The following is a 144,179-nucleotide window of genomic DNA, read 5'->3' as shown; positions in this document are numbered from 1 at the left end:
TCTAAGGAACAGATGAGCCCTTTGATACCAGTGAGTTTATTACCTGATGCAGGTTTTATCCAATACTTCCACAAGTTCTCCATCCCTCCTTATTGTCAGTGCATTTATATACATTTTAGTACATAAAAACTGGAACATACTGCATACAAACCATTTGGCAGCTCCATCCTAGAGAAAAATTTTTACTCTTGCAGGAATCCTTCTGTCTATCCTTCATCTCCATCAAAAGCAAACAAACTTTCCCAGTGACTGCTGCCCACCAGGAATCAAGTAGTTGCCTCCTTTCATATATAAACAACAGTCAACTTTAATCAGCCTTTAATCTGTCAGTAGCCCTTTGGTAAGAAAACTACCCATTTATACCTCATTAATCATGTTTCAGCAGAGCAGGCCAGGATCTGCTAGCTCTGTGAGCAGAAACAGACTCTCTTGGGGGTTTTGGTTTGGGGTGTTTTTTAAGGCCACAAACAGGGAAAAGGCATGAGTAGGTGTATGAACATGTGAGTGTGTCAGAGAGTTCCATAGGAGTTTGCCAGATGGAGGAGAGGCATTAATCTGCATTGCACGACATCACTGAGCAGATATTGGGAAGAACCACAGCCATTTTTTCTTAACCCTGCATTACATCTCTTCAGGCTGCACTGGACTTTACCCTTTCAGAAAACCTCAAGACACACAAACAGAACAAGAAAATAGAAAAGCTTTCAAAAACAAGTTTTAGAAAATGGATACATTGCCTATTCTCATGACTGTCCAGTGAATGCTCCTACTTTGTTTTTGGGGGGCCTTAACATTTTGGGAAAAAGGAGTTTTAGTTGCTTCAAAAGACAAACATTATATTAGATAGCTAAGTTAAAACTTTTATTTAGAAGACCAGGCAAAATTTTTCAACTAGCTTCTGATCCATCTCAATTTTTGTATATTCATACCTAAAAATAGCCTAATCTCATCAAACACACTTATTGTAATCAGTGCAAAGCTCCCATGATTGTCACAAGTATGTGTAATAACAAGCCAGGAGGATCAGAAGGTGACACAGAAGAGAAATTAAGAAGGGCAAATCTCTTGAAAGTTTATTAAACAAACAAACAAACAAAAAAAGGCGCTTAAAAAAATCATGCTTCTCTTCTGTCTTTTGTTGTTCCACAGCTTCCACAAGAGCAAAATGAAGACATACATATAAGTACTGTTGTATGTGACTTTTGAATTTTGGAAATACATTAAGTGCTCCTCATGCTTTTAGCTTGGTTTTGTCAGAGTCACTGATGAGCCTTTTCCAAATTGCCATTTTTCACTTATGTTTTGCTCTTGAAGCAAGTGCCATACAGCTCAGTGATCCTGTCTTTGCCTTTGCCTAGATAGAGCAGTAGCAGGCTGAGTAAACTGCAATAAACTTCATGTTGTTTTTTAAGCTGCTGAGAAGTACCACTTAATCAGGTGCCTGATTAACTATAGACTTGGAGAGGAGAAAAACCTCATTAAACAGAGTGATGTATTTCATCGGCATATCTGGTACAGCAGCAGGATGCAGACAGACTCAACAGATCATTTCCACAGGTAGGTGGGAGGCAGCTCCCCTCCCTCTGAGCACAGAGTATACCCACATCAATGACAGAGATGGTCAATAAGACTCACACCCTGAAAAATACCTGTGTGCCTGCTGAGAGAAACTCACCTGAACCAATTTACATGCTGGCCTAAGGATGACTCACTGCAGTTCAACAAGATAAATCCCACTTGGGACACCTGAAAACTTGCCCTCATTCCCTTGTGGAAATGCAGCTCTCTGTGAGCTGGTGGAGGCTCCCAAGAACCCTTGAACCACCCCAGTCAGAACACCAGTGCTTGACAGGCAAATAGCATTTGACACATCACAAACACCTTCCCCTGTTTCTCTCCCTGCCAGACAGAATCTAAGCTTGACAAAGGAACGACAGAAGTGGAATCATCCCTAACCATACCATCCCTGGCTGTCAAAAGCATCCACCTCCTCTCTTTCTAGCACCAAAGCCCTTCAAAACAAAGGCTCACTCACAGCCAACTCAATAGACAGTCTTTCAAGTTGCAGGAATCATCAAAATACCATATTTCCAGAAGACATCTCTCTGCTAGCAGCCCACAGGGTCCAGTTCAGAAGGAGAGTCACCATTCTGGTGACCTCCTTGCAGGCAGCTTTGACAGCCCATCTCACTGCAGTTTTCCTGCCAGCTCCAAAATGTGTCAGCCCTCAGGGAGGTGAAGGATGGCAGCACTGGCAGGCTCAGGCTGCACAGGCACGGCCCCGTGCCTGGACACCCTTGCAGCAGCATATCAATCTCTCATCCCCAGTGTCACAAAACCCCTGCTCTTTTAATCTAAATGTTCACATCCTCACTCCCAAGAGTAAGAAACCACTTATGCCTGGGAATCAGCAATTGAAATCACAGGACATTTCTCATCTGATGGTTAATGCTGTCCCCAGCAAGATACCTTCTTTTCCTCAAGCCCCCCACCCAGCCACCAGCTCAGCAGGCACCACCTCGTTTTTCCCCAGAAAGGCAGGATCAGACCTCAAGGCCCTGCTGCCTCAGCCTCCCACCCCAAGCTCAGCCCTGGCATCCCCTATCCCTGCTCAGGCAGCCCAGCTCCAGCCTCCTCCCTTGTGCTGGTGACACTGCAGAGGTCCAGCCCAAACACCCTGCTGGAACCCAGGCGTATCCACATGCTGTGCTAGTGGCCTGTATCACTATCTAGCTCATCAGTACCTGCTAGTGCTTACCACTCATTTTCAGGCATCATTTCACATTAATTACTGTTCTCTTATTTCATTAACAGCAGTAAAATGCTTGGATAGAAGTCACTTCACACTGTGTCTCCATTTAAGTTCACCACTGGTACTTCTGAGATGAACAGCTCGGAGTTTGCAGCAATGGGTCAGTGAGAGCTGTAGGCCTACAGATAGTCACATATTAATTTTGCATTATGGGAAATGGTGAAAAAACTCTGACATTTGCTACTACTACATCTAAGAAAAAATGTAAACTGATGGAAAGCCGAAGGAAACACAGATGGGTTCTGTTTAATATGATACCATATTGCAATTTAAAAAGGTCTTGTGCTGTGCTGTCTGACATGCTTCGCTTGGAAATGAAAACTTCTGGATTTCTCTCATTTCCTCTCCCTTAAGCTAATGGCAGCAAACATTTGAAGCAATTGCTCCCCCTAAGCTTCACTCACTATTCCATTACAGACAATTTACAATGCAGGTCAGAGCCACAGAATGCTGTTTCCACGTAGATGTTCAATCTGGCACCATGCTGCAGCTAATGAATCAACAAAATTTTGTAAAATTTATTTTATTAATTTATTATTTTCTTTCCTTTTTTCCTGAGAAAAAAAGGCTAAGCCCCTGTAGGGACTTAGCCTTGCTGAAATCATTCTGAGCTGTGTGAAAAAGAACAGAACAAATTTTCTAACAGGTATTTCAGAACTGGTCAAAATACAAGACCATTTGCCGTGTTTAGAGATCTATATTCCTGTGTTCTGTGCAAACTGTGCACGTTATTTCTCCTAATCTTATGCAGGATGCACAGGGCAGATTAAAATCCTAATGATGTTTTAGTTGTCCATATCCAAGAATTCATAGCTATGCTTAGGTACTGCATAACCATCAAGATAGTGAAACTGCCTTCTCAAAACAATCCCTACTCAACACCTACCCTTAAGTTTTTTTCATGGAGGGTACATGCTTGGCTCTCACTGGTGCTGTGTTTTGTACTTGAGCTCCAAAAGATTTTCAGTGCTGGTGACCTATTGTAAATGCAGGTCCCCTGATGAGGGGAGAGAATGATCTGACTCCATCTTATCAGAAGGCTAATTTATTACTTTATTATACTATATCACATTAAAGAATACTATACTATACTATACTATACTATACTATACTATACTATACTATACTATACTATACTATACTATACTAAAGAATACAGAAAAGATACTTACTGAATAGTAAAAAGGTAATAATAAAAACTCATGACTCTTTCCAGAGTTCCGACACAGCTTGGCCCTAGTTGGCCAATGAGCCAAAACAACTCACACTGGAGTCCAATCAGGCAATCACCTTTGGGTAAGCAATCTCCAAACACATTCCACGTGGGCACAACACAGGAGAAGCAAATGAGATTAAAATTATTTTCCTTTTCTCTGAGGCCTCTCTCGCTGCCTTTCAGCTTCCCAGGAGAAAAACCCTGGGCAAAGGAATTTTTTCAGAGAATGTAAATTCCACAGTGACCCCTGTTCTCTTTCCTGGGGTCCAACCTGCAGGGCACTTCCAGAGTGTGAGCAGCCACTTCAGTCATGCCCACATCACACAGCAGGTGCTGTGGACAATTATTTCACCTGAGCAGTCCTGCTGACACAGTACTGACACATGTCAAGCAAAGCTCTAAGGACTCTCTCTCAGAAGGGATTTTGATTACCAGCTCCTCTCTCCATGGTATTTCCCCACAGCTCGTTATCTACCAGGTGTCTCATTGCCAGCCAGCCACCTGCCCAATAGGTTAGCACTGACATTGATTGTCCAGATTGCTGATAGCTGCAGCCCTGAGATATGCACTGAGTCAGCAGAGCTGACTCTAACTAAGAGGTCACTTTCTAACAAATTTTATTAAGACTCTAAGAGGATGTCTCTGAAGAGCAACAATCGCATTTGTGAATTTGTGTAAGATTTGCAGGAAAATTGGTATATCCAGACATTTACAAAAGGTCATTAAGAATTTCCATTAGTGAAGAAGTAATTTGATTATAAAAGTTTGAGGGCATTTCATCAGAGGCAAATAAAGAAAGAATATTTAATATCAGATTAAAATAATACGAGACCATTTTGCACCACATGGGTGACATTTGACTGCACTCCTGAAACACTGTTGTGGGAAGTTTACCTGAGAAGAATGTCCATAAACCATAATTCCCTGGGGGAAGAAAAAATCTACACTACTGAAACAAAATAAAGGAATTTCACCCAGAAATGAGAACTATATGAGAGGCTTCTCACAATGAGGAAAAGATAGCCCAATGCAGAGCAAACAATATTGTAAAAATGGCACATTCAGAAAACACTTGAGGCAGAGAAGGGAAGGGTTACAATGGATTACATATGATAAATCAGAACAAACTGAGTGACCTGGTCCTTCACTAAATGAAAAAAAAAAGCTGGTAGCAGATGGTGTTTGCAAGGGCAATTCATTTAGTACTTTATTTTTTTCTTCAATCTTTCTGCTTCTATCTTCATTAAGAAAGCAAGCTGGGCTCAGGTGGCTGACACAATTAGCAGCAGTGATAAAGTGGTAACAGTTCAGGCTAGAACAAAGACAAACTGGAGATTACTTACCTGTGATACACAAACACTTAGTGCCACTTCCACCATCTCTAATGAACTCAGGGACCTGAATGAACTAATCTTTACACCTTTCAAAATTCATGGTGAAAAGGAGAAGTAGCAGAACAATGCAAAACCCATTATAGTGCCCACATTTGAGAATGGAGAAAGGATGGAAAAAAAGATATTGTAGAATGACTGACCTAAATGTCATGCAAGGATAAATCCTGGAAAATATAAACAACATTTTTGAGACAATAGGGAGATAATCATCAAGCTGATATAAATTCTTTCAAGCTCAAACTGTGAAAAATAACAAAACATAAATTCTCAATATGAAACTGGCAAAAGGAGTGGATCTGATTCTAGTGATCCCTTTGTGTAAAGAGAGCAGTGAATAATGTAGTAATGCTACTAATTGAAACCACCAGATTCATTTCCCATCATGAAATCATGAAATGAAACCTCAAAATCAAGGAATGAAGTGAAATGAACAGAATGGACACGACATAGGCTGAAATAAAATGCAATTGAAACAAATGAATAAAATTTGAAAATGGAGCGCATGCAATTAATTGCAATGGGAAGACATGAGATGCAGAGAAAAGGACTAAAGCATGCCAAATTGAGACTCATTGAAGTTTTGAAATCTGGGAAAGAATTAAAACAAACAGACATGAGAAGACATATGATGAAAGAAATGCAATTATTAAAAAAAAAAAAGAAAATTCAAAATTAAAAAAGTGAATACCGTTATATGGAATGGGATGGCATGAAGTGCAGTGAAATGGACAGTGAAATTTGACAAAATTATATTCATTGAAATCACAAGATTTCACTTCCTTTCATGAAATGAATATTCATTAAAGGAGAAGAAATCTTAAAATTAGGTAATGAAGTGAAACGAACGCAGGGAAGAGGAATTATAATGAAGTGGACTACAATCTAAAATAAAATAAAATTCTGAACTGGAGTGAAAACTATTCAATGAAATAGGATGCCCTTCTTAAGTCACATACAGACTGCTCAGTCTTTGCCAGCTTTAGTTTGCTTTGGATTGATAAACTGAATGTCCAAGGTGTCTGTCAGGGCTCATCACCAGTCTTCATTGTCCCTAAGAGAGATACATGATCTGAGAGTCATAAAGACACCAAACACATTGCATGGAGCTTGTAGGTTTGGGAGGTCTGTGTTTTATTCCTAGTTCAAACTTCATTGTGTGCAGACAGAAAGTAACACATGGAGAAAGAAAATAGCCAATTCTGAACCATAACAGTGATTTCCTCATTTTTAATTAGTGTCAATAAGTTAATTATGAATGCATTGCAGTGAAATTATGCCATTTGCATTAGGAGTTATGTAATGTTAGTTTTATGACTAATGTAAAACAGTCAGAGAACCAACTCAAAGTTTTCCATGTGGAAGGGCAATCGTTTTGCCCTGTTGTCACTGGTTATCTCTAGTACCTACATGATCATTGACCCAAGTGCTAGCACTTCAGCATGGTGAAAAGGATTATTTTGCTAAATTCAAATTCCAATTCGAAACTGCTAGTGGTTTTATTCCCTTTCCATCCCTTTTCACAACAATCTCATTTCTTGGTCCTTCCCATAGCTGAAACATGTCTGTATGTCAGCAGTGGGAATTTGGCTTTATAAATTATTCTCTCCAGGCCCACTGCCTTACCAAAGCATCCTGGTACCTCTGACGATTGACATGACAGTCAAGGAAAGGGCCATGTTTCATTGCACCATAGAACATAAAAGAAACATGCTGGTAATTTTTGGTTTATAGGTATTTTAGTAAGCAACTGAATTTGTAGACCACTGTGTCCTTGATTCAGACTTTGAGGAGGGGAACATAACCTAATCCAGCATACAGGGCAATACTGTATTGCATATATATAATATATATAAAGGCTCACACAGAGACTGAGCCTTTGCTCTGAACTAGAGCAGGAGAAGCACGCAAATAAGAAAGCTTATTTTCAGCAGGTTTTCCGGTATGCACATATAACAACTTCTCTAATGGCTCTTTCCAGCACGTTGTTGGACCCATTGCCTTATCTCTTTCTAAAGCTGTTAAGAGTCATACCCATTTCTAGAAAAGGGTTTCCACCAAGCCCCCCACATAAAGTGATTTATTTTCATATTAATAGTGTTATATCTATCTAGCCAAAAGAGAAGAATACATGTCAGACCTATAGGTGAGCTGGTGTGCAGCCCCATGACCATGAACCAAGGAGAAGAGGCGGTGACAGTGAGACCTCAACTGAGCATTGTTTTGTTTTGTCTCTCCCCTCATTCATCCTTTTTGTGAAACAAATAAAATGCTTTAACCTGTCTTTCAAACTGCTTTTTCACACAGCTGAGAGGATGCTATGGAAGCATTGCTAATGATATGGTTTGCCTGAAAGTGCCTGAACAGATGATATATCATTTGGGGTAGTCTCAAATGAGCTAATACCAAAGACAACTCATTAAATTGCATAGAGAGGGAGAAATGTATTAACCCTTTGACACACACCAGTAAACCTTCCTCTACGAGGTTTTTGTTTAAAAACAGGGAAGCAGATGTAAGGGTGAGAGAGCAGGTGGTAGGGCAGGAGTTTGGGACTAAATGGGATAGAAGCAAAAAAACTCTGGAGAATCAATTCTGACCTGGGAAAGAACTACTGAAATCCAGTTGTAATAAGGAGAGCACCACTAAGTAGAAAAAGGCACAAATTGAGAGTTAATAAAAATATCATAAATAGTTGTGCTACAAAAATCTCACACGACACAGAAAGAGAGACAAAGTTATTTTTCTAACTTAAACATCATCACTTGCATGTTTCTCTTGTCCAGAGTTGCCCATCTCCTCTTTCAAGGAGAAACTGTAGGTATAGATTCAGAAACACAGACAGAAATATCAGCTCAGCAGGAAAGAAATGGTATTCCATTATTCACTTGGTTGGGTTACTCACTGGATGAGAGTGAGAAACAAAAGAGAAAATAATTTTTTAAAAAATCCATATAACAAATTAAACAAATAAAAATCCATAAATATTTAGTAGTTGGCAATTGAAATTCTTCACAGTTACAGAAACAATTTAAGGGGTTTAAAGAAGCTACAGTGCGAAGAAATTCTTGACAGGTCCATATTTGGAAGTTTTAAATAAAAATTCAACCCTCAATAGCATAGAAATTTTAACATGCCAGATGTTCCAGGGATTTGACATAGTTCAACGAGGGTAGAGTTACAAGTTTATTAACTACAGCAGCTGGTACTGAAGGATTTTGCAATTTTTTTATGTAACATATAGTTGGTGCATGTAAGCACACGGGGGACATGGAAAAATGTTGTGAAAGCCCAACAAAATGAGAACTCATTAAAAAAAATTGGAAAAATGTGAAGTGTAAGGGGGTGTAATAAATTAAACGAACAGCAGAGGTCCTTGTTAAACAGCCTGCAGCCATACAAAGACGAAGAGATGCAATAAGGGTTCGTTTATTTAGTTTGCCAGCAAGGATTTTTAAGAGCTTTTCTAAACTACAAAATCTTTTCAAATTATACCATTTGTAATTAAATCCATCTCCTTTGAACTAAATAGAATGCGGGCCCTGTAGAGCTGTCCCCAGCTCACACATCTCCACAGCAGAGCCCCTGCAGTGAGTCTGAGCTGGAACTTGGCAGCACTGGGGAAGGACTGCTCTCCAGACAAGCTCATGAGCCCATCCTGAAACCTATTAAGAAAACATTTACATGGGTGATTAACTTATATTTAAGCAATTTTATTAAATAACAGAGTGGATATAAAGAAGTTACATCTTTAAATTTCACAACTATGTTTATCTAAAAGAACATCAAAATGCCTCATGACACCTATTAGTTTGGGGTTTTTTTCTTCCTTGAATACTTGAGAAAAGGGATAAGTTGAGTGGTTTTGTTTCAGAGTAGGCAGAGTTTTTCAATTAATAGCTTTAAGGAACAGCAGGCCTTGCTGAGGCATACTACTGTGCAGATGGTGGCATTCAAAATGCAATTTAACTTAAATGTAAAGGCAAAAAAGAAGAGCATGGATTTGTTGATACTACATAAACTAGATTGTATTCCATCTGTCTGCATTGCAGATAGATCACTTTTTCATGGAAAATTATATATAGATAAATACATGCCTGGCATAGAAGCATCTAGGAGTAGCAAAGTACAGCAAATACATGAAAATAACTTGGTAGAAGTGTGTAACAAAACTACGTCAGCAGGCTGGAAGCCCAGACTGCTATCAGCCTAAGCTTCAAGTTCTGCAGCCTGCATTTCACTATACAGCATTCCCAAGCCATCACCATTTAAGGTTCAAATTTTACACACTTTAGGATTTATTTTTCCCAGCCTTTACTGGCTCAAGAGGAGAGACAAATAATACTCAGGTAAATTCCAGCTACATTTTCTTCAAAATCTGGACGTTTAGAGCACATGTGTCATAGATGTCAGTGGCTGTGCAACTTGTGTGTTAGTAATTGTTTTTCCTACCCAGTGATAATCTGACCAAATTCAGTCAAATCACAGAACCTTCAAAAGTACAGTTTGTGCATGTTCAACAGAAGTCATGTTTACCTTTGCAGCTGAAGAATCTGAAGACCACACAGTGAGGTATAAAACTGCATTATTGAGCTGCTCTAGGGTTGGTCCAGGAACCTCAGCTGAGAGGCAGACTTCTATATGTTTTCATTGGTCCTCCTGCTGGGTCTATATGGAGCAGAAGAAAATGCTTAACTCCATGATGCAAGGAGAGATTTGTGCTATCCATATCTGACCAGCCACTCAGGATCCCAGACATTTCCATCTTAACCTCTGTAGCTGTTTCACATTTACAGAACTGGTTCATCTGGCCAAGTTGTTAAAAAACACAGTTACTAACCCTGAAAAACCCAGATTCTTGAGTAATGAGTGTTACAGAAAGCCCTGGAGAAATAAAACGCTTCATAAATCTACAGCATGTACTTCAATGGTGTAGGATTGCATGCAGTGACATCTATTATGGTGCTCTGAAGGGCTAAGTAGATGCAGAGCTTCGTTGTGCTGAGTTCTGTGGGTGAGATCCCTCCTCCCAGCTAAAGGTATCCATATGTCAATTTATAAGCTGCTCATCATCTCCCTAAGAAAACACTGTCCATTCAGACAAATTTATGCCTACTTAGGAAACTATGCAAACCCAGTCCTGAAAAGTACAGTTTCACATATTAATTTGCCCACCCATGTTTTCAGACACAGGTTTGGTATTTATGATGACACCAAACTTTGCAGCAGCTTTTAACAGTTAAATAAACTCAGGAAACCACCTTTATCAAAGATGCTTTTGTGAATAGGAAATAGTTACAAATCAGTTTAGCTCTCTTTTTGTTTCATATGGCTGTAGACAGAGAGAGAAGAGGCATGTTAAGATTTGTAGTGGCATTACACAGCTTTTAGAAAAAGTGTCAATGACATTCTCAACAATCCCATTTACCATGCCTATGTCTGCAGAGTGGTTTACATTCACCCATAGCGTGTGCTTTCCAGCATAGGAGTTAAAATGAACTGTCTCTCTGAAGCACCAGCCTCATTGATTACCCAGTCAAATGAGGTTTGATTCAGCACATCTCCAGTATAACTCCATCCCTAGTAAGCAAAAATATGTAATGATACTCCATCTTTCCACTCAGTTTGCATCTGCTAAGCGCTTACATTTTTTAGTCACTTTTATTTTCTGTTTCCAAAAATTCTGTCACTGCGCTTATATTAAAACACCACTTAAAAGATTTCTCAAGTTTCAGAGTCCTCCCCTGGCAATATGCTAATGTAGAATTACCAGATGAGAGCACTGCCAGTGAGTTTAGCTAGGAACACTTCAAACAGGATGCAGAGCAAATACCTGAAACAATCTCCTGTCTATCAGTGCTTAACCAAATGATCCACTGATTTTCCAGTGAGAAGCTAAAGACCAGTGAGTGAAGCTAAAGACCTTTGCTCCATATGTTATGCCTCTAGCAGTCACTTACCACCCCTATACCAGTGCATGCTCTACCAACTAATCACACAGTGATTTGTGGTTGCTACACTTAAATCTTGGAACATTGCCATAAATGTTCGGAAATTACAAAGGAAATTACAAACAGCTTCCCATATACATTAGTGTCTCCCAAGTGGTTTGGGAGTCTTGAGTTTGGAGAAAGCTGAAAAATTCCCATTTTTTTCCATACACTGAGGTTCTGCAGAAAAGTTTAATTTGCAAGAAGTAGTTTTTCTTTTGGATTTCAATATTGTATTGCAGGGACACATTTCTGCACGATTCCATTTTCTGTATCCTTATTTATTCCTGAATGCTAAACTTCCCTCTAGCACCTCCCTCACTTAATGTGGTGCCACTTTTCCTGTTTCCAGGGTGACTGCTGGGGTTTTCCCACAGCTGGACCAAGCGGAGGTGATGCATGCACCCTTCCGGGAATTGAATTCCATCCTCCGAAATATTCGCTGCTCTTTGTTCCATATGTATGGAACATGCAGCCAGGGCTCTCTCCTGTAACTATATCACTGCCTCACAAACCAAGGCATGAAGGCCTTCCTCATTCAAGAGACTGCATTTGTTTCCAAGGAGGATCCCACACAAAGGCAGAGAATTTAGGGTGGCTTGTTTTGTTGTTTTGGGATTTTTTAACCAGGTTAAAAAGACACAAGCCACAGACATCAACAACAAGAGCTGGATCTGAATTTCTCCTCGCTGTGTCATTTTCATCCTTAAAAAATAATCATCTGCATGAGTGCATGAGTTCGACAAGAACAGAATTTAATTATGCCAGAGGAATGATGGGAGACTATAATGTTTAACTAAACCCCAGATAATTAAGGGGGAAGTTTTATTTTATCAAATAGCACCTCTCTCTTTCAAGCAACAATGCATTTATTGGTATGTCTGCTTTTTCTGAACTTAATTAAATCAACAAGATCCCATACAAGCTTGCACAGCTGTATTGCCTTCCTGCAGTTTCAAATATTTTTACAATCTCGGGTGGAGCGTGAGATACCAGGTGCTTCAGCAAGTAACTCTGAAAACAGAGTTAACAGATGTTATACTCCCAAAGTGGAAATAAACATATCTGCATTCCCATGACTAAAGAATCTTCTTTTATTCCTTACCAAGCAGCAATCAGAATACGGATTATTAACAAAATAAAACAAAACAAAACACACTTCAGGGTAGGATAAGGAATTTTTAATGTTTCCTGGAAATAAAGAAGATAACATTTTTTCCTTTCTTTCCCCTGTCTGAATAAAAAGAATTATGAATTAAAAAAAATTATAGTACAGTAGCTTCTCCCTTGATGTTAAGAAGTGACACAGGCCTTTTAAAGCAGGTAAATATGCTATCATTTTTTAAGTAGATCACTCTTTAAAGTACTCAGTATTTTGGGAAGGGAAAGGAGGAGAAACATTTGAAAGATTAGGGAAACATTAAATTATTTTCAAGTTGTTTAAACCTAAAAGTTAATCACATATAGACAGATGGGTTGTAAAACCAGATAATGCAGTGGTAAAGCACCTCTAGAACTTTATTTTCACTTCTTCTTCTTGTTATTTTCTCAACAATCTAACATTAAATATAAATGAGTAGCCAAAAATAAATTAAAATAAGTGCTAGGTACCAAATAGCTTTCTGCACAGTGTGTGGTAAAATGGGATTACTGCAATGATTGAAGGGCAGATGAAACCTTTGGTAACTACAACAAATCTCTGTTGTGAGTTAGTGCCTGCTTGCTACAGGTGTGATTCCCCCCTCAGTCAGGTCTGTGACCATGCTGCCAGGGACTCCCACAGTGCAACATGTGACCTTGTGCCTAAAAATGCCCCTTCTGAGAAACTTCTAGCAACCCAAATAAGCCCAAAGCTCAGCTACCAAAATCTGGTCTCTGGGACAATAGAGTCTTTCATAATTTCTTTTCACATTATTCTTATCACCCATCTTTGACATTTTCTGTCTCACTGTCAAGCCAAGATCTCTCACTACAAGAACACTCACCATTACAATCAGAAGCAAGCTGCAGGTGAAAAAGGAGGCATTTCCTGCCCGTGGGGGAGCAGGAGAAGGGACTGCTCCTGCAGGCTGGATTTGAGGGTCAGCAGCCTGTGCTGGCTCCATGGCTTCACTCTCACACGCTGCAGAAAGCCAGAGCATTGGTACAAGCTATGGCTGTGCACCCCCAGGCCAGCCTCAGGGGGTTTTATAGTCTCATTTGAAGAAGCCACCAGTCACTGGTGATTCCAAGTTCTGCAGCTGCCATCAGCCCTCAGTCTTCCTCCACCTCCAAATACCCACAGAAAAGTTAATACTAAAGCACTGCCAAAACCAAATCCTCACAGACTGCTGCCATCAAAGCCAAGCAGTGGAAACTGCTGAGGAAGGCAACACTCTACATGTTTTAGTGCCAAAATTCAAGTGTGTAATAACTAGGAGCAGGAATGTAGTCTCCTTTTTCTGCCACCTCTCAGAATTGGGCATCTCAGAAAGGGAACCCCGAGCACCTACCTACCCCTGGCTGGAGAGGATGCCTACCCAAGGACTGTAGTTTGCATTCTACTGTCTCATTGTAGGTGAACAGAGAGATGAGGGGAAGGAGAAGATATGACCACATAAAAACCAGACAGCAGATTTCCTTTCCCACTGGGCCCCCAAAGTCATACACTGCCAGGGATTTCTCCTTTCAGCTCCATGCACCCTCTCTTTCCTTCTGCATAATAATGCAGAGCATCAGATGTACAGCTCAGCTCTGGAATGCCATGCACCAAAAATGCCCCATGTCAGAACTGCCACATTGTAGATAGAGGACCTTACCACTCATGCTGCACTTCACTTCTGCCTCCCTCAGCATGAGCAGAAGATTGCACCTCCTGCAAGAAAGAGGCTATGGGGTATTTCTATTGGCTAATGGCTATTTCTATTAACAGTTAAAAAAACAAACTTGTGACACTTTGCTTTGGCTCATATCGGGTTTTCCTCAGCGTGTTCCCTGTTGCAGAGAAGGTCAGCTGCTGTCACTAAGGAATTAGCTATACCACATTTTCAGCTCCAGGTTGAGGCCTGAGAGTAACCACTGTAATTACTTTGGCTGTGATATCTCCTATTCTTCAGTTCTGCCATTCTAGACATATAGGTGGCATATCTTCCTATGCCTGTGCTGGGAAGAAATGTCCACAAATAGTTTTATATCCAAAAAACTTGAAGCTATTTAATTTTATCAAGTTTATATTTACTTAAGCTTGCTCCACCCATTCACCTTTTATCTTTATGACGTCTTGGGTTTTTTTTTTAATATTAAATTCAGAAATGGTTGTTTCCAAAAACTTTTTCAGTGTCACAGCAGACCATGATGGAATATTTCCTAGTTGCCACAGGATATGAATTATAAGACACAAGATTATTAAATTTTCACCTGCCTTTGCATTTAGATTCCACCTTCACTAGTATTAACTCCCACTACTACTCTTTTGCCAGGTCCTCTGGACACTGGTGAGACAGCAATACCCTGCTTTAACCACAGGAAAACAAGATTTGGGGAAGAAAAAGGCAATCATTCAAACATTATCAGGAGGCTTATGTCAACTCTAAACCAGAGTTAAAACAGTTGACAAACAAGGGGTGTTTACTTTAGAAATCTACCTAGATCTGTCCTGGATCTATTCACTTCTACCTCTTTGTTAAGACTGCTGGACAGCTGGCATCAGTATTTGACTCTTTCCTCAATATTTAGAAATAGATCCATAAAAGTCAGAGGATGATGCTTTCAGAGATATTTCTAAATCCCTTCCTTTTTTATTTACCAGCCTGGGACATCTTGCAATCCTGTCTCCTTGTACAAAACACAATTTAGTTGTATACGGCTTTGAACAACTTGGTGTGACTGAAAAGCAGCTGGTTTTCATTACCAAGATAAGCCTGAGAAACACTCCAGTTAAACCTAGCACATATGATCTCTGCAGGTCACAGGTTACCAGCAGACTTTTTCATTTACAGAAATTATATTTGCACTGTTCTACCCATAATGCAATGGGTAGGTTGGGAAATGAAATCCTCAGAAAAAAACAACCGAGCTGCTGCTCTCAAAACTATATCTCTTGTGTGTTTTAGAACTTTGAAAGGAAGGGAAAATATAACACTCATTTGTAATGAATTGCTGTCTCACTTTAAATAAAAGGTGTTATTTCAGAGATGGGACATAAATATGCACAAGCTACACTGAAATAACCCTTTAAGACAGCAAAGTCAAACGTGAATCACCTGAATTTGGCACATTTCTGCACATCAATTAGGACACTGCTTCTAATTACAGAAATGGATAACAAGCTTGTCTGTGCTCGTCCAGTACACTAGAGGATGGTGTTCATTTAATGAGCATCCCACTGATAATTTGTTTTCTTCTCATTATTCACTATCTGGGCCTCAGACTCATGTACAGCATGCTGTTCGGTTGTTCATTTTCCCGATGGGTTTTTCCACAGGCTTGGCACAGCATCTGAGTGATTCATAAGCGGCATCCTTGCATATTGTGAGAACGTGGCTGTGTTTCACAAACAGGAATCTGAAACAGAGAGATAGGAAGGAAAAGTGCACACTGATTTGGCAACACTAGTGATTGGAAAGTAGTTGCATTAATAAATTTTTAAGGAAAAAATACCCTAAGAATCAGGAGGTATCAAATGTCCCTGGCTGGTGGCAGCAGTCTTTTGGAACAGGGCACTGGGGAAGAAAATGATTGACAAAAGTTCAAAATTTGACCAAAAACACAAGGAAAAAAAAAACATTGAGGATTATATGATATAGAGATGACAACACTGGCTCAGAAGACTGCTCAGGACTAATTTTTGGAGTAAAGAAAAATACCACAGAGAAGTATTACTCTGTGACACTCTTGTTCCTGTATGCTTTCCAGCAAGCCGCTGCCAGAGACAGGATGCAGGGGGAGATGGATTATTGGTCTGGTCTAGCACAGCCCCTCCTATCTCTGCTGTTAAACAAAACCTGGCTAAACAACAGTTCTGAGTTTGGCATGAGGCTCCACATGGCTCCATAGAGCTTTAACAACTATTAGGATATTTTTAGTATATGCAGTAGCAATATGTTTGTAAGGAGGTGGATGGTGTATTTTAAGATCTCACTGGAATTCAAAGAGGCAGCCAAATATTTCTGGTTGATAAGGTCTTGCCCTAAATGATGCAGGTGATGAAGAGACTTTGGCTTTCAGAGCTGAGTTCTCTCAGTGACACCTCTGATCTTGAAAATATTGGCCTTTGGCTTCCTACAAAGTCCTACAAAAATGCAGTAGCTTTTGATCACATACCTGGACAGTGAAACAAGAAAATGTATACATTAAATCTTTACACTTTTCATGCAACCTGACACATCTATTCAATACTCCTAGTAATATAAAATTAATGGAGTTAACATATGTAGGTTCTTTTAGGTAGGCCATGTTCATCTCAGATTTTTCCTATCAGAAGTCACTAGATTTTTTTATATTATTATATTTTATTTCTTCCCTGGTATGCAGCAAAGATTTGACATCTAACTATCATCATGAGTCACACAAAGAACTGAGAACCCATCACCACATACTGGCAGAGGGATCTGTTGTCATTTTCTTGGAATGTCAGAATGTCACCTTGTGTTTAGGGAAAGATGATTTTGATGCTGTATCTCTTGTTCCACTCTAAAGGATATTTACTTAGGAAAGGTATTTTTGCCTTTTCTTTGTCATGCATTCTGTGACCCATTGAAAAAAAAGAAAATCAGCAAAATTTTCTACACTTAGTTCTCCACTGCCTGCAGATCTGTAAGTACAATGCAATAAAATTCTGACCTGAAGAGATTTTCTAATGAATTAATGCTGTTTCTTTCATTGCTGAGAAACACTACCATCAAAAACAAGTTGATGTAAGGATTTGCTTTGAAAAAAGGTAAGTCAGAAACCGTTTATAAGACCCAGAATGGGCTTTTAGGTATAACAAGTCTCCATTCCAGAATAATACTCTCCTGGGAATGAGGAAAGGACAGTAAGGAGTAACATTAAGGGTTCCATAGCTTGGGTAGGACCTTGGATGTGACTACTGCCTGTGAACCCTTCTCTCCATACAGCAGCTCCATACTGTAGAAATCATTAAATAAGCATGAGGCTGAGGAGGCAAACAGACTTTACAGCTTGCTGGTCCCCACTTGGAGAACCCATAACAAGTCCTCTTTCCTTATCACAAAGGGAAACCTAGAACAAGGTCCTAAACCTGGCATTTAAAGAGAAAAGATAAATCCATGAATACAAATCTCTTATTTTCATTTTTTCCCTAGATATGGGCCTTGACCAGTGTGATTTGGGATGGGAGCAACAGTTGACCTACAAGACACTAAAGTCTCTGCACCATCTGATAATTAAGGCATTCTCCCACAAAATGAGACTTTCAGATATGAATCTCATCAGGCACAGGAACAATTTAAGCTTGGATCTGCTGTAAAGACAAATTCACTTACCAGGGAGCCTGAGCACATACAGACAGTGACTTCATTTCAAATGTCCTGCAGGCACAACATTTGCATTGGATTGTGCCATGCTGAGCTTGAATGCAAAGGGATTTGACAAGTGCCCCTTCCCAGAGCAGGCAGCATGGATTAGTGCACACAGAGCTGGCACAAGGACAAGCCTAAGTCCAAGCACACAAATCCCCAGGGACTCATCTGTACCAGCAAAGCAAACAGGGCATGGACCCAGCCTCTCGAGCTGGATCTTTCATTTTCATTACTAATATAATTATATTACTATAGTGGTAACTGGTCCAATATAAATATGTTAATGCCAAACTTTTACTGTCTAGGACAGTGAATATTTATTGCTGTAAAGCCCAATGCTGTATATTATGACCAGACACCATCAGGCAACCATTTAATTTTCTGCCCACGTTAGAAACCAGAATAGATTCCTAAAATGGAGTATGTTGCAGCTCTGCTTATGAGTCCTGTAGTCATTCTTCCTCAGCTTATCCTGGCATTTGAACATAGACTGAATAACCCATTACTTCTGAAATATATCATTAATAAACTCTGAAGAGCCAAACTGAGGGCATAATTCCCCCACCTTCAATGCTTTCATACACATGTTGGAGAAAAGCTCTCTTTGTTTTGGTACAATAATCCACTTCACAATTACCAACAGCACATCAGGCTTGCCTCATTGAAGAGATAATGTCAGTGGAATACTTTCCTGCTGTAAAGTATTGGAAATAGAACTATATAGAGAAAATAGTAATTTTGACTTTTTTTAGGGGCAATGTTTAATTTGAATAACTGTCATTGTTACACTAAAGCATCAGTATAAAGAGACACAGAGCAGATTATGCTTGTTTCTTCTACATATTAAAAATTTACTGAAATTATGACTCTCTAAAAGAAATCATCAAATTGTGTCTCATGGTGTTCCTATCTCTCATATATTTCACCTGGAGCAATAAAAATTCAGCAAAATAAGACCTTGATCCTGCAGAGCTTAAATACACATCCCTACCTTACTTCTTTATTTTCAATAGTGCTATTGAAATCAATAGTCATTAAGCTGAGTCCAGGCAAAAGTTTATCAGGGTTGAGAACAAAGTACAATTTAAGGTAGCTAGCAGTAGCAGTCTGATTCTGAAATAACAAATGTCGTCATTTTTTATAAAGCTTCAGCAAATTGCCTCTCTGATATTTTTGGAAGTTATCTTGACAATCTTCTCCTCGATTTCTGAATTATGTCAAGCTTGTGGAAACACACCATAATGTCATCACTTCATGAAATTTTGTCTTCCTGTGAAAGGTTAATGTAATCCTATTTTTACATGTTACTCACTGCATTTCGAAAATAAATCAAGTTAATTCTGCACCACAAAGGTGTGGATGTAAGCATCTGAAGCCCAAAATTCAGACAGCCTTCATTGCTGCAAAGACTGACTCATGATCAACATTTTGTATATCAGAACCGCAAGGTCTTTCACTGCTAAGCTGCTTTCCAGAAAATAAGGTCCAAGCCCACCTCCTTGCAGCTCCCTGAGGAGCGCACTGTCACTTGATGCTGATGGAAGTTTGAGTGACAGGCTTCAGGAGCAGGGCCAAGCTGAAAGACATATTTCTTTTCTGCCTGCACCATAAACAACATCACAGGAGAAGCCAGGAAAATGTCTTATTCTGTAGATCTCACTAGTTTACAGGGAAAGGTGGAAGTCCCTGGGAAGAATTGGTAAAAAGATTTCCTAGCTGTGGAAGGAGCTTAGAGGTCAACAGATCCATGCAGGAAGGACCTGCTTCCCAGAATCCAGAGGTTTTGGCAGTGGGATCTGACCAAATCCACATGAAAAAGCTGACACTTTTCAGCACTAAAACCTCCAGCACTTCTAAGAAGCTGAGGATGGCAATAGACTATTTTGTAGCACATGGGTGCACATGTGACTGCCTAATTTAATGGAAAAATATCAAACAAAACAAGAACAGACTAAGTAATTATCAATGCAGTACTAGCAAGGTGAGCATAATTTTTGCAATACATTGGAAAATAAAAAAAAAAGACATCACCTTGTAGAGGACTATTTCAAGGGAAATATAGGTTGAATATTAGAAAAAAGTTTTTTACAGAAAGGGTGATAAAGTTCTGGAATGGTTTGCCCAGGGAGGTGGTGGAGTCACCGTCACTGGATGTGTTTTAAAAAAAGACTGGACGTGGCACTCAGTGCCATGGTTTAGTTGAAGTGCTAGGGCATGGGTTGGACTCAATGATCTTTAAGATCTTTTCCAACCTAGTCATTCTGTGAATTCTGTGACTTAAAACTTACCCTGATACTTCCTTTGGGGGCTCAAGTTGTCACCTGGCCATCTGTGCAAGCTTGGGAGTAGACAGAAAAACCCAGTTTGTGGGCCTGTGGATTTGCTTCTTGCATGTGTACTAGCCATGCTAAGCACAAGAAGGAATAAAACTGAGAAAGATTTTACTGAGCTATCAGTTCCGCCAGGGGAGGACCCTACTATCCCCAAGGTAAGAACCATACAGCCTTCCCAGCATAAGGCATAATTCATTTCAATCTGCTTATACTTGCAATAATCAAAGAAATGTTACTGCACCAAAAAGGACAAAAACACAACTGATATAACTCATCTGAAGCTACACAAAACCAGAAAGGACAAAACCAATACCAGTACAACCTCATACACTAACAACATCACCATCTTTCTTCTCAAATCCTTTCACTTCTCTTCCACCAAGTTTCCTCTTCTCTGTTTCATCACTTCTGTTTCTCAGACAAAATGGCTGTATATGCTGATAGAAAAGTCAAGGAGATGATGCTTTTTCTTTTTTCTTTTTCTTTTTTTCACTCGCTAGCATTCTTTGATCTTTTACTCTAGAAATAATAAAACTAAAAATCTCCTCTCATATCTGTCTCCAAACCTGGACAAGGTGAACTCAAACTGCAACTTGTAATGTTCACAGCTTAATGTAGATCCTATTTCCATTCCTCTTTTTCTGATTTTTATGTAAAAAATCAATATTTTTATAGCTTTTGACTTCTGTGCAATTTGAATTATCATCCCTAACCAACTACTGCAAATTTTAGAGTTAAAAGGTGCACAAAATGCTTCATGATATTAATTTCATCGCAGCTTTGATATTGTCTGATCCATTGAGCACTTGCTTTCCTCAACAGAATGTTAATACATAAAGTTCCCAAAGCTCCTTTCTAGACTTTAAAATAAAATAAATTATGAAGGGGGAAGTCAGAAGAACAAACAAGTCAGCTAGAGTATCTGTTAGAGCTTTTCTAAGTCTTGAATTCCCCTTGCAGATCAGTAGACCAGAAATGCTGACCAACAATGACAATAACACCACCGGTTCAGAATCAACTGCTTCCAACTGTTTCAGAGTGCTCATATCTGTATATGAGCTATATGAGCTATCAGTAAGGGCTATTCCTCAGTAGTATCATTGTACTTAAGCTTAGTTTGTACTTTCCAGTGAGTTTCCCAAGTAATAAATAAATTGCTAAAATACAGTGTACTAAATTTCTTTCCAAGTACTAAATAGAGAGTTTCTGAGACATTCAAGAGCAGAACCTGTTGAGTTCCACATCTGTGCATACACACTCCTCAGTGTCAGAGACCAGGATGTCTGACATCTGGCTGCCACACAGCCAGGACTGAGCCTTGGTGCTGTGGCTGAAGTCCTCTCAGGCTGTTTGGTGTGCTGGCAGGGTCAGCTTGCCGGCACACACTCAGCAGTAATGAAGGGAAGGTACCCTGGTGCATTCACAGAGGTGTGATTATCACAGGGACACAGCAGGGTGTTTCAGCAGCTGCTGCACAGTGCTGTGACCCAAGCAGCAGCAGCATCCTTGGCCAGTCAGTCACCCTGGCTGTTCCACTTCCAAGGGATCTTTGCAGCACAAACATCTCACCTTGGGCACCTCCCAGCAGATACCTGCAAGCACGCCTGCAAGACCAGTGCAACCTTGAATACTACAATATATTCCTTGGTAGTCAAAACACAAGCAAAACCACAAAGTGGAAGCTTTCAGTTTATTGGAAAGTATTTGCCCTTTGGCCAGGAGCACATCACATCCTCAAAAGGAATGTACCCTTTGGCGTTGTGGGTGTGACCTCTGCCCATCCCCTCCACGGCTCTTCCCCACACCCTGCAGGGGCAAGCAGCCCTTCCTCTGGGAGCAGAAAGGCAGCTCAGTGCTGGTCTCCCTGCTCTGTGAAGCTAATGAAGTCCCTGTGCATGAAATCTCTGGGGTCTCAACACCTGCCAAATGAACAAGGAGCTTAATGCTAAGGTAGAAAGAGAAGGGAAGATACTACATAACGTCTGCTCACCTAAAAAAGGGAGACATACATTTAGTGTGAGAATACCTTTGTCACTACCTTTGGGGGAACAAGGGAAAGTGCAGATGCTCAGAGTTCATCCTCATGCATTTCTCCAATCGAGAAAGTGTTACAGAGGCAGCAGTGTGCTGGTTAAGAGAGTGATTCAGCCTCCAAATATTTCATGGCCAGGCAGGAAGTAGTGCTTAGCCAAGGAAGCTGAAGGGAGAGCACTTTATACAGACTTCATTTGTGACAGGAGTTTTTTGCAAAGGTGATGCTACGCTGCTTCTGTCTCCAAACAAAACCCTTTTTTTTTAATTTACGTGTACAGCCCAGTTTTGTGTTTTAGGCAGACTCAGTGCACAAAATCAGGGGAACTTGCATGTTAAAAGTAATCAATAGCCATGGATCCATTCTGGATAAAGTCTAAAATGGATGTGGTTTCCATTTTAAGAGTAAACACAAAATATCCTATACCAAACTCCTGATGCTGCTAGCACTTTTTACTATTAGTATTAGATAAAGCAGTGATATTTGCATTACACAAGGAAATAAGCTTGTGAGTCCATGCTACCTTTGTATGTGTGTGAGCTTCTTTCCTTCCCTGCCTGTTCACCTCAGGAATGAAATAAAGTATTCTAGGAAACATTGAGTCAAAAGTTGTCTACAGTCAGTATATTTGGATCCAAAGATTCCAAAGTTGCCTTCTTACACAGCAAAACAACCCCTTTTTGTATCCTTTATTAGGATATATAAACAAACATATTAGAATATACTATTAGTTTATATTGTTTTTTCTCTCTCACAGAATGCAAAGTAAATAATTTAGAAAATATTTGTCAACATTTTTCTCATTTTGCTCTTCTTACTTCAGACCATTTGAAAGGAGGATCTTGTAAAGGGTATTAAGAGACATTTGACGAGGAGAGACAAGAAAGAGGCAAACTACACTCGGTATCTAAAAGTCAGTTTGGAGTTGCATCTTCTTGGAGGTCAAAAATATTTACCTTACCTACAATGCCATCACTTACAGATTAATTTAATGTGCTGACATCTCTGTGAATCTATGTCTTTCCCATGATTCAACATGTGTGATGGAATTATTTTTGCCTGAGAGATGTAGGAAAGATGTTTCCAGTCAATTACTGCTGCTCATTACTGCTGAAGAGTACTGCAGCTCCTGTGACTGCAGTGAAGTCCCATATCCCAGGATCCCATGTACATTTGATGATGGCCATGGAGGAGGAAACCATTCCTAAATGGTGGAAAATTCCTGTTTTGTGTCATACCTACTTTCTCAAAATTCATCAGGAACCAGAGAGAAGTAGCAGGAAAAAGCTAACAATGAAGCTGTCACTGCACTTGAAAACACATTCCAGTTCTAAGTCATGACAGGATCCCTCTTAAAAACTTTTGGCGATTGTTTCTATGGTCATCATACTAGGATAATTTTGGCCTGGAAAGAGCTATTGTGCTTCCAGACATGTGAAGTCTCTTTCTAGACCAAATTAAACCCATAACATTTTTATGTGTTGACATTTTCCTCTTCTTCCTCATCTTCTTCTTCTTCTTCTTCTTCTTCTTCTTCTTCTTCTTCTTCCTCCTCCTCATTTTTATTTCTTTCTTTTGTAAGAGAATTAAGTTGCAATACTGCTGAAAGGAAACAAATGCATTCGTGGGGAGGGGGTGGGTGAGGTCCAAAAGATGTAATCAGTTCTCCATGATTCTGTACAAGAAAAACAGCTGCCAAACACTAGGCTTTTTAAAACAGCAGTGCTGTGTATTGGCACAGTCTCTGGAGTGGATTAATACAGGGTGAACACCAACAATACACTCTGCTAAATACAGCCAGTGTTTTAAACCATCTTTTTCTTTTCTTTCTGTTGTTTTTCTTTTTAATAGAACCAATCACATTTGCTGAGGCTCAGTTGTGCCCTTGCTTTCAGTCTTGACTGCCAAGCTGCTCTGAATCTTTGTCTTTTATTCCACGTTGAAGCTTTGACCTTTGAGAATTTTTCCCAGATTAAGTGCTGAGAAACATTACTCATATTCAAATTGACATAGTTGTGTTGAAAAGGTTGTTTCTCCTCTGCCCAAAAAATCAGTGCTGTGTCAGACTAATAGCCTGACCTTGACAAGGTTCTATCAGAGAAAGGGATCAGCCACAATATCTGAGCTGTCTCTGTCAGACAGTAGACATTGTCTTGTAATCTCCTTACACATTTTTGAATCTTTCAGTGATTTTTTTTCAAATAAATACAAGAATACAGGAATGCAAATTCTGGACTTAGTTATCGGTATTGTATTGTATTGTATTGTATTGTATTGTATCCCAGCAAATCATCTGGTAAAGTGTTTCACTCATACAGACAATTCTTTTAGCAGGAAAGGAGTAACAATCATTAAAATAAATTTATTAAGATCTATTAAGGTTAAATGAGTGATTCCTAAAGCATTCCTTTCCTCCTAAACATCAATTCTTTTCTTTGACTACATGTAGTCACAATCAACATTTAATGTCTTCTGATTTGATTCTAGAAATTTATCCCTTTTTTTTTTTTTTTTTATTTAATCCACATTTGTGAGCCCCTTTTATACAGATATATTTGTATATTGAATTATGTGGCCACTGTAAATGCAGCGAGAGTAAATTCTGGTCTTCTGCTTTACATGGTAAGAAAAAAATCTTTGCAGTCAAATCCTGGTTCAAGTAAATCAAAATCCTTCTGTGGATTCCAGAAGGGTCAAGACACCACCTTCTCTATTCAATTGACAGAACTATTAAATGACCCACATGACCTGGTTAAAAGATTGCAGTCTCTTTATATTTTCAAAAATTTTACTTCTATTTTCTTACTGACATGAGGTTATTCATTAAGTCAGTTCAGCTATTTGGTTTGCATTTTATTTCATCTAAGTGTGTCTTAATGAGACCCAACAAAGTCTGCATTTGGGAAAAAGAAAAGCAAGTTATTTGTGTAAAGAAATTGATGAATCCTGACCAATGTTTCTGAATGATCCCTTCATTTAGAAGCCAGGGATCAGGTAAGATTTAGGATACTCTGCTCCTGAAATACAGCTTTTTTTCCCAAACTATTCATTAAACTTGCACTAGCAGTAGTGCTTGCTGATCTCTTAGCAACCAAGTTCAGGGAGCCACACGGACTGAAAACAATTTGCTGTGCTTTGCAGGGTTAGTCTTCTTTCCTCTTCAGCTCCCTGAACCAGCTCACTACAGCATCAAAAAAAGGCCAGTGCTAGCACATGGACTTAGATCAGCATAAATTCTCAGGGAGTTTGAAAATAAGGCTTAAAGGCAGGTAGGTAGAAGAGTGAGAGCAGCACAGTTAGAATCTGACTAAGTTGACATTTGATGACTGTATTCAGTGTTCTCTGCTTATCATATTCATCATGTTGAACAGATCTATTGGACTAAAACACCACAAAATTGTCAGCAGACCTGCGTAAATACGTAGCAAGTTTGTTCAGAAACTACTCATGAAAAGATGTGAAAGAGCAACTTCCTTTTGTTTTCAAGTTTTGGGGCTTTTATTATCCCATATAATTCTATAAAAGAGAGCAGTTCTATAAATCATTTTAAAGAGGTCCTAAGGAAACCTATGGAAAGACTCTTCTTTCATAACACAATTTTCTATTCCTGATAGCACTATTAAAGCTGCATGAGAAATTTGTAATGAAAGTTTAAAACCCAGTTGTTTATATTTTGCTTGCTTTTTTTCTTCTGTCAAAAGCAGTAACTTTATGTTGCCACAAGCAAATCCAGGTAAGTCTAAATTCACCATTTACCAACAACAGGTGGGCAACAAGACAGAGGTTCCAGAGCTGAACTTTCAGCGCTAATGCACAAGCCCAAAAACTGTGAAATCTAGCCTAAGGCATACAGCCTCAAAATGTAACCCCAAAAATTGGACATCCCATGCCAGATAATGGCAGTCAAAACTTCCGACTCTTGAAATCTTTATTTAAACTTTCTGGTTTTGCTGCATCAAAGAAAGCAACAAAGGGAATATCTGAGCACAGAATAACATCCTCAGATCAAAGCAGTCACATGGTGATCCAGGAGAGGGTGTGAACCACTGACATAATAAGAAAGTAAAAGAATCAAAAAGGAAAGGATATCTTGTATGATGAACAATGTTAAAATCAACTGCTCTGAGAGAGGACTCAGGCTGGAGTGTCTCATGGAAACTGGCAAACCAAAGACTTTTAGATATCTTGACTTGACCCACAGGAAAATCTGCTCTGTCCCAGCAAGCACTGAGAAACCACTGTATGAGGCTCACAGCAATTACTTTTGCCTTTCTGCAAATGCAGTCAAAATGGGAAGTTTCCTTTGTTAAATTTGATGGCCTGTATGAATAATCCACTCTTTCATGCAAATCATAGGATTTGCATGAAAACACAGAGCCCATGTCCAACGTAGCCAAGTGTGATGTTTGCTGCTATGGATACAATAACTGCAGCCACTTCAGCAGCCATGAATAGTCCTGTCACACCAGTAAAATTTAAGAAACCACTTTATTGTCTGGTTCAAGCACTTGCAAACCCTGACAAGGTCTGAAACTAGAGCTAGATCATGAGAGACTGTCACAGAAACAGAAAACAACCTAAAGCTCTAGCTGTGCTCATCAACTAAAAAAAACTGAGAAAAGGAAATAGAAGCTTAAAGACAGCTTTTTGCACCCACAAGTAAGAAAAAAAACAGAATTGTAATGAAGAAAACTTTTTTGGCAGCTAGAAGTAATTTCTCAGCTGTGGAAACTAATGATAGTCGCTAAAGAAAGTGTTGGTTTCCATGAAGACCCCAATGGGAATGGCATAAAAAGTGCTAGTGGGTTTAGTGTTGTCTACAAACCAGGAATTTGGACAATTGTATTAGATTTTTTGTAAGAAAAAATAAATATTGTTTTCTATTCTGTAGCTGTGTCAGGAGTTATCAGAATGATGCTGGCTACACAAACCTCATTTGAACTTCCCATCAATTATGAGGATAAGGGCTGATGTTATGGAGACCCAGAATGTGTGATGGACTGGTCCAGTACACTGAATCAGGAGGACTAGGACACATCTACTGGTGCTGCTTTTAAAATCAATACAGAACCTGAAAATTCTGGCTATACCTCGTGGTGTAGAATAGAATCACAGGCGAAATCACTTCATTTTGTGTGAGTGAAGACACACTTCTGCTCCACTCTACAGATGGTAGCTTGACTGGATTGCTCTGTTCACTCAGCACACGGCAAAGAGCTCTGTAGGGAGCAGAAGGGGAGCGCTGAAACTGGAATGCGAGTGGCATCCATCCACACTCTTCACAGGTTATAGGCTGTTATTTCAGCTGGTCTGATAGCCTGCAGTAATAAACTGGTTTACAGTACAGACCCAATACATACAAGATGACCCATTTAGTAGGTCTGTTAAAACACTTTCAGCTCAGAAATCAGGTCTTGTCACATCCTTCACCTTAATTATGAAGAGCAATTTCTCAAAAAGATGTTGTCATCCCAGGCCAGGAGAATCACCTGAGCTCAGTGCAAAGCTTAGAGAATCCCAAAGAAATACTTTAAAATGTATCTAAACAGTCCAGTGTTTCTCAAAATGTCAGATATCTAGCTGTGAGACCTTCCCAGCAGGCCTAAACTTCCACTGCACAATTGAGGAGACATAAAAGCGCAGTTTCCCCCAAAAAAAATCATTTGTACCTTCATCAATGTATAGCAGATTTGCCTTAAAACTCACCACATCATGTTTGTGATCACCCTGGTTCAAGTTAATAACTTTCTGCTACTTAGAAAAAGCCACCAAGTAAAGCATCTGATTTTTTGTGAAAGGCAAATGACTTTTCCTGTTACAGAGAACATCTGCCTAAGACACCAGAGGAGAATCAGCTGCCCCTGGTCATGCACACAGCCTGTGTACCTAAGGGCAGTTCCCTTGCAGCACTGATCTGCTTGGAGGTTTACACCAAGCCTGTCCACATGCATACGCATTCAGAGCTCTAACAGCTTAATAAAAGTGGGCAAAGCAACATGGATTTCCTCACAGCTATGCAAGCAAGTGTCTAAAACTGAAGGGACTTGCTTAATCTTGGAGCTGCCTGACTGCATAGCTAATAGCTTGGCAATTAGGGAGCTACCAGGATTCATTTGTACGTGTGGGTAAGCAACTAAATCAGCCAATTTTCAACATGCATGCACACTGCTCTGTCTGTTGGCTCCATCGTGGCTGGCTGCTGTCATAGCAAAACATTCTGTGCCAGCTGAAAGATGCTGGTGTCTCCTAAACTCTTTTTCATTCTGCTTTACCAGAAAATGCAGCTTTGGTTTATGCAGATTTGTGTAATGGCACCAAGTGTGACCCACACATTTGAAAGAAACTTTCTGTGGTGCTGGGTCTCTCTCAAAACAGCCGACATCCCAAAGCTGCTGTTCTTTTTCCTCAGATCTGGACAGATCTGGGTAGCACTTACGCAATTCATTAGCCATCAGAACTTGCTATGGAGCCAGTGAGCAGCTGAAATGGTGTAGCTGTTGCTGTCAGCATTTCCTGGCAGTGGGACAGGGGACAGCTGCTCAGCCAGCTCTGCTGCTAACAGACAAGCCGGGGGAGCCGGTATTGTGCCTCCTGTCAAAGGGAATTGTTTTGCTATTCTATTGAATTTGTCACTTGGCCAGGGTGAAAATAACAATAAAATACAATAAAAAAGTTTTTTAAAAAATCTGGAAAACAGTGTTTACTGTACATGAAAATAACTTTCATCACCCTTGCTTTTAAGAGAAAATATTAAATTCCTGCAAAACAGTGTGAGAATTTTTTGGGGGTTTTATTGTAGGTCATAGTTTCAAACAAATACTTTCAGCTTATTATGCAAATTAAAACTGTTTTTGATTGCAGTGAAATCAGCAGTACAGTTATGTTCGCTTGTGTTTGAGACTTAAATGTCAAGGCCAAATGGGAAGTATAATAAACACAACCATTTAAAAAAAATCTAATTAACTGCCTTAATTCTTTGCCTTTCTCATGTAGAGAGCTTCTATTATTCTGATGCCATTGATTAAGCTCTTTCAGAAAAACTCAGAGAGCTCCAGCTGTCCATCATAATCGGTGAGCTCAGCTAATTGCATCATACTAGCCAGTGCCCTTCATCAGATAGTCAAGACTTTCATGAGCATTCATTTAGTGCCTGCAGACTTGACATTAACAATTTAAGCTGTTCAGGAGTACAGGTGGCAGACTGCAATCAAAATTTATTCCTCCTCCTTGCTTACTGGGCCGTTCAGGGGAAGTAATTTTAGCATCTAAAACCAATAATCTAAGACAAAGCACCTTCATAGGTCTCTCCATCTAAAAAAAAAAAAAAGAACGAAAGAAACCAAGGATTTTAAAATATCCCCATCAGATTATATTGACAGGTAATAGGTGTGATACAAAAATCAAGACATGTAAGTCTGAATCTGCCTTGCTGAACTGTTTGTGTTATAGAGAAACATTTCCTTTTCTCATCACAGTAGAAAAGTTTTTTACTGCATTTTAGGCTTGCTATGCAAGGCAAATAAAGCTGACTTTCAAGCACTGCTGGCACAGAGCAATTTTAAAATGAGTGCAATGCTTAAAAAGGGAACAACTGAGCAAAGAGAGCTGGCTGGTGTTGGGATGCCCTCCTATGGGACATGCTAGGTTGGAAAAGAATGTTCTTGCAATTCTGCTATCTCTCCGCTACATCTAGCATAAAGGGACATGTCAGGGGAAGTTCAGAATTTTAAGGAGGCTTTAAACCCCACCAAACTTGCCAGAAAACAAGCTACACCAAGAGCTTTGCTGCCCTAGTTAAACTGTTCTTGATCTCAGTATTGCTTCAGCTCTCTGTTAGACCACATTTTTGCTGTCAGCTGCAGGCAACATATTCCTTTTTAGCCACCAGCATTCCATGGAGTAAAGAGGATAAACTTGAAGGGATCTGAGACAATTTCTTCTATGTGCTGACCTAGGAGGATCCATGGGAAGTATTTTGGCAGTGATCCAGAATCTGTACTTTTATGTGACTTTATATCCAAGGCTAAGTTAAGCACTGTTGGATTTGGGAGAGTCGTTAGCCAGTTTTCCAGGATCTGGGCTCTTGGGTGTGGCTTTTTTTTCAGTTTTGAAAAGCTGTTTTATGGGCATTTCTACAGGGGTTGTAAAGTTCAGTGTGGATTTTTATGCAACGATTTTCTTCTGCCAGTGTTCCATTATTATGATCAAACAACCGATGAGGAAGGGTGGGGAAGCTTCCCAGGAGGGAGAATGAATTTCAAAAAAAAAAGAAAAAAGCAGCCATATGCAGCTTGAATTAGACAAACAATTTGGGAGAGAAAGGGAAATGTCTAAAGACTCCAGACAGAGAGGAAAGAGGCCAGCTTAGGTCAAAGGATAATGCATGGGGAAATGCTGCACTGTGGAGGAGTGCACTATGGCAGTTAATCAGAGTATGAGTACCACAAGTTGAGAATATCTGCTGTAAGATTATATAAAGTAAGTTTTTTTTTTTTTTCTTTAATCTTCTTTGGTCTTGTTGTTAGAGTAAACCCTTCCTGTCTTGCCTAGGAAGAGCAGCTAGCCCCTTGTGTCCAAGGTTTCAGAGAAGGAGACAAGATACAGTCAGCAGGAGGAACCGTTCAACTAAGGAACCTCAAAAAGGAACTGCTGTGGATTTGGGGACTCTCCAATAAATCCTCAGAGGCAGTAAGGGCACAAGTGACATTATGAAGAATTAAAAAGAAGTACCTTTCTGAAGACTCGGAGAAGATTTACAAGGAGAAGAGCAAAAGGAAAAAATATAAGAAAATCTGAGTCTGGGACAGGTCTTCACTTTAAGAGAAGGATTTATCTTATCAGGATCATTGTTAGTCACGGACACCTATTCTCTTCTGTGTGACTTAAAGTGTTGCTTTTACCTATAAAATCTGTCAACAACTCAAATAAACTACAAGCTATGCTAAAATGCCACCTCTTTCTCCATCAATGTATCTACTGATACTGATACTGATATTTATACTGATACTAAGCACCGTCATTATCTACAGGCAAAACTTGTCCTATTCCTCCTAATCAAATTCCCTCCAGACTCCATACAAACCTACAAGCATATTTGATAAAACTAGGAACAATTCCATTGTAAAAACATTTTTTTTTAAATACTACTCTCACATAACATTTTGGTTTGTTCTACCAAAGGTGTCGCTTTACTGGCTATAACAGACTGAATTGATTTGTCTTGGCTAATTTTATCTTAACAGATAAGCAGACACACCCAGAACTTATATGAGAGACCATCTGGAAATATTAGGTTGTAGATGTGCAAGCCAAAATATCAGAGCAAAACACTGAGTCAAGAAACTGAATGGAATATTACAACGGTTCTCTTGCCACTGCAAGATGGTGTGGGAATTGCAACAGGAAATGAAAAGATTCAACTGTTTATCCTCAAAAGACTGAAACATGGCTTCCTTCCCTGCAAATACCACCTTCATCTCAGCAGCCTCACCTCTTCTGGCTCACTTTTTAACATCTGAGTGTCTTTGCTATTTGTGCAATGCTACATATTATGGTGGTTTCTTTTCTCATGCACACTTCTACATTTAGTTAGGCTAGAAGCTCTTACTCACCTCTAAGCAATTTGCTAGAAAAGCTGTATCAGAAGTATACAGAATATTAGAATTCATAAGGAATTAAGTAGAGATTATCATTAATGGTAGCATAGCACATCTATAGTTCAGGTCATTCAACAGGAATAATGATATAGCAAGATTATCAGAAGGTTCAGAAAAGACTGTTAAAAATTACCAGAAGTACTAAAAGACTTTCATATTGAAAAACTGTGAAAATATTATTATTACTTATTGGTTGACTCTAGGGAGGGGACACTTGATTGGGAAAACACTACTCTAAACCTGACTGATTTCTAGCAACCAGTGTAGGTTGGGTTTTCAAGTTATCCAGTATTAGATATGTTGTGGTTCATTCCTAATCTTGCCAGGTCCATACACTTCCCAAGGAGAAGCCTTTTAGCAAGAGAGAGAGAAAGCTCTTTCCCTGTTACACTCGAGATGGAAACCTTCAGACATCTTTCTTCGTAAATAAGGTTGTCTTTAATACTGTAGTACTAAGGAATTTAGTACTACATTTCCATCAGATTAGCAAGATTTTGGCATGTTTAATTGAAGATTTACAGTGGAGAAATTGGGCAGTGACAAGCATCATTGCACAGAAATACTATGAGGCTGGTTGTAAGCAACATGGAATGAGCCAGATCCCAGTGTTACCAGTAACTAATTACATGAGGGATGAGAACTGTTGGCTTTAAAATGCCTTCATGTGGGAAAATAATTAGCTGATGCCCTTAAATAGTATGGCAAAGAAACAAAGAACATGCTTACATCTCTCTGCAGGGGTACAACTTAGTCTGACAGCATGACATCCTTGAAACCAACAGCATAAATTCTACCTTCCACCTGCCAACTGAGATTTCTCCTTGTATGACATAATCCAAAGCACATGAAATAAATTTTAAAAAGTGATGTTTTGTTTGCATAAGTACAATTCTATTAGCATCTCTCTCTGGCACAAATTGTGACGGAGAAATTCTTGCTTGATGCCCCTTGATTGCCGCAGGTTTTTGACTGTAGATAATTCATTTGATGATACAAAGATATGCTGCCAACATCTTCTAACTTTAGAAAGGTACTTTGAGCACTGGTTCTGAAATATTTTGGATGGCAACATCAGTCAACAGTCAACATTTCCATTGGACCACCATGCAACATTCTCAAATGCTCAACTGGTAACATTTGGCACTAGGGCTCAACAGGCTGCTTGCAGATGTCCCACTGGGAACTGACAAACCACCAGTGGCCCACACACAAAAGCTTGAGATTGGTTAATTTGGAGTATGTTATTTGTAATAAGCCTTCCGCTGGATTCTTCCTATTGTCTTTCGCCAATTCCACTGTCTTTTGCAGCCAATCAAAACCAAATGTTGAAGATGGGGTAAAGAACTCCCATAAAAAGAACAGAGGATGATACAGTGAAAATAGAAGGAGAAACTCCTGTTTCTGCACCCTGCCATATTGAAGAAGTCCTGTTCCAAGTCTCAGGCTGCTTACACAGCCACATCATCTCAGCCAAAGATTAAGAAGCTGGAAGTCTATCACAGCATAAATTTAGATTTAAAGGTTTATATTTCATAAGCACTCTATGCATATTTTTAATTTTTTTTCAATTTTTACACAAATCTGCATTTCTTTTAAGAGGAATACAGTCTTTTAAAGTATTTAAAATTAAATGCAGAAAACTGCTTTTTAAGCAGCTGGTTTTTAGCAAGGTATTCCAGTGTATAGTGATATTTAGGGGAATATGTAATATTTTCTGCTCAAAATACTTTGGTCATACTTTTTCTTGTATGGGACTAATATATTTGGGGAGACACATCTTGTGAGCTGTGTTCTATTTTCTATATTTTTTTAGAATAATTAAGTAATTCTAAATTACTTAATAATTCCACCATTTGAAGGTATCTGTATTTCTTTTGTTATATAGAATCACAACATGAAATTTTTCAAAATTTTAATGCTTTAGGCCAGTCTGGGATTTTAAAAAGATATTAAGCAGACATCTTTCTCCTTTTAGGATTTTGATCCTGAGAATAATTACAGCATTTCCTCTCTTAAACTGCTGTAAATTAGCTTGGTAAACTCTTCTACAGGGATACAAATATCTTTGTTCTGATTTTACATGAAGAAATACAACTTATAACAATATTTTTTTTACTTGGTAAAATACTTTTTTTACTTTTGCCCATTTCAAGAATATATTTTCTCTTTTCTCTAAATGTGTTTCAGGCATTTTGTATTATTATTAATCTACTAGGCGAGACACCTTCGTCATACTCTGAAGTTCATTTGGTTACTTGCTACGTATGTGCAAAAGACACCAGACTTTACTCAAAGAACTTGTAATCTTAGCATCCTTAATGACATTTCTGATGGTATTTCTTGCTCTGGTGAAGCAGATGAATACAGAGGCAGATGATGAGGAGTGTCCCTCAATGGAATGTGCAGGGTGCAGATGGTCAGTTGTCTGCACTGACAAAGGCCCAGGATGCTGCTTCCTCCTGACCAAGTGGCCTCTAGAAAACACCCTCAACAGTGCCACCCAAGTAAATTCCTACTCATAAGCTCTTGATTCATTCTTCCTCCACTCTTAGGCAGAGCTCCATCCATTCAATTTGCTCTCTCACATAAAAAGAAACCCTACCACTTCACCTTGCAGGCCTGTCTTTCATTAAATCCAAGTTCAGCCATGACAGCACGCCAGTCATGCAAGCTATCCCACCATATCTCTAACTGCACTGAAGTCATGGCCCTGTGAGTGTCACAGACCTCTAATTCCTTGTGTTTACTCCCCATGCTGTATGCCTTGGTGCACAGGCATTTCAGAGGGGTAATGGAGCATGCCAGTTTCTCAGGAGGAGAAGCACAGGAGATATACACACATTTCAAGTGGTTGGCCTTCTGGTTCTCAGTTTGAGAGGCAGCTGAGGAGCATTTGCCACTGCTGTGGCTGGCCTGCTTATTCCCACCTGGATGAGATGCTGTGAGCACTGCCACTGGGCATCATTCCCCAGATCTTTCAGTTTAAAGCCTGTCTTATCAAGCTGGCCAGCCAAATGCCTGGGAGCAGACATAGAAGATTGGTTGGTGGTAGGTTTTTCAAAAAAACATCCAAAAAATTTTCTCACATATTTTATGGCAATTTGCTCCACAATTCACTGGGTAGTTAAAAATTTCCACTACCACCATGGGAACTGTGATTTTAACATTTACTTTCAAGATGTTTTGTTCTCTTTCTTAGCCCTGCTTTAATGTTATCTTTACTAATCGAGGTTGCCCCTGTGGAAGAAGGCCTAATGGGATGGTCATGAAGTCCTTGCCTGAAGACTCCCTGGTCTTCTGTTTCCTGCTTCAGACCTGTTACAGGCCATTTCCAGGACTGCCATTACCAGAAAGAATTAGGGAAGTCCTGGCAGCCATGACATCTCATCCTTAGGCTCTGGGAAGACTGTGTGCTTGCCACCAGGTCAGGTTCAGCTAACGGAGAGATGCTCTATTCCTCTCAGAATGGAATAACCCTCAGCTACCATTTATATCTTTTATTTCCTGCTCCTAACCTTGGTCTTGAACCTCATACCCACATGTCACAGCATCTCCTTTTCTGCTGGGGGAGTGCTTTGCCCCACAAACTTGAGTGGCCTTGCCTGCTCAGCTGTGCCATTTCTGAATCAGGCAGAATTTCTTCACAGTGAACTGCCTTATGTCCCTCTGTACAGCATTTATGGGTCCAAAACTGTGTCTACAGGTGTATGGAAGTTAACAGAGCACCAAAGTCTTCATTTTAGCCTTAAATTTCTACTGGCTTCTTCTTTGGTTGATAATACCTTCAGCCAGAAAGGAAAGGATGAAGTGAGGGAAAAAGAAGAAATCCACTCTCAAAATGAAGCCTGGTAAGCCAATTTCCGCAAAGATTTAAGAAAGAAGCCTGACTGGCCAATGGTGCTACTACTCCCTGCATTCAGGACCACTGATGGACAAGGTGCTGACCTCTTGGCTGGAGCAGTGCACATTAGCATAATTATACCCTGACTTCATCCCAAAACCTAGCAAGGGTTACTGTCTTGTCTTTTTGAGATCATAGCCACAACATGAAGTGAGCTGTGGGCAACATATTCAGCTCGCTTCCACATACACACTGCAAGCCTTGTTACCAGGGCCTCACAAAGCATCTCTTGAAAAAGGAATACAAGATGCTCTTTGTAAATAAAAGTTCATGAGTCTGAGGAATGAAGTCATTTTCCAAAATCGCAGTGAATGATATTCTTTTTCACGAGCCAGAGAGAAGCTGAGAACTGGGCTTGAGGGAAAGGAACTGAATGAAGCATGTTAGAGAAACCACTTAGCCCTATTAGCCCATGGCACAGCCAGGCTGTCTCCCTCCTCCTCTTCCTCCTCCTCCCGCCCACAGCCTCCCCTCCCCCATGACATAAGGAATGGCTAGTCTAGCGGGTTTTTATTTAATAGATTTGGCACCTTTCTGCCTTCCGCTGAATAAACTGGAGATGTTAAAAAATAAACAGTCAGGAGAGTCAGTGATTTGTTTGGAGCAGTCCGATGGAGTTGTGGGGGGTTGGCATGGAGAGGGAGGAAAGGGTGACCTCACTTTCTGAACAGTAAAGTTTGAGTGGGAGGGTCTCCACACGAAAGGTAAAAGAGGGAATGATGTGAACATGTGAAGGAAGCCAGAGCACTGAACGGAGCGTCAGTCTGTATCCTGACAGAGGGAGATAAGGTGGCTGGAGAGCTAGCGGTGCTTTCCTGGAATACAATCTCTGTTTGACACTCTCTGCTTAAGCACTGCCCATCTGTATGTTATTGTGCTGGAGCCTCTGGGGAAAAAGAGGAGCCACAGGCACGGAGAGAGAACGAGGGAGGCAGCAAAAGCGTTTTTCTTCCCTTCTTTTCCTTTTTTTTTCTTTTTTTTTCCTTTTTTTTTCCCCCCTCTTTTAAATCGGGATCCGGCTAGACTGCCTTGAAGTGCCACATCTGGAAACTGAATGCTGAAAGAAAGTTAAAATAACTGAGGCACCACTAAGCCAAGGGGGGCTGATTGCAGAAGAGGGTAAACAATTACTGAGACGCTAGAAGACCACTGCTGGATGTAAGGGGAGGAAATGGCTTTGATCTCCGCCTGGCCCCTCATTTCTCCTGTATTTTTCTTTTTGAGATGCTTCTCCTCCAGCACAGCCTCAAGTGAGGGAAGCGTTTTTCAGTTTGACATTGAAGGTAGCTCAGCGGTCAGCACGCAAGAAGCCACTGTTATCAGAGGGCAGCAGCAGGCAGTAGCTACTGGAAGTTGGGTGCCTTTTGCTGAGGTACAGTAATTCCCTTCTCTCTCTCAGTGTCTGCAATTTTCTGTTTTCACCTGTCTGTGTCAAAGCTCCCATCTGGTAAACGTTAGCTTAATCATTTGAGCCTTAAAGCGATACAGGAGGATTTGGGGGTGAGGGGGGAGGTGGTCTGAGACGCTGCATTTCGGGACTGCAGAGATACAGCTCAGACTTCCAAATGTACACATGCCCTGCCTGCTGTGAGCAGACAGCTGCTGTACTTTGCAGTGGAGCTGGCTTAGCATGTCTCTGACTTTCCTGCCAACATAACTAAACAGGCCTGTCCAAACAGAGCTATTTTACAAGAGTTAATTGTCACAACACTTTTCTGCTTGCCTTGTAATTCCTGCAATTGTAATTCACTGAAATTTCCTGAAAGAGTCTGTATTTTGATGGCAAACTGTCCTGTAGAAATTTGTGCTTTTGCCTCTGACTGCCATTCACCTCCAAAATCTGAAGTTTGTTTTCACAGTGAAAGCAGGGGATGATAAATCAAATGCATCTAGGAAACTGCCTGCAGAGAACACACCTGCAGAGATTTCAACTTCCAAAAGTTATGTGGTTGGGATTAGTGACAAATGAAATTAGAGAGATCTGAGAAGCAATTTGACAATGGAAAATTTTTCACTGTTATTTTGAGATTGATTTATACTCTTTATTTTAGCAACTCTGCATGGAGAATGGGCTACTCAAAAATACATCTTGAGGAAATAATAAATTACTCCAGCATACACAGGGGGGTGGGGTAAGGTTGGAAGTGGAACAGTGGACACAACACAGTAATGTCTCATGCGTGGTAGATGCAGAGTAGGAGGCTAATTGAGTTCCATAAGGTCATGGGAAGGGAAAGGGTAGTTCTTCTAGCATAGCTTCCAAAAATGAGGTGAGATTAGCACAGCTGTGTCACTGGGACAATATCAAGATTGCAATCTCCAATATCACACGGCTGATTTTCCACCTATCCTCCACTTGCCAGAATTAACAGCCGTGGAAATAAGTGCATAAAGCCTTCAGACAGGGTTGCTGCTGCAGGGCAGAGCAGAGCTCATTCTGCTGCTCCAAGCAGCTGGACAGCCTCAGGAAACGCCTGCCCAACCTGCCAGAGAGTCCTCATGAAACATGACCTGTGTGAGAAAACTGAAGGTTAAACCCTACTTTGCTCAGCATAAGGACTCTCAGGCCATCCCAGTTTTTGGACAGGCTTCATGGTGTGGGATGTACAGATTTTCTCCTCTGGCCTCTGATTAGCCCAGAGAAGCTTCATTGCCACCTGTTTCTTGCAACATGGAAAGTCCCTCAATGAAATGCCTGACTTAAGAGCTGGATGGGTTTTGAAGCTGCTTTTCATGCGATAATGAGCATAAGCAATTGTTAGTCTTTCTTGTTATGATAGCATAGTATGGTTTTCCCAAAGACACATTTCACATTTTTTCATGTACATCTATTAGATTTTATCTTGGGAAAGCACTGTGAAATATGTTGGATGCTTCCAGGGGAATGACATTTTAATTTCCTTCAACCATTTCAATCCTTTCTAAATTTTTGCTCAGGCCAACATAATAGACTCAATAACTGGTGCTTCCTCTGGTAACTCACTTCAGCCCATGCAATGGCAGCACTTAACCTCTGGATCCCATGTTATCACTGGATGACTGTGCCTGGCATCATCATGCCAAGGCCCTTGGCTGCAGAACACTTTAGTTTCATGAGGAAAAAGCAGGGACTTCAGGACCCCTTGCTACCTGTATATTTCAGGCCTCACCTCCACAGAAATTTCCAAGGACACCAGGCCCAGTAGGATGCATTTTTTGGGATAGGACAGATGCCTCTCTAGCAGTGAGAACCCACTTACCCATTGATCCATGTGCTTGGTTGGTAACAGGATTTGAGGGGTGGGCTTTAAGCCTGGAGGTTGATGTAGGGGCCAGACAATGCTGGTTTGGTAGTCTCTCATCCAAGGAAGGAGCATTACTTCTGGTCCTCCAAGAGCTTCTCCCTCCCACAGCTGACCTCCCCTTCCTCAGCCTCAGGAACAGGGTTATCCCAGCAGGTTTGGATTTGAATTAGCCTCTTTGGAAGCATGAGCGCTTAACCCACAGCTCACAGTGAACCGCAGAGTAAACTCCCTTACACAGCGCGGTTTGATTCAGCTCCTTCGTCTAAATATTGACTCAGGCCTACAGCTCCCCTGAGCAGACAGAGGCTGTTAGTCATGTCAAATAGTGCCAAATTGTACAAAGGGGGCAGTTTCATAGGGCAGAGTTACAAAGCCACAGATGGGGCTTCACTGTGGTCTGTGGTGACAGTCAGCTGCAACGTGGAACGCGCCAGTGGGAGTTTCCAAGATGTAACTGGTGGGATGCTCCTAAATCCCAGTAAGAGTTCAATATTAGGAACCTATAGAAGAACAGGAGATCTCAATTAATGTAAATACGTATTAGTGAATGTTTCTCAGCTTTCCAATTCTCTTCCTTTACCACTTGTGGCAACCCTAAACTGGGAGGAACTGGGAGAAGTGGTTTAAAAAATCAGAATTAAAGTTAATGAGGAGCTTTGCCTTTTTTGATTTTTATCACCAGGGATTAGGATGAAAACCACTTAAGAGAAGAGAACTAGCTACATTCTTAATCCTGATGTGGTGTATCCATGCACAGAGAGTACCGTGGGTCTGAGTTGGACTTCAGGCAACGTCAGCTACCTTGGTGCCCTCATTCTTAATCATTATGTGATCCAGAACACTAAATTAGGCACATAAATTGTTTCTAGATGTTTCAATCAGAATCATGGACTGTCTTCAGGTGCAAATCCAAATTCCCCATACATTAGTGGAGAGAGCAGAATTTTTAAGCCTCTAATTTCTAGCAGTGTTCCCTGGAAATGTTCAAAGGAGTCTCTTCCTGTTTAAAAACTTTGTTGAATTCTGGCTTCAGGACAGCTTTATGAAGTAGCTAAAGTAGATGTTTTAATTAGCCAGACTAGATTCCACACAATGAAATATTGTGTTCCCTATATAAGGAACATTTTTGGTGACCACAGTGAAATAAGATATCTGCCTCTTATTTCAAAAAAAACCCAAAATTGATTATAAATTGATTGAAATTATTCAGAAAAGTATCATGACAAGAAATAGGATATCTGCCTCCTATTTCAAAAGAAAACCCAAAAATTGCTTATAAATTGATTAAAATTATCCAGAAAAGTATCATGACAAGGATTACAGTGTTAGGAATTTGAAGATAGCTTAGAGATTCTGCACTCCAATTTGCCAACTTAGAGGGAGGTTAAGAAAAAAATTTGAATTTGCTGTGTAAGTACATACACAAGAAAAAAATAGGCTTGTTGGTCTAACAAATTAAGGTATTGGTATATGCAACAATTGGAAACTGAAGATGACTATGTTGAAACTACAAGTTAAAAATTTTATTTTCAGAAGTGATTAAGCACAGGAGATTTTATTCAGTTGTGTTGGTTTGTCCATGAAGAGGTAGATCAATATGAAAAGCACTCTTAAATACTCAAAGTACTTGTGAGCTATTTAGGAAAATTAAGTTCCTTGGGTCATAAAGATAATAAGGGCAGATGGGAAGACAGAGAGAAAAAGAGTGAGTGCAGTGCATTGGATCCAGCTCATCAGTGCAATCCAACAGCAGTTGGGTGGCACAAAGTCAGAGATTGGTTTTTCCAAACAAGGACAGATTAAGATATTTTATAAGGAAGATTTGTGAGAGATGGAAGCCAAGGACTTAAAACAGGCAGATATCAAATGAAAGCAGGTAAGCAAGTGGCAAACATCAGAGCTGCTTGTTTTAGTGTTCCACTCACTAGCTTGGACACAGCAGAAGGAAAGGGAATGGTGAAACACCTCCAGGTTTGGTGAGGCACAGCAGTAAAATTGAAAATCAGAAGTTGTGAGAACAGTTATGTCCCACTGTCAAACACATGCCTCTAAACTAAAAGGCAGGTCATACGTTACCATTTGGGTCTGAAGCCTGCTACTGTCAACATTTGTGTTTGAAAATTCCACTGATTTAATGGTTTTAATTATATAGGTGTGGATTTTGTTCCCCATTACAAAGAAAGTTACAGAGTCTAAGGTGAGAGTAAAACATGGTACAAGACTTCAAATACTAGAGAGTAACACAAATGTGTCTCTGTGATCCACATTCTGTTGTCACTCTTCTTAATGTAAAATGAATGTAAGGTAACATCTAGTAAAATATTCATTTCATTCTGATGTAAATGACTACAAGAGGCCAGAGACCAAGGCTAACACAAATGACTACAGAGGCCAGTATAGGAGATGAGTGTGGGAAGGATTAGGGAAAGAAAGGGAAGACAGACATTCTGTGGAGTCATCTGCCAAGCCAAAAAAAGATTATCTCAAATGTCCTCCATGGAAAGAAGTGAAGTAAATAGTGGGAAAGGAAGTAAATTAAAGCAGGAAGACAAAGGAGAGGAAAAAATTAGAGCAAGAATGAGATAATCAAGAGTCTTAAGAGTAAAGGAAAAAAAGAAGTTGGGACAGGGCAGGAAGCCAATTCCCAGACTGAAGGAAGGCATGATATTGTTGAACAGATGGAAGAGGAAAACTGTTTCTATCATCAGTGTTTTTGACTCAGGGGAAACACAGAGAGGCAAAAGTCCTTTAAAGGAAACAATTATCACGGTAAAGTCAAAATTAGCCATTTACTATAAGAGAAAGTAAGAGGCAGAAGTTATCTGATGGAGCTTGTGTGTTAAAAGGAGGTGTTTGCCAGTCATTTTTTCCCACCTGATTTTACCAGCAGCTGCTGATAAAACACAAGAAGCATTATTTGAGATGCTTGCCTTCTGGTTCTCTAAAGTGATAAGCAGTGACTGGCATGGGACTTGTAACAAACTCACCTCTCTAAAATGGCTCACATTAAATATATAAACTGACAGCAGCCATAAGTCCCAGCCACTTGTTAACAAAAACTCAAAATATCTCCAAGTCATCTTCACTCCTTTTCCCCAAAATGGCTGAAACAGAAAATCTGCAAACTGTTGAGAGAAACCATAATTTGACCCTTACTTGTAGAATTAATCTGTTCAAAACAAGCTAGTACTACAAGAAGCAGCAGAAGACCTAATCCTGAAGTGTGAGCCAAAAAGGGTTTTAGTTTGACAGGAACCTTTATATTCTTTAAAGCTAATGTGAACTGCATATACTTTTAAAAGCAGATCTTTAGATTAATTCACTTCAGACCCTTGAGGTTATGTTAGGCTAACTTCTATAATGGGAAATTTGGATTTCTAGCTGCTGTTTTTTTCTGATACAACAAGGTTATGTTCTGAGAAACATCTATTAGTGGGGAGGAAGTTTTACTGCAGATGTTTGTGATTCCAACTTAAGTTTCTCATCAAAACTTTAATGAAAATCAGCTGCTTGGAGTAGTGCCACCAGTCTCCAAACCTTCTGAATCATAGGAGGCTGAAGTAAATGGAAGCACAAAACACAGCAGATGCTCTGTTGGAAGTTTTCTCCATTTCAAGAAGATGTGTAAAACACCCACCAGAAAACAAAATTCAAATTCCACTGCAGTGTATTCCCATAAAGTTTTGGGCAAGTGCCCTAAGGTTTATTCTGGGCTGTGAAAACCAATAAAAGGCATTTTATGCCCACTCTTATTCACAACATGGGAAGCAAGAAGGAATTAAAAGTCCAGTTTTTCCAGGGGGCATGAGAAGAAATGAAAGAATTGCTTTCTGAAGGAAAACTTGGCCTGATTTAAACTGATAGCAATTAGAGCTTCTAGTGTTCAAGAGCTGTGTAAAAGAGGTCTAGTTTTTGAGTAACATAAAAGCTGCCACTGATCATTTACAACTTGCTTCTGGACTTCGATTTCAAACACCAAAATATAGACCCTTCATGTTTTATATTTTAATTGGTACTCTTGAATGTTTGAATCTCATCCCAGTCCATTTTCACACAGCACCATGAGCTGGGGATGTTTGGGTTATGCATTCTAATGCAAGATTCAACAACTGATGAATAGCATTATACACAAAGCTGTTAGAGCTCCAAAGTTTTTGAAATCTAATTCTTTGTCATTAAAATCTCAAAGGGACTTTCCTAACTGTCAGTCAGGATACATAAAGTGTGTATTTGATAATGAAAATAGATTGACTAAAATATAGTAAATATGATCTGGCTTTGTAGTTTCTTTTTATAGCTCTATTTTGCAATTCTTTATATAGTTATTTCCTTGAAATAAATACTTCATTAATACTAGAATTCCTTTTTTTTATTTCTCTTGTGAGAAAGCAACAAGAAACAGTGCTAAACCCCACAGCATTCAAGAGTCAAAGAATGAGAGAGGGCTCTGAAAAATATTTTAGAAATTACGATTCCAACATTACAAGACTGTAAGAACAACTATAATGTTAATGTTTAGGTCATGGCATATGGAAGACAGGGAGTATGAGAGGAACTGGTACACCTTAATAAATTTGAAACTTATTATTTAATAAGTTAATAATTACAAGAAAAAAATACTCTAACTGTATGAACAGCTTTCAATATATTCTGTAAAAATAGACTTTTTAACTAAAACTGTGATACTCAGGACCACTGTTTGACTCTGCTTACCCAAGAAAATAAATAAAAATTAGTTCATTCAATCTTTGTCCATTGCTGCCAGTGTAACTACAGGAAAAGTAGCTACATAGAACCATCACCTAAACCAGATAGTTTCTGAGCTCTGTTACCTGTTCCCACCCTACAATGAATCTTTTACCCTTTTATGAAAGACCTTCCAAGTGGCAAGAGATTAGCAGACCTTTCTGCCAAGGCTAATGCAAGGCCAGTATGTCCTAGGGTTTCCTTCTGTGGTTTTCCACCTCTGAGTCTGGATGCTAGCCCACAGAGAGCACAGAGAGCCTGCCATTCACGACTCCCTTATGCTGTGCTCTCCACTCCTGGCTCCAGGGACCCTTCCTCAAAAGCACTTTGTGAAAGGAAGCATTTATACAGATCCAGTATCCAAAAAAAGAAAACAATAAAAACAAAATCTGGCAGCGCAAAATATAACATAACCCTCCCTACCCTGACTATCAGAATCCTTCATGGCCCAGAAAGGCTAACACAGCCTGGTCCATTGAGGGTTGGGCATCAGTACCTGGCACAGATCCATTCAGGGGGATGTGAGCAGGTATTGGAGGTGTAGACATGGTGTAAGGTCAGGGAATTTGCATACCCTGCCCAGCCTTTTGCAAGTTTGTGGTTTTCCGTGGCTCTCTGCTTCCAGCCAATGGCAAGGATAGTCTGCAGAGGTTCAACAGGGTATCTAAGGCACCAGGTAATTCAGAGTGTTTGGTGATAGATTTCTGTGAGGGGTGAGAAAAAAATTGTTTTTCTCTTGATACATTGATTCTTCCCTCTCTTTGAGCCAACAGAAAATTTATTTCTTCATTATCAGACTTTGTCTATGATGAAACAAGCCCAGAAGCATTGAGATATAGAGGCAGGTTACCCCTTCTCCCCAGCCCTGGCTCTTCCCCTCTCCTTTCAGAGCACAGCCTCTGCCCAGCTTCATCCTGAATGTATGGCATGCAGTACAAAATTAACCATGCTGGGCTGTCTTACTCTCTTCCCACACATTTGCAAAGTACTAAAACAATCCAGGGGGAAAGCCTTATATCTGAGAACTGCCCAGAAACACGGGATCTTCCCATCAAGCATCCCCAGCAGCTGTCTGCCTTGTCCGTATCTGGGCTACCCTTGGGAGGCAGAGAAGGATGAAAGCTCTTTCTCTTCATCTTTCAAGATTGTCACATTGGCTTGGGTTTCTTTCTAACAGGCTTTTAATTGATGCTATGGCTATTGGTCAAGCAGATCACTGCTCCTCTCTGCTGTGATTCCAACATTTCAAAGAGATGCAAAATCAAACCAGGAAATACTAGAAATCTGGAAGGGAGGAAATTGAAGCTGGAGATTTACCCTCTCAGTATTAAGTGTCCCATAGGCACATTAGTACTTGCTTTAAAGCTCACTTTTCTTTTTCATCCCTTGAAAATTTTTGTCTCTATCTGTAAATCTCTCAGGGAGTACTGTGGTTTGTCAACTGATTATGTCTCGCTTATCAGAGAGACTCAATGACTCAGAATGTACATTTCATGTAAGTGGGGACTGGGTGGAGGGTGGTTAATGAGGAAATAACATAGGTTTATCCCTTTTCCTGTAAATTGAATAAACTTGGCATTTTTTTGAAAGAGGAAAATCAACCAGCTACCATTTCAAGTGCAGATTTTCTATTTCCAACAGCAAGCATCTTGTAAGTTTTTCATTCAGTGGCAGTACTAATAAGTAAATTAGAGACTGGTAGTAATATCTGATTCTTAGCCAGGTTCCAGACAGCTAAAACACTTCAGCCCTCCCCCTTTTGAGAGAATGCCTTTTAAGCAGAGGCTTTGTCTTTCCCACTGTATATGGAAAAAATGACTGTGCAGTTCTATGGAGAATGCCTAGCTGAGATATGTTTATGTTGGATCCAACCCCATCTCTGTTGCTGAATGGCAGTTTGTTTTCCACTTGAACTGGGGAAGGCATAACAGTCTGGAAACTTTTTCAACACAGGAAATTTTTTAAAAATTTAATACAATTACTTAGTCAAGGTAAAAGATAATGTTGTTGTTCTGCGTAAAGCCATCTGGCTTTCAGCTGTTTCTTGTTTTTGGGAGTCCCCATCAGTCTGTCACTGCTGCAGTGGAGGCTCACACAAGCCCACCCAAGGAATCAGAATACAGAGTGACAGTGGGCTGGGGAAAGGGTTCCTTGTCATTTTTTTCTGCGTGCCAAACTCTGCTTTGCTTACTGGTTTGGAGGTTACCCATGTGAAATTAGCCACATTCACTCTCTGACTGCCAGCTCTACCATGCCATGGGGAGAAATGGAGGTAACATTTTTTCTGTGACTTCCTGCTAACCAGATTTTATCTACTATTAGCTACTTTCAGTCTTGCTAGTTTTAGTTTTAGTTTTAGTGATCTCTGATTTTTGCACCTAAAACTTTGAGAAGAAGGTTTCCACCAGCTTCATAACCTGTCCTTTATTATCATCTGAAATAAACTTCTCTTTCGGAGGCTGATGAGTTGATAACTCATCAGGTAATGCATAAATAATCCAAATTGTCATAGATAAGTCAGCAAGTGAAGTTTTCAAGTTAAAAATTTTGAAGTTAGTGTCTTGTCCTGCGTCCCTTAAGGCAACTACAACTTTTCCAGTAAATTCTGAGGAGGGCTCAACCCCTCTGTATATATAAACGATGGAGAACTTCTAGTGTTTAGTCGCTGTTTAACACAGCAACAGTTGGAAAACCAGACTAAATTCAATCGTCAGATGCACTCTTCAGCAGCTGCAGACTGGCCAGACATGGTGTGCCTGGCTCCAGACCAGCCCTGTCCTCCCAGGTGGGAGCATCACTGGGAATGCTGGAAAAAAGGAACAATACTGAGATCCATGCACAGGGGATGACAGAAAGGACACTGGTAACAGAAAATAATGCTTCATTTGTTTCACCACTTATTAAGCAGTTCATTTACTGAAAAACGTTGTATGTTCACAACCAGTGTCTCTGCTTTATTTATTGTTGTTTTGGGGTTTGGAGATTCAAATTACTCAGATTCACAAAAATATACTGCTGCACATTTAAAAATAACAATATGCAAAAATATTGGAGGGCTCTACTAAATGACAATTTAAGCAGGAAAGAATTTGCTCTAACATTTGTAATTTAAATAACAAAGCACAAACCTTGTTAGTGTGCAATTATTACCTTAGTTTGCAGTCTCATTAAATGCAATTAGAACAGCGATACCTGTCAAGATAAGTGGATAAAAAAAGATTACCAGCATTGTGCCCAAATCTCTTCACCAACTTCTGGTTAATTTCTAATTTACAACATCAGTGGAACACAGGAAATAATAAATATTTCAGAGTTAACAGTGTCAGAAATTTAAAAGAAAAATATAGGGATTTAATGGACTACACCAGGGTGCTTATTATAAAAGTATCATAAACCTTGCTTTGGAGACTAAGCTAAAAAAGTGTTCCTCTCAGGAATGTTTACAGTTTTAAAAATAAATTGCAAACGGCTAATTTGCATGAGGTTTCTGCCTTTGAAATGGTAAATACTACAGAGTGGCTTTTTGCATGCAGACAGTTCCCTAACAGCTGTAGTGTCCTATTAAATGGAGTAATTAACTGTCTAGCTGTGATGTCACACACTGAATTCACTTCTTCAGTAATAATAGTTAGAATGTGACCTTTCTTCAGAAGAAGAATTTGATACTGTAGACCAGAGGTAATGAAGGCTTATAGAAATTATAAATAGAGCTTGGAGGCCTAGGGGAAGCTGGTGTACAAGCTTGTTTGTTTTTAATTCTCTAGTTTGCAAGGCTTCAAAGCTCAGATAAATTTAGCAAAAAATCAACAGAGAATAAATAAAATTGCAGAGCAGATGTCCCCTTTTGCCTGCACGTTTTGGGGTACCTCATGGTGGAGAGCAGAACTTCTGTCTCTCTCTCTTTGTGACTACTTTGATGGTAGAACTTTGGCCAACAGGTCAGTTATTCACTTGTGAGGGCCTCATTCTCCAGGGGAAGACAAAGATCCTTCTGAAATGTCACTCCATAGGGATTTATATGTTCAAGTACAAAGGCAATCTTGAATTTATTACTCACGGTCTGGGAATTTAAGTCCATTTATTTCTTCAAATGATAACTTAGAGTGAAGCATGACAACTCTGTGAAAGGGCACCATCAGGGCATTTTATTTTTAAAATTAGTTATAGTTTATCTCAGTGGTCGGAAAAATTCACAGTAATCTCCTCCTTAGCCAAGGCCTGTTCTAGGAAGATGCATGGAATAAATTAAGGAAAAATAATAGGACAGATAAAGGGGAAGTTACCAGCAGAATTAATGTTCTTTGTACCTTGAGTAAGAGCTCCTGCTCTTAATTTGTTTTTTTGATATGAGAAAAATGCTTTCATCATTGTATTTAACAGAAACAAATACCACAGATGATATTTAAAAAAACAACTGTATCAAATATTTTTCCATATTCATGTTTCCTTCCTTGTATGAAAAAATAAAACAACAGATTTTCCTTAAATACCTGAAAAGCTCCCTTACATAGTTAGTTAGAAGTTTTTGTGGGAAATTTTATCACTTAACTGTAGTTCTTTCTCTCTATACTCTTTGACTAATCCTTTTCCTATATCTGGTAAGCTCTGGCAGTAAATCATTGCAGGTCACTCATAAAAGTCACCCTCAAATGCAAGACTGAGGTCTAGCCCTAAGAAAGAATGGTGGGAAAAATGGGGAAGGCAGCACAATGCCAAGCAGTGCTGTCCACATATCAAAATGTCTTAAAACTATGGCTGTTTAGCTGCAGGCCAAAAACATTCTTTCAGCACTGCATTAAGAAATTCTTGGGTCCAGAAACAGCTGTATATTCACTGCAGACATCTGGAACCAGCAAAACACAGCTACCCAAAACGTCTGGTCACATGGGGATATTCAGTATTCCTGGTGCTTCTGTCCAATTCTCTTAAAGGACGTGAAGCTTTGTAGGAGTGTCCCTTTGGGTACACTGGGTACATCTGGGACACTGGGATCATACTGTGTGCTCTGCCATGGGTTGCACTGGGTACATCTGGATACAGTCCCAGATAATCAGCTCTAGGCAGCCCTGCTTGGACCAGCCGACCTCCAGAGGTCCCTTCCAGCCTCAGCTCTTCTGTGATTCTGCATGGCTGTGGTCATTATTCCATTTTACTGACTGAAGAACTGAATGAAAGAGTAATGTTCATTGTCACACAAGACATGGGCAGAAGAATGTATTTTCTTGAGTCCCAGTATTCTTATGAACATAATTAGAGAAAGAGAGCAGCTCCTGCACGGAAACAAGTTGTTGAGTTTCTTTGATGTTCAGTGAGAAGGAATATTTTATGTTATGTTAATTTCAAACAGTATAATGAAACTATTGCTGTGGAGGTGTTGTAGATTAGAGGTGAATCATATATAATAAAGCGGATGAGTGGCTGGGACCAGGTGCAGGGATAGGCAGGGATAGCAAAGATAGGAGAAGAAGAGTAGGAGGACAAATGGAAAGCAGAACAGGGAGGACAGAAGCATGAATAGAGAACAAGGCCACAACAGAATGGCTGTGAGAGCCAATGGGGGCAGGTGGAGATCCAAAGCCTTCAATGTAATGTTCAGTTGCTCCATTAATAGATACAGCCCAGGAGAAGCACCGAGGCCTCCCCCAAGAAGGGCCAATGAACAATCATCTCATCTGGTTGGCATTTACTGTAAGACTGTTTAAACGATATTCAAGCCTTGTTGCCAACAAGAGAGACATATAATATAGACAAGACTAAAAGGTAACCTATAAATAAAAGCTAGGGTGAGCTATAAATACAAACTGAGAAGCCATGGATTTGATCAATGCCTCACAGCATACAAACAGACTTCTTGGAAAATACTCTCTGCAGCAAACCCCTCATTGCTACAAGTACTCACTGTGCTTCTGAGGAAATTGTAACTGCCCAAATATACTTTGGCAAATTCAAGTCCATACAAATTTTGGGAGCACAAGGTCTAGAAGAAATTAATAAACAAATTATTCACAACTACATAGTTACTATTGTAAAAATGTGGCAGCAGCATGAATGACAGTCAAAACAATATCAGAGCTGGCATCAAGTACTGGTATATAAAGAGGCCAAGGACACCTTCTAGAAATGCTTTCTCCCTTGTGTCGCAAAAAACCAGAACACAACAAAGCAGAGAAAATTTAATTACACAAATTCTACCCCGAGTCATACACTTCAGGATCCCTCAGATCATAGAGTCATGGGATGTTAAGAGTTTGAAGGGACCTTAAAGATCATGTAATCCCAACCCCCCTGCCATGGTTGACATTGTTGGAGAAGCAATAAAAATCAGTGTTTCAATACAGTCATCTGTTATCTCAAACATTTCGGCTGTTGAGAGGCAAAGACCACCAGCTCAAGCTTCTTTCTTACAAGGTATTATGTGAAAAAATGCAGAGTTGTACTTTGCATTTTTTGATTGCACTTTGCTGATGATTTCATGAATAGTCTGGTGTTCACGTGTCAAACAGATGAGAACAAAAACTGTGAAGAAGACCAGCAATGCCAAACAATATTCAAAATAGAAAATTATATTATGAGCACTGTTTTCATTTCAGTTATCTCTCATGGGCCTAGTCTTTTGGAAAACAGGAATCAGGAACCATGCAGAGGCATCTGGAAGCATCTGGTGGTGGGTTCAGTAATTTATTATCTCCTAGTCAAGAAATGTGGCAAGTCAGCCTTTCATGGTTAGCTAGGCCAAATTAGAAAGATGGATAGCCTGCTGAGGCACACTGCTCAGATATCATACATGTACCTGTAAAATATGTACTATCTTCTAGGCACACATAAAAACAGCAGAGTTCTAACTTTACATGTATCCCAAAATTTTCTGAGCAGTATCTCTCAGCTATAGTCAGTATCTTGTCCCAAAACATTCTCAGCAAGAGCTGGTGAGCTGGCACCACTGAGATCCTCATCGAAAAATGTGGAAAAGTCCAGGTGTGAAGAGCATCAAAGTGCATTAATTAATAAACACCTCATCGGTCTGGTAATCTCAATTCCTGATGGGCTCAGGTTTTCCTGTCTGCTGACCCTATGCAGTAAGTGCAGTTCATTTGTTTTCTAGTGAACATGTAAGTCTGTCCAATCATCTGGGACTGGGGCAAAAACCAGCATATCTCAGACAGCAGCAGGGCCCTGCAGAGCAGATATAGGTATGTCCTGTTCTCCCACTAAACCCTTGTCCATCCCATTGTACCCACACATTTCTGAAACCCCACACAGTGGAAAGATACTCCTAAAAATTACATATACTGAATTCTCAAACCAAAATTTAACCTCCAGCAGTTAAGCACCTTTTCTGTGATCAATAAAGTTCATGTTGGCTGTGTAAGACAGCCAGGGCTCCTGAGTGTGCTGCACACCAGTACAGAGGCTGACACCAAGCTGGAGTTGCACACAGTGCTTTTTGTCCATCTGCTGGGTTTTATATTTTGGCAACAAATGGAGAAAGGTTTCTTCTTCAGGTCACCAAAGGCAAGAGGGTCAGGAGAGTGGGATGTAGTGTTATCACAGCTCTTTTTGTTTGCATAAAGTTTCTCAGCAGGCTGAAGAAGAACTAAATCTTTGTGTCTATGCTTATGAATACCACATCTTTGACCTAAGGAATTCGAAATGTCTATTAGTTTGCTCCCAGGGAGCAAGAAGCAGTCAAATGACCATCAATCTACAGCTGGAAGACTGGATTTTAAAAATCCATGCTTAAATGCACTGGAAGTCAATTATGTCCAAGCTGAAAAGCAGATGGGAAAGTCACGTTGCTGTCCTCAGTATCTTTTAATGAATGAAATACCAGAAGTATATTTGTTTATCTGTCCAAGGTAAAGAAGACAGTTTTGTTGTTAATGATTTCCAAGCATGATAAGCCATAGATTTTGTGCCTGCCCAGAGTGGTTTTAAGACAGGATGTCCATGGATTCAAACACTTTGTATATTTACATCCAAATTTGGCAAAGCAGTATTTTTAGTGTGTCTTTTGGAAGGACCCAGAAAGTGTCCTTAGAATGGGGTTATTCTTCTTTCTAGGCTAGATATTCCCTGCATTTATGTAGAGAATTGTTTGGGTCTCTCAGACATCAAGATTTCCTCCATATCTATCCACTTTCTCTGCCTGAACATTCTGACCTGTGGAACAGACTCTGAGGAGACTTTGCACTTCTCCAAGGATACAGCGCCCAGCAGTTTGGCCAGATCTGTGGCATAGCTGTTGCAGCCTGGACACTTCTGTAAGGCCCAGCACATCTGACATGTGCAATAGGCTTCATCTCATGGAGTTTGTATACAGGGCTGGCACCTACACGTGAGCCACCCTGCACGTCCCTCTATGCTGTTAGGAGAGAGCAGCAGGCCCAGCTGACCGAATTTAGATTCATTTCCGTATACAAGAAATCAAACCACACCACGGGTGTCCAGCTGGCTTCTGGCCACATGGCATCCCACGTGGAAGTCCCCCGGTGGATGAGTCCCAGCTTGCTGTGGTTTAGCCTCCCTGCACAGGCACGCAGCTGCCAAGGCCGGCTCACCCTCACACCAGCGCGGCCCCAGCTGCGTTAGCTCAGCGCTGCACTGGGGCACAGAGCTCCTCAGGGCCTCAGCCTGGGACTGCCTTCAGGGCTCACACAGACCTGCTGAGTGCCGAATGCTTGGCAAGGTTTCTGTGAGCTCTTGGCTGGGGATTGAAAGTGGAGTCCCTGTTATAGGTGATCAAAACCAGCAATCTCTTTGGAAAAGAGTCCTGCCTGTTCTGAGGAAGCCAGAGAAACTGAAATAACATCAAATGTACAGTAGAGGACTGCTTTCTCAGGCTTGTTTCTCTAATGTTCCTATTTCTAATAAACAATTGCATAAATGAAAGTACTGGGAGATATTCAAGCAGGAAAACATCTTTATTTTTAGGAAGGCCAATAGGCTATTTATCTCAAGTTGGCCTAAGCAAACAAACTTCAAAAAGGCCTCAGAACTGTAGCTGCCAGTTTCAAATAGTGCTTATAAAGACAAATAAACAAAAGCAAGCATGCTTGGATTGGGTTTGGAAATGTCCTCAAGGAGCAGAGGACTGATGTTTCCATGGTAATGCCATGTACTTCCAGCAGACTGGTCTCTGCTCTAGAGACAAAGACTGTAAAATGAATGGAGGTGGTTTCAAGTATTCACTCATCTCTACATGGCAAAAGATATAGAGTTTCAGAGATTTGATATAACTTTGAGTCCAAAACCTGTTTTTCTAAACTGTTCCTTCCAGATATATAAACATTACACATTGATCTGAAGCTGCCAAGAGGGGACATTGCTCCACTCAATTTGTCTGATTGATTTCATCAATGCATTGAAAATATGGACTTAAATTATCCATGTGTCCTACTTTTACAGGTATCTGTGGCTCATATGATACCTGTTATATCAGAGGAGCAACACTTTTCTCTTTTCTTTTCCCTGTGTTCTGATTATGAAGCAAAGCTTCCTAATGTTCAAGTAGAATTTTTTTATTTTCTCCTTCTTTCTTTTCTTTCATTCCATAAGAGACAATGGGGACCTCTAAGGGTCCTACAGTTCCAAAATTATTACTCAATCTATGTCAAGTGATAAACATTATTATTCAAATAATTTACAATATGTGTCACAGTTTTCCATAAATGTTTTGACTGAGAGATAGCCTCTCAGGCCAGATTTCACACTCCTCAAACTATGACTTCCTTAGGTTTATATCTTTTTATAAAATTTTTACTACCTTTACAGAAGAGATCAGACTGCAGAACAATGAAAACTGGAATCCACAAATATATTTTCAAGATTAAACTATGTGGCAAATTAAATTTCATCAAGATAAAGAAAGTAAACAAACTCTGGTATGTCAGCTTGACCAGAGATAGCTATGTATGTACTTGGCCAAAATCAGATGACAGGTAATGAGAATTAATTATATTCTCTTCCACTGAAGGCTAAAAGAACATGATCAGTAACAGTTTCTAAGACTTGAATAGCATATCATAAATGATGCTAGAGTCTTTAATCTAACCCCTATGAAGAAGGGGTTAGATTATATGAAGAAGTAATATGTGGAGGCTTCCAGAAACTAAGATAATGTGCATTTTCTCCTCTTGCCATCAAAAATCACCCTTCTACACAAAACACAGTGTTTGCAACACAGGATAGATCTTATTTGTATTTTTGCAGCTAGATCTAGGACATTATGTTAATCAAGTTAGTTTTCATTTCATCATGAGCCCATGAGTTCATCAGGCTCAGCTGTGCCCAGACTGCATTCACTTTTAATATCCTAACCAGACCTTTCTCTCCAGTAGTGAGACTCTACCAAGTAATACCATAATGTCTGACCTTTGCCTCATGCCTGAGCATCCTTATAGTTCCCTGAGGATCCTTCTCAGACCTGGAAGGAAGCACACCTTTGGACACTCTCTGGCAGCAAAGACCATAACCCTGCTGAGAGCTACAAACAAGGCTCTACTGGCACTGAACTTAGAAGTGACTTGGCAGCTGATGTGCAATGGCAACTACTTTGAGCGCTGTTCCTTAGATTCAGTTCCTCACGTGCACCAGCTGTTTCCTCTTTCACAATGGTCCTGGAGGACAGCACCATCTTTTTCTTCTGGGGTTTGTTTTTTGGACCAGATGTGATGGGATTTCTGGTCCAAGACTGAAAATAGTATCACAAGCTGAAATGTCCATTAAATGTCTATAAATGCAGACCATTTAACCCTGAATACACACGCTCTTGTGTACCTCAGCACTTGGGAGGAAACTCTGTAAATAGCAAGCACTGGTGCGGATCCAAGGGAGCCTTTTATTGTGGAAGAGAGCTTTTGTGTGTTTACATACTCACAAGTCACAATTTCCAGTACTAACTAAAGATACATGCCATGTTTTCTTACCATTAGATGAGAGAGTCAATAGCTACATCTGAAGTACAGAATAAAGCAGTGTTGGGACCTCCTAGTCAAACAGGATAACACACCCTGTGTCCATGTGCTGAAACACCCCCTGTGCTTGCCCAGAGAAGGGTAGTCCTGTAAAAACTGAATCCTGGGAGCATATCCTAACAGATGACATGCCCTGAGCTGGCATGGTCATTGGGAGGAAAATCAGAGTCTGTCAAGGAGCAAGATCAAGGCCTGAAACCACTCCTTGCCTTTCTTCAGCTGGCCAGTGCAGATGTGACCACAGAGAATGCTCTGCGTGTGTTACCAGCACAACATTCTTCTTTTGGGGAAAGCAAACCAGAAGAGGCAGGTTCAGAGCAAACACCCACCCCAGCACAGCTGCACCACTCCTGAGCTAGCAGCAAGGAAGGAATGGGAGATCTGGCTCTGGCTTCAGTTTGCAGGTGCAGATCAGGAACTGCTACAATGAAATTGATGGAACTGCTTGAATATAATGTGGGAGTAAATTCATACTCTGTGTATGTGAATTGTCTTCCATCTTCAGTACCATATTGCACCCAGACCAGCAGAAAGGTCTGAAGAAGCAGAAAATTACTACAGGCTCCCCAGCACTTTCAGTATGCAGCTGGTTCTTGTTTTTGAGTAATGCAATCATTCAATCCAGATGCAGGGCGGGAGCAGGGGAATAAATGCCCCACGGGTGCAGAGATTTTTCAGGAGATCAGCAAGGCCAAGATTTGATTGGACTTTTCAACTTGAAGTGGAACAAACTTTGTCCCTCAGGGAAAAAAAAATCTAATAATTGTGAAGACATAATTGCTAATGCAGACCTAACATTTTGGCCTTCTAATTGTCTTCACCATTCAGAAATAGACAGTGGACGGAAATGTTCCTCACTCAATTGCCTACATAACTATTTTACAGGAAGGGTATTTCCATTTTGTTCCAGTCCTGTTTCTGCTTTGGGTGCAATAATTTTGTGCTTCCAGAACATTCAGCAATTTGAATCCCTCAATTAGCTCAACACTCTGACACTTCTTTTTATAAATAAGAGGTTGGCTCAAGCTCTGGAACAACCAACCAATCACTCCATTATCACTAGTAGGGCAAGGAGCAACAAAAATATATCAGAATAATTGAGAATGCCTGAGAAAACTTCAGAGCCCAAAGGAAGTCTGGATCCCATTTTCCCTTCATTCCCCTGTCCCTCATACCATTGATTGTCAATATCTCATTTCTGGTTTACATTGATGCATCCCGTGGTTTAAAGTACTGTTTTAAAATAGTGAGCATCAGCACCTTCCAAGTTTTTGTGATTAATTGAATAACATGGGGGGGAAAGGCTATGAAAAAAATACCCAGATGACTTCCCCACATCTCATTTTGAAGTGGGGCTCTGACAATGAATATAGAGGGACCCAGACTTGAGGCAGATGTCTTAAGGAACTCAAAAGTGAGCCTGCTAATAATAGGAGGTAAACTGGTTCCAAGTGGACCTTAGCAAAGGCTGTGCAGCCCTTGCCCTTAATGCTAAAACCAACGATGTAACACTGACCTGCACTAACTTCTTACTGCTGGGTGTGTGGACAGGATGGAAGCTCTCTCGTGGCTGCAGTGCAGTCACACCATCAGTTGAAGTATAAATGAGATTATCATTATGGCAGACTAAAGGATTTTCATAGACACCTTTACAAGCATTCCAACATTTCCATTGTCCATATTCACTATCATAAGTAAAAATCATTCTGCTTAGACCTGCAAAACCAAGAAAGCTTTTGGGAAGACACTAGAGGAGCACAGTTAGGACCACCCACCAGCTCTGTTCATCAGAGAATATAACAAGCTTTAGATCTGTATGGGTGGAAAGAAATATTGCAAAGGCAGACATTGGGACAAGAGTCTGTTTTCAATTTAGAAACTAACTGTCTCGCTTCCATAGTGTGTGGTGTAATCATTGAGCTGCAATCCTTAGTCTGGCGGGAGCCAGTCCTACCGCTGTGCAAAGACTAAACAACTGAAAGAAACAAGCAGTAGAAATAGACAGTATTTCTGCTGTCCCAAAGAGTCTGTGGTCTGAAGACTTTGCCTCCTAGGAATTATTATCAAAAGAGTGTTTCCAAAACAAACCAGATAAAATTCTGTGCACAAGAATGGTAAAGGCAACTGAGTTTTCCATTTATGTTCATCTCCACTTCTCAGAGCTCTCTGGGATAAGATGGGACCAGTGATTAATTTCTAAACCTCATTTTTAAAGCCTGCTGTTAGTCATCTCCTAAGATGTTGTTTTCTAAGCGAGCAGCCTGTCTGGCTGGACCTAACCACACTTGGGAATGGAAGTTAACACACAGCCAAGACTCAGGATTGCTGGCTCTTGCTACCCAGAGCTCCCCAGCTGTAATTACAGCCCAATGCAGACCTGTGAGTGCAGGTCCCAGGAGTGACAAGGCCACAGCATGGTGCCAGGGCTGGCTAGCCCCAGCCACCAGCAGGGACATTTTGCACTGCTGCTCACAGGCCAGTTTCTGCAGCTAGGGAGGGATCACTGTGTGGCTCTGCATTTGGTACTGCTTACCTGCTGTTCTGCCATAGCTTACCTGGGCATGAGAAACTGCAGGTGCTAAGCTATTTTTCTACACAGTGCAGAAAATATCTCATCCTTGATTTGAGGGCAACCCAGGAAAGTAAGGAATAGGAAGATACAAAGGAAAGCTAATCCTGATTTGATCAGAGTAATACAATAAGAAGCCTCTTAGCTCATACAAATGCAAGACACACCTTTCTGAGTTATTTGAACTTTATACTTTTCCCACTTTTTTCAAGGGTAGGTGACCTCAAGAGCCACAGAATAAAAAAGTTCTGTACAGAGAGCCACAAAAATATTACAGGAAAGTCTGGCATACCTTAAGCTCTAACAGCCACCTCAGGGATGTTGTTTGTAAGTGATAGCAGAAACATCACTGTTGGCAAGTCACTGGTGTGGCAAATAATTTTTGGAGCACTAAATGACATGCCAGTGTCTTTACATCAGCTCTGCAACAATATTGCAAGACTTAGACAAGAGTGAGATATTTAGGATCCAAAAATTCCTTAATCTAGCATAATACATGTGACACAGGGAGACTGGACAGGGCGAGCAGGGTGACACAGGGTACCTGAGCTAACAGAGTTTATTGATGAGATCAACCTGTGTACATCTCACCAGCTCTGTATAATGAGGGAAAAGTTCCTCAGTGAAGAATAAGAATTTTTACTCAACACAACAAAAACTATCCACTTTAATTTTCTTTTTATTTTTCAGTCTTTGAAATGCATCTTAATAGCTTTGTGTTTCTGATTTCTTAAATTATTGCTGTAATTATTATTCAAAAGAAGGTGATCCAGATATTTAAAATTTCTTTTTCATTTTGGTAAGCTCTGGTAAATTATCAAAATTACTAAATTATATAAACAGGCAAAGCCACACATTTATTCAAAAGGGCATTGATCTTTGTAGGTATGTTTGTTTCCCATAGGCTATTCATCCAAATCTCATCAAAACTTTGATGTAAATTAAATTTTCTAAAGCTTTTGTCCTTTTCTTTTCTTTTCTTTTCTTTTCTTTTCTTTTCTTTTCTTTTCTTTTCTTTTCTTCTTCAGTAAAAGCTATTCTTTTCCTATAAATACACCTTTAGAAAAATACCTTCTTTACCAAATAAGGATTATGGTTTCTTGTTAACTCATCCTCTAGTACAACATGCAGTAAGAATCTGCCAGCTCCACACCCAGAGCTTGTCAGGGACAGGACACAGGCAGGAATGCTGACAGCTTTAACACTCTAAGGCAAAAACCAAGCACCAGGACAGAGTGAAAGAACAGAGTCAAGTTCAGCAGTGTGTGTGTGTGGTCTGCTATGGAGGGGTTGTGCACTGTGCTCTGGGGAGACCTGATGGCTCTAGCCTTGCTTTCCTCTCCTCTCACCAAACATAATTCTCCAGCCTCATATGCATAGGAAATACTTTTTTCTCTCATTGCAGGGATGCCAAGAAGGATTTTATCGTGCCAGCTCAGGAAAATGCTCCCCTTGCAACTGTAATGGTAATGCAAACAGATGCCTTGATGGATCTGGAATCTGTGTGGTAAGTAATTCCTCTGTTCTCTGATTGTCTGACTTTTCATACCGATGCTCAGTTTCAACATAATGCAAAAGCAGTGTCTGTACCACAGGAGATTTTTGCTGAAGAAAGATCATAAGTAGGGCCAAGATCAATACCATAATAAATTGTCCTGGCCAAAATTAATTCTCACTTAAATTATCTCTGCAGATTCAAAACACTTCCCTCATGCAGTATTTGTGACAGTTAGCATGTGGAAAATTTTTAGTCCATCAGAAATATGGAAAGAGTTTTGTATACCTCTGGAGAAAATAAATGTATAAATTCAAACACATTTCTTTCTCCCCTTTATGAATACAGTGCTGTGTATAATATAAACAATTTACAGTGGTGAGTGACCCCTGTGAGTATATACATGTGTTACCCAGAGCAATTCAAATGCCAAGGAACAACATGAGAAGGTTGAAACAAAACACCAGGGGAAGAGTGTGTTGAATTCCAAGGTACTGTTACAATTTCCCATATGTTCAATCTGACTCAGAATCACCTCATACAGAAAGCTGTGTGTTAGTAATAGCACTCAAACATTTGTAGCTCCAGAGCAAAAATCAGCCCAGTAAAACTAATCCCAACTACTAGTGGGCAATTAGGGCACTTACTCACTAAAAAAATTATGGAAGCTAATACTGTTTAAACCACATAGCAAGAGTTAGGCACTAGTATACTCTTTGCAGGCTTGTAAAGAGTATAGCTTGTAAGAGCCCAGAACCCCTTGCTCTGCCATGTGTTACTTTTGACAAGTCATAAAGCTTTGCCCTCAGTTTATCTCTTCATAAAATGGACTCATAATATTCACATACTTTGCTTTGTTGCAACCACTATCAAGTTTTCAGTTATTCAAATACATCAAGTCAAGTTCCATGGCATATTTCCTACCACTTTTATTTCTGTGGGAAGAAGACTGTGCAGCTGTTCAGGACAAGAAAAATAACTATGGCTTGGCCATTGTAATGTGCTTAGAATTGGCTGGTTTCTGCAGAACACATATTGGCTTACTTTTTATGATTAAATTTTCAAAAGTGGTTTCAGAATGCCAGGCATTCCCAGCTTTTCTCTTTCACATACACAAGGCTTTTGGCTCATGGGATCATGGTCCCCTTCATGACAATGTCAAGTGACAGTGATGCCAAGGGGAAACTTCTGATGAACAACTTGGGAACCAGATAGCTTGTCACACGTCTTCTTCTGATGGCTCTGGTCACCAGAGATCTTCTGGAGTGGAATATATAAGTTAGGAAATTATTACATCCTCAGGTTACAAACACAACAGAAGACCTGCTTCCTGTCTTCTACAAAAATATGGCTGAAGTCAAGGGTTCCAGACAAACAAACAAACAAAACCAGAAAATTTACAGTATCAGGAAGAAATTATCTGAAAGTAAATGTACATTCCTGATTGGTGTTTCGTCTCTTGGAACCAGCTATGTAGTAAGGAATAAAACTAAAAGCTAAACCCTAATTTACTGTTTGAGTTCAAATTGCCTTTTGATAGCTTGTCTGAAGGATTTTAAAAGCCACCAAGCGCAGGTCATTTACTTCTGAATAAAAAGTGAAAAGGCTTAAGTGAAATAAAAGTGAAAGGCAGAGGAAAAGGGCAGAATGAAAAGGAGGTTTAAAGATTTGATAGCATAAACCAGAACAAGAGATGCCCATGGGGACTGCAGTAACAGGACCTTCCTGAAGATTCAGAAATTTCTGGAAAAGTTTGGAAGACTAATTAAATTGGTAAATGGCAAAACGTGACTGAGAAAGCCAGGGAGAAGAAAAGCTTAGAGAGAGAAAGATATAACTTGAATTACAGCACGAAGAAGCACATTAGATTAATGAATTAATTCAATTTAGGAAAAGGTGACTTGATGGTTGGTAATGTGACTTGTATTAGAATCATTGGACAAAGCAGCCTTCCCCAAGAGCTGGAGAAGGACATATGCGTATCTGGGCAAAGCCTGCTGGGGCAGAAATGAGTCAATATATATTCTGGGAGTTCCTGTGAAGAGATAGGACCATGTGGTATGAAGAGCTCACCATTCTCTCTATTCTCAAATTTTAAGGCCACCTACTCCAATAAGTCTTGCAGTGAAAACCACCACACGTGACAGACAAAAATTCCTGCATTCAATTAGTTTTTAATGACTTGTGGGATAAATCTATATTTATCCCACTTTATTATTGTTGTCATCCTCTATTTCCATGATTATGAACTTGCTATCTCCCTGCTTCCATGATGCAACAGCATTCTAAAATTTTATCACATTTGGACTCTGCACCACAACCACATCTTACCTTAACCTTGAGCCATAGATTCAAACCATCTTTAGCAGCAGATCTTTAGAAGAACAGATCTTCCCCAAAGTTAAAGTTTTCTATATCTCCATATTTATCAACATAAGGAAATGAGTTGAACATTTAAAAAAAATCACTTTTTAAAGTTAACTCTGCTAACAATGCTGGAAGCTATAATAACATGGAAGCAATAATAACACTGTGTTTGGTTGGTAGATATTTTTTATAGTCTAAGTAATAACTAAGCTGTAAGACCTAAATAAATAGACAAGGCAGTACGAAAAGGAAAAAGTACTCTGCTTCAAAAGGGATGAAAATAAAGGTTTGGGCCGCATATGATGCTCTGAGGCCATCATATTATGCAAATCCCTCAAATCAATTTGGCAAATGTAGTTCCCACAGCATACAAATTAATGAAATTTTCATTGGCCTGTGCCCTAAATTCAAAATCAAATAAAATTAAACCCTTTTTAATGATGCCTTAAGGTAGAGTGCTCATATCTTTAATTTCTGCTGACATATATATCTTGAGGTTCTGTTTCAAAACTTATCTCAGCTTATTCATACAGTGCAAATCACATCCACGAGTCATTAAAAGCTTATTGAGTGACACAGTCAATGAATCAACAATCTCCTTAGGCAACCAGACAGAAGAAATTATTGCAGACAGGGCCTTTCTTGCATAGATGTCCGCATAAAAACAGTACAGAAATCAGTCATGTGACCCTGTAACTAAAACTGGAGACACAGAGTCCATTTTGTTAGGATAGAAAATCACCCAAGTGTTAAAAAAGAATAGCCAACACAGCATAAGCTCTACTAATGATATATTAAAAGAGAGATGTCTAATAATGCTTCATTTCAAGGACGCTATTGTTTCATGTAAGGCCAGTAGGGGAAGAAACAATTCATTGTGCTGATCTTGGACTTTGGATTTTTAACATAATTTTCTCAATCCTGGCTACAAGAAGAAAATTAAGTCTCTTTTCAGGGCCTAGCTTTTGATTTTGGAAACATGCATATATGTGATGTTAACTGGGTGAAACTGCAAGAGATTCAAGTGGCCATCTGCATGCCCAGGGATGCGCACTTCCCCTGAATAAAGCCCATCATGTCTTGCTGCTAGTGAGATAGGAAGGTATGAAGGGATTGTTTTACCTCCTGTACCATCCCCCAGACCACAACCCAACAACAACTTACACCCAAACTATTTCTTTAGAGCACCTCCACTGAGGGCTCAACATTTCAAAATTCAGATGGGTGTGGTCTTCAAATGACTGATCATCAGAGGGGCTGTGATGGTCACCTCTGAAAAGGGTGGCATATAGAGGTGAAACAGCTTTTCTAGAGCCATAAACTGTCACACTTGCATAGAATTGTGCAAGTAGTACAATTCACAGGGCTTTACCATACTTAAAGATTTGATTGCGCAGTGTAGGAAATCAAGTTGCTTGAGGTTACTGCAATATATTATGGCAATGACTCCAAAAGAACACTACAAAATGGATTGAAAGGCAGAAAGTTCTTTAAAAATGCCAAGCTGTTTATCCAGGCAAAAATTTTGTAAGACTGAGTTATCAGTGTCTTACATGAGGTGTCTACTGTTAATGGAGATTAGATCTTCTTTGATGCATGAAAACACAGAACAAAAGAAGTAACTCTGGAGAAAGCATTATAGCAGAAGGTGAAGGTAAATTTCTTGCTGTCTCCCTAGAAACCTTTAAGTGGCTTGTTATCACTTCAGTTCCATGTATTTGATTGGTCTTTTTGTAAGGCATCCAAATACTCATAAGGAAAAAAATAAATGTGAACATTTTGGAACAGGAAAGACCAAATGATCCTAACAGTGGAGAGGATAAATCCACCGGTATCCTTTCCAGCCTTTTATGGAATTTTTTACAATAGAGCATATTGTTGTGTAAGTGATTTGTGTTTAAGCATTTGGGTTTACAGCTGAGTGGAAAGGTTGGAACAGATTTGGCAGTTCTGCCCAAGAGGATAATATGTTCCACATGGTTGCCAAGGCTGGTCTGGAGAACTGCCAGTGGATCTACAACCATCCATCAAGCATGAGCAAAAAGCAGTAGGGAGCTAGCAAAACTCCCCAGCTAGTTAGGTACTTCTGCCTTCACAAAGAGCCTTGCTGCTTATAGCTCACTGCTTCTTTCTGCAGAGATGGGCTGCAGATATCTATACAGCACTGGTGACATATGTTTGAAAATCTGACCAGAATGCAGTGTTAGTATGCAGACATTGTCAAAAACATTAGTGTTAGTCAACACATTTTCTCAGGTATAGATATCTTCCTCCCTCTTAGCTAAGTTTAAAGTCAGTATTTGTTGTCCCTCCCAGTTTACTGTTGAAAACATGCGACAGTGATCCCCAATGTGTGAGCATTTGTTTCCACTCCTGCACAGCCAGTGTAAGAGGCATGAAGGAAATCAGGCTGGGACTGCAAGGAGGGGCTGCTGCTGCTCTCCCACCTGCTCAGCCACATTTGTCACAGTTAACTACACCAAGTGATGGGCTGAGAAAGCAGTGGGCCAGGTGCTTTGGCAAGGCATCAGCTCCCACTTCACTAATACAGGACAAGGTCTATAAATCAGAACTTTGACATAGAGGGGGTATTTTGACCCAAACCACATCAGGAAATTAGTTATGTAGCTATTCTCTTTTTTCTTTTTTTTTTTTTTTTACTTAGACAGGTGTCTACTCTAGTGAAAAATTGCACAATACTTTGTGTTTACTTTAAGTGCCTCATCTCCTTCTTCCATATGAAATTCTGAAAACTAATACTGCATCTCACCCACAATGGCTGGAGAGAGAAAGCTTGAAACCCTAAACCTCAGAGATGGAAAAGAAAACATGTACAACTCTTGGCTTTCAAGTCATTATGATACACCCTAGTTTTATTACTATTATTTTGGAATAGCAACAAATTCTGGTGTGCTGGCAGGGGCCATGCTATGCATGTTCTGTAGCCTCAGATGTGAGAGCATATATGAGGGGAAGTCTAAATCTACCTCCAAATGCAGACTGCACAGCCATGTAAGCCACCTGCATCTCTTTACCTATACAATTTATTTATCCTTGTGCAATCTCCTGCATTAACAGTTGGTAGAAGACTGTCTCTTAGAAGGACAAATAATAAGGGAGAAAAAAGGTAAACAAACAGACAATTCCTAATACATTGCAACAATAACTGTTTTCATCTCCAAAGTAGTAAGATTGTCAAAGTTGGAGGACCTTTCCAGATTTCACAGACAATATTTAAGACCCTGTTATTATAGGGGATTTTATTTGAGGTTTTGGAGAGGTGGGGGAGTTGTTGTTGTACTAACTTACAAGAGGCAGGGCTGAGTATTAACTTTTGATTGCCCCTGGAGTGCTTCCATGCCATCCAGCATCAGGTGTCTAACAGGTGCTCTGCACCACTCTGTGGCAGGTCCTGTCTTTCTTCAGCTTTAGAGGGTACACAGAAAACACAGTCTGGTACACAGAAAACACAATCTGCTACCTATTTCCTATGGAGAAGGCCCAGATTGCCTAAATTGCACATTGTTAACCCTCAGATGAAGTAATTTCACTAAAACTGCATAAGTGGCAGATTTAATGAAGCTGGTGCCTTTGAACACCATCAGAATGAGCCCTTTTCTTGCAAGTTCAAGTTCTTAAGTAAAATTGCGGCAGATTCATGCCTCAGTTTTTCAGTTATATTAATTTACACAAGCATGCTTTTCTTGGGCTGGGAAATTTGTCCTAGTACTATTGCCTGAAGAGAAACAACAAACTTTTCATTATTATTCCTGCACAAATATATGTCCTGAGAAGAACTGCATCACATGAAGTGTTCTGTGGTATTTCCAGCTTTACTTCCAATCAAATGGGTCTAGGAGCTCAGCATTGACAGTCATTTCCAAGTAACACCACACATCCCCCACACTCACTCATAGCACCAGTCCACGTTCTTTTCATGTGTGCACTAATAGTTGCAGTAAGAGCCAGGTAAAAATGCTCACACTGATTGCTGGCACTCAGTGAGAGTGCCAGAGAGGAGTAGCAGGACCAGCTAAGACATTTTCTTACACAGGCAAATACAATCCAGCTGCTCTGTCATCGGAGAAGCAGCTGGTGTACGGAAGGATGAGTGATTTCATGCTGTAGACTCATCTAGAAGCCTTTAGAAGCCAAGCTGCTACTGATCATCCAGTCAAAATGATCCCCAGAGAAGCAAAACACTTTCCTCAAACTAGCACACCAGTGTCACCCAGTGCTGAGAATCACCCATGAGCTGCAGGGAGGGTATTCTCCCTGCTCTCTTGGGCTTAATGCACTCAGCAGTTTAGTTGTAGATGCAAAATAATGGAACATAAAATATAAGGACACCTTTTCTATCACTGTAAAAATACGGCTGTAAATACACACAGAAGATTTGTCTTGCTAAATAAGATATTTTTACTTAATCACTAACCAGATAAAAAACACAAATAGCACACAGATAATGGGATATCTGTGGTTAGAGAGCCCTTTATAACTTCCCTTCAGTTTAGATACAAAAGTGCAGATTTAAGGAGCAACGTTTACTGTCTTGCTCTGTTCATTGCAATCATATTTGAGCTTTGGAAAGCAGTAGCAGATTTACTCTGTTAATACCCATGTGCTGTGATCTGAGGGCAAACAAGATGAAGTGAATTGATCAAACACAGTAGAGGCTACACCAAACACAGCCAAGGCCTCTGCCAGTGCTTCAGACACAGGGTGGCTCAAGCACTTCAAGTGCTCAGTGCCAACACTCTCCTGTCTCTCTGGTGGTATATTAACATCATTTTTTCATTGGATAATGACAAATGCAAAATATCTTTAAAATTGTATTAGCCTTCTGGCTCTCCCCACATGCCCTGTGGTTAGCACACTTCTTTCCTTCTCCTCCCCTTCCTCCTATTCAAACTTTCTTCTATTATTCTCCCATTTTAGAGGCTCTTAATTAAAATAATCTTCTGGTTCTCCATATAATAAATATTTTATTCCTTACAGCAAATATGACTAAGTAAAACCACCTTTAGCTCTAAAACTACTATTGACTAATCTAGTTAAAGATTAGTGGAATAAAAATTGACTTTTCTTCCTTTTTCTCATCACATTCTACTTGCCGTAGAGTTCTCTGGCCAAATGACAGCCTTGCACAAAGAATAATTTCTGGGCAATGGGTTCTCTAAGACTATAAAGTACACAGGAAGCAAGACAAGCAAAGTCTTCTAGAATCAAAATGGATCTGAGCCTATAAATAACGAGTCCTAATTGGGGATCCTTTATGGAATTCAAATAAGGAATATTGGGTAAAAAAAACAAAACAGATGTGTTTTCACAAGCAAAACCAAAAACATCAATGTTGCCAGGACAGAATTCTGCCACTAAATCAAAGTCACAGCATGAGGATACAAAACTAGTTTAGGAATGCCTGTGCAAGTGAAGCTTGACTATTTATTTTCATTAAATGTCTTCCCTAATCACATTCCTCTCTTCTCATACTCTTTCTCCAAAGAACACACCATGTTTGGAGAAGAAAGTGAGTGTCAAATCTGCAGGGGCTACTGCAGGTGAACAGTTGGTTGGCTGCGCTCCCTCACCCCACCCCAGGGCTGTTGAAGACATTCCAGCCACAGAGACACCAAGGTGCCCCTTGTCCCAGACTAAGGAGCTCCCTGCCCTTTGGAGCACTCCAAGGAATCCCTTTTTGTCCCTGCAAGTACTCTCACCTCCTGGCAAAACGTAGCAGCAGTCTATGTTCTGTGTAGGGAAGCACCTTTTCAAATCATTGCCCCTCAGTTCTTGTATTGCAGAATTTGGGTGAACTATTGTATTGCATTCTTATTTACAAACTTTTGAATTATACATAACCCAAACACACCCTCCTGCCTTTCTGTCCCAGCTGAACAGCCCTACATTTTCTCTCTCTTTAAAACACTGGTGAATACTGAACAAAACTCATATCAGCACCAAGGCTTAGGTGGTGATCTGAACAGTGACTCTTCCCATCCTAAAAAGTTACTGTTATATCCTACCCTAATTTCCTACTCTCTGTCAGCTTTCCTTTTGCAAAAGAAACTTTTTTTCAAGTATCCTGTGAACTTAGTTGATTTTTTTCGGAAACCATGATAGATTACATCCTCTGATTCCCCTTGTTATTTGCACCATTATTCGGCAGATAGTGAAACAGGAATTCCTGAATTAGTTGATGCTTATTCATATACTCAGAGGTCTTTTTCTTTATTATAGACATTGTCGTCTTCCCAGGGATGGAAATCACATGTCAGTATGCATTTTCCATGATCCTTGGTATTAGCTCAGAAGAGGAAAGAATCAAGGAAACTAGCCCAAACCTACAGCAAATATGCACTGATAGAGTAGTTCTCCACATATGCTTGCCATGGATCTATTTGCTTGCTGTCTCAAGCCTGCCATAGCTGCTCACATCTGTACTGTGTCCATACAAATTGCTGTAATGGGAGAGTTCTGATTCAGGGACACAAAAACTCCTTGCACAGTTGCAAGAGTAGAAAACCCTCACTTTATCCTTCCTACTCTTCTAAAGTAGCTTGGTGAGACAGCTGCCTGTGCTCTTTTCCAGAAGCAGTCTTGCTGAAGCCTGTGTCTTGGCTCAGGTTTATTGACAATATTTACCAGCTGATACCTTTTATTCGGTTTTGGAGTCATTAAAGGGGATTTTTCCCTTTTGGCTCATGCAGTTCAAAACAGGGTTGGCAGCTACACCTGAGTACTTCTGACACTTCTGCTCCAGCACCTTCCAGCCTCATATGTCTGTTTTGTCCTGTACAGCACCTTGTCAACCCTTGCTGCTGGTCACTGTAATCATTCATAGCATTTTTATTTGCAGTTGTGTTAGCTTGTTGTGTTAGCTTGTTTGCCCAAATCAGTCAATACCTTGCAAGGTCACGGTGTGGCATCAGCCACTCATCTGCTTGGCCAGGTCTTAGCTAAGTGATCTTTTTCTGAATTAGGCAGCACCTCCATTTAACTTTCCCTACTCTGTCTCCTTGCCCTGCAGGACTGCCAGAGGAACACAACAGGACAGCACTGCGAGCAGTGTCCCGATGGCTTCATTGGCGACGTTGTCAGGGGAGTGCCCACCTTCTGCCAGCCCTGCCCCTGCCCCCTGCCAGCACTGGCCAAGTATGTAAAGAGTCTTTGCCTCTCTTCCATTTGGCTTGAATCTGGCCTTTTCCAAGGTGGGGCCAGCATCCCTTCCTGAATGCAGGAGACAAAGATTGCTGCCCTTGGCAAACACAGGGGTAATGAGAGGACTACCAGCTGCTCATGTTTACAACCACAGGAAACAGCATTTCATTTAGAAAGTGTAAAATATTTTTAAATGCTCATAACAATTCTTACCAAGAGAAAGTTCAAGTTCACCCTTTTATGTAAAGAGATTATTCTGTTTTGTGGTTGCATTTTAAAATCCCTTAAAGAACAATTCTCAAGAAAGGCAGCATCAGAGATTTATGTGGTTGAGACAGAAAAAAAAAGACAGAAAGTTCAATCCATGTCACCTGAAGGGTAAAAGCAAACACATAAAAGCATGAGTTTGAGTCTACAGCAGCTGGATCTGGTTAGCACAGTAACAGTTCAAAGGAAAGTGCTGGAGCATCCTCTGACAGTTAGAGTGCCCCTGCAGCTGATGCCCAGCTACTTTTGGGTAAGAAATTCTGAAGCCTGACAGAAAACCAAGACCAAGTCAAAGAACTCCAGATGTTGTGTGCTTTGTGACAAAAGAGGAAGAGGAAGAGGAAGAGGAAGAGGAAGAGGAAGAGGAAGAGGAAGAGGAAGAGGAAGAGGAGGACTACAAGCCACAGCCAGCCATTAGAAACAATTAGTGGCATGTCAGTAATGCAGCTGAAAGAAATTATCAGCTTCCTCTTGCTCAGATTCATGCTCTGGGAGAGAGGTATCTATGTGAATCCCACCACAGGGAGATGTTAGTAAGTAGATGCCAAGAGGCTGATGCTGGTTTTCAGGGCTGTTAGTGTTGTTTCCCATCCTGCTTTCAGCAGGACGTCACAGCAAAGAGAATTTCATCCTTACCGTATTTGTTTGCTGTTGCTATAGGATTACTCACACAACCTTAAGGTGGGATGAGCTCCATTTTGCTCATCTTCTCAGGGCTCAAACTGGCAAAGGAACAAAATCATTCCAGCCAAATTCCCGCAGATCCCTTCTTGGCTTTTGTGGTGAGCTGCAGACATGTGAGAAGGGCCATGGGGTGAAGAAGAGCTATTGTTGAAAAACTCCAGCTTTGCCTGGATTACAGAGAAAATCCTCCAGAGACAGTGGAAGAATCTGGTTTTGCTGACATGTAGAAAGCCTTAGGAGTGAGCAAGCTCACAGATGAAGCCAACTATTCCTTCCAGTTTCAGTAGCAGCTGTAATGCCTGAAAAATTAGAAATACAACAATCAGGAGCAATGCTTTTTTTCCTTGGCAAAGTGGTTTTTGTAACCTGCTGGGCACAGAGCAGCCACTTTGGTGTAAGAAGCTGTTCTCTGAGCCACAGCCTGGGCTGCACATGCCTGAGGCACTTCCACATGAGCTTCAGGCTCTACCAAGCCAGGTCAGTGAGGCAAGGTCTGGTTGGTGCTCCCTACAGCTCCATTTGACGCAGGGTGGTTGGGTCTGCACTCACCCAGACCCTGCCCCATGCAGCAGCCCAAAGGCTCTGCAGAGGTGCTCCCTGAGAGCAGGGAGCTGCATGGACCAGCAGGCCACTGAGCAGGCCTCAGTGCAGTGGGGCCAGCAGGGACTGTGGCTACAGCCTGTCTCTGCCAGTGCTGTGGGAGACGGCAGCAGTGGTCAAGGAGCATTCCCAATTCCTTAACTAGCAACATTATGCCTCTCCAGTTCCAGACCACAATGGAGAAGAAAAACCCCAAACCCAAAACTCAGCAGCATGGGGTTGGGAAGGGAGAACAAATGTTGAAAGAAACCTGACTGCAGATGCCTCAATATTAGCAGCAATATATGGCTTGGACTTGCTGGGCCTCAAGGGTCCCTTCATCTCAGAATATGCAGTGTTCCATGAATTGTCTCCCCTTTGAAACTACGTCAGTGAAAATCCACTGTGCTTCCTTAGTTTCCCTCAGAAAAGTCCTGAAGGTAGTAATTAAAGGAACGCCCCATCCCAAGTTGCCTCATACCCCTGTTTAAATAATGTGCAGAAATTGCCTGTTCAGCTTCTTGCATGAGACAGACCTGACCACAGAAATAGTCTTCAGCTGGAGCTGGAAAAGGCAAAAAAAAAAAAAAAATTGAGCAACATTAAGCTTTACCAAAGCTTAACTAAATTCAAGGAAAAAATTTTCTTTATTAGTTGGGTTTTTTCAATTTTCCTTCATTAATCCTGATACATATAAAGAGTAAGGCAAAACAACAACTCTGCCAGAAGCAGAGAAGCATTAAATGGCTTAAAAAACATCCAAAGGATGTTGTTTTTTACCCTGTTTTACTTTGGAAATGGAATACCAAATCTGTAAACTGACAGACTCACCAGATAGGTATTTTTTCCAGGAATTCAGCAGTGTCTCTTGATTTTCTGACCAAGCTGTCTTCATATCTTCTATCCTGGGAACTTTTGGAGTAACTTTTGGACATTATAGATGAAGTGTAATGTCATCTCTTTGGAACAAAAAAAGGAGGATGGATGTTGTTTCACAGTCCAGCAGATGTTGATGTTACTTCTTTTCAAACCCAAGGGAATTATAAAGCATTTTTCCACCTAAAAGTTCACCAAAAGTATAAAACTTGAGGAAGACTTCAGTCCTACTTCATAACTAAGATCCACAATGTGGTTTTGCAACTACGTGAAGGAATTAGACTTGGTTAAAGAAGAGGAAGCCTGCCAAACTATTGTGACTTTCTCAACATGTTCTTGTAAAAGGCACACAGCAGTTAATTTGTAAATTCTGTGAGAAGAATCTCATTTTATATTCTCTCTGGTTATACCAAATATTTTGAGACAACAGAGATCCAGACAGATTTTTTGCCTCTGATTGTCCAACCGATTGAGAAACACTGGCAGGAACTGAAATTATGCGGGAATTCTCATCAGCTTTCAATGCTGTTTGTTCCTGGAACAAGCAGTGCATGGATCATGCACTTTCCCACTGCTCTGAATCTTTTGTCCTGTGTGAAATGGATGCAACCCAGCCACAGCTGCCCAGCACCATATGACTGAGGAGCTGTGTTTTAGCAACCATAGGCCTGCAGCTGGAAGCTGCTGCTACTCACTACTCTGGTTGCATTCTAGTGCTGGCAGAAATTTATTCACACATATTGCAAACTAACTAGAAACATCTTAGGACTGTATCTCTTTTTTTCCTGTAAGTGTATTTAAGCCAAGCCCATCACCGTTTTTGAAATACACATAAAATTTGCACTTTTCACATCTGGCTACTGCTGTTTCTTGGGTCTCATATTTATTTGAATATTTGTTAAATCCTAAAAACATGAGAAAACAAAGGAATCCATGATTTGGAATCAGAGCAGTAGAAATTACAGCCCAAGCCATTACTGCAGTCAGCATCACTACTTGGCATGTTGGTCTCAGAAGAGGCTGCTGACTCTTTCCAGCCTTCTTGGAAAGATGGTGGAGCAGCCCTGGTTGCTGTACACTCAGTTCCTCTGGATGAGGACAGCATTACTGAAGTCAGTCTTCATCACTAGGAACTTCCAGACTGGAATTTGAGAAAAACTGTGGGATTTGCATAGGAAACTGCTGCACCCGTTCCAAAATCTCAGTTCTTGAATTGACACTGCAGTGTCTTCCACAAACAATATTTTATCCTTTAGGATAGTAGACAGGAAACAATTAGGTTCACATGACATACACATTTGTGTTAAGTCCCTTGTCTAAAGTGTGTGTATCAAAACCTGCAGATGTGTCTGATCTGCACTGCAAGACAATGACTTTCATACCTATTCATCTGTATTTATGTAGCTCCATAGTTCTATACAATATTTAGTGCTTCCTAAACTAATTTAAAGTCTAAACAAGGGGTATAACATAAATTATATAAAGAGCTTAACACTCATTCAGCAATGAATAACCAAGAGCCAGAGTTCACACTGAGAAATGTCCATACTGTAACAAAGAAACATTCCCAAGTGTCTGTCACTGCCTGGTATTCTAACTATTCATCCTGATGAAATTCCAGCTTTGCAGTCTCCTGCTACAGAAAAAGCGGAAGTGTGCGTTGTGTCTGCAAGGAAAACTATGCAGGACCCAACTGTGAAAGGTAAGGAACTCATAGGATGAACTGCTGGTCAGCAATACTGAAGTCCAGAATTTTTTTCAGAGAATCTTGCCATACTGGGGAGAAATCTTATGCACGTGTGTTCATCAGGAAGAATTGTGTCTGTTAAAAGATCTTGTTAATTTCCTATTAAAAAGCACTTAAATTTGCTGTGGAGAAGTGTCAGCATAAGACAGACATTTACATATTATGTATTTTGATCTAGCTCTTGCACTTTGTGTACCTTCAAGTGGTGATCTGCCTAAAAGGAATGCAATTTAAAAGTAAAAAATACAAATCAGAAAGAGCAATGAAGTGAAATATATCCACCACATTGATTCCTCTTGCAATTTACCCCCTAAAATATGTAGCAGGTTTCTACCAAATAATTTTTACAAAAGCAAAGGAGAAAATCCACTGTTGAGTCAAATTCCTAAAGCAGATGCAGCTTTTTTCATTACATTTTAAATGCACTTCACAGGCATGATTCAATAAAGTCAAGCAAACAATTATACGCCAGTGCTGCTTTTCAACTTTCCCTTATGTCCATAAACAATTTCCAGTAAATATTCCCTAAATAATAAAGGACACAAGTAAATTGAATTATACAGCAGAAATATAACTTCACAAGTAAGAAAGCCTGTAAGAGGCTTTCTTACTTGTTATGAACACACATGGATGATGTTTCAATGAATGTCAAGGGCCTGATTATAATTCAGAAATTGTCCTCGAGCAGCCAATAAATTAAAACAGCTCTAGCACAAAGACTGAGTGATATAGGATGGCTCAGACAATGGCTTCCTGAACATTTCCTTTTGTTTTCCCTTAAAGCCCCTGAAGTATTTAAGTCTTTAGTCATCTGTCAACAATGGGCAAGCCTGGAATTCAAATGATACTTAATGTAACTGTCAGAGAAGGGAGAAAAGGGATGCTTAAGATGCAAAGACAAATCAAAATGAAAAAGGTAAGATGAACAATGAACATCATCCTTACAGATGATGCAAAATCATCAGTCAATTACCTCCACATCACTAACATCATGACAGCAACAGTGAAAGCAGATGGCACAAAAATAAAAAGCCCACCCTTGTTTACAGGCCCACGGCTGTATTCTTTTGTTCCTTCAAAATGTCAGGTTTATACACAAAGGATAATGCAGACAATTAAAAGGTCATTGAGGTTCCTTAATGGTTTTTAAAATGTCAACCCAGACTACAAGCAATACAAATCCTATGAAATGGGGAGCAGTAACACAGAAACAGCAGAAAATAACATCAGCTTTGTTTTCTAATGGCCACTCCCCAGCCTGACACAGTGCATCTGTCTCAAGGAAGGCAAAGCTGTGTAGAAAAAGCTACAGAAAGGAATCAGCCTGTCCTGGTCACTATGTTAAGAGCTTGGCTGATGGCTGGGGTAAGGTGCAAGCAGTGACAGACAGAACTTGCCTTCTGGTCCTACTCCCATTTGTATCAGAAATGTCCAAAAGTGTTTCAAATCTGGATGATGCAGTGCTCGCCCCTGCCCACTTGCTAAAGAGCAGGTCTCTACTTGAAATTTAGGAATTAATAATTTTTTTCCTGGACTTCAGCAGTAAGGCATCAGGGTGGTAACTGATGCAATGCAGGTTTTGTTAATGCACAAATGTTAAAAAGAACAACTCATCAAATTACAATTTACCATCCTAAGCAAATAGATGAAAAAGATTCTTTTGGCATTGCCAGAGAAGAGGAAGTTGATTTCTTACTCATTAATAATTACAGGAAGCAGTTATGACTGCAGAATGAAACAAAGACAACTTTGCAGTTTTATAATGGGAGAGGAAATATTCTTTTTTAGCAAAAAAGGGTCATTTATTGATACAATCTAGGAAAAGACATTTACTCCAGGCCTCTTAACTTTTTCAGGCCATAAAGTGCAGAGATGGAGCAGAACATTTCCAGTCTGCTCTTCTCACATCTTACCCACAATTCAAAAGAGGTTAAATGCCTCAGTACTATGAAACATACTGAGTGGCAAAGGGAAGAGTGAAGGTAAAACATTTATTTTCAGTTCTGAAAGCTTCTTTTTGCTTCAAACAGCTGCTCCAGATGAGAAGTTATGGCTAATAAAAGTGAGTCATAGAAGAGTTCAGTCTGGGAGGGACCTTAAAAGTCATCTGGTTCCAACCCCCTGCCATGGGTGGGGACACCTTCCACTAGAGCAGGTTGCTCCATCTAGCCTGGCCCTGAACGCTCCCAGGGATGGGGCATCCACAGCTTCTCTGGGCAACTTGTTCTGGTGCCTCAGGTGCTCATAAAAAACAGCACTTGTAAAATGTATCTGTGGGGATGTGAGGAAATGTCCTCTACGTTCCTGGCAAGTGAACTGAACAGTTTATTTTGGAAAAGAAGGGGGGAATGGCCTTGTCCTGATGAAGACAGGACAGACATGGCAGGGCTGGTGGCGGTAGCACGCTGTTGTTGGTAGATGTGGGCAGCAGGGAGCAAAAGGCTGGTCTGACCCCAGCCCTACTCAGTGGCCTCTGTGCATGAAGATGGTGGCCACATTAGACAGATGATCATTTGGAAAATACCTGACTACAGAAAAACAAAAAAATGAAATTTTAGACAATTGTAGCAAGACTTCTGGCATGACTGACTAGCAGCTTTACCCATCACTGCCTGCTCTAACTCCCACAGGAATGGGGAATGATTCGACCAAATCGTAATCATAAAGGACACTCTGCACTCAGTGTTGCATTCACAGTTCTTCAGGGGGTGCGCAGAACTCCCGGTCACACTTTAATTCTTTACATCTGGCTCACCCAAATGATAAAATCTGCACCAAAGATTCTGGCAGTGCTGCAAAGAGACAGAAAGAGCCTTTGTCATTGACAAAAGCAGTGTTTGAGGCAGCCAAGTGGTTTATATTAAGATGCTTTAAATTTTACGTGTTTCTACTGTGAGGATTCAGGACTGGAACATGAACAAAGCAGTGTTGAGGAAATTACTCTCTCTATCCAAAAAGATTGAAAAAAACCCAACAGAAAATATAGGAACAGATCAAAATGTGAAGCTTTTATCAGATCTCCCACATTTTCAGGGTTCAGACATGGCAGAACCTGAATTTGACTGTGTTCAGATTTTAGAAGACAACTGACCTTGATTAAGGTACCCAGCCAGAATCTGGGAAAATTGATCTGAACTGCCTGTAGTGCTCACCCTCCCTGCTTACCAACAGCAGACAGAAAAAAACAGCATCTTAAACAGGACTTTGGATGGGAGACAAGGATAACATGGTAATAAAACAGAATGAGCTACAATAAATACTTCTTACCTAAATCATTGAAGCAACTATTCAATCCTCCAGTTCCTTCAGCCAGCAATTTTTACACCAGCCAGTTATTCCCTTCCTGTCAGGAATTCTTCATTTCCAGTTTTGGGTTATGAGTCCCTGATCTCTGAGCTCCAGGCTTCTGCATCATGGGCATTAGCACTCCATGCCCACCCCACTACTAGTTCTCCTTGTGTCAATGGTTGTTTTGCAAAAGCTCCCCTTGCTTGTAGGATTAAGCACATTCCCTGATATCAGCAGAAACATCTTTAACTGAGACTATTTAATTTCCAAGTAACCAAATCTGTTACTACCTCTTTGCTTAGGGCCACTGATCCATCCAAGAGTGTTGCATTGCTGGTGTCTCTGTACTCTGAAAAACCACCATAATATCAACATGTGTCTCATTTTAAGATGTAGAAATTTCTCAACTGAAATGCTTCCCAAACATAACAAGACATGATAAGAAATTTGGACCTATTTCAGGCCTTCACTGGGGTGCCTGGTACCCACCTCCCTCTCTCCCTCTGCAGACCAAGAGAGGAATCCTCCCTGGTGGCTACTCTCAGCCTTTTACCCTCATCCAACAGGATAACATCAAACAGATCTGAAAAAACAGAGTCTGGTTCAGGGCCTATTCTGTTTTGCAAAAACCAGAAGCCACCCAATACCTCACCATAGAAGTATTTCTATAAACCTTTCCTGGGCAGTACTTTTTATGTACATTTATAATAGAAATAAAGTCTGAACTTCCTCTGAGTTTCAGCATCCTGAAATGCGGCCTCTTACCCCAGTTTCCTATATAACACAATATAGTTGGTGAGATACAGAGCTGAAAGAGACCAGAACAAAGACTGTAGAGCTGCTTTGCTGCCAAGGCAATTCTGTCACAGATTTTAAAACAATAGGGAGAAAATAATTTCACTGCCAAAGGAAGACAGAAAAAATAAATTAATGCAGACTGGTATGCTTGAGATACTGGGGGTGTTCCAGAAGGGGAAAATATATAACAGTACAGATTGAGATTAGAGCACAAAATAGCCTCTGCAGGAGTAAAGCTCCTAATTAGCTCTCTGTCTATTAGAAGCTGCAGACAATGATCAATTACTGGTAGGACAAATAAGGTCAGAGAATAAAAGGTGTCACAGATTGGAATGTCATTGTTCGTCATTGCCGGTGCTGCTCTTCCTTTCAGGTGTGCCCCTGGCTACTATGGGAACCCTTTGCTAATTGGAAGCACTTGTAAAAAATGTGACTGCAACGGCAACTCAGACCCAAATCTGATTTTTGAAGACTGTGATGAAGTGACCGGCCAGTGCCGCAACTGCCTGCACCACACCAGCGGCTTCAACTGCGAACGATGCGCGCCCGGCTACTACGGGGACGCCAGATTGGCTAAAAACTGCACAGGTACTGTCTGCAGTCTGGAACCACAGAGCTGAGCAGCACAGCACGGCTGTGGGTGATCTCCCAGAAATCAGAGATGCCTGATACCTGGGTTGTCAGATACCTGGGGCTCTGGGAGGCAAGTGATAGGATAATTTGGATGCCTGTTCAGTTGAATCATCCCAGGCACCAGAGAAATATCTCTTTCCATCTCCCATGACCAAGTCTCAGACTCCAACATCTCTAATGCCTGATCAGGTTTAATGAAGGCACTGTTGTGTTTTCCTGAATCTTGTTTTAAATAAGTTTCTCTAAGAGTTCTTTGGGCAAAGTCCTCACCTTTGTGCTTGTCCACACCGTGACCATTCAGACTGATGGTGCTGAAAGAGTTGAAAATATCTTTTATTTTTCACAGGATCATCCTTCCTGTCCTGACCCAATACCCACTCACTTTCTGCTGTTTTCCACATTCTGTATTTCCTGCAAGTCTGTGTAATCTTGCTGGTTGCTGTATTTTCACACAAGAGGTACTTTCAGGGTCTGGTAAAGTGCTACATGGAGCACCTCAGCCAAACACACCTGCACAGAGAGGTCAAAAAGTTTTGACTCCTCTAATATTGTCCTAATTTACATGGAGTTCAACCCAAACAGGGCTTTCACCTCATACCTTTTATCCTTGCTTTGGCTCTGGAAGTGAAGTTCACATCCTCTTTCAAAGCACTGAAGAACAGCCACTGCTAAAGGCAAAATGCAGGTGCTCAGAGCAAGCACCTTGGGGCTCCCTCCCAAATTCTTTGGCAGGAGTCCCTCCAGGACCAGAACACAAAGGAGGGAGACAAAGTATTTCTACCTCAGCCTGACTCAAAAGTAAGACAGTTGAAGCACACACTCAACTTGGACCTCAGAAGTGCTCCAGGGACTCCAGGTACAGAGCTACAGGCCTCAGGGACTCAGCAATGGCTTGATCCTTCTTGCAACTCACTGTGTTCTTGGACTTTGTTTTTTACTTCCTTATTATAAAGTGTTTTGGGACGCACAGGATGGAGGCTGTGAGGATGCTGTGCAATCACATGCCCTTGTGCTGTCTTCACTTGTAGGGGACCATATATGATGCCATGATGCCACTACTAGTCCTTTCTGGTTTTATAGTCCAGTGGCAGCTGAAATTTGAATGTCCATCTCCAGGATGTAACTCACATCACAAAGTCAGGTGGTTGAATTCCATTTATGCTGAACAGGAAGAGATGATGCTCATGCACCGTGATCGCAAAAGCCAAAGCCATGTATCCCAACCAGATAAAAAGACATCAGCTGTGAGAAACAGCATGTCCCAAAACTCACCCCCTGCCTGGATTCAGGTAGCCAAGATGTTCATAAAATACAGCATGTCTGTGATTTTGAGGTGGCAAAAAAAAAACTAGTCTAAAAACTTCGCTACCTGAGATGACATAATTGCAGTTGTCCAGGAAGGAATGATAGGATCCAGTCTGTGGGTCCTGAATTCCATGAGGTAGCAGGAAAACACCCAACCCTTCAACTCTGCAAACCACATCAATTGTGCCCTGCCCATGGCCAAAAGCTTCAAGCACCTGAGAGTAACTTTGCCAGAAGTCTGAGAATTAGAGGGCATTCCAAGTGTCTGAGCAGGTTATGCAATAAGTGATATCGGAAGGCGTCTCTGAAAGTGCAGTTTCGAAACTCAATTCAAACTTTCATCACCTCAGTAGAGTTTTTTTGCTTGCACCCTTAAGGAGGTACACAGGAGTTCTCTGTACAGGCTGTTCACACAGACTTAAATCAGTGTGGTAATTCTCTTCATTAGCAGATTTCCTTGCTGTGTTTCATCTTTGCTAAAAATAAAAAGTGCTTGGGCGCTTGAGTACATTGCGAGAGGTACAGCTTTTCTCTTTTCAGAAGTGAATTTAATCTTGAAGTTCACTCTAGCAAATCCTGATTTTGCAGTATTATGTTTAGGAGAATTACACACTTCTCGTTTCATCTTCATTTCTGCTGAGCACCACAATGTGCCATACTTGTCAGCACAGTGCAGATTGCAGTGCATCAATACATCCACGATATTCAAACTATTTGTGTAGTTCACAGGGAAAGCTTATACTTTGTTGGGCTTTTTGGGAAAATTAGGAACTATTGCTTAGAATTGATTCTGAAATAAGTCAAATATCTTCTTTAAACTAAAAATAGAGAAAAAAATTATTGTAAGAATCAAGTCAGTCTGCATATTTCCATAGAGCATCTCAAAGGATATATAAAAGAACAAAAGGCAAGACCACTAAATTGACAAAGAGCTCTACCAATTAAAATCTTTTTTTTCCTTTTGAGTGGAAGACGAAACCTGGGTAGCTGTGAATGATAGTTTTAAGCTGCTTTTAATGTTTATTTTTTTTACCACATATCCTTTAGCCCATAGTTCAAAGCTCTCCACAAATGGCCCTCAGAAGTAAAGGTAAGTTTAGAAGCTTTCCCCACCAGCAAACTATGGTATCATTGAAAGTCTGAGTTCCCTACTAAAATTGTGGTGCCTCTTAAACCAGTAGTAGAAAAATGGTCCAAACTACTTTTGGAATTAATTTGCTGTAAGATTTTGAGTAGCAGACTCACAGGTATTCATTTAAATAAGACACAATTTTATTATCTTGTGCACCTTGAAATTTTAACCTTTTAAGTTTAATATTACTACCTGGTGATAGCCCAGTCCCCATGATATAGGTAAAAAGAAATCTCTACTATCAACAGATACTTTTCTTTCACTTCTTATAAAAAAGAAATAACAAATTAAAAGTAATCATAGATCCAAAAGCTGGGAGGCACAGATTGTGATAAGGTCAAAATGCTGACTGCGTCAGAGAATTCATAGCCAATTTCTGTTCTTACATTAGTACAAAAACTGTACTAAAACAATACAAAAATACTAACAGTGTTTTACTAACACTGGTCCACTCACACAAAATTATTCTGACATTAGTGCAGGATGTTGCCTTTGAAGCTGTTTTACGTATTTTCTCTTGACAAATCCTTGAACGTGCAATGGGAAATGTAAATACAAGGGCAATTTATACATAACAATTAATGGGCTGCAATAAAAAGGCAGTAAAATATTTTGTTATATGAGATTCTGCTGAAACCATGAATCACAAGACCAAAATAAATTCCAGATAGATTGCTGCTGTTCTTATGTTCTGTTTGAGTTTTTGTTATTGGATTGAAGTGTGCCAAGAATATTTTAATCTTTAAAATAATATATTTTAAAAGGCCAATTAAACCTTGAAAGAGGTTTAGAGATGTTAGATTAAAAATTGGGCTTTTTAAAAAGCCACTCATGCTGGCAATAAAAGTGTTGCTTTCTCAACTTTGAAAAAATATAAAACGTCATTTATTCTTCATTGTAAGTGGTAGGAGATATTTACTTTTTGATATGTTCAAGCTGACAGTGTAACTGGAGTCCACAATCAATCCCTGATAGCTGCAAAACCTTTTTAGTGACAGCCTGACAGAGTGCTGAAAAATTCCACAGGGCTGTGGAGAGATTTGTAACTAATAATTAACTTTAGTTGCCCCGCTGTTCTTAATACATCTCCTAAATGTCACACTCTCTAGACATTGATGTATAATGGCCCTTCTGGGCAACTCTGGCCTCGCTGACTCATGACCAAGCTTTGAACAAGTAATTTCAGCAGAGGTGTTCTCACTCTTCTCTGGAAACAGAGGTGTTTCCACTTCCTATTTTATTTGTTCAAATTTCACCAGTGCAAGAAATGCTTTTTCCAAGTACTGAAAGGAAAATCAGTCCAATAAGTTCTTCATATTGGTTTGAATACCCACACACAACCCTAAGTATTATAATTTCACTAGTCTTGGGAAGGGGGGTTGTACATTTTGAAGATTCTTCTTTCAAAAGTCCTTTCTTTTTCCCCAGCATGTAACTGTGGAGGCAGAATGTGTGACAGCCAGACTGGAGAGTGCCTCGCAGACAGTCCTGAAGTTTCTACTGACACAGACTGCCCGACCATCAGTAAGAACATTATCATGAAAACACCAATAATTAATCCTGCTCTTGTATTTAGAAGCTTACAAATAGTAACTTAAGAGCTTGGTACTCCGTGGGCTCAGGATTTTGATGGTGGTCCCACAGGGCACTTAAGTGTGTGAGTATACACAATGTCCTGCTGACTGAGTACTTCAGCATGTTCTCACACACTTGTCTGAGTACAGGCATATTTCCAACTCTGTGATGCAGACTACACATTCAGGTCCAAACTGCAGAGCAGCAGAGAAGTATCACCAGAGCCACTTCCATAGACCTTGAGACACACTGCCTGAAGAATAACATTCTGGCCCTAAAAGCTGTCCTCACAACTTTAACTTTGACATCTTGTGTATAATTTATGGTTTTCTAGTTGTGGTTTAACTCCATCAACAACACAGCCACACACTCCAACAGAAACAGGGAGAGAATCAGAAGGCTAAAAGCCAGAAAAATTTTGCACACACAAGCTACACACACTTTTGCAAACAAAGCAAAACAATTAATTCATTCACTACTTCTCATGGGCAGGCAGGCATTCAGCCATCTCCAGGAGAGCCGCACCCCACCACTCATAATATTTATTTGGGAAGACAAATGCTATCACTCCAAATGTACCCCCAGCCTTCCTCTTTCTTTTCCCCACTGTATTTACTGAGCATGATATCACACGGTCTGGAATATCCCTTTGGTGAGCTGGGGTCACCTGTCCTGGCTGTGTCTCCTCTCAGTTTCCAGCACATCCCTAGTCTCATCACCAGCATGGCAGTACAAACAGCAGAAAGGGTCTTGGTTCTGTGTAAACCCTGCTCAGCAACAACAAAAACATCTCCACATTATCAACCATGTTCAGCACAAATCCAAAACATGGCCTCATACTAGCCACTGAAATTAACTGTGCAGAAAATTACCCCAGTCAAAGCCAGTACAACATCTAATATAGATTGCTGCTGTTGACAACTTGGCATTTATCTATCAGTCAGTTCCTTGCCCACTATCTCCCATACCCCAATGACAGGAAGCCTGGGGAGTTTCCAGGAGTACTATGTTGTAGCTATTGGTAACCACAGGTATTTTTAAATGTTTGTGTATTTATACCTGTATATAATGCAGAGTGTGTAGCACACATGCATTCCTGAACCAGCTCCCAAGAAGAGGGGTCATGTGCCTGAAGAGCAACCAGAAGGAAAACATTTCTGGGATCTACTAAAATATCAAGCAAAAGTATCTGTAGGAATCTGTGTTTCACATTCACCTAAGTCTCTTGCATTCAGTGTTGGCACCAGTGTCACTATAAACAAGGTGGCACTGCAATCATTCAGCAGGAACAAGGACATAATTCTGCCAAAGCACTTTCCAAGCACGTTATAACATTATAACTTTTAGAAGTTGTCCTCGTGACCAAGTAGGTGGTCAAGAGCCCATGTGCTGGACATCCTTATTTCTCATACCACTAAGTTTTAAATATCAAGTCTGAGGTTCTGACAAAATGCAGTTGGTTTTGTTTGGCCTTCATCTGTTGTCCTTCAGGCCACAAACATGTAGCGCCTAGGGAATAGCCAGGAAATACCTCTCCCTCGCTCCCAACTGATTACAGAATCCCTGTGTCAGCCTCTTTGAGCAGTCCCATCTGGTGCTGCTCAGCTAGAAATGTCATAACTGTACTGTAGAAATAACCTTGGAAGTGGGAGGATGAAAGTGAAAGAAAAGAGGTATCCACCAGCAAGCATCACTGACAAAGAGAGTGAACACCATGGGTCAAGAGCACTATTGCATGAATTTTAGACACTTGCTGTAGCTGACACAAACACTAAAGAAAAATTATGCTGTCTTATTTTCTTATCAGGCTGCGATAAATGCATTTGGGATTTGACAGATGACATCCGGTTGTCAGTTCTGACCATCGACGAAAGCAAATCCACTTTACTGAGCATTTCTACAGGTGTTGCAGCTCAAAGGCGTTTGAATGACCTGAACCTCACTACCACTCATCTCCAGGTACAAACATTGATGATTTTTCATTTTTTTCATGTAGTTTGAATCTCTGAATTTCCACTCCATTCCTGTAAATTTCAATCTCTGCCCTCACTAGAGAAGGAGTTTGATTTCAGATGCACTGACTTTTTTTCTCACACACAGGAGGCGATGTCCAAAAAGAAGAATCATGCTACACTTTGGACCATCCAGGTTGATGATGCTGCAGATGAGATGAATGACCTTGTCAGAGAAGCAGAAACTCTTGATGAACAGGTTTGTTTACAGCCTTCTGCCAAAGCTCTGAGGGTTTGCACTTTGTCATATTCACCTATAAGAGGCAAGTACAGAATAGTCCCACTTGGAAGAGGGCTAAAATGATCATCTGGTCCAACTGTCTGAGCAATACAGGACCCACCAAAAGTTAAAGCATCTTATTAAGAGCATTGTTCAGATGCCTCTTAAATCCTGACAGACGTGGGGCATCAATCATCTTTCTAGGAAACCTGCTCCAGTGTTTGACTCCTCTTCATAAAAAAACATTTCTTAACATCTACTCTGACACTTTAGGTTCACCAAACAAGAGTGGGTGTGCCCTGACAGCTGGAAGAACCTTCTATTTCTATTTCTATTTTTTAAATTTCTACTTTAAATATGAATTAAAAGCATAAATGAATTATCGAGTCTTCTTTGCAGAAAAGGAAGGAGGTAAAAAGTGTGGTGAGTTTGGTTCGAGGTTTGTCACCACTCACAAAAATCTTCCCCTCAGGATCTGAGTTCCCATCTATCCCCTACACAACGTGTTTGATCTGAGATAGACACATTGCCTTTCTCATTCATATTTTGATTTCTAAGTTAAGTAAACAACATTAAACTAATGCAGATTGATTTTGGGAGCATTTGTACTATATCTATTTTACTTGCATGCTCTCTTAAATTTAGATTAGTCCTGATTGGACATTTCAAAATATGTTTCAAAACTCCCAGTTTAAAAGATTTTTCATGTACCCACTGAGATGGGAGCTTGATCAGCACTCAAGATATTTTTAATACAATTACAATCATAAATGTTGCATCCACATCCAGCTGCCAGGCTATAAAATTAAGGGTATCAGCTCTCATCTCCCACAATGCTTTCATGGCATCCTGGAAGAATATTATATATGCTATGATATATCTTAAGAGAAGAAATAGAGTTCAAAATTGCTTATCCTCTATTTTAAAAAGATAATATTAAACATCTTTCGGTTGCTGCAATATACATATATTAGTAAAATACATCACTCTATGTTATTATCAAAGATAGCCACAGCTGCCATACAACTAGATTATATTTCATGCTTATTGCAAAGTGCCAGACTTCATATTCCCTTTACCAATTCCTTCACAAGACAAATTAAAATTGCACCTTAAACTAAAACTCAAATATAGGAGTAGGCAGGGGGCAAAAAAGCAACACAAAGGAAAGGGGAAGAGAAAATTTAGGTTTGTGTGTTTTTAATCAACACTTGCTTAGCAGAAAGGACACATAAAATTTATACAGACTATGTTCAAGAGAACTTTTATTAAACCAACTCACAGTCTCAGCTCCGTACCTGTGAATATCTGTCTGAGCTGACATGCCTCAGTGTCCCTCTCTGTAGCTGGTGGGCAGACTGATTAAGGCATTTGGTTTTCTATGAATATTTAGTGAGTTTGGATAATAACATTTCATTTGCAGTATTATCTGGGGATTTCTTTCCTCATTCCTCAGTTTTACTGTCCCTGAGCAAATAAATTCAGCATTTCCTCTGGTCTTTTCTCGCTGGTTACTGCTTATGCTAGTTCCACATCAATACTTGTAGTTGCTTGCAGGGCAAGGAAATAATGACCCCAGACTCTGACAGTGGAAGACCACAATAGTAACTCTGAATATATTGAGCTCTTTGCTATTTCAGGGTACATTTACGGAAAATGGGTGCTAGGGCCTTAAGTGAGTTTTGCAGAGACACCCAGCATTTTCTGTTCAGAGCATCTTATGTGCATGTCCCTACATCTAGGGGATGGATTGCTGCAGATTCTGATCTAAAACACAAAGGCAGGGTGAATGGACCAACTGTAGGCAAATCTTCCAGGTAAATATAGCTCCTGTAACTCCCTGTAACTCCCAAAGTCTGCATGGGATGAGCTTTGAGTAAAACAGCACATAGCTCTATCCTGAATATTTGGAAGATGGGAACCAGGAACATTTCTACTAACCCTTACACTTATTTTATAGGTCTCATAACCCTTATATATGTTTTATCATTATGCCCATCCCTTTTAGTGGTGCTGCCCACCCTGGCCCTGCCTTCAAATGCCACCTGGGGCCTCCACAAACCCTAAGTAAGGGAACACAATACAGAGTGCAGCCCCCAACACAATGCAGTACAGGACTGTGTCTGTGCTATTCAGAGTATTTTCAATCCTTGGGCTTTTCCTTTTCTTTAACAAGTTGCAGAGCTGGGGACCTCACTTGAGGGAGACACAGATCTAAAAAGAGTTGGGAACTTGACACCTTTTGCCTCATTCTATTTGCTTACTCAGGAAATGCCATACCCAACAACAAAATGAGCCAGCCCCTCTGAATGCCTCAGGAGACTCAGTAGATGGAGTTTTACAACTGTACATAATTTATGAAAATTTTATTGCAGCAAACGATGGATAAATATGAGACAGGGTTTAATCTCTCACTCTGCAATTCTGAAAACACTGACAAGACAGATCTTCACTTTGAACACCTTTAAATACTACTTTATATGATAAAAAGGACTTCCACATGCTCACCAGGAGAAAGCAAAATGTGTGTTTATACTGCTCATCCTCACATCTGAAAAGAAATCTAATGTTTACCTCTCATGGTTTATTCATAGGGAAATGAAGCATCCAGCAAAGGACGCCTGGTACAGAAGGAAACCACAGAGATCAACAGCCGTGCTTCCCAGCTTGCGCAGCAGCTCCATGATATAAGAGATAACATTGAAGGTAAATAGATTCATTCCTGGTTCATCTCAGTGTCAAGAATGTATTAATGAAACCTTCATGTATTAATGGATCATCAAGAATTTTTACTGTCCTATATATCAAAGGAAAATCTTCTGATATATAGGACAATATGTAATTTATGGCAACAGTGAACATCCTCTCAAGCACAGCTGCACCCAGAAAAGATTTCCTAGTCAGAGATAATCATCTTCATCTGGAATATCTATGACATACCATTATGATCCTGAAATATAAAAATGAGATTAAACCAAATGCAGCCTCTTCTTCAGTACCTGCAGAAAGCAATGACATCAATGTACTCAAAAACATCCCTGTCCCCTGTACACCTGTGACATGAAAGCCTCCATTCTGCTGCAGAACAGATTTTCCCCAGTCTTCAGCAAAGCCAACTGTAGGCAAAAGCAGTCCATGGCACCAGAATAGAAATGCTGAGGTTAAACAGCCCTTTTCCAATTGAAAATATTTGATTAATAGACCTGATTAGTTCTATCTTGGCAGTTATTGCAAGCCATCTGGCAACTTGTGTAAGGAAGAGTGGTTACATATCAAGTGTTATCCCTGCTTATCCTTACCTCCACGGGCGCTCCATTACTTTCTCTCAGGAAACATGGTTAATATGTCCCAAAAAAGAGCCAGGCTAAGACCATATAGTATGTTTTATTTGTACTGTCTTTTTACACCTCTGATGCTAAAAAAACATTAACTGTCTGGCCATCTATTACATTTTATTTCTACAATTTGGGAGTAAAAGTGTCAGCATGAGCCTCACTGTACATCACTAACAATCATGGGTGATGTCTGTGGATCATCCTTTTGTATCATGAATTGGTTTGGAGCAGGACAGGAACCACATAAGGCAGATATGCATCTAATTTGGCACACAAATAGAACAATTGCATTAAGCTATTATAGAAGAAAAAATGTTCATGGCTGTGAATAGAACGAAAACAGCTGGAAACAAGTAGGTGAAAATTATTTCCACCATGCTCAAAACTGTTCTTCTACAGAGGCACCACCCATGTGCACACACACATGTGCCAGCATAAGGAAAAAGAAATCCATGGTCTTCATCAGTTTCTGCTCAGTATGAGCCCTTAAAACTTAACTAATGAGCTCAGGGCCCAGCAAGAGCAGACATACAGACACTCTGCCAAAGAACCAGTGGTGCCACAATTACACACCTATTTTTTATAAAAATCTTCCATAAGAATAATGTTGGTTTTGCCAACTTTGTTTACCCACAAAGCTAGTGACAATCACTAGCCAGAGGCACACATGTCACAGGACGTAGAAGAGGAGGTGATTGGTATTCAAGGCCAGGGAGTGAGAAGTGAGTAAACTTTGTAATGATTACACTGGGAATGGGTAAACTCAATTTCAGCTGCAGGGGTAAAACAATGTTTTTTGAACTGAGGCCAAAACATTAAAATAGTATCTATCTCCAAACCAGCTAGGCCAGAAGCCATATGTTACCTCCTTAGGGTGCCTCAAACTTCTGCAGATGGAAAATGAGGTTACTTCAGTCTCCTTAGCATTGTTGTTATCTTATAAACAGCAGCACTTGAAAACCATGATCCTAGATGAAATCCCCAGCCTGCTACATGCCACAGAATCCAAAATAAAATTATTATTCCAGCCTATAAGAAATGTCAAGCCAAATAATGCACACAACCCACGTCTGCTTAATCTCATCCTCCTCTGATGAGACCTCCACATGTGACAGAAAGAGTGAATTATTTACAGGTTTAATATTAAGATTGGATTAAACTTAATAATTATCTACTATGAAGTTGAAGATAATTAAAACTTTGTTTTGCCATCAGTATCACAATTCACAGTAAAGTAAAAAGTAAAAGTAGTCCACAGTATTTATTTCTCTGTAGTCATACTGAATCGACCATCTGCTCCCTTTTCCCCCTAGAAATCAGCAGCAAGTCAAAATACTATGCAATTCAACAAGAGCTGAGCCCTGAAGAAATTGCCCAGAAGCGCAGCGTGGCTGAGGAGATGCTGAAGGAGATCAAACGCCGAAAGCCTTTCACTAATCAGAGGCAACTTGCAGATGAGGAGGAAAAGGCAGCAGAGGAGTGTGAGTTTTAACTCAGTTTTCCCTTCAGCCACATGCTGATGGTCAGCTGGCAGGTGCTGGGCAGCTCTGGGTGTACTGCTGAGCCCTGGGGAGGACCAGCAGGCACTTGGCAAGCACCAGCTGGTGTGCTGGAGATGCTGCTGCTCCCAAATTCCTGCCCCAAGTCCCTGCTGGTGCTTGGTGCTCTCACAGCAGAATGGGGAGGAAAAGGTCTGTGTGTCCGTGTGTGCCTGTGCGCTGCAGCACCTCAACAACGGCTGCTCAGGAAGGTTCATGGCAGGGCTGGCATTGCTCATGTGAGCATCATCCCCCCCACCAGCTCTGCTATGGGGACAGCAAACACCAGCAGAGAGGGAAAAGCTGTTAACATGGGAAAAAGTGGCAGCCTAATTCTCACAGCTTAGGGAATATGAGTCAGAATATGAGGCATAAAGACTGTCTTCTCCAGAACAGGCTGCCTAGGTTTAACAATGAAAAACAAATGAAAAGCAGGCAAAGACAGACCTAGTTTCTTTTAATAAAATACATTTCAGAGGGGGAAGTAATAGGATTAAAATGAAATAGTGAAATGAGAGGCATCTTTCCTTCTCAAAAGAGAAAGGAAAATTAAAATCTAGGTATATAATCCTTCAAGTGAGCTTTATAAAAGGTGTTTTACTGTCGCCTGAGTAACAGCAAAGAAATTCCTGTAAAGGTAAGTTCTGTCAGAAATGCAAGCTTTGGATTTACTGGCCTCTTATTTTTCTCCCAGTGCTACAGCAAATGGAAGCATTTCACGAGAAGCACAACGACACCAGGTCCCTGGTAACTGATGTGCTGGAGCAGCTCAGCGAGCAGGACGTGAAGCTGTCAGACCTGGAGGAGGCATTAGGCGAGGCGCTTGACTATGTTACACAAACAGAGGATATAAACAGGGAAAACACAGCCAGGCTCCAAAGGCAGGAGGTACTGTGCACCACATTTATCATAAGTGTTGGCTGTGAACACTCCATCTCTGCTGCTGCTTAAAACAGTAGATTGCACACAATTTAGATTCAGGAATCACCACACCAAAAAAGAATTTCTTGGAGCACTCAGCAGGATGAGTTTGACTCTTCAGTCCTAAGAAACAGCTTGTAGAAGTGCAAGGTACTATTATCTATTTGTGGAGTGGCAATAAATGAGAAGCTTTGGCAGGTCATGCCTCATCAGACCGAAGAAGAGATGGATATTTATGCCTAGACTAGAAAGGCATGTTACAGTAAAACTCAAGCAGCTTGAAATTTCAGGTAGCATGGCTGCTACAAATATTGTGTCCTGACTTACAATGTGGGCGGGCCTCATGTTCACAAAACTAATTCTGTTCTAAGAAAACAATTACTTATAAAGACTCTGAGCTGCATTTGTGCCCTGGGCTGATGCATTCATACTGTCTGATCCAAACTTCCTCTAAACCACTTTAAACAAAATATATCCCCACTTTTGCAGGAGGAGTTGACAGTTGCCCTTGAATCTTCAAGCCCAAATCCATTGTCTAACTGCTCCATAATAGGTACCTTAAAATTGAAGAGTGATCCCACAAATTCAGGCCAACCTCTGTGTTTCATAGCGTCAGTGGCAGAGTTTGAGTTCTTGAAATTTGCAGTGCCAGAAGTTCATGCTGATGTGGAAGGTGTAAAAATTCAATAGAGAAATCAGGAGTGCTCTTCTAGTGAATCCTTTGACAAGAGCTTGAGATCCTTAAGTACAAACCCTCTTCTGTTCTTCCATTGTTCCATAATTACAGTGCCAAGCTGCAGCTTGTCTCACAGTTATGAAGCAAAGCCTGAAGTGTGTAGATGTATTTGTTCACTGTTCTTAACCATTTGGATCTTCATTATTCCTCACAATGAAGACAGATTCTGTACAAAAGAGATTGTTCACATTGGCTTTACTACTGACAAGGAAGAGATCTCTACTGTAGATTTTAAAAAAACTCCAGAAAAATTTAGTCTCCAGATGACTACGAAAAATCTCTGCTGTGCACTGAATAGAGCTTAATTCCAATAGCTTCTTAGGCTGTAACATAAAATGAAATTAATATTTTTTCAAATCATCCAACATTTCTTTCACAAAACAAACAAACAAAAAGTAATTCACATCGTTATATGTAGCAACTAGACCTGTCTTGGAAAATCAGACTTCTGATATGTACAAGATCTCTTTAGCTCACTGCTATCTTTTAATTAGCTCCAGCACATTTAACAAAAATGATTAGCACATCAAAGCACAAATGGTATTGGATGCGATTTATGTTTTGAGCTTTCTTTTTAGAAACAACACAAGAAGACAAAAGAGCAAATGGATGAAGTGAACAGCATTCTGCTCAGTGCCACAACTATTTTGGAAGAACCACAAAGGGTCAATGCTGAGTTAAGTGAAGTAATAAAGGTAAGTGCCTCAGTGGCTTGTTTAAATGATACATCCAGATTTTTCGAAGTCATGTTTAGATCACTAATGGAAAAGCTCTTCTTCTTCATACTGCTTCAGTGAATCACTGGTTAATATTCCCTGAAGAAGTCGATGGTTCTCTTGGATGAAAAGCTCTGTTATTACAATTTATTGTAAAAAAAAATAATTCTAATATAAGGACACATTACTGTAGGCAAAGCATAATCAAAGATTATGCTGTAGAGTTCTCAATTATTTCATTATAGGCAGCTGCCAAAAGATGTTCTGGTAAAAGACTGCATTATATGCTAAATTCCTTTCCTAGTGCCTATGAGTGAGCATGGAGGAACACTAAACATCCAGATATGAGCATTAGAACAACGCACTGTGTCAAACATATAAAACGAGATTGTTGTATAGAAATCCTTTTCTGGAGCCTTAGACTACTATCCAGTGTTTTAAATCAGACATGGTGCTGAAGGAAATTTATAGACATTTTTGGGATTTGGCTTTTCCAAAAGAAAATAAAGAAAATAAAACTAGGAATGTGCTAAGTAAAATATTTACCAAAGCTGCTTTCTTTCTTCATGACTTACTTTAAAATTTTGAAATAGCTGAAGAAAAAATAAAATCTTCCACAAGCATTCATTTTGGTCACAGTTGCCCACTTCTTGACACTAAAGCATTTATCAAAATTAATTAATTTTTCTTTGAAAAAATAATTTGAGAAAACAGAACGACAACTTATTTTGCAATCATCCCTGTGTTCAAGAAGTACATTGGAGTTTTCCTCTGGTGTTTTGTCCAAAACAAATTGCTGCAGTTTATAACTTTGGGTTCCCCATTGAGGATGTTCACACTGCAGGGAAGGAAGTACAAACATCATACATTATCCATCCTCATCGGCAACAAGTACTTTCACATTTCACTTATTCATCTTTTTTCCCTCCCTCAGTTTCATGCTTTTTCTTGTATTTTGTATTTATAATCACATGTTGCCACATTTCTAATCTTCAAATACATTGGCAAGCTTGTGTACTGGAAAGAAGGTGAATCTGGTCTTTCCACAAGTATTTCATAAAAGAAACGTGGCTAAGGCAAAGGGATTCCACTTCTCCTTGCCTATACATACACAAGTAGTATTTAGGCGGACTGATCTGCAAATTCCTCATGCAAATCCAAGATGTCTTAGCATGAGGAATCTCTCTTTGCAAGAAGGCAGAAAGGGGACTTCACTCTAAAAGACTCGTCACTGGCACAATTCTGGAGCAGATGTACAAGACATATAGTAAGACTTTTACCACTTCTTTTTTTTATGCATCTCTCTCCAATGTCTTCCTAAGTGATTTCTGGAATTTTTGTTGATTTTTATCTTCCTGCATTTGTCTCCATACTTGCACTCACCATTAGATCTTTCCCTTTTTTCTTTTAAAGATGTAAAATAAAACAACTATACCAGAAATAAAGGAATATTGTAATAACATAAAGGGTGAAAAAAAACATAATAATCAAAATGCAGAGTTGATTTTTACAGCTTTCATCTTCTTTCCTTCCTTCCCTGTTTTGTTCAGAATGCATCGGGGTTCTACGCAGAGATTGATGGAGCAAAAAAGGAACTGCAAGAAAAAATAGCCAACCTGTCCCTGTTTGATGATGAACTGGTAGAGAAGGCTATGCATCATGCACAAAACCTAAGAAGACTTGCTGATGAGCTGGATGGGTAAAATTTAACTTCAGCAGATTCTGTTCATAGAAGTGCCACTTACTGAACAGCTGAAGAGACAAGCAGAAGCACAGTGACAATGAATAGGCACTAAACAAATCAGTGTTAAGTCTTGTGTGGAAGGACTTGTCATGGTCCACAGAGAACAGCTGAAGTTGAGCTGGGCAAAATCTATGGAACTTTTTAAAGGAGTTAAATATATCTTGCATGACATTCTCTCTAGTCTAATTGGGCATGTTCTCCTCTTCCTATAGTAAAATAAGAAAGGTGGATTAGTGAAAAGTAAAATAATACAAGCAAGATTAAATGGAGTCTCCAGAAACTGCTCATGTCAGTAAGTTCATTTACATTAAAAAAAATGCTTAGCATTACAGGGCACAAAATGAGCTTTGAGATAATTTTATTCCAAGAACAGTTTTACAGATGGAGCAGTTCTGATGCTTAGTAGGTTCTGTCTCAATGAAACTGGCTCACAACAATATCAAAAAATTATTGTATGTCTTTTTACTTTGCTGGAAGTTACTAAATGCATCCACATTGCACCAATTTACAAAAAAATCACTTCTAGGTAAATTTAATTTTTTTTTTTTTTGCAATTGGGACTATCCATGAAAAAAATCACTGCTGTAAATGAATTCTTAAATAAAATATGTAACCAAATTCTACCTTAAGTAATATCATAGGCATATGCTTTTGGAAGATAAGCTTGCAGCTACTCTTCAAGTATTATATCTAAATATCAGTTGTTTCTTAATATTTGTATGCCCTAGATAGGAGATTAAAATAGAGGGAAAAAAATAACAGATGGTCTTCTTTTATGCAATTGTATAAAGCTGACATCTGAAACTGTTCTATAATGACACACAAACTACAGAAACATAAAAACCAAACAATATGTTCAGTCTGAGATCAGCTAACTGAGGACAGCAGACTAACCAGAAAAAAAATACCCCATATAGCTACCCTTCCTCCCTTACCAAAATAATTTAAAAATTATTAACAAGTTCAACACCTTTGGAATTTTACAAAAAGCAAACAAAAGTAATTACAAAATACCCATATGGAATAATGCTGACTCCATTGTTTGTTGAGAAGATTGTCCTGCAGTGAAACTTTAATCCTTTAAAACATTTAGCCTGTCTTCAAAACATCTTGGTTTTATAGGTCTGCTTTATTAGCCTGTTAGGCTTTTATTTGATAGAATTTATTGTTTTGCCTTAAGGGACTTTAGCAGAAAATTCTTGCAATAATGCTGAATCTGGAAATTTAATAATCTCTCAGTGTGCAAACACTTTGAAGTGAATGCACACATGTGCAAATACATCTATATTTAGAATCTATTTCTGAAATACACTTTGAAATCTGCTTATCACCAGAACATTAAAAAAAATACCTATTAAAAATTGTTAACAGATGAATGTTGAGCCCTGAACTATCTTCTATTTGGAGTCTCCCCTGAAGACCAGTTATCACCTAGTTCACAGATCAAAACCATGCCATCAAAGGTTTCTTTCAGTCTAACTTCCTGCAAATTCTCATGGCTAGGGGTAGTTCTTCATCTGATTCTCCCCCTTTTCCCATTTACCTTTGGCAAATATAGACAGGACAGTGACACAGCTATCGTGGTCACTGGAACACATAGGTCTTTCCATTCATGGATAGAAATTACTATCCAGTAATCCTGAAGAAGGATTACTGATAGACCTGTTATTCTGTTAATTTATGGGATATCTAATCTAGAAAAAAAAAAAAAGTAAAATCTGAGTAGTCATTTGTTGTTGCTCACATAAATGTTAAGGGCAAAATTCTCGGAGTTAAGTGGCAGGGAAGACCCTTCCATCCACACAGTTTTCACCTGCTTCAGATTGGTCAGACCCAACAAAGAGAACACCAGTTAGGCCAAGTACATTTATGTGTGTGATTATGTAGTCAGAAACTACTTTGATTCAGTTTGCTTTCTTTCACCTTTTGCTCTCTTTTTAACAGGAATTTGTATGGTGTTGATTCAAATGGTTTGGTACAAAGGGCAATCAATGCTTCAAATGTGTATGAAAATATTGCTGGTTATATTGAAGAAGCCAATGAAGTTGCATTGTTGGCACTGAACACAACAAACCGGGTCAAGGATGTAAGTAATTTTCATACCAGTTTTTACTTTACAATGTTTCAGAGACTCCAGGCGCCTAAGTGTCAAGAAAAAACAAATTATCTTAACTGGCAGTATTGAACTTCTCACTGCACAATTTTTTCCTTTATTATTTCCTGAATTAAATCCTATGTAGTTAATAATTCTTCCAGTCTGAAGTCCCCTGGTATTTAAAAGACACAAGAGGATATTCTGTCCCTGTCCCATAGGGTGATGCTGCTCTGTGTTGTCACTCACACTGAGACATTTCTGTGAAATTACAGACAACTCCCTGCTCCTGCAGGAACCTGAGCTGGCATTTAGTGCTTGAGTCCTCCTGCTTCACTCAGTGCCAGGCAGGAAATGTGGTCAAGACATCCCTGCACCTCATAGAAAATCAGGCTGAAATGGGACAAAGCCCACTCATGCACTCAGTGTAAGGAGTAGGATGCTAATTTTTTCTTTGGCCTTTCTATTCAAAAATACTTTCTACAACTACAAACATCTTTTTTGTATGCCTGTAGTTACCAACCTGTATACATGTTATTTACCAGCAATTTATTAGTGGGATAGCAAGAGGATTTTTAGATTAAAGGGATCTGAACCCCAGAGCACTGAGGGATTTCAAGTCCAGCCCTCTGTTTCCAGCATACTGCTACAGACTGCAATGCAGCTCGCCATGAAGTGAAAGCATTAATCACCTATCTGAGATGACAGTAGAAATGAACAGTCACAACACCTAAATAACATGCAGCATTTAGTCACGTTGACTAAACTGGAGCTGATAAATTACAAGGATTTTTTTCTCCATCTTTGTTTCTCAGTACTGTTGTTTGGAAAACCATACATTTCTCTAAACTTTCTTGAAACAGAAAACTTTGCTTTTCAGACTTTTTTCCAATCCAACTGCCAATCTTAAGTGTTAACAAAGCAAATGAAACTGCAGTGACTTTGCAGTTGCATTTATATGCAGGTAAAATATTGTCCACAATTAATCACAATAAAGTGGAATATTTGATAAGGATTATTCTGACTTTCTTTTTTGGAACATGCTTGTAGGCTGCAGTTGGAATTGATACTCAGGTCATTTACCATAAAGGTAAAAGTGAAGAACTTCTCATCCGAGCCATGCAGCTACAACGGACAGCACATGACAGTAAATATACATCCTTTCTACTTTCCCAATCAGCTTATAGCCATTAAAATAAATTTCAGAAGCACATCACTAAGCAGAATTACTGCTGCAACAGAATAGGTTATTGATTGAATTTACCACAAAGTACTTGGAATGGCCATGGGCACAGTTTGAGTAGCTCATGTTTTGTCATCCTACTAGACACTGATAGTTTATTTCATTGATGAAAAGTCCATTTCAGATACAACTACCATTTTAAATGTGACCCTGCAAACTGTTGTTCACTGGTAAATATACTCAATTAAGTAGTTTAATTAAAATCAAATCACAGCAGCTTAAATGTTCAGAAAGCTGGATTTCACCAGTGGAGGGTAATAATAAATGTAGTATGGCCTTTCTTCGCTGTAAATGAAAGAAAGATCTAGAATTACAGAATTACTTTTTAAAATTTTGAGGACAATTTGAGACTATTCCTGTGTACCAGTTGCAGCTATTCTCAGCACTTCTGGTAAAGCAAGGACAAAGCGTACTGACTGCAACACAGCTCTCCAGGATTTTGGAAGACACCCTGTGGCAAACAGGGGTGCTGCAGGGCTGTTTTTCCCTTTAGATTATGTAAAGTCAGGACTGCAAGTATGTCATAAATTAAAAGAGGCCATGCTATACTGTCCATGGCATAGTAAATGCCTACCTCCCAGGACTGAATTTACCTTTTCAGACACTACTTGGACGCCCCTCAGCTGTCCCTCCCTTCTGTCCCCACAGGCAGCGGTTACTCCATTGCAGACACCAGCTGGCAAGTCAATGGCACTTTTGCCAGAATGAACGCCCTGCGGAGCCAGCTGATGAGAGCCATCACAAAAATGCAGTCAGCAGAGACAGGTTGGAAGACAAACTTCATCTCTGTGATGTCTTATCTTCATACATTCATCTCTGTGATGCTTTATCTTCATACATTCAAGAGCAAATTTTTATCTTCGAATGTGGATGTGAAGTTGCTACTAAGAGTTCGGCACTGTGGGCACTTAAAAGAGTTTGGCTGAAACTACTAGACCTAGATATCAAATATCCAGTCTTAACACTTTCATATAGAAATTAAATACTTTGTCACTGAAATTATTAACATTCTTCTTGTGCTGGTCTTGGCTGCTGTAGAGTTAATTTTCTCCACAGTGGCTAGCATGGGGCTGTGTTTTGCATTTTTGTTGAACACAGAGTTGATAATACAGAGATGTTTTTGTTGCTACTGAGCAGGGCTTACACAGAGCCAAGGCCTTTTCTGCTTTTCATGCTGGTGAGAATATTGGGGATGCATGGGAGGCTAAGAAGGAGCACAGCCAGGACATCTGACCCCAACTGACCAAAAGAATATTCCATTCCATACAGCATCATGCTCAGTGTATATAAACAGACAGGAAGAAGAGAAAAGGGAAGGGAAAGACAGAGAGTGGGAAGGGATGACAACACTTGAATATTTGAGAGAGCTCATTTCCTATCCTTCCCTATTTGTTCTGTAGAGGAGACCAGAGAGCGTTTGGAGCAAGCTCAGCTGAAGACTGCAGAGGCTGTAAGTGCCACCACGACAGTGACACAGGCTACCACCCCCATGGATGAGAAAGTGAGGCTGTGGTCCCAAAACCTGCAAGACTTCCAGCACAATTCACAGGCATACGACAGTGCTGTGCATTCAGCTGGGGATGCAGGTAGGGTGACCTGAAATTTGCCATTCCTCAGTGTTAAAAAGTCAGGAAATCACTGCAATAACATGTTGTATGAATTGTTTATGTTGCATATTCATCGTGTATAATCTTCTAGCATTTTGCCTCCATGAAAATTTTCACAAATTAGCAGTTGTCTAGGTCTTGACTATATTTTAAGAATGCTGGATCCTCAGGGACTTCCAAAGATTATTTAAACACTTAAGTGCTGAAGACTTGCTGAATTCTAGTTCGTTTTTATCAGGGTACCAAGGTCACACTGAATGATAAACAGCTTGTTTAAACACTTCTTCCTATTATGGTTGGTGAATTAGGGTTTTTTATTTGTTTGCTTGTTAACATTGAGAAGCATTTGAAAACAGAGCTCCTTTGTCTTTACGAGTGCAAACATGGAGAAGAAATGGTCCCTCACTTGATGAGCTTGTAGTCTAAACCAAGGGGTCAAAGAGGATAAAAGAGGAAATAAAATATTTAAGCAGGATGATTTCTGGAGAAGCTTGTAAACATCACATTAATTCCACTTTTATTACTGGAAACACTGGAAAACTTATTATGAAAAATTTAAGGGAAATAAAAAGACAAAAGAAAAGCTAAGGCAGACTACAAAATTAAAATGAAGATGATAGGCAAGAGTAGGAAAAGAGATGTGAAAATGAAGCTGAAATGAAGTGACTGTAGAAAGAAGGAAAAGAATACTTGGGGAAGAAAATAATCAATCTAGAAATTAAAATATTTGGAATAAAAAAATTGATTACAGCACCCCTATTTATTGTTCCATGTATTCTTGACTCTGCTCAGGAGGCTCACTAGTCATAAGATATTTATGGCTAGGGAGGTTGAAAGTCCAGAACAAGTCATTTCCTTCACACTTTTGATGATACCTTCACCTGCAGACCTGTTCAGTGGTGTCTAGCCTCCTAAAAGTGCCCCAGAGAAATTCCATAACTTCATTGACTCTGACTCCAGACAGTCTGAATCTCAGCTCTACTGCCCTAAATGCTTTCTCCTTCTGTCAGGAACTCTGCAACTCAAGTGTCATTTTACCACAAATGGTGTTGCGAGCACCAAACCCAACACTGTTTCAGCTGTTCCAAAGTCACAGTCTTTCCTCTCAGCTGGGGAATCCCAAGAGTCATGTTATTTTCAGAATTCCATGATCCATAAGACCCTTACCCCTAGTATTTTTGGTTGAGTGCTCCCAAGAACTTGCATAGAAGTGGTTCCCTTTACACTAAAAAATTCAGTGCTATTCAATATCCCAATTTCTGACTCCAGAACTGGAGGAAACTCGGATTTCTCTGAGCTTTTCATCAAAAGGAAACAGTGAACCTGTCCCTTTGGGAATGGGTAAGCTCACTGCTAGTCACTGCACAGAGCTCCACAAGAGTGTAGTTAATATAACAGCACTAGTATTGGATTGCATTCCTGTAAAATGTTTTTGATCACCACAGAGCAGTTTAGGCTATGAGCTCTAATTACCATCTAAAATCATACAAATGTGGATATGATTGGCCTCCCAGGAGGGAATGGTACGATGAAAAATTTCCAAGAGAAACAGCGCGCTGTAGCTTACACATGAGGCTGTTTTTATTCACCTTTACACCTGATTTACATTTAACATTTTCCCTTGCCAGCTTAGTGGGTAGAGCAGCAACACAGACTGCATTTGGCTCTTCATGCTCAAAATGCCAGCAGACATACAGGATTCAAAAAAATCTGCTGATACTAGCTCTTGTACTGGAGGAAATATTTCCAGCATCATTTGAGGGGCTCTGTAAGAGTGAACAGAGTTAAAATGGCCAGCTCTCCCTTGGTTATGTTCCCAAAAAGGAAAAAGAACAGCTCCTAGGTGACGTGCTGGGAAAAAAAGTCTTCTCTGTGATGGTGGGTTTGCAGGTCAGGAGTCACCTTGAAGATATTTGTTCCTATCTGAGCTCCTGGAGGGCCTGCTGACCACAAACTAACAGTTGCAGAGATGCTAATATCCAACCTACAGCAAAGTATGCCCCAGTACATTTGTGAAGGAACCTTTCCCATGGCATTTTTGCTCTGAAGGCATTTGATTTGTTTGCTTAAAGCTATGATGAGATGTTTTTGCCAGAAAGATCAGTTGGAAATATCTGAGAATAGAGATCAGTGCCACACAGGAGGCTGGCACAGGTAGAGCTCCAGACAGATGTGATTGTGATTCACAGCCCAGGAAGACAGATGCAGACGTGGCAGGCATGGTGGAATGTTCCCAGATCAGCTATGTATTCTGCCAGGAGAGGTTGATCTGACAGGGAGAATGTCCATCCAAGTCCAAAGGAAAGTCACAACAAATGTTCAGACAGGTGCCTGGAACACCAAAACACCTGATCTTGGTGCCAATATCAGTACCAGAGCAGCTGAAGCCTCTAAGCTGGCATGTCTGCACTGCCCTTGAATAAAGCTTTCACTTGTTGTTTGGAAGGGTGAGAGCATATCTTGGCTGTGCAGTTTGTCTGAGAATAGTCCATCTTGCCATTGTGCAGGGAACTGGTGGCCTTCAGCAGAGAGGATGGCAAACAGTTTGGGAAGGAAAAAGTAAAAGGGGAAAATGTCTGGAAGTTTGCAGTCACTTTGACAATTACCCTTCCATTCTTTTTTATATTTTATCACTGTGTAAGACTAGTTTTCTTTTCCACTCTTACCTTCATCTCAAAGACAAAAATCAAAATCAATGTTCTTCTGTGTTGAAGAATGTCATTATAAAGACCAAGAGGAAGAGATTTATACTGAGATTTCACAATAGTTCTAGTAGTTACAGATATCAGTTTTGTGTTTTCATGTTATAGCAGCATTTCAAGTTTAATACATCAAATTTCAAACAGAAAAGCCAGGTTTTAAGACAATGAATCAAACACAATTCCAAGTGAGTTATAGATTATTAAAAACAAAAAAGTAGCTGCAATTTGCTAAATCATTTTCTGAGATTGCAGTATTTTTGTCTTAAAACTGGAAAAAGGTAAAAAAAAAAATTCCTGTAAGTTGATTTGGGTTTTGTTGGGGTTTTTCAAATGGAAAATTTAACACATTTTGGGATCACCAAAATTTACTGTAATTATTTGAGGATTCATTAAAATAATGATATTTTAATGTACAGTTCTTTATATAGAACAGCTGATTACTAAGTCCTAATGCATAAGGCCTTTCAGGACTAAATGGAAAAAAATTGAGGGTCTAAAGTTCTATATGGCCCACTCCTAGACTGAACTTTGTAAAACACAAATGAAAACAGCCAAGCAGAGACAGAACAGGACGGACAAATACAGATTTTTCACTCTATCCAAAAACAAGCAGACTTGTAGGACTCCATGGTGTATTCTCATAGTCTGGGTCAATATGAACGAGGCTGAGGCTTATTCAATGCAGGCTGGAAGCACAGAAAAGTGATTGGCGTCTGCTCCTCCTCCCTTGCTTTTTATACAGTCTCCTATATCTGATGATGAGCCCCTTCGCCTGCCTCTCTGCAGTCTTCATCCAGAAATATTCAAAGCCAGGCTGGGTGGGGCTCTCAGCAATGTGATCCAGTGCAAGGTGTCGCTGCCCACAGCAGGGGGGTTGGAACCAGGGGATCTTTAAGGTCCCTTCCGACACAAGCCTTTCTATGAGGCTTAGATGAAAGTAAAAATACGACAAGAAGAGCACAAGAGCAGGTGGATGTAAGTTGGCAACCCCTAAAATATCACTTTAAACCCTACAAATCTGGTCTTAACATTTACAGTGAATACATGTCATTAAAATTAACTCTGAATGCTGGATTTTTCTTATATGCACGTAGCTCGCAGCTAAAATCGCATTTCATTATACTCAGCTTCTTGTACCTACATTTAATTAAAGATGAAAAATTATGTGATGTGTAAATATCCTTCAAAGGGCAGCATGTCATTGGAATCTGATGTGATAAAATTGGTTTATAATTAAGGGTAGTTATTTTTCCTTCTTGATAATGTTTCTGCTTATCTTCCTGGGAAAGGACTTCTCTGACTTTGAACAGGACAGAGCCCCGGCATTTCCCTTTGATAACAATGACATTTGCACAGGAACCACCTGAGGACACAGCAGTGACAGACCAAAGGTCCAGGACTCTAATTCATGACCTCTGGCAGATGCAGGCAGGAAAGTTAATGAGCCTACCAATCACAAGGGCTAGGACAGGTAGTAAGCACAGTTTAGGTGCACTTGCATCATCATCATCATCAGCCTTCTATTGTTGAAAACCACAGGATGAAATTGGCAGTGTTTCTGTCATGAGAGCAGACTGTGAGCCACAAGCAAACACGTCTCCTGTGCAGCCACTGCTGCTGTCTGGGTGGTGACCTCTGGGAGGCACACATAGCTGAAAACAGCCTATACATCTCCCCCACAGTGAATTTGAAGAGTTCATGAACCATAACTCTTGGATGCAGCTCCCAGGTCAGCCTCAGATACCCAATGCTGAACAAATAATCCTTCTCCTCCAGTTGCCACAGATGTAAAATTAGGCTTAACATTCATTTGTCTTGAAGGAAGATTAAAAGGTTAAAACTAGTAATGTTTGCAGAGTTCCTGGAGGAAAGTATTACAGAGGTAACACAGCACAGTATTACCTATAGTCCTAAGAAAACATAGTGTCCTTTGTGCAAAAATTATTTCCAAAACCTTTAGCAATACCAGATTCTTAGAAATCATTACCATTTCTAAAATCACTGCATCTCACACATCATGATTATGACTTGGTCAGAAAGCAGAAAGAGACAGGTGAGCTAACCTAAGAGGGTGGAATATTCCTGATGCAAAACCAGTCTTTCAAAGAGGAAAAAAAGTCTGTCTCTTCTTTTCTAACTGCAGTGAAGAAACTTACAGAAGTCTTCCCTCAACTCCTGGACAAGATGCGCAGAGTAGAACAGAAGGCACCAGCAAACAATATTTCCTCCAGCATTCAGCGGATCAGAGAGTTAATTGCTCAAACCAGGAGTGTAGCAAGCAAGGTAAAACTTTTGGACTTTTGGGACTTTTGGTTACTAGTGCTAATAATCAAATCTTACTATAACCTCCATTTTCTTGGGTTATGCTAGAAGCCCAAACCTGAACATTGTCACCTCCCCAAAACTGGATGAACAAAGCACATTGGAGGTCATTAAAATCTTTACAGTTACTATTTGCAAGCCTTTGACATTATCATAGTATTCATGGTAACTATTGTTACTGCAGTAGCAACTTGACAATAAAGGTTTGGGCACAATGTATAAGATGGCCAGAACAACAAAACCTAATTACCTATAATTTGTAGGCAAATTACCTACAAAGCTAATTACCATGAGTAATAATTACAGCAATTTAATGTAAGCTTTTCTGAGATGACAGCATTTTTTTCCCCTTCTTTTGAATTAATTTTCTGCAGGGTAAGAGAATCCTTGGCTCACACATATTTAATAGAGAAAAAACCACTTTCATTACCATACATAAATAATGAGGGTTTTTTCTCTAACAAGAAAACCAAGGTCAAGTATATTTGAATCCATTCAGAGAAATGAAAAAATTCAGTGCATTACTGTATGTTCACAGCACTGGAATATAACTTGGAAAAATCAGTTTGTGTGTTGTGCTTGACTGTTCTTTAAAATGTATTTTGTGTTTCAGGTATACTGTGTTTAAACTTGAAAACATTACTTCAGTTATGTTGAAAGCATTTTGAACTAAAATGAACAGTTTTCCAGTTTTTTTAGCATCTCATAAATATAACTGTAGATTCAATGACAGGATTACTCATGAGCAGAAAATGGCTGTACTACTTCCAAAGCAAAGAAATAAATTATGGGCAGAAGTTTTATAGCTCTGTAAGAATTTCATTATGTGGCATACATAGTAATGTAGCCCTGATTCAACTAAGCACACATCTATCTCCCACTGAAATGTAATTTACTTTATGAATATGCCTAAGCAGAGTTCATTAGCACCTTTAATCAATTTTAAGATAACTTTCTCCATAATCTGTACAGCGTCTTTCAGGAAAGATTGTTACAAACATACAATTTACACGCCAATATATAGGTGCCAACTCCACTCTTGCAGTAAGCAAGGCAGCTGGCACAGTATTGTTACACACTTACCTTAAGTAATGACCCCAGGCAACAGCACCTGTCTCACTTTGCCCATTTGCAATCGCAGGTCCAAGTCTCTATGATGTTTGAAGGCCAATCTGCTGTTGAAGTCAATCCAAAGATCAACGTGGAAGAACTGAAATCTTTCACTTCCATGAGCTTGTACATAAAGCTCCACAAAGACAACCCACAGATGGCAGCCTCTCCGGACAGATTCATTTTGTACCTGGGAAACAAGAATGTAAGAGAACAGCCCAGTTAACTTTTATGCATAGATTTTTTTTAAAAATACATCAGTTTGAAATTTATTTTCCTTCAGTTTTTCCTCTCACTTTTTCTTCATGTTTCAGAACTAAAGGTGTCTGTTCTATAACCGTCATTGATTTTGTGACAAGCAAAGAGCGAGGGTTCCTGAGACCCCTGTCCTTGAGACTTGTCACCCCAAACAATGAAGGATTCTCTATAAAAAGCAAATTAGACTGCCTGGCAGTGCACTGCTTTGATTGTCACTGCTGAGAGCCACACTTGCTATCTCCTCTGCCAACACCAAGGTGCTCTAAAGCAGTTAATGTCACCTGCCTGGCTTCTGTGAGATATGCTTTAATCAGTTTATGCTGCTGACAGTGTCAATTCCAAATCTTTGAGGACATAGGCCCACAAGATAAGCAGGCTTCTTTATCTGTGGCTTGTGCTGCTGTTGTACACTCTGTACACTCTCGGTCACTACTTTGAAATAGCTGTTCTTTAAACTGTGGTTCTGAAAGGAAAAAAAATCACTACTCACAAGCCAGGTATCATTCTGGCAACCCATTTCTTGGGAAGGTAAAGAGCCAGGCTTTCATTTTTAAGCTTTCCTAAAAAGAATGTCTACTGAATATAAATCAAGTGAAACGCCTCTTGGCAGAATATTTAATTACAGCATAATACTTAGGCTTTAGACTATTTCCTGCACATGGCACTGCGCACTAAATAATGATGAACAGCTTCCCATTGAACATGACTAATTCATGGTCAGCAGAGATCTCATGACCTTGAATTTACCTCAGTCAAAATGGATATAAAGTAAAATATCAGAGGCTTTTGTTCTGAACAGTTTTATGCGGTGAAAGCAACCAATTAGAGAATGATGGTTTTGTTTCTATTTAAATAGCTTTCAGTAATATTTAAAGGTGTCATTCAGTTTATCAAAGCTTACCTTTACTTATGTCCTGCATTAAATCTCTTTCTATGTTTTATCTCTAACATCCCTCTCCATTGGTATTTTAGGCAAAACATTACATTGGTCTTGCAATTAAAAACGACAACCTTGTGTACATTTATAATCTGGGGGGCCAAGATGTGGAGATACCTCTGGATGCCAAGCCAGTCAGCACCTGGCCTTCTTACTTCAGCATCATCAAAATTGAGAGGTAAAGTGATAACGTGTATTTCCCCAAAATCAAACAGTTTGTGGGAAAAATCAAGAAGAAAAGGCTGTGTCAGAACTGCTGATCAGGAATTTTCAGTGCCTAGTTCTACTGAAATAAATGGAAATTCTTCCTGATTTTGAAGAGCCAAGACCCAAGGGGCCACAGGGAGGAAGAGATAGTGTCTGTGGTCCCTCCCTTTTTTTACCTCCTGATTACTAGTCCTTGCTAAGGAATAAAAACCCTTCCAGTTTTCAGTTACCTCCTGAGATGACGGCTTGTTTGTTCTTTTGTAAGTCTGGCCAACATGAAATTCTCTTCTCTTCTCTTACAATTCTTTTCTGCAGGATCGGAAGACACGGCAAAATGTTTTTAACTGTGCCCAGTCTTAGCAGCACAGCTGAAGAAAAGTTCATCAAAAAGGGAGAGGTGCTTGGTCCTGGCTCCCTTCTTAATTTGGAACCTGAAAATACTGTTTTCTATGTTGGTGGAGTGCCTCCAGACTTCATGGTTGGTCAGATAAATATTCTGTATTCAAAATTAAATATTGCAAACTAACCTTGCTGGACTTCCATTTAAACACAGAAATGGTAGATTTTAAAAAAAAAGAAACCTTATTTAGTCATTTACCATCTTAGAACTCTATCTTTTAGCCATGGTGAACAAGTTTTGCCTAGCATATTTTGTCATGCAAGTATGATGATCAGGTGTCTGTGAGCTGCTGTTCAGGTTTCCTGGAAACTACTAAAAGGAAGGCTTGCTAGCTGTTAAATAGCATGCATAAACAAAGGCCCATTAGTCCAACCTAACTTGCAGGCTACTACTATTTTTCAATGCTAATGAGTTCTTAGTATTTAGAATTTCTCTTTTGCAACTGTCACAAAAATGTATTGCTAATATTAGGATCTTGTGGCAAAACAGCAATACAGTCATTTGTTTGAATTTAAATTATCACTGATTCAAATCCAGACTTATAACAGCATGAAAAGTTGCCTGTGCAAAATATGTCTGAAGACCCGTGTGAGACAGTAGCATCAGTCTAGTTCCTTATAGTCAGCATAAATGAGCACCTCACTTACCTGCTTTTGTGAACATACCAGTTCCTCTTTTGGAATTTACAAATTGCTATGAATGATCATGGCTGTGAAAATTGCATGGCTGAATAAAAACACACCTAGAAAGACTTTAAAGAATCCTAAATTCTTTAAGCTAACTCTAGTAGGTTCTAAAAAGATCCAAATACTGATCCACAAGCACCTCTCCTAAAAACATAAAAACAAAGAAAGAGTAACTCGATACGTATGCATCCCTGAGCTTGGCATTGTTATGGCTTATAGATACATGCCATGGCAGGAATTTTGGATTACTGAGCCCTGGTTGCAAACTGCCTGGGAATAGGACTGAAAACTGAATAACAGTTTCATACACACATGCACATACAAAAAGTCAGCCAGCAAATGAACCCTCCAAGTCTGTTCCAGAGCATAGCAGAGGAAAAAGAAAAGAGGAGAGTGAAGTGGAAAGGGAAATAGGAAGAAAAGGATTCATGGTATTATTTGATAGGCATCTGGGTCCCTCCCCCTTAGAAAAGGACACCTCACACTTTTATTTATTAACATAGAGTCTGATTTGTTAAAAGCCTTTTGCTTTCCTGTTACATACTTTGCAAATATGAAATGCACCACTTAACCACTAGAACTCTCATGCTTAACATAATTTCAAAGACTAGAAAAAACAAAGGAAAAAAAGAAAACATGATCATTTACCAAATGTATCTGCGCTGCAGATAAGAATGTAATTTTCTTTTACAGCTACTTATATTCTGTCTTGCTGTATTACCATTACTATTGTATCATAAGAAAATGAAAATAATGAGAAGATGAAGAAAAGCTACTCACAGTGATCAAACTCTGAAGTACAAGAGGTGTTATTCTTGTCACACCTGTTCCACAAGGCGAAATATTTTAATATAAAAAGAATAGTCTAGGTCTGTTAGCTTTATTCTTTTCTATTTTTCCCCTCACCAGTGTGGCTGTTTAAATTCCATTTGCAGTGACCTTTGTTAAAAGAAGTCTCTACATCCTGCTAGCTGTTCAAAATAATACCTACTGAGGATTACCCACTGGCACAGATTTTGAATCCCTGTCTCCTGGGTTTAAAGAGCTCTCTCATTTCTCTCTCTTTAATTATGGTATGGAGTTATTTTTCTGGCTGTGAAGGATATCTATGCATTAGATATGAAATATCCACTGAGTTATTCAAACACATTGAGTAAGCTCTCTTATTAGTCAAATCTTAACCTTTTTCCCTGTTTTCAAGCACGGGCCCATCAAAACCATACAAGTTTTTGTTTGCAATTGCCTTTCCCAGCCTAATTCTCTCACTGTGAGAGCATTTATGTGCTCCCTTTTCACTTACAGCCCAAAGGCCATATCATATGAAGACTATTCTCAGCAGTATCAACCTTTTCTTTTGAAAATACAAATTGCACAGGGACAAAACAGATCCCAGGCACAAATGCTCTCACAACACCCAACTAAAGAGAGCCACCTTTCTCCTTTTAACTCTTCCTTGTCCTCTGCACAGCTCCCTCCTAGCCTAAACCTACCCGGCTTCATCGGCTGCCTGGAGCTGGCGACCCTGAACGACGATGTGATCAGCCTGTACAACTTCAAGCGCGTCTACAACATCGACACCACCACATCGCCACCTTGTGCCAGGTAGGGGACAGTCTTACAAGTGCCGGTCCTGATGGCTCATTCACATTAAAAAAAAGTGAAGGTGGCATTGAGTTGTCCCAGAAGGAAGTTGGTGGCTCTTAGGCATCGACAAGTTTAATATTTTTTTTATTTATTTATAAATCTATGTATGTATGGAAGTTGGACTGCTTATGAGTCCTTTTTAGCATGAGATATTCTATGATTTTCCTGCTGTCTCCACTAGCTAGCTCACAATCTTGTTCATGTCTTCATAAAGGAAACTGCCACATTAGCTGGGGCTTGTTCCAGGCTCCCTCCCCACCTCATTGCTTGCCTAGGACAGAGCTTCTCCTGACTCAAATCACGTTGCTCCAAGTGATACTGCCACAGACAGTCAGTCTACTAGACCAGATAACCTTGAGTGAAGTTCCACCCCCCAGCTAGGAAGGCTTGTACAAAACTTTACTGCTGCCATACACTTAAAGCCACCACAGGTACTCCTTAGATGAGGCTTTCACAAACTGGGAAATGCAGCTCCTAAAGTAGAAGTGAACATCAGCTGCAGCATTCATTTAGCACAGACACAGCAAGCATTTTGCTCACCCTACAGGCAGCAACAGCAGAACCTCTCCCTGGAAAGAAAAGGAGAATATTTTGCAGCATGCACTGGGAAGAAATGCAGAAGTGTTGGGATAGAGAAAATGAGCTTCCCACACCATTCCCACAGGGAGTGCAAGCTGCTGCTCTCCAGAACAGAGCATACCAGAGTCAGCTAAAGTTCTTGGAGAATTCAAATGGATTTCTGCACAAACTGGGAAAGCTCTTAATAGATATATCTGTGCATCCTTATAACGAGGAAGTGCTGCGGGCCTATCACTTTACAAGGATGAGTAAAGAATTTTCCCATCCTATACATATAGCACAGGATAAAAGCATGATATAATGATGAAGGAGTTAAAGGCACCTTCAAAGCCACACATTATTTCTCAGGAAAAAAAAATCCCAGAAAAAAATTACAAGGAAGTCACCAGTCTCACCATTGCCAGACAGAACAGAACTTCAGAACAATTATTTCAGTAAAGCAAGTAAAGGCATTTAAGTTCCCCTAAATTAAAATGGGGGGCCAACTAATGGGGCCAACTAATCCTTCCCTGTTTGTTTTTTTCGTAGAGATAAGTTGGCTTTCACTCAGAGCAGGGCTGTGAGCTATTTCTTTGATGGTTCTGGCTATGCCTTGGCCAGAAACATTGAGAGAAGGGGAAAATTCAGCCAGGTAACTCGATTTGACATCGAAGTTCGAACGCCTACAGACAATGGATTGATCCTGCTGATGATAAATGGGGTGAGTACCAAGTCCTGCTAGTACCCTTTATCCATTGGCACCACAAGTTCCTCAGTACCTGGAATATCTTGAAAAACCCAAAATGTTTATGTCCTCACATTTAACTTCTGGGAAGAGGAAACACTTTGTATTTGTCTGGTGCACGTATACATTAGGAGGTGACTGGAAATTGCTCTGCAAAGGCCTCAGGAAGCCAAAGCCCTGATCTGGACTCTGCTTTTATCCAGAGACAGTCAGGACTTCAAATTGGTCATATCCTCGTGATGATACTTCAGACTCCAGTTAAACCCAGTTGTTGTGTCTCTATTTAAATGTGAATGGTCAATCAAAGCTATAGGAAATTTCTGTGAAGTAACTCCCAAAAAGCAGCCACTTCATGGTAGCTGCCACTTTATAACTGTGCCTCAGGGTGTACTAGAGCTAAATATTTAAGTTACTGAAAATAGAAAGCAGTCCAAATAAAAAGTCTTGATCCAAATGTCAGGAGTTTTTCTGAAGTGTGAGAGTGATGCAATCTCTGTAAGAGTTTGAAGACATGAAAATAGCTTCTGAAGACAAACATGGGGGGGTTTTTTGTCTTTGGGCATTTCCATATCAAGCTCAGGATTACAGAAAAGAGTAGAAAAGCCACAGAAAACATTGTTCTATGCAGATGCAATCCACAGACAGACACTTGTGTAGACACCTACATGTAACATTGCTTTAAGCATTTAGGAAAAAAAATCCACTCTTATTAGAAGAGCTACTCTGTAGTGTTTGCCTTCAGAGTAACTTCCAGAGGAGGGTGGTGGGAAGCAATTGCTCTGCAGCATAGCATGCTACCACTAACCTTCATTCTTAGGAAGTTTTGACTAAGCAGTTGCTGTTAAAAGTTGCAGAGCACTCAGTTTTCTTCACAGCAAAAGCACCTAGACATTTCTTGGAGATGTATACATTTTGTATTTGTCAGTGGAAACTGCAATCAGGTTGGATATCAGCTGTAGGAGACCTTGCCTGCTCACAAGCACTTTTAGAAAGCCTATGTAAGGTGGTCCATTATCCAACTCTGCAAAGACAGCTCATAAATACTCTTAATGTAATCCTTGTTTCATTTTCAAGTTTATGTTGTTCAGAACAAACCCAAGCTGCAGTTTCATTTAAAAGTGCTAGATTAAAACCTACTCTTACTTCTTTAAGTAGTGACTTCTGAAGGTGGACTCATTTATGCCAAAGACAGTAATTCTTAGCCTGCAGCAGTGAATTGAGAATTATTGTTCCCATGTTTCCATTAGCCATGAACACCAGGAGAGAAGACAAAACATTGAAAGCATTAACCCAGAAGCACGTTTGCTGTAAATTTTGTTTCTGTTTCTTTATGTTTAATTTTGGAACAAGACTAATTCTAGGGTGCAGATCTTCATTTCAAGCACTCCCTAAAGATTTTCTAAAGTACAGCTCCTGTTTGTAAAATTTAGGTCACCCAGCCACAGAACAGAAACTGAATGATAAAGTAGGAGCAGTCAGGAATTCTAGAAACCAAATACATAGTAAATATACTCCAGCTATTGCTGTCATTTCACTAAGCACATCGGGGCTCATCAGGCCTATGAAAAGACAAAATCCTGAGTGATTATAGACTTTGTGATAGAACCTCATAATGCAGACGCAGCCATTTGTGCACAACATTGCTTTCACCAGCATAATATCTTTCATTTAGGGCATGTGGTATTATTTCAACAGTGAATAGGTGTGCTCACATCAGGAATACCTTGCTGGTAGAGAATAGTGACATCACTGTGCTACCAAATACTATTTCTATAAAGAAACAGTTCCAAGTCTTCCAAAAAAATGACACTTATAAAACAATTTTATGTTCATGGGCATATATAAACATATATTACAAATATAAAAATGTAGAAAATGTGTTACACTTTTGCAAATAAAAATTTATTTCCTAGCATGCTTTTCCCAGTGTCAGTCTTATAACTCTGTTTATAAACTTTTTTTAATTGCTGCCACACAGTCCTTTTCTGACTGCTGTTTTGTTTTCACACAGAGCATGTTCTTCAGCCTAGAGATGCAGAATGGTTTCTTGTACCTCCGCTATGACTTTGGTTTCAGCAGTGGCCCCGTGCTTCTTGAGGACTCCATGAGGAAGGCTAGGATTAACGATGCTAAATTTCATGAGGTACAGACGCGGTTACTATCACAGCTGTTTGCCCAACTATCCCAGAGGCTCCAAGCAGAAATAATTGCTCTAATGGCCATGAAAGGTGCCAAAGGATGAGGGGCAGGCAGTGATATGGTAGAACAGGCGGAAGAGCAGAGGGCATGCAAGTCCTACCAGTACTGAGCAGAGGAAAGGGAAGGCTGTCCCTGCCTCCTCATAAATCAGTGTTTGTAGACAGACTGTGTGTATTACTAGCCAAGGACAGGACCATTCACATGGGAGAAAGTTTTATTAATTCCATATGAAATTATATCAAGGACAGTCCTCTATATCAAATATAAAACTTTCCTCAAGTGAAACCATGCCATTATGATAACTTGACCACCTTAGTTATTATGCTTTGCATTACAAGAACTACAGCATTTACTATTTCCTTTGAAAAGAGAGTTGATTTGGTAGCAACCTTTTATATATGCACAGTATTTTAGGGACTTTGGCAGATGTAAAATATCTACTTGCATTTAGTTTCAGGGAATTTGCTGTAAGCCAATGTAACTGTGACAGCAACAAATTCCCCCCATAGTGAGTTGCTTCTCCTGCCTTTTACTTGATGTCAATTCAAAGTCTGGTTCGTGACCAAAACTACAGCTATAGATCTGTTCATGTTTAAGCAAAGAACAATTTAACTTTTTATGCTTTGACAGTGAAATAACTTTTTAAAAGTATGCCTTAACTTTTGGATAAATCAAGAAAGCATTCTGAAGTTTACAGAACTTCTATTTGCCACACTGTAGAATTTGATACCTTTTCTTTATTCTTAATTGAAATATCCTGAGGATTCAGTCATCAGAAAAATAGTGACATCAAAACAAACTTCCTATTAGTAATCACTGTCAGCCTCTCCCAATTTACAACCAAATTCTCTGTTAAATGGGAGGAACTTTTCAAGCAGAAAGTACAAAGATGCAATCAATTTTGCAAGATCACCATAACAGCTTATAAAAGATGACACTTCTAAGCACATGCTTTTCTTTTCAGATTTCTATTATATATCACAATTCCAAGAAGATGATCTTGGTAGTAGACAGAAGACACATAAAAAGTGTGGACAATGAAAGAACAGCAATGCCCTTCACAGACATTTACATTGGAGGAGCACCTACTGAGATCTTGCACTCCAGGTTGGTTTACAAATGAGATTAAATCAGTATGTTCAATGAATCACCGTATGTAAAGTTGCATGGCCTGTCCTTAAGGAGTAACAATGAAACAATTTCTTTGGCATAAACCTTATGTAAAACAACCCTTCAGACACTCTTTTAAGTGTGTCTCAGAACTCTTAAGTACTCAAGACAAGGCTTGATCCAGCACATTTAAATTTTACTGACACTGGCCCTGTTTTAGAAAGGGTAACAGGGATAGTTGTGTTCTTCAAACAAAAACGCTTTTTCAAAAACATGTTAACATATAAAATTGGTATTGCTTCTTGCTCAGCAAATGTGACCAACACCCTCTACCAACCACATTTTCAATCTAAAGATGATCTTTTTCCCACTAAGCATTTCAGTTCTGATTTGTCTCAGGTTCTCTTTGGATCAAAGTCAGCTGGCTCTGTGTAGGCGTGGGAAGAAAAGGTCTCATTTTCCTATTGCACCATTTGACAGAAATGCACTTTAATCTCAGTAGACTGTGCAACTCATTTCCTGCCACAGGAATCTGCTGGACCCCAGGCCATGCCCTGAGAGCAGACTGGCTACTTGAAGAAGAGTATTCTCTTCTGATGGGCAGTATTCATTCCCAGGGTCAGACAGCAAGGCCAGAATTTTCAGAGAGGCTCCAGCTGCTGTTTCAAGTGTCATAACTGCTAACAGGAATACCCTCCATGTTAAAAAAAAAAAAAAAAAAAAACTGTTGAGCAACAGCTTCTGGGACTTAGTGGTAAATCTTGCCACATTTTATTCTTTATTTTGTTGTCAGAATTAACTGCTGACTTGAAAACTAATATCTGAGATACAAAGTGCTTAATCTTTAAGCTTTTAAGACAGTGACAAACTTCATGTAAAGAAAAATTATGCCTTTCAATCTCCTGTAGTTATTTGAACATGCAGGCAAAGTGGTGGGCAAGGGAGAAACAGAGTATAACCTAACTGTCCTTTCAAATAGTTCCTTTCAAAGGTCTTTCATAAGGGGCTATTAAGATAGCTAGTGGAGTGGAGACAGAAAATGCTGCAGTGGATTGGAAAGCAGCTGGGAAAGAGAAAATAGGACATAGTAGTAACTTTTCAATTTTCACAGTATAAAAAGTCTACAGCACATGCTCAAAGGATCTCTCTCAGGGCTGGTATTAAATACATTAATGATCTAGAAAGAAAGTGCAGAAGGATGGTGAAAATTACTCTCATTAATCAAGGCTAAAGAACACTGAAAAAGCCCAGAAGGACCTAGAAATCTAGGCAATTGAGCAGCTCAATGGCAGATGAGACTTGTTCGCAAATATAGGACAAAAGATGAATCACATGAATTACGCCTGCAGTTTTCCAAGCAGATTGTGGTTATTCTGAAAGACACCTGGAAGGTACTGTCAAAGCAGAAAAAATAGCATCTCAATTAATAGGCAGTATCAGATAAAAAATACCATAGGCATTGTAAAAATATTCTCAATTATAATGTTAAAAATATATACAGAAATTATTTAAGCAGAGGTGCAGCTTTGTCTCTGATATTATACTCAGCTTTCATTCTCTTTACAAGAGTAGACAGCAAAAAGTATGGACCAAACGTGGTGGCATCATTCAATTTTTATCAGGAGCATAAGTTAGTATCCTACTGATGATGTACTACTCTCTCTACTGCCGCTACTAACTACTACTGATATTTATGCTTCCTCTTTGCAGACAGACTCACATTTAACCAACTCTGCAGGGCAGCAGCAGTGTGGGGAAACAAGCTCTAGTCTCATAGTAGTCTAATATTCTTCTGAAGCAACATAATTTTCTCTCTTCAAATGCATTTTTCTCTGTCAATTGCCTTTTTTCTCCAAATGAATGAATCTGGAAGTACCACCATACATTATTTTATCCCACCTCACTCACTGCAGGAAGCAGAAAGCTAAGGGTAGGTAGGAGCACTGGGTACTTAACTCTTAACTGAATGAAGAGATTAACTCAGAAGCCTTTCTTTAAGTGAAAGCCTTTCTTCTATAGCTTGTGTCTAGAAAATGGTGTGGCATTTAACAGAAAGGCATATTTGTCATATCCAGGCAGCCTCAGGCCCAATCAGAGTAAAGATTATAGTGGTTAACTGACACCCCACAATTTGGTCCAAATCCCAGTAAGGATGGCAGAAGCCTTTCTGCTGGTTTTGCCTTCCTGCTGACTTCACTGTGGAGCAAACGAAGCCCCTAGAGCACTCCACTGTATTTCAGACATGTACACGTACATCTGCACTACCTCGCCTGATAGTCTGGTTTTGCCAATGCAAAATTAGTAATTTCCAGACCTTGATTCTTCTGCCGTGCTCCCAATATCTGCCTTACAATGAGATAACTCACAGACAACAAGCACAGGTAGCAATGTCAACAGTATCATCTCACACAAGGTGAAGAGAGTCCCACTGCTAAGGTACACCTTGCTTAAAGGACAAAGACTGCTTCCAGGCAGCCAAGTCAGAACTCTGGATTTCACACCCACTCCCTCAGTGTATTTGCTCCCTAGCTATCTCCTGGACTGGTACGCAGCAGCTCCCATGTAATTTTCTTACCCCTATCACAGACTCACTGTGATTTTATGCAAATGATTTCTTCATGCACCTTGAGATTTGTGAGAAGAAATTCAATTATAATCATCCTGTGCTGTAATGTTGTGCTGGTATGTTGGAAAGGTGTGGAGTTGAAAAACTGAGAATAATGAGTAGGAGCAATTGGGATTCACTGCTGTGCTGTCTACCTCAAATCTGACATAAAAATGATCCTGGAAGCCCACCCACTGCTCTCATTTAAAATTATGTAAACCCACACATCAGCAAGTAGAACTTACTCATACTTCCCTGATGTTTGTTAGTATTTTTCAAAAGAAATAGCGACCCATTTGTTGTCATCTTATTGCAAAAGTTTCATACCTTCTCAGTGATGTCTCCTGAGCAGCTCCTCATAGCACCGACTCCTTCTTCTTCACAGCACAGCCAACAAACTCCAACAAATCTCCTCACTCAGCTTACCCACTCTTTTGTAGCACTCTTCTTATTGGGCACAGCTGTGGCTTATTAATGTATGTTCCTAATCTTTGGTGATTAGTACAGCTGCAACTCAGGTGTGAGACTACCTTCTGCACTATCTTTATTTTCTTACATTCTATCCCTCCACACCCATTTGCTTGCAAAGGCAAGAATGGAGCTTGCTAATAAAAGCAAGACAGGAAACCTAAATCAGAACTTCTCGTAAAAGTTAAAAAAATTGAGATAAAAATCTATTTCTTTTACTATAAGTAGTTATAAATGTGTTATATCTTTTACAATTGGTGCATCTTGACTTTTCAAAACATAGAATGTGGCTCATTAGTTGTTTTACATAAAGATGCAAGAATTGTGCACTAGTGAGGCAAGTTACTGAAGTTCTTCCAGAACATCTTGGCAACAAAATCCCGTTCAGGAAGACAAGGGCTATCTAACTGCAGTTTGTTTGGCATTGTTGTCCAACAGCATTAGTTCACATCTGGCAGGAAGTATCGGCTTTAAAGGCTGCATGAAGGGTTTCCAGTTCCAAAAGAAGGATTTCAACTTGTTGGAAGAACCAGGAACCCTGGGAATCAGCTATGGGTGCCCAGAGGATTCACTGGTAAGCATAACACCATTTGTGACATAACAGCAATTTTGACAATGGGTATAGCTGGGAGCTTGAGTTTTACTCCAAACAATGGAAAGACAGTCTCCCACCAAGGAAATGACTGTGCACTCATTGACTAGCAGAGGTGGTGGGTTTGTGTGTGTCTGTTAAGTCTGCTGACATAATACCCAGTTTTCACTCTGAACTATAGCACTTAAAATTCTTCTCATATGTAAAACTGCAATGTGAAAACTCAATAAATTATGTATTGCATTCTGAATGGAAATATTCCAATGTAATTCATTTTTTTCTTAAAGATACGAGAAGAATCATCCTTACATGCATCCTAATACAGATGTGTGAAATGGAAAAGACAGCAAAAAATTCACCCTTCAAATGAGTTCTCTCTTTAAGCCAGATCAGCTCTTTCTCTGTGATACACACACCAACTGCACCAGCATTAGCTCTGAGAAAATTGCCATTTACCTTCTGGTTCCTTCATTCACCATTTGTCCAGTACAATGCAAGGCTGGCAAATCCAGATAGTGTTTGGGGTCTTCATCCTGTGGCCATGTCTATCAAAAGCCATGCTGCAAACCTGTGAAGAGGAAGGATTGCTTGTAGAACTCATCACACCACCTCACCCTTTTTTGAACATGGAAGCTCTCTGCAATTTGTCCTGTCTTGGACCTAGCCTTGCTCGTGACACTCAGAGGGTTATAGACCACCCTACCCCAGTACCCAGCACAGCACACAAAGTAACATGTCACATGTTGGAACTGTGATTCAGTGCCACACAGCTCAGACAGGGGCATGAGCACCTCTGCCTCTACTTGTCATGCTCTTTAACGTCAGCAGACTTAGGATGGGGCCAAGATCCCAGGAAGTTGGGAATAATTTGACTTAGTCTAAAATTGCTACACTTTCTCAAGATTTTCCCATGATGGGAGAGAAAGCCTATACAAATTAGGGCAAGATATGCAGGAAAAATTGGTTTTTAGAACTGAACTGGCTGCAACTGTTGGAAAAAAAAAAAAAAGAAAAGAAAAAGCCCCATTCTTTGTATTATTGGAATGTTTTTTGAGCTGTACTTCTAATTTCATTTTATTTAATACACAGATGTCCCGCAATGCATATTTCAATGGTGAGAGCTTCATAGCATCAAGCCAAAAAGTGTCCCTCTTTACTGAGTTTGAAGGAGGCTTTAATTTCCGGACCTTGCAGCCCAGTGGGCTGTTGTTTTACTATTCTGAAGGGGTAAGTATCTTTTTTTTTTTTTACTGTTTGTTTTATTTTACCTTTTAATTTTTTTTCCCCAGGAGAATACTAGGGGAATAATACAATTTCTCACTTCATGGTTTCAAGATAAAGCAGTCCACAATATAGAAGCATTCACTGGTGACCTCATTTTTACAGTTTGGATTTGATCTATAGATGAAAACCAGTAATGCTTCGATGTTATTTTGATGCTGAGAAGAGAACAGGATCATATGCCTAGAATTAACATGCATCCACTTGTGCCCGCTGAAGTCCTTAGGGCAGAAATGCTTAGAGCATCTTGCTGTGCTCAGCAGCACTGCAATCCCTATTTGGACCTGCAGGTGCTACCAAAGTACAAATAATATAAAGGACCTGACATTTGCCATCCAGACAATCACCGAGAAGCAAAGTTTGTTTGAATTAGTGGCACGGCATTTTGAGGATTGCTGAGCTGACAGAAATCAGTCACAAAGCTGCCTATGTTCCCAGATGGCACTCAGACCTCCATGTGTGACTGGGAAAAGCTACACTTGAGAACGGCTCCTTGCAGCTCTGGGAAGCCAGGCTGCTCTACGTACCCCCTCAGAAGTGTGACCCGGGCACAAATATGGACTTGCACTCACAAAATGTTGTGTGAGACAAAGCGATCCCAAGACGCTGCAGGCTCAGACTGACATCTGCAGCGAGCATGAGCTCAGATGCCAGAACATTTGCAACCACCCCCAAATGTCTGTTCTGCGATGCTTGCAGAATATCATCAGTAGTGCAGCAGGGGAGGCTGCGTGGCACCGATAACCACTTCTAAACTTTCCCGTGTTGCAGCCTGGAGAATTACCTCCAATTGAAGTCAGTAACCGTGTCAGTTCCCCACACCTTTTGCATAAATGAGGCCTCGCACACACCACTTCATGTTTTTAACTCAACAGCTCTAATCCTGAGGTGCCAAGTGCCCTACTTAGCATGCAGAAGTTCAGCTATTCAGCGCTTGGCAGAATAAGGCAGAACGATTCCTACCAGTGCACAGCGGCAGGGCTGGCTCTAATGGAACTGAGAGGATTCTGCTAGTGGCACAGTGATCCCGAACTCCTGACCCAGATAGCACATCTTATCTCTGAGATAATTTTGAGTGATTGAACGGGTCTGATCAGAGGGAATTAGAAAAAGAAAGAAGATGTCTGGGTCTTATGACAGCAGGAATCTTGCTGTAGCAGCTGCTCAATACGCTACCAGAAACACAAATGAAATGTAAACATCATACATTTGTGCTACATGGAAGGAGCTTATGTGACAGGTACATGAAACATAATCAGCAGCAGAATTCCCAGAATTCAGACTTTAAAATGGGCAATATAAATTCTAATGATGTCATCTCTTGTTTTGCTTCTCAGAGTATATCTTTTTGCAAATTAAGCACAAATGGGTAACATAGAGAGAAGAAAAATAAAAACAACATGAAAATTCACAGAACTGTTAATTTTAATTTTTTTTCCTGTGTAATACTTGCTTATGAAGGTGTTTTTGTCTGTATTTCAGTCAGATGTATTATCCATCTCTATGGAGAGAGGTGCTGTGGTTTTAAATGCAAGTGGAACCAAAATTCAGTCACCAGAACGAAATTACAATGATGGAAAAACCCATTTCATCATTACTTCTGTCACCCCAGAAAGGTAAAGCTGTACAGCATCTTTTATTCTCTACCTTTAGAGCATAAATATTTCTTGTAAAGCACATTATCATTTAGCACTTACTTTTAAACACTTGAGTGGTGCTTTCTTTAAATGACTGATTTTAAAATGTGATTGAAAACTGACAAACTTGGGCTTGAGTTCAAGATGATGGGAATTTTTATTCAAATGAAAATAGTTTTTTCTGAAAGCTTAGTCCTTTTTTCATTCTCAGGCAAGAAAACAGTTTAATAACATTTAAGGTTAGCAAGAGATTAATTTTTTAACAGGATTAATTACTTTAATTTGTTAAAACAATTCCCAGTTTATCCTATAGTGATTGAGGCATCTTCACATAAAGCATTCATCTGGGATGTACACAGTGAAACATGTGTTTTGCGGAGAAAAGAAGAAACCTCACAACTTGTAAAAGTTGTAAAGCCCGGTATGCTTTATTACGACGCGCGCCGGACGCAAGACTCTCTAAAAGGGCATGCGTGCCCCTGGAGACTCTGAGTCTCCTTTTTATTTTTCCTTCCAAATGCATATGCATACAGTTTCAAATTAAGTTCATACATATTCATTCTACATGACATTTAGCACTAATTCTTCTTTATCGAAGGAATTCTTAAGTCGGGGGCAGATTGACCTCGTGGTTTTTCTGTTTTTCTTTCTCTGTCTCTTTGCTGTCTCTGGAACGCGGCCTCTCCTTCAGCTTTAGCTCTACAGACTCTTCACCTCTCCTAGACACTTTACTTAGTTCAGGATGGATATTCTGTCTCATTCCCCCCTTTCCTAGGAAATAAGTAAATTCTTTTACTTAAGGAAAATTTCTACGACAATAAGTGTCTTTTAGCGCTTTACTATGTACATTTGACAAAGAGGTTAGTACAGCTATTCGTTGTAGCATTCTCCAGTTCTAAATTAACAATGTAATAGATAATCTTAAGCTTATCTTAACTAATATTAGTAAAACTAGAATAGGGTGGCACAACTTATCAAAGATTCTATTTGCAGTTGGTGATCACTCAAAGATCACATCTCACTAGTGATTATCTGTATTTTATTCTTTGTAGAACTCTGGTTATTTCTTTTGTACCATGTTGGACAGTAATTAAGGTTTTCTTTCTACTTTCTCGGATTTCTTTCAAGACTTCTAATAGGTCTTGGTGCTTAATTAATTGTTTTACTAATGTAAGGTTCACCCCGATAGGGGTAGGTGGTAGTCTGTGATACATTGTGTAATTGGCTGTAATCAGCTGGTGGGATGTTACTGGTACTAAATACGAAAAATCACACTCAATAATCTTAACAAAATTACAAATACAAATACAGAGATTAGAATGGTTTCTACTAGACAGAATAACATAATTGCTATCAATTTGTACAGCAGCACAAACAGTTCTCAAACATGCACTCTTTTCCAGTATATACGAGCACAGTTTTCTGGTCAGTGACTGGATGAATTTTAAAGTGACAAATACTCTGTTCAGTGTCTAAACACATTTTGGGCATTAGCAGTATTGCTTTCACAAATGAATCTCATTTGTTCTCTAGTAATGCAGGATTTTAAGTTTACTACCTGCCACTTTTCATTCATTTTTTTGTGCCCACACTTTATGTTCTGAAGGATAGAGTGTTGTTTCTTCATGGTTTAATCTTAGGGCAATGATGGGATGGATAACATAAATAGTGGCATTACATATGGTAAGCACAAAGGCAGTGGCCACATTAGAAATAGGATCATAGGTGAAATTCACCATAATCTACTAGGATTAAAACTTCTTTTCAAAATCAATTGCATTATCTCATTCAATTTTCTGAATTTCAGCTGGAAAATTACTTTCACTCCTTTCTTATATGATTAGAGCTGCTGTTGCTTGTATCTATAACTGTGCTTGTATACAACTGAAAGCTAAAGACACATTATCTTGAACTATACTAAGTGCTTCTACTATCAATTTGTGGTCTTGGTCCCCGGCCTGTTCATTCTTCTTTACTTTGGCAGTACTTTTGAAATCTGTCACTGGCTAGTTCTTAATGCCAGTAGAGATTACTATAAAGGCTGCTTCAATTTTGTTAGGCTACTTGCTGCAGCAGCCAGTTTATTCATCAGTATTTCTGAATCAATTCTATTTAAAACTCTTAATCTTGTCTCTAATATGCCAGTTAGATGTTTGTTATGGGGAACAGGAACTGCTTTTTGTCCATGATCATCCCTCCCTGCCAGAGGGATGTGCTGGGCTCTTACTACAAATTCAGACACACTTCACAAGTGTATCTGACAGAGGTTTAGGTCATACTTGAGACAGATGTTTGTTCTGAAATGTAGAGACTTCAGGGAATCTTAACTTCTCTCTCTCTCTCTAAAGCACCTGATTTCCCAGATGTGTGGCAAGCAGGAATGTTTCTCTTGGTCACCCACTTTGCCCTTAGCTAAGATCAAGCTGTGGACTGTGTTCAGGGCAGAAGATAATGGAGGGGAAATCTTGAGAGAAAAGCTTAAATTCATTGCCTACAGGCTGTATCAGGGTGAAATTACACTAACTGTCTGATTCACTTAGGTCATTACAGACTTCTTGGTGTTCATATACACCAGGGGAGGTTCAGACACTAATTACATCTGGTCTCTCATAAGCTATCTTTTTGATGACTAAGCACTTTACTTTGATTTCTTCGCTTCAGATTCTTTGAAGTGTTCACAGCTCTTGTTTTTGCTATTCTTAATCTTCACATACTTGATTTTCGTGGATTACTACAGTAGATATGTTTAATATAAACCTTCTTTATTTCAGAAGGTTTTCTTATGGATCTAGTATACTGATTAAATGCCAGGGACCAAGGCCATTCAGCATTGCTTTGGGTAGAGGTACTCTCTAGTTTTAAAACTTCAGTTATAATTCTATACAAAACAATTCTGTACACTAAAGTATGAGCTACTCTCGACTGCAATATACTCATTTTGCCCGAATAAGTTTTAGTCTCAGTTCATTGTCTCTTGGTGTCACTCTTGAAGGGGCTTCTGGGCTTTCTTCACCTGAGAGTGATGGATCTAGCATTCTGCTCCTTGATTTTGATTGCAGTGAAGGTGGTGAGAGGTACTTGCAGTGGTCTCTCTCACTGTGGTTCTGAAGTCTTCTCTGTAAGAGACTTAACATATACATCAACTCCAGGCTATCTAACTCCCTGCTCCGAGTTCCAGCCACAAGTTTCTCAATTACTCTGAGCTGTTTGCTTAATGCTACCATGTAAGTGGACATTTTGGACATTCTTCTTGTATTCTGTTGTCTTCTATAAGGCATTCTAAAAGGATTCAGCATTCCTTTAGCTCAAAAGGTTTAGTTTGAATTTGCAATAGTGCTAGTGGAAGAGCTTCTTGTCTCAGTCTTATGATTTGCTGCTTAATCAAATGATTCATTCTCTCTTCCTGGCTGTTTGATTGGGGCAGTATGGGGTGTGAAGTTCTTAATCTATGCCCAGATGGCTACTAATCTGTTGCACTATTTTGGAAATGAAAGGTGATTCTTTATTTGAGGATATTGTGGCTGGAACTCTGAAGCGTGGTATTATCTCTTGTAAAAATGATCTGGTCACCTCTTGAGCTTTGACAGTTCTGGTGGGGAATGTTTCTGGCCACCCTGAAAATGTATCTATTAATACCAGTAAATACTGATACCCCCCTTTCCTTGGGAGTTCTGAAAAGTTGATTTGCTACTGCTGTACAGGCCCATGGCTTTTCTCAGTCTGACTAAGTTTTGGCCCGGGGGTATTTTGAGGTTAGTTTGGAGGCAAGGATCACATTATCAGCTCACCTGAGTGATAGTGGCATATAGATTCTTGACAATGATACAACAGTCTTTTCAATCAGATGTGTGTTTTAGAAAGCTTGTGGGAATTACTACTTCAAAGTTAACACTTCATTCTAGTGCACTCTGTATCACTCGCAGCTTCGGTCATTTTGAGAAAGGAGCTACACTCTATAAAAGGCTTTAAGTAATTAGGCCCTAGTGTGTTTTCTAGTGCCCTTCTTTCACTAGTAACTACGAAAATGGGAGGGGATTACTAGCTCTCTTTCAATGGTAGCCCACTCCTTGCAGCTGTACGTCTCTTTTGATTAGTATTATTGTATTATGGCTTACCTTCGAGGAAAATCTGTACCTCACTTTTTGCTGCTTTCTTTGCCTCTCTATCTGCTAGCTCATTTCTTTCTTCTAATTTTAAGCTCACTCTCTGGTGTGCCTTAATATGCTTTTTCAGGTAGCCGAACTGCTTCTAGCAGCTGGATTGTCTCTTCTTTTCTTGTGAGGTCAGCAGTTCCCTCTCTTTCTAGATGGCTCCATGTGCATGCACAACTCTGAATGCCTTTTGCTGTTTCTAAGGCATGGGTCCATGCATTTATCTCAGCATCCTGTGCAGAGGTACCTGTTGGTAAGGGTCCAGACTCTATTACCTCTCTGCAGGTAGTCACTGTGAACTTTGCAATGTCGCTTTCTTGTCAGTGACCCAGGTCTCTGCATCGTCCGGAGGAGTGTCTTTTAAGTCTGGGCGGCTGGAGTAGGTAGCTTCAGTGGTCTCTAGGCAATCATGGTGTACTGCTTCTCCTTGATTCTACTGAGAAAAGAAGCTGGGTTGACAATATTAGTCACCACTATCTCTCTATCATCTTGCTCTACCATGATGGCCTGGTATTTCAGAAACTTCTCTGGTGAAAAGCCAGTGGCCACTCTTTACTTCCAGTACTACAGACACTGTGTGGGACACTAGCACAGTCATTTTTGTCCCAGGATAAACTTGTGTGCCTCTTGAATGTTCAGCACAACTGCTGCTACAGCTCTGAGGCAACCTGGCCATCTTTTGGCTGTTGCATCTAGTTGCTTAGAGAAGTAAGCAGCTGCCCTTCAGTATGGACTCAAGTCCTGAGCCAATATTCTCAGAGCAATTCTTTGCATGGAAAAATAGAAAGAATGCTTTACTTACATCTGGAAGTTTCAAAGCTGGAGCTGACATGAGGGGACTCTCTAGCTGGCGAAAGGCCCGTGTGGTGTCTCTTGTCTACTGGAGATCTCAGTTCTCATTGGCAATAAGAGCATAGAGGGGTCTGGAGAACAGTCTACAATTATGAACCCACAGCTGGCACTACACTGCCATGCCTAAGAAGGTTTGGAGTTCTTTCGTTGTCTGGGGTTCAGGGTTTGGCATAGGGCTTCCCTGCCTTAAAGTCTGCTGCTCAGCACTCACTTCTTACTCTAGGTAGATTACCTTCTGTTTCACTACTTGTGCTTTTTTCTTTGAGACTTTGCATCCTTGGAGTCTTAGGAAATTCAAAAGGCTTACCGTCTAGGCTTCTCTTGCTTCTCTCGTCCGAGTGGCTACTAGAAGATCATCTATGTACTGCAACAGCCTCCTTTCCTCTTGTGGAGCTTCTTGGGACTCTGGGTCCTTGCAAGCTGTTCTCCAATCGGAGTGGAGAATTTTGAAGCCTTCAGGCACATGGACTGTGTGAGCTTGTGTTTGAATGCAAAAATGTTCTGGCTGGCTTCATGGATAGGGAGGCAAAAGAAGGCATCTCTTAGGCCTAAAACAGTGAACTAGGTTAGCTCAGGTGTTAAACAAGTTAGTAAGGTCTATGGATTTGCTACCACAGGGTACAAATTCTGTGTTATCTTATTGACAGCCCTTAATCTAGTACTACCAGTTATTGGACTGATTCTTTCTTTACCTTCTTTTTGAGGGTACTACTCAGTTCTCACTGGTTGTGTTCTTTCATTAAGCTTGATGGGGGAGCATCCCATGGGGGAGCATCTTTCACTCTCCCTGGTGCAGCAGAGGCCCATACCCTTGAAAACACTTATTTACTTATTCTAATATCTCTTTACTAATGTCTTTCTTAATTTCAGTGTCTGTTAATATTAAGCCTAACATCTTTATATTATTTGCCTCCAGAGTAACCTTTCTCATTTGAGAATGTTTAGCAAATTGAGCGAATTGTACAAAAGCTTTTAGGTACACATAGTACACATGTTACTTTAAAGGTTTGCAAAACTATGCCTTTTCAGACTGGCCCGTTGTTCATTCTCCACACTACAACATAAACATTCTCTACAGGTACTAAAGCTTTATTTAAAACTGAACACATAACTCTTGTGCTGATAAAAATTTTTCTTTTTTGGGAAGGTTACTTTTACTCCTCCTCCCTTACTTTGGGAGGAAGCCTTTACAAATCATATGTACTCATTTTGCGAACTGTGATTGCTTCGCATTTCAGCGTGATAATCTTTGCTTGATTTCATACGTTGCTATCTTATGCTGCACGCTGAACAACATGTTTGATTTGCTTTTCTTTGCCTTGTTTTCTTTTTCAGGGGCCAAGACTAGAGAGCAGTCCGATCTCACAGTCTCTTTGTCATTCTGGGTGATTTCTTAAAACAAAAGACATTTCAGCATACAAAAACTATCTCATTTATCTTCTTATTATAAAACAGTACTAACAGCAATGAAGCACTATAAATCTTTTTATTTTCTGAGCTGCTCTTACTGGCAACCTCTTCCCAATGAGCCCCTCCCAAAAGGGGCTAATTTAGGAACCTGTTTGCTCTGGTCAGTTCTTATTATTTATTTCTCCTTGCCTTATCCTGCTTCTATTCAAACTTTTTTACAGACTTTCACAGTAGTTTCTCAGTTTTCTTCTTATACACACAGCTCCAGGTGGCAGGTATCAGATGTGATTCTCACACACAAGCTCTAAGACCTTAGGTTCTGAATCTGCTTGACCAGAAACCTTTAATTTACACTCGGGGCGTGTACCCTGACACTTATTGGAACAGCAAAACAGCAATACCAGTGTTTCTCATAAACACCGCACTGCAATAATACTTGCACATCTAGCTTTTGCCCACAGGCTATTCTCGTGTTCCCTGGGGAGACAGGGCAGCCAGAGCTGTCCCTGTGCCCAGGGCGCAGCCACTGTCACCTCACACAGCCTGCTAGCCTCTTGATGTACCAAAGGCTCCCCAAAATTGCCCACAAAGGCTGGCTATTCTGTTTATTACAGAGAACTTTAAATCCTTTCAGCAGATTGTTTCCAGTAAAGACTTACTGCAGTACCAACCGAAGTCTCATAAATCTCATAAGTCTCATTAACTAATTCATCTCATTCATCTCTTCTATATAAACTCTGTTTTACAAAATATCAGTCTTTTCTAGTTCTCTTCTTGCACAATCTAATTAAGCACTGTGTCTACTTACACTTGTTTTGCTGCTTTGCAAAAGGGCTGTGCTAGTCACAGCCAAAACTCTGATATACCTGCAGACACAGACACACGCACTCTCCCCTCCTTCTCTCTCCCGCCTTATCTCAAATTCACTAGAGCCAAGGCTTGAATTGCTGTGAGGGGGAGAATTCTTGGAATTCCTTTAACTCACTTTATCGAAGTTAAACATAAATCACCGTACTATAGCTCTCCTATGTAAAATGCTACTCTTGTTGCAACAAAATCTTAAAATCTCCACAAACACCACTATACAGTCTGAGAATCAAATTACCACAATGCAGCGGAAGAAAATCACCACACAAAATCACTGGGGAAGGGCATATTTCTCAAAGTGCTCACTTTTCTCAACACAACACAGCACACCATAATTCGGCATTTACTCAAATCAATTTTTCTTGGACACAATCAAAATAACAGCACACAGTCTAGAGATCAAGTCTAAACATCTAAGGCAAAGGAACTCTCTGAGCTCATACTCACGGTTAAAATGTACCAAATCTACACAAATCACTACATTCAAACACGATAAATACCATCACTGACATTCCTCCACTCACTTCTCCGCAGGCACTTCTCTCCTTGCCCCCGCAGCCTGCTGCAGCCGGCGCCTCTGGCCTCACTCGGCTGCTTCAAACACGGGGAGTACTGACCCATCCCCGCACTGTAGGGCACTGTAGATTTACTCTCTTTTATACACCATACACATATCACCTGCACGATCACAAACACAGTGCACTGGCCACACACATTAACCATACAGCAACACAGTGTCCGGACACCACTCACACACGCACAAACAGAAGAAACATACGCGAATTCAGCTCTGCCCTATCAGAATCTGAATTCTAATACACGCATACACGGGTTCACCCGGCTTACCCCCGGAGCCGCTGGCAGTCCTGCTCTATCAGGACGACGAGGCGACGAACCCCGTCTCTAATACAGCCGCTCTATCAGCTGCAGCTAGCTTACCCCGGAGCCGCTGGCAGTCCTGCTCTATCAGGACGATGGAACGAACCCCGTCTCTAATACAGCCGCTCTATCGGCTGATCCCAGACGTCTCTGGGTCGTTAATTCCCTTGTTCTTTCCTTGTTCTTCCCCCCTGGGGCCCCATACATACCGTATTCTCCTCCGCAGGCCAGCGGGTCGTTGTCTGTCCTCGCAGGTGGCAAGTTGAGACAAGCGGAGCCCCACCAGGAAAAAATCCTGGGGCGCGCCTTGGAGGTCCGTCTATCCCCCCTGCCCCCGCGGGGACAGAGAACTCCTGCCTTGGCTCGCCAAAATGTTTTGCGGAGAAAAGAAGAAACCTCACAACTTGTAAAAGTTGTAAAGCCCGGTATGCTTTATTACGACGCGCGCCGGACGCAAGACTCTTCAAAAGGGCATGCGTGCTCTTGGAGACTCTGAGTCTCCTTTTTATCTCTCCTTTCAAATGCATATGCATACAGTTTCAAATTAAGTTCATACATATTCATTCTACATGACATTTAGCACTAATTCTTCTTTATCGAAGGAATTCTTAAGTCGGGGGCAGATTGACCTCGTGGTTTTTCTGTTTTTCTTTCTCTGTCTCTTCGCTGTCTCTGGAACGCGGCCTCTCCTTCAGCTTTAGCTCTACAGACCCTTCACCTCTCCTAGACACTTTAATTAGTTCAGGATGGATATTCTGTCTCACATGTTAAAAATATTTTTAGCACTGGCAGCCACAAACATGACTAAATACAGCAGTAGGGAATAAGTCTCTCTCTGTGCTCCTTGTAACTCTTGAAAGCTTTGGTTTATTGGTATGTTTTACTATTGTTTATATGTTTAAATTTTTTAGAAGATCACATGCTCAAAGCAACTTTCTTTAAGAATCTTGAGATTCTTATCATGAGATATCTCTACCTATGAGATACAAGCATTCTTACTTTCCTAATGGAAATGAAGGTTTGTACCTATGACTTCTGGCATCCAAGAGTCACAGTTTGAAAAGCTGAAGGTGTGAAAAGGTGCCTTGGAATAACCTTGGGGATTATGTTTCCCTGCATTTGCAAAACAAAATCAATGTCTAATGCTTTAGTATAATCAGTTTCTTTATAAAGCCAGAGAATCATTCCTGACTATTGCAACAATTTGTAAGTTGCAAAATCAGATTAGGTAAAAAGCATTGTAAAACTCAAACACTGCACTGTGATGAAAGAGAAAGAAAAAGGGATAGGATCATAAACAATTAGCGTGTGCTTGGATCTTATTTTACCCCAAAGGTGGCTCCATCCCTTCATCAGCACACCCCTAGTTTGTCTTTCTTCACTGTGCAATTTTAGACTTCACAATTCACTGCAGGGTAGTATTAAATCCACGGGCCTATGTACACAGTTTTGCCAATGCACTGCACTGCACAGCTGAAATCAAGGTTCTCTCATGCCTTTGAGCAGTAGCACTGAGTGTGTATGCACTGAGTGGAGCATTTTGGGTGCATGTACTGTGCTGTCTGACCACTGGCACCGACGTTTCCAAAGCTAGCCTGCAAAATGGATGCTTTGCCTTTGCAGGTATGAGCTGACTGTTGATGACAAGAAACAGAGCAAGAAGAACCCAGCAAAGGACAGAGCAGGGAAAAGCCCAGACAGCATCAAGAAGTTTTATTTTGGTGGCTCTCCCCTCAGAACACAGCAAGCCAACTTTACTGGCTGCATTAGCAATGCCTACTTCACTAGGTGAGTAACATCCTCCCAAACACATTAACAGGCAGTCACTGCCCTGCCTGACAGCTTGAATAGTAGCTCATGAGAAATGATTTATCGTCACAATAAAAATTCCTCTCTCATTTTGTGAGGCTAGACAGCATGTGTGAATAAGATTCTTACCTTATTTGACATGGAATCTGTTGGCACAGATCTGCTAGGTTAAGATATTGTTAAGGTGGGAATAACTTGATGAAATAAGCTTTCAGTACTGCACCTGCTAATGCTGCTGGTGCAATGAATAATTTGCATAGCTGTAATTTACATTTATATTATGTAGCTCTCAGGTCTGCCTTTGAAACAAAATTGTATTAAGATATCTTGCAGAAGCTGGGGAGGTTAGGACTTTGATCATGTAAAAATGGTCAGAATGTGTTGATCTTAATTGTTTCATGAAATATTCTTATATAGATTTTAAAGTTGAATTTGATGCTGCATATTGACACTCTGTTTATGCCAGCATGTATATAAAAGGCAGATGTAGTGTGGGCTGTCCTCGTTACCCATTCATTGACAGATCAATATGTACTTTCATCCATGATCCAAGAAGGAACCATTCAAATATAATTTAAATATAATTTAATATAATATTTAAATATAATTTAAACCCATTCAAATATAATTTAAACTATAAATGTAAAATTCTGAGAATTTTATGCAGATAATTCTAACACTTGAGAAAAAAAAAGCTGTTCTTGTCATCTCCTCTTTGAAACACAGGTTGGATCAAGAGGTTGAAGTGGAGGATTTCCAGAAGTACTCTGAGAAAGTTCACGCATCTTTGTATGGATGCCCTGTTGAATCTCCTCCAGTTGCTCTTCTCCATAAGAAAGGAAAAAACTCATCAAAAGCCAAAGGAAACCGTAATAAAAAGGTCTGTTATAAACTGCTCCAGTACCACTCTAAAGTTTTCCAAAATTCTCCAAATTATGGATCTAAAATGCATAAAGGCAATGCCAAATATATGAACAGGATCCTGTTCCTTTACATATTCCATCACTGGAAATGATTGCCCTGACCCAATCTATCTACACTTGCATCATTCTCTTTTGCTAGAATTATAAAATAAAATACCTGACCTCTTCAAAACAGTACTTCAGAAACAAGCCTTTCTGATTTCTACTGTATTCTAAAGGCAAAAAGCTTGCTTCTGTTCTCATCTGCTTCTGTATGGCTCTCTACTGGGTACAATTAGCACATATTAATATAAATGGGGAAAAACCCTCCTCCAGCATGCAGACTTTTTAGACTAAGCATATCCTCTCATGCCTATAATATAGCTGATATCACCAAAAACAGAGAGAAAAAGATTTGATTAGGAAAACTGCAAAAATAATAATTGTAATTATGTTAGCTACACAAGTACTTTGTTTATCCTTTGTTCTGTCCTAATCAGCATTTACAGTAGACCTGTTCTAGGAAAATTTGACTCAGAAACAACCCTGGTATTTATGTAGGGAAACAATATATTACTAGTTTACATACATAAATTATACTGCTCTTTTATTATGTCCAATCTTAGCTAAAAATTCTGGTTAATAGTTCTTTTTCTATGAAGGTGGGAAGAGATAAAGACAAGATTGCACAGCCTTCATCTGGCCTCAAAAAACTGTATCAAGTGAATTTGCAAAAAGAGCCTCAGTGCCACCTGCCCATGAATCCCAAGGCAACTGAACATGCCTATCAATTTGGAGGAACAGCAAACAGCCGGCAAGAATTTGACCACATACCAAAGGATTTCAGTCAAAGGTAAAGTGACTTTAGAAATAAAAATTAAATATGCTGGGGAGGAGAAAGATGTATTTCAATTTATTTTTTTTAAGGGACACATTTCTACTGTTACTCTGGCTTTGTTCCTTTATATCTTAGGCTAAATTTTGTGTTGATCCTGTTGTTAGGTTATATTAAAAGGCGCTTCCGTTGAGTAAGAGAAAAGCATAGATTGTGTTTCCAGTTACATCCCTCTTGTGGAAGCTTCATCTGCGTTGCATTTTAACAAAATGTGTCTCCTTGCCTATTTGTGTGAAGTTTTAAGAATGTTAGTTCTATACAAGCATCGCACAATAATCAGTCTCTTTACACAAGAAGTAAAGGCATTAAAGCAGAAAGGAAACAGTAATATGCTGAGTGGACCTTGCCAGTACTTTAATCTTCACAGTGCAGTAAGACAAAAAGCTATGAAAACCTGGTACAATTCAAGCCATAATGGAAATCTAAGTAATAATGAGTCCAGATACTGTTGAAATTTAATATTCATGTTCCCACAAAACATCCCATGCAATATTCAAAATCCAGTAAGGATTTTGGTTTAATACTTTCCATTAAAGATTATAAATTCAACAACACAGCACTTCCTGGAAACATACCAGACCACTAACTCAGAAAAAAAGAGTGTTCTTTCCTGATTTAAATTAGAAAGTCATTATGTTCATCTTAATTTAATACATTTAACTTAGGGCAATTCTGATGGCACCCATATGAACGCAAACCCAGACTCTAATACCTTCATCCCCCCTTCATTCCTAAAACATATATTAATTTGCCAAATTTTATTAAAGCTTCATTTTTGTAATGTTCATTTTTAAAAAGTAATGAGTTGTGTCATTTTAAAACAATATGGGCAAGGGACTGAGTGTCTGTGGAATGTACTCACAGAGTCCATTAGGAATGTATAGTTGCTTTACACACTATGAAGAATGGAAACTAGGTTAGACCTGACACCAGAAAAAGGAGGAATCAGTTCTGGCACTGTCCTACACCAATACAGCTTTGCCATGTTGTAGACCTTAAGTAATAATAGCAATCACTCAAGAAATTTTCACTGTGACAGTGTCAAACCAACAGTGGTATGACTTCCTATGCTGTGTTGGACTTCACAAGGAACTACGAGGAAGGAGAAGCTTCGATCGAGTCTGGAATAACAGACAGGCCTTAAACATCAGGCCTCCGTGCCATCACACTTAAAAATCCCCTCAGCCCTGCTGTTTAACATAAAAGGAAATGTACTGTCAGATTTTGGTGGTCTGCATTCAACTTATTCCCTCTAGAGATTTTAATTTTTGAAAAAAATGTTCTTCACCAGGCAGCTTTTTCTCCAGCTTTGACTTCTGCTCAAAAAAACAGCACAGAATGTTTCTCAGAAACACCACTTTCATAAAGCAGATTAATATCTTTTTGGATGAAAGAAAAATTTTAGTCTTCCTCTGCCTGACATTTGATTTAAATCAAAAGTATCTACTTAAATGTGAATATTGTGTTTTTATGTGCCAGAGCTCAGTTCTCTATCAGTCTGAAAACTCACTCATCTCACGGAATGATTTGCTACGTTTCGGATCAAAAAGAGACCAACTTCCTGGCCCTTTTTGTTGCTCATGGCCGACTCATTTTTATGTTTAATGCCGGTCACCAGAAGATAAGGATTAAGAGCCAAGAGAAATACAATGATGGTCTGTGGCACAATGTAAGTAAAAGAAAGAAATCATGATGGCACGTGCTGTCAAGGCTACAGTAAAGCTCATGGGACAGCTCAGGGAGTTTTCATTCATGTATTCATAAACATGCCTATATGCTGAGAAACTTCCATAAATATTTTTAGATCTTCTTCGCAGCATTTTATTAAGTCATTAACTAGGGACAGGAAAGTGAGTCAGTTATAAAAATTCAGCAATTCCCAACACTAACAGCTGAACAGAAATGAAGGAAGCAAGCAGACCAATAAGGCAATTAAGAGTTAAATGAGTTATTAAAGGAAAGACTAGAATAATTTTGTTCAGCAAATGTCTTTGAAGTGCCTAAGAAAGGAACACAGCTGTCTTAGGCTGCCTCAGTAGTCTATGAAAATAAAAAGACAATTTTAGGAGTCAAGGTGAATTTCCCTCTGTAGGTATCTCTCTCTCCTCATTAACTACAGAGGAAGTCTACAGCTACTAAACTACTGACTTGGGCATTTAAGTGTTTAAAGGAGGTTGGATGAATCCATACCATAAAACTAATGATGACTGTGAAAATGCTAACAGTGATAGGTAGAACTCAGTAGACCTTATGGCACCTTAATTATCTCTGCCTTGTACACCAAAATGCAAGAAAGGCAGCAGTTTTACTATCTAGCCTTCATATGCATGTGAAAAATGAAGGTTGCCCAGCAAAGAATACTGGCAGTTAGCAAAACAGGCTTGTAGAATATTGCTCATGCACTTTTCTTCTCAAATATCTCATTTTCTTCTGCTGTGCAGCAGTGATCCCTTAACAGATGGAAGTAATCTTCCACATTTTTTCTTCCCTTCCTAGGTGATATTTATTAGAGGCAAAAATATCGGTCGCTTGATAATCGATGGTCTCCGAGTACTAGAAGAATCTTTTGATGGGAATGCGAATGATTGGCAAGTCACTGAACCACTCTATATTGGAGGTGTAGCTCCCGGAAAAGCTGTAAAAAACATCCAGGTAAAGCAGATCTCCATGTACAGACCCCATTCCTCTGTGTAAAGTTAAAACAAAAGCTGACTGTAGGGATGAGATCAGACAAAATCTGACTAAGATCTTGATCCTCACCTGCTAAGGGGCAGACAGCTCAGCTCATGTATAGAGCATTCCACAGGGCTGGGCTGGGGGTAGCTGGGTAAGGCTTCCACAGCCTTGCAGCAGCAGCTGGGAAACCAATGGTCCATAAGGAACAGAAAAATCCTAGTGACACCCAAAATTAGATGAGACAAATAATGTTAGGCACGATCAATTTCACCCTGAGGTCTGAGATACAGAATGAGTTTTGGAGACATTTTGATGTTCTCACAGTACCTCTGTTTTAAGTCAATACCCAGAGATCAGGATTCTGTTCTACAGCTTGGTACTGAAGTATACGGAAAGGAGTGTTGAACTAACAATGAACATAATATTCTCTTTCAAGGTAATCTTTAGTGTTATGTGCCTAACAAGATTGATAAACCACTCTGAAAAGGTAGACCCCTGTCTTGCCTTGAGGCTATGAGGTACATGTATAGCACTGCCTTGCCCTACTTGTGTTTTTTTTCTCACAGTTCAGTAAAGACTGAGAAACAACACAAGCTGGAATTACCTTGAAGTCATCAAAAAGACATGAGAGGCTATGAGAATCATTTTTCCTCCTTCCCTTCTCGGGAAATTGTTTTTTAGTTCAAAACTGATGCGCCAGACAATCACAGCCTTACAGCTTATTAACAAGTAAAAATAAGGACAGAAGAATATATTTCTTTCCACAAGCAGTTTATTTACTAATCAAGGCTTTTTTTACCCCTCAGATTAACTCTGTCTACAGCTTTAGTGGCTGTCTCAGCAACTTACAGCTCAATGGAAGACCACTTACTTCAGCTTCACAGACATTTAGTGTAACACCTTGCTTTGAAGGCCCATCAGAAGCAGGAACATACTTTTCTTCAGAAGGAGGATATGTCGTCCTTGGTAATATATTCCTAACCAAATGTATCCCAAAATAGGACTGTGGTGTTCACTGTGCTTCAGAATGGCATTTTTCACTAAAGAGTGTGGTAATTTCCAAGGCTGTGAGCTGTAAGGATTATCAGAAAAAGATCACTATTGTGATATTCACAGGTCACAATGTCACTATGAAACTTAACGTTGTTAAATAAACACATCTGTATGTATGTATGTATGTGTTTCAAATAATAATTTAATAAGGGAATAATTTTAATGAGGGAACAGACCATAATATGTTAAAAATTAGCATAGAAGTCAACATGGCAAAGACCAAGTACACCATCAAATGGTCATCCCTTATTTTTTAATTAACATGTAAATAAAACTCCTGCAGAAAGGCTTTCGGCACATCTTGATACAGAACAGCATGACAGAACATATCTTTTCTGTCATTTCGGCCTGCTGTGTTCCAGGAAGAGTTTTAGGAGGGTGTTTCAGTCACATAGGTTCTGATCTGAACAAGAAAAGAACTGCAAAACCCTATTCACTGGCAGCACCAAGAAGAATCAGACTAGTGTTTCTAATTTGCTCTCTGGCCTGTCACCAGTTTGAAAAAGGGAGTTTCTCCTACAGAATCATCAAAGCTCAAGTGAACTCCCACTCACTCAATAATGACTTCTGAGTGTCTAGGAAATTGCACAATAAGAAACTGCCAAAAATACAAATAATTTACTTTCTGTTGTCCATTTTATTGCTAAGAAACATTTTTAAACAAAATATATTTTCTAAATAATGAGAAAAGTAAATAAACCTTTATTAGTACTCCAATCAAAACAAAAGTTGAAATGGGTCATTGACAGCACATCATGCAATCTCATATTTCAATAGTTTGAAGAACAAATAAAATCCACCCTCTGATGTTCTACTTTGAATAAATGTCCAATTTCATCACTAACTCAGATGACAAAAAGAACGTTATTCTTTTTACTTCACAGATGAATCCTTCAGTTTAGGTCTGAAATTTGAAGTTGTTTTTGAAATACGTCCCCGAAGCAGCTCAGGAATCCTACTGCATGGTCACAGCGTTAATGGAGAGTACCTGAATATGCACATGAGAAATGGACAGGTATAAACAAGGTCACATCTCCTCCACTGCCTTGACTGGCTTCTCTTCTCTTACTTGGGCTTCGCTACATACAGATTTTGTCTTACAAATTTGCAATTAACTGATTCTTATTTCTCCCCTAAATATAATAACAGCTTAGATTAGCCAAACAAAATATTTACTTTAAAATACTAAAAATAACACCTGTGGCAAGTTCAGATCACTTTACAAATGCAAGCCATAAATATTTTGCTGTGAGCTGAAAAGAAGCAAAAACACTGACTCTTTCACACTGCTCTTTCACCCACACATTAAAAATGTATCATGGTTACAAGTAACCATCAATATTTTTTTTTCTTATTTCTTAAACGATAAGTCTGAGTTACACTCAGTCTCTTCTTTCTTTATCAGATATATGTGTGATGGAAAGAGTGAGGGAAAGGAAAAATTCTGATTGTCTGTTGGCCTGGTTTCTACAGGCTCTGGATTTCAAATGAAGGAGAGAGGTTAGAAATTAACACACCAGACAGTTGTTGCTATTTTTTATTGTGTTTATTGATAAAATCTGGATGTCTTCATGCTATGCATTGCATACCTACAGTAATAAATTTCAGTATTAAGTGAACAACACCAGCAAAGATTTAGAGCATAGGAAATCTTGGAAGTTTTCTGGTCTTTCCTGAAGAGGAGAAACTCAGGGCACAGTCAAGAGACTAAGCAGTGTGGACAGTCTTTAATCACTGCTATGCACCTGTCAATTAAAGTGGAAGGGTATTTAAGTGGGGCTGGCTGTACCTCAGTTAGAAATGCAACATCTGAGGAAACACTCTCACCTCTTCTCCAAGAGCAGCACCTACAGCAGAGTGACTGAGTAAACAGTTTAACAAGATGATTCATGCTATCTTAAAGCAGGTGTCTAATGAGGTGACTAAATGAGCTGTTATTCAGAGAATTTATTTTTCTGCGTTGGCTGTAGAGAGAACAGGTGCTTCAGTTAGGCACCAGACTTTTGACAGACGATTAGGTAAGATGAAGCCCATTCTTACCCCTGTATCTAGGGAATTAACAGAGAAATTCTTAAGTACATTGTGCTGATGTGTATCATGCCACATCTAAATGCTGAGTCTGTATAGAACCCGTCCAGTATAGCACTTCTTATGTCAAGTCCTAACCAAAGTTCTGCATGCCCAATAATTTGTCTGGTTTTACCAACTGTACCAACTGGTCTAACAAAGGGTGCTGCTTCACACCTCCCTTCCTGTATAATGCAAATGCAATTCATAAACAAAATTCACCCTGGAAAAGCAGCTTTTCCCTGCTTGTCACAGCAGCAGTTCAGTACCTTCTTAGTAAGGATCTGTGTGTCTTTAGCATTAACTATCTGCCCTCTTTCAATGCATTACAAAAGACCTGTTTTGTGAAAACCATTTTGCTGAACGAATAAGATCAGCAACTATAATTCATTTTTAAAAGGTACACATCTCTATCAGTACAGCTTGTCTGAGTGATTTATTAAGGAGTCACTTTCTCCTGTGATTCTTTATTTGCTTCAGTCGATACATTTTGTCTAAGAGTGGATAAAATAGAACATGAGGATCATTTTAATTGTGTTTGTTGGTGCCCTTCTAGGAAAAAAAATTAATATTTTTTGGTTACAACTGTATCAAAACCCTCTAGAATTAACTATAAGTTTCTTCCTTGTGAGAGACTATTTACAAGGGCATGTAGTGACAGGGCAAGGAGGAATGGCTTCAAACTGACAGTAAATTTAGATTAGATATTAGGAGGAAATTCTTTGCTGTGAGGGTGGTGAGGCTGGAACAGGTTGCCCAGAAAACCTGTGGATGCCCCATCCCATTAAATGCTGAAGGCCAGGTTGGATGTGACTGAGCCACCCGATCTTATGAAAGATGTTCCTGTCCACAGCAGGGGGGTTGGAACAAGATGATTTTTAAGGCCCCTTCCAATCCAAACCATTCTATGATTCTGTGATTTTCAGACAGCATAGAGTCAGCATAATCAGGAACAACTTCAACATTTGAAAAGCCTGAGTGGTTGGGCTCAGAGTTTGGAGTTCTCTGGCAATCACCACCAGGAATCTCATGTCCCACAACAGGGACACAACACTGTTTTGCTGCTGCTGCACCATTTCCATGAAAAAAGATATTAATCCATTAGCTAAAACGGAGGTGCAAAATTCAGAATTATGTTCACCTTCTAGCTCTGCCAGAGATTTACTTGTAAGCTTGAACAAGTAACTTAAAAGTAATTCTTAATTTTGCCATCCATTCCTTTCTCATATCTTTTCTGCTTGTTTATACTTGGGTTTTCATGACTGTTTTCCTTAGTAAGTGGCTAGTAAGATGCCAAAAACATCATCTGATGCCTCTAAACACTAATTTATCACACAGGAAATTATAGAGTAGAGGTACTAGTAAATGAGTGAAATTAGCTTTTATTTTTAAATCTTTTCTTGAACTCTTCCTTGAGATAATTAGGAATGTCTCCGAACTATTGAATTTGAACAGTTAAACAAAAAAAAAAAAAAAACCCACACAAAAAAACCCCAAAAACAAAAAAAAAAACCAACCCACCCTAAATTTTATTTAAAATTTTATTTATTTTGAAGAATTTAATGAAGCCATGTTTTCCTTTCTCTCGGATACTTGACATGTTTTGAGTGAGGAATACAACATTATTACAACAGAAGGTAAAAAGAGAAAAGGAGGGGGTTTACAGTGATGATTACATTCTTTTCCCTCAGGTTACTGTGAAACTGAATAATGGAATCAGGGATTTTTCAACTTCAGTGACACTGAAACAGAGTCTCTGCGACGGCAGGTGGCATCGAATTGCAGGTCAGTAAAAGGTGATTGTTCCCTAATTAAGGTAACAAAGCCCGTCTCTTGCTCCCCAGATATCCATCTCCATGGGCTAGAGCACTGGCAATGCAGAAGTATTTTCACTTCTTTTTCACCTGCCAAGACCCAAGTTTGTGGAAAGACACAGTCTTAGTCATCCCTCAGACACAGAACTGTCGGGCTTCCTGGGAAGGCAAGCACTGGTTCCTACAAAAAAAGGCAAAACAAACAAAGATAGAAGCTCCCTGTTCAAAGAACAGAAAGCAGCCCATCTGAAATTCTGGCTACCTCTCCTAATTCATATACCACATTATAGTCTTCCTTTCCCTATTAGAGGTTAAATAAATTGATAGAATGCAGTAGGTAAAAGTATATGCTGCCCTTAAAAGTCAAATAACAAGACAGATGTGGGGAACTTTTTGCTCATGATAGAGAGATGTCTGCAGCTGGGATTTTGCCTCTGTGCCAGACAGTCATCCTTCTTTCCAGGTTTTGAAACTCAAAAAGCATTTCCTGGGTGCTTTGAACCACCTCATCTTCCTGTCTAGATGTGGACTTAGAATGTCTTCCACTATCACTGCAGAAGTGATTTGAGTCTGCACCCTTTCCACAAGCATTCTGTTTCCCTTCTGAAGGACATCCAGGCACTCAAGCAAGGGAGAAGTCTCAGTGCATTCCAATATATCCCTAAATGGGAGTGATTGGGCAACAGTTTTTTTAAGCCACAAGCCATTGTATGCTCATAACCTGGAGCCCAAACACTGCCACCAGGGATCAAGAGCCCCACTCAAAAGCACCCTTGCTCCCACTGTATCTACCATCGGTCCTGCTCTATGCCAGAATCCTCTCACAAACTGTCACTGATGCCTCACACCCAATCTAGCAAACACTAAATCAACTACTCACACCAAAGAGATAACTCCTGTCTGTCATAAAAGACTCATGTCACACTTCTTGCTGATCTCTGTTCCTTCTCCTTTCAGTTATTAGAGATGCAAATGTGGTGCAGCTGGACGTAGACTCTGAAGTCAACCATGTGGTAGGGCCGCTAAATCCAAAGGCAATGGACCACAGGGAGCCGGTTTTTATTGGAGGTGTACCAGGTAGGTTTTTGGCATCTTTGTGGTACATTGTTCTGAGATTTCAGCCCTGTTTCCAGAGAAAGCATAAAGACTAAGTTTTCATCTCAAAAAAGAACAAAATATGTGAGCAACCTGGTAAAATTCAAAGGCTCAAGAGCTGATCATAAATGTTCTGCCTCAAGTTCTCACAGAAAAAGACATGCTGCTTCATTGAAATTAAAACATTCACAGCTGCTGGAGGGCAACGTATGGATTCACTAGACAAGTCAGCCAACAACAAACAAAATTTCTTGTTTTTCTGTTTTTCCTTCCCATGTGGGCTAACTCTTTTTTAAGAAGTGATTTATTTATTTATGGGATTGGAAACTTGCTGTCACTGTAACCTGAGTCCCAAGGTTTAGTTGCTGGTAGGCTTCTTTCTTCTTCTTCAAGCGATGGCATCTTTGAACACAAGATAAAACATGGAGATTCTTTTTCTTACAAGGGGTTTCTGTTAGACAGATTTCTGCTCCTGTGTATTTGTGACTCACAGACCATCTGTGTAGCATGGGCCAAGATTACTACATTTCCTTCCCTTATTCAACAGACAGAGCTACTCTGTTGGGGTTCATATACAAACTGTAATCAACACTACGTGATCCAATTTTTAAGTCAACTCCCATACATTTCTCAGTGAAAACATGCAGCATTATTTCTCTGAGCCTTGCATGTCAATCATTAACAGTTCTAACTACAAAATTCATTATAATGCTTATCTTGGATTACTGGCTTGAGTGCGTGGTGTTCACATCCATCCCACGCTACTAGGAGGTAAAATGAGCCTAAAGGGAATAATAAAATCTATGCACAGATGCCTGCTCACTCTTTAAATCCAAAATGGAATTTTATTAGGACAGAACTCTTCCCAGAGAGGTAATATAAAGGGGTAATTGCAAATGCTGTTCTGCTTCATAATAGAGCCTTCTATTTCTACATTAATTATAGAATACTAAAGCAATGCCATACACTGGCTCTATAATGCTATTATCAGCCTGGCACAGGAAACTCTTACACAGAATTTCACAACAACAAATAAGATACAATACTAAATAATGCCATGCAGATACAGCCAACTGAAGGCAAACTAACAAATCAGACGCAGATTACAATACATGTGACATTAAATTTTAAAAACAGACACTGGGACTCATCTACTCTGTTACTTAAAAGAAAATGTAGTTGTCAAAAAATGCAAAATTGTGTCTCTATTGATAATATAGTATCAAGAGTTTCACATAACTGTAGATAACTAACCATAATTTAATGGCCTCTAGGACACTGGAAATAGGCCAAACATTTTAAAAGAAGATTCAGAAGAGCTGCACTTAGTAGCAAAGTTCTGCTACCAAACTGATTATTTTGCCCATCATGAGCTCTAAACTTTTATTTATTTAATTTTTTTGATCTTCTTTTTCCAGAGTCTCTGCTAACATCAAGCCTGACTACACGCAATTCCTTCATTGGCTGCATTCGTAACTTCATGATTGATGAAAAGCCAGTGAGTTTTAGTAAAGCAGCTTTGGTTAGTGGTGCTGTAAGCATTAATACCTGTCCAGCAGCCTGAGAGTGCACTGCATCAATTCTGAAAAGTTTCTTAGACCACAGAAATAAAATAGAACAAAAGAAACCATGTCCAGCAAGACAAGAAGAATGAAAATATCACAGACACATCTACAGAAAGAAGGAAGGGGGGGTCACTTCTAATATTTACATGCAAACAAAAATCATTGAAGAATAAAAGCTGTTGCTTCTGCACTTCTCTTAACATACCACAAGAGTGAGCTTTACCATTTCTTATAGTATATGTGTGGCCAGTCTTTTACATAAAAATATGAGATTATAAAATAAATTAAAATTATATTAAATATGTTACTTTCAAAATAGATCCTCTACATAATCTCATTCCATATCTTAGTCACCCTTTGTTCCACAGAAAAAGATCTGCTAATGCACATTAAAGAATAAAGCTAGACAATAGATTTACATCGCAAATACTGTATAAAGATCTTACTGTATATTTTTAATTTTCCATTCAACTCATTTATATATTCCTCAAATAAAATGGGGGGAAGAGAGTATACTAATTATATAAGCTTACAAATAATGAAAAACTAAAATTTTTATTCCACTTCTAGACTTCATGGATATTTTCTGCCACAATATGAAGAGAGGATGTATATCTTTTAAGACAGATGCTTTATATATAGACTCATTTACCTAAACTAGGTAATTTTAGAGTAATGCTTGCCTTAGAGACAATATTAAATTTCAAGTTTTTCCTCTGAATTTTAAAATGCACTTACATACAAACACAGCACTAAATTCACAATCTCATTGTGATCTCATTTGCACTAACGTTACACAAGTAAAAATGAAGCGTAGAAAGCAGAATCACAGTCACAGTTTCAGGTGACTCCCTTATCATACAAAAACATCACTTCCCTGTGAGACTCCTGCAGGACTTCAGTCTACAGCAGAAATCCCCAAACAAGGAACAGGTTCCTTCAGAAGATATGCTGCTGCAGAGGAACCAAGAGTGAAACAGGAAGATGTAAACAGAAGGCAAAGGGCTGCAAATGTGAGCTTGTGGTTATAACCATAGAAGGTAGATGAAGTTAATGGTAGGGTTCAACTCACAGTAGGCTTGCACACCAAATAGATACAAATCACTTGCAAAACTTAGTCCCTTCAATCATCACGTACAAGGAATCAAAGCCATTTAGCTTTCTTTTCTTTGAAGTATAAAGTAATGCAATAAAGAATAAAGTAATGAAAGTTTGATGGTTGTTGAGCAAATTATTGTTGGAACCAACTCAAAACATGACCAGCTGCAAAGCAAGAAACTATGAAATGCAAAAATAAAGGACAACACCCTAGAGATTGAAAATTAATAAGAATTCATCTGGAAAACACACAAATGAAAACTGGAATCCAAAGGTCTTGAAAGCATGGACAGATGGAAGAACCACCAGAATAAGATACATATGTAAGCACTAATCAGCAGCTTCCCTACTGCTCTCAGTAGGGTGAAAAAAGGGTTTTGACACACTGCAGATTTGGGTTACTCTGGATAAAGAACTGCAACCTCTGGCTACACAGGCACAGGAACTCTTCAGCAGCTGGGAGCCCATCACAGACTCTCCACTTGCCTCTGGAGTCCAGTGTTGGGTTAAGGGAACAACACAGTGTGGCTCCAGTAGCCACTGCCTCTCCTGTCACCAGCTTTGTCAGCTCTGCTCACTCTTTCAGCACCATTCCTCTTCTGCTTGTGTTCTCCCTTTTCCCTTCCCTGCAGCTCTCAGGTACTATGCTCCAAGGACTGATTCCCTTTCCAACTCCAAGCTTACAGACACCCCCTTCACAGGGGAGTGATATATAGACCCTTGTTTTCCTCACTCCAAAGCCCATTGCTCATACTTGAGAAGCAAGCATGAACAGTATCCCTCTGCAGTCTCTCTGGTTCAGGCATGGATCCTTAAATCCAGTAGCCTTCCAATGCCATCTTTGTCTCAGGCACCAAAACCAGTATGCTTGCTCAGCTTTTTCTGCTCCCAACTACTACCCAGAAATGGAACAGAAAATGTAGGGCTTTTGCTTCAGGAATATTTTATTATTGGCGTTGAGGGTGAATATCCTCAGAGCAGTGAGCTGGGTTCCCAGTGGTTACAGAGGCCATGGGTGGTGTCAGAGCTGTACAGCTGGGAGCAGGGGTAAAAAAGGAAGTCTCTCTCCTCCCAGTGCCAGTGAGTTGTTAGATTGGCTCAAAAAAGCTCATGACACCACAACATGAGCTAAGCTTCCTCAGGCCCTGGTCTCCAGGACCCTGTTGCTGGAGAGAAAAGAACAGCAGATTCCCTGCTTAGATATGTTGGTTACAAGGATTACTGAAATTCCTTTTGAGTTGTCTGCAGCTGCTCAGCAGAGATAGCCAGGAATAGCAAATGCTTGTGGCCCCTAAGAGCATCAGAGTTTAGTGAATGCTGGTATTAAGAGGAGCATTGTATGTTAACTGGTACACACATACTCAGAATGTTTTTCTGTCTCACACCTACTTCAAACCAAAGCATATTTTCTCATATCCACATCCAAGTTCTGTGAATAAACAATATTTCTCTTAGTCATATTTGCTGCAATGTGATTTGGTTTCTTTCTGTGGATTTATGTTTAAGAATGAGTTTTCTGATTTAATCAGTCCTTTGCATACTTTATATACGGAAAACTAAAAATACACTAAAACAGTATGTGAATAAAAACCAATTAAAATTCATAAACTGCTACTATTCAATTTACTTCTCTTTACTATATCACCAGCTAATCAAACACAGCACTATTTTGGAGGGTGTCTTCATCAATTTTCCCTTGTAGGCTTCAGAGGTGTGGGTTTTCCCTCTGCAGAACAGGGTTTGCAAAGAAAAACACAATAAACCAGAGGATACTTGCAGACTCAGGAGAGAGCAAAAAAGAATGTAAATTTCCCTGCCCCCAACATCCACATAGACCTTTAACATTACCATTTCATATGCGCCAAAGAAAGCCAGTCTGTGCTGCATTATATTGCACATACCTTTGCACTCATTTTAAGGGCTGCTGATATTTAAGAGAGGGCAACTGTCTAAAGATAAATCTTCTCAGAATTCAATTTGTCTCCTGTATCTATCTTAAAAATTATACCTTTAAAGTACAAAAGCCTTCATCTACAAAGATTTGGGAAAAACCTTCGAGTTCTGAGCTACATTGTCAGAGTGTCCATTTCCAT

At 39.8% G+C, this 144,179-nt stretch overlaps 1 protein-coding gene across 1 annotated transcript; it reads left to right on the top strand.

The window, feature by feature from the left end:
* Positions 1-36,790: 36,790 nt before the first annotated feature.
* On the top strand, positions 36,791-143,698 carry LAMA4 (laminin subunit alpha 4). The gene is made up of 38 exons (XM_064707908.1): positions 36,791-37,221; positions 58,827-58,928; positions 68,314-68,438; positions 72,472-72,552; positions 77,057-77,271; positions 81,182-81,277; positions 83,136-83,287; positions 83,429-83,539; positions 86,155-86,266; positions 88,209-88,376; positions 89,128-89,321; positions 90,669-90,785; positions 92,357-92,505; positions 94,495-94,636; positions 95,693-95,789; positions 96,534-96,650; positions 97,286-97,471; positions 102,338-102,477; positions 103,658-103,831; positions 104,857-104,999; positions 105,344-105,506; positions 107,583-107,716; positions 108,866-109,037; positions 111,073-111,204; positions 112,225-112,367; positions 115,882-116,017; positions 117,125-117,262; positions 118,799-118,932; positions 128,736-128,900; positions 129,648-129,801; positions 130,486-130,676; positions 132,198-132,387; positions 133,215-133,370; positions 134,201-134,360; positions 135,332-135,462; positions 138,206-138,299; positions 139,286-139,405; positions 140,842-143,698. Exons 1-38 carry the CDS (start codon positions 37,021-37,023, stop codon positions 140,985-140,987), a joined length of 5,481 nt encoding a protein of 1,826 aa, XP_064563978.1. The 5' UTR covers positions 36,791-37,020; the 3' UTR covers positions 140,988-143,698.
* The last annotated feature ends 481 nt before the right edge of the window (positions 143,699-144,179 follow it).

This window comes from Zonotrichia leucophrys, chromosome 3, assembly GCF_028769735.1.
Source record: "Zonotrichia leucophrys gambelii isolate GWCS_2022_RI chromosome 3, RI_Zleu_2.0, whole genome shotgun sequence".
Classification (NCBI taxonomy): domain Eukaryota; kingdom Metazoa; phylum Chordata; class Aves; order Passeriformes; family Passerellidae; genus Zonotrichia; species Zonotrichia leucophrys.
This window is presented reverse-complemented; position numbering and strand designations above follow the sequence as displayed.

Excerpts from the sequence above, each read along its gene's own strand:
- LAMA4 (XM_064707908.1), top strand. The coding sequence starts at position 37,021 with ATGGCTTTGATCTCCGCCTGGCCCCTCATTTCTCCTGTATTTTTCTTT. Across the intron at positions 97,472-102,337 it reads GCATTCAGCTGGGGATGCAG|TGAAGAAACTTACAGAAGTC; the intron begins GTAGGGTGACCT and ends TTCTAACTGCAG. Across the intron at positions 103,832-104,856 it reads TGTACCTGGGAAACAAGAAT|GCAAAACATTACATTGGTCT; the intron begins GTAAGAGAACAG and ends TTGGTATTTTAG.